General features: G+C 35.1%; 13 protein-coding genes across 15 annotated transcripts; 7 read left to right on the top strand and 6 right to left on the bottom strand.

The window, feature by feature from the left end:
• Nucleotides 1-7,988: 7,988 nt before the first annotated feature.
• Nucleotides 7,989-10,614, bottom strand: LOC108989427. Its single transcript, XM_018963025.2, has 6 exons — nucleotides 10,407-10,614; nucleotides 9,995-10,150; nucleotides 9,305-9,385; nucleotides 9,088-9,213; nucleotides 8,828-8,926; nucleotides 7,989-8,355 (listed from the first exon to the last, which is right to left on the bottom strand). Exons 1-6 carry the CDS (start codon nucleotides 10,516-10,518, stop codon nucleotides 8,279-8,281), a joined length of 651 nt encoding a protein of 216 aa, XP_018818570.2. The 5' UTR covers nucleotides 10,519-10,614; the 3' UTR covers nucleotides 7,989-8,278.
• Nucleotides 10,615-15,869: 5,255 nt separating this feature from the next.
• LOC108989429 (stearoyl-[acyl-carrier-protein] 9-desaturase, chloroplastic-like) lies at nucleotides 15,870-17,849 on the bottom strand. The gene is made up of 3 exons (XM_018963029.2): nucleotides 17,545-17,849; nucleotides 16,874-17,390; nucleotides 15,870-16,427 (listed from the first exon to the last, which is right to left on the bottom strand). The coding sequence occupies exons 1-3, from the start codon at nucleotides 17,682-17,684 to the stop codon at nucleotides 15,879-15,881; spliced, it is 1,206 nt and encodes a 401-aa protein (XP_018818574.1). The 5' UTR covers nucleotides 17,685-17,849; the 3' UTR covers nucleotides 15,870-15,878.
• A 5,668-nt stretch (nucleotides 17,850-23,517) lies between these two features.
• Nucleotides 23,518-24,045, bottom strand: LOC109020573 (40S ribosomal protein S29-like). The gene is made up of 3 exons (XM_019003062.2): nucleotides 23,984-24,045; nucleotides 23,637-23,739; nucleotides 23,518-23,541 (listed from the first exon to the last, which is right to left on the bottom strand). Exons 1-3 carry the CDS (start codon nucleotides 24,043-24,045, stop codon nucleotides 23,518-23,520), a joined length of 189 nt encoding a protein of 62 aa, XP_018858607.2.
• A 2,703-nt stretch (nucleotides 24,046-26,748) lies between these two features.
• LOC108989437 (protein IQ-DOMAIN 14) lies at nucleotides 26,749-29,474 on the top strand. 2 transcript variants are annotated; one of them, XM_018963039.2, is made up of 4 exons: nucleotides 26,749-27,560; nucleotides 27,698-27,922; nucleotides 28,240-29,012; nucleotides 29,090-29,474. In XM_018963039.2, the coding sequence occupies exons 1-3, from the start codon at nucleotides 27,120-27,122 to the stop codon at nucleotides 28,963-28,965; spliced, it is 1,392 nt and encodes a 463-aa protein (XP_018818584.1). In that variant the 5' UTR covers nucleotides 26,749-27,119; the 3' UTR covers nucleotides 28,966-29,012; nucleotides 29,090-29,474. The 2 variants fall into 2 exon arrangements, with proteins under 2 accessions (XP_018818584.1, XP_018818585.1); XM_018963040.2 differs by having other exon boundaries at nucleotides 28,240-28,914.
• Nucleotides 29,475-36,848: 7,374 nt separating this feature from the next.
• Nucleotides 36,849-40,711, top strand: LOC108989453. Its single transcript, XM_018963056.2, has 4 exons — nucleotides 36,849-37,407; nucleotides 39,167-39,208; nucleotides 39,474-39,809; nucleotides 39,976-40,711. Exons 1-4 carry the CDS (start codon nucleotides 37,306-37,308, stop codon nucleotides 40,210-40,212), a joined length of 717 nt encoding a protein of 238 aa, XP_018818601.1. The 5' UTR covers nucleotides 36,849-37,305; the 3' UTR covers nucleotides 40,213-40,711.
• Nucleotides 40,712-42,715: 2,004 nt separating this feature from the next.
• LOC108989455 lies at nucleotides 42,716-43,663 on the top strand. The gene is made up of 2 exons (XM_035692702.1): nucleotides 42,716-42,901; nucleotides 43,073-43,663. The coding sequence occupies exons 1-2, from the start codon at nucleotides 42,793-42,795 to the stop codon at nucleotides 43,543-43,545; spliced, it is 582 nt and encodes a 193-aa protein (XP_035548595.1). The 5' UTR covers nucleotides 42,716-42,792; the 3' UTR covers nucleotides 43,546-43,663.
• Nucleotides 43,664-62,535: 18,872 nt separating this feature from the next.
• LOC108989479 (sulfate transporter 3.1-like) lies at nucleotides 62,536-67,371 on the top strand. The gene is made up of 12 exons (XM_018963096.2): nucleotides 62,536-63,079; nucleotides 63,187-63,394; nucleotides 63,498-63,669; nucleotides 63,775-63,840; nucleotides 64,396-64,509; nucleotides 64,905-65,021; nucleotides 65,287-65,413; nucleotides 65,722-66,008; nucleotides 66,150-66,340; nucleotides 66,475-66,560; nucleotides 66,661-66,737; nucleotides 66,880-67,371. Exons 1-12 carry the CDS (start codon nucleotides 62,764-62,766, stop codon nucleotides 67,066-67,068), a joined length of 1,950 nt encoding a protein of 649 aa, XP_018818641.2. The 5' UTR covers nucleotides 62,536-62,763; the 3' UTR covers nucleotides 67,069-67,371.
• A 3,840-nt stretch (nucleotides 67,372-71,211) lies between these two features.
• Nucleotides 71,212-78,607, bottom strand: LOC108989480 (U-box domain-containing protein 70). Its single transcript, XM_018963097.2, has 8 exons — nucleotides 78,277-78,607; nucleotides 77,290-77,383; nucleotides 77,157-77,207; nucleotides 76,892-77,065; nucleotides 76,462-76,641; nucleotides 76,121-76,240; nucleotides 75,602-75,735; nucleotides 71,212-71,684 (listed from the first exon to the last, which is right to left on the bottom strand). The coding sequence occupies exons 1-8, from the start codon at nucleotides 78,459-78,461 to the stop codon at nucleotides 71,609-71,611; spliced, it is 1,014 nt and encodes a 337-aa protein (XP_018818642.1). The 5' UTR covers nucleotides 78,462-78,607; the 3' UTR covers nucleotides 71,212-71,608.
• Nucleotides 78,608-84,025: 5,418 nt separating this feature from the next.
• LOC108989444 (leucine-rich repeat extensin-like protein 6) lies at nucleotides 84,026-85,762 on the top strand. The gene has a single exon (XM_018963046.2). It carries the CDS (start codon nucleotides 84,030-84,032, stop codon nucleotides 85,314-85,316), a length of 1,287 nt encoding a protein of 428 aa, XP_018818591.2. The 5' UTR covers nucleotides 84,026-84,029; the 3' UTR covers nucleotides 85,317-85,762.
• An 8,355-nt stretch (nucleotides 85,763-94,117) lies between these two features.
• Nucleotides 94,118-96,931, top strand: LOC108989485 (40S ribosomal protein S3a-like). The gene is made up of 6 exons (XM_018963106.2): nucleotides 94,118-94,393; nucleotides 94,495-94,600; nucleotides 95,488-95,625; nucleotides 95,741-95,926; nucleotides 96,305-96,505; nucleotides 96,583-96,931. The coding sequence occupies exons 1-6, from the start codon at nucleotides 94,335-94,337 to the stop codon at nucleotides 96,676-96,678; spliced, it is 786 nt and encodes a 261-aa protein (XP_018818651.1). The 5' UTR covers nucleotides 94,118-94,334; the 3' UTR covers nucleotides 96,679-96,931.
• A 4,906-nt stretch (nucleotides 96,932-101,837) lies between these two features.
• LOC108989443 (uncharacterized mitochondrial protein AtMg00810-like) lies at nucleotides 101,838-102,524 on the top strand. Its single transcript, XM_018963045.2, has 3 exons — nucleotides 101,838-101,906; nucleotides 101,991-102,158; nucleotides 102,291-102,524. The coding sequence occupies exons 1-3, from the start codon at nucleotides 101,838-101,840 to the stop codon at nucleotides 102,522-102,524; spliced, it is 471 nt and encodes a 156-aa protein (XP_018818590.1).
• A 1,474-nt stretch (nucleotides 102,525-103,998) lies between these two features.
• LOC108989461 (protein NETWORKED 1A-like) lies at nucleotides 103,999-112,729 on the bottom strand. Its single transcript, XM_018963063.2, has 5 exons — nucleotides 112,570-112,729; nucleotides 111,822-111,889; nucleotides 111,408-111,685; nucleotides 106,282-110,558; nucleotides 103,999-105,459 (listed from the first exon to the last, which is right to left on the bottom strand). Exons 3-5 carry the CDS (start codon nucleotides 111,508-111,510, stop codon nucleotides 104,278-104,280), a joined length of 5,562 nt encoding a protein of 1,853 aa, XP_018818608.1. The 5' UTR covers nucleotides 111,511-111,685; nucleotides 111,822-111,889; nucleotides 112,570-112,729; the 3' UTR covers nucleotides 103,999-104,277.
• Nucleotides 112,730-122,576: 9,847 nt separating this feature from the next.
• LOC108989487 (protein tesmin/TSO1-like CXC 2) lies at nucleotides 122,577-128,240 on the bottom strand. Of its 2 annotated transcripts, none has more exons than XM_018963111.2 (10): nucleotides 127,916-128,240; nucleotides 126,805-126,965; nucleotides 125,934-126,717; nucleotides 125,077-125,552; nucleotides 124,853-124,927; nucleotides 123,828-124,008; nucleotides 123,651-123,746; nucleotides 123,505-123,571; nucleotides 123,193-123,340; nucleotides 122,577-123,023 (listed from the first exon to the last, which is right to left on the bottom strand). In XM_018963111.2, the coding sequence occupies exons 1-10, from the start codon at nucleotides 128,219-128,221 to the stop codon at nucleotides 122,765-122,767; spliced, it is 2,553 nt and encodes an 850-aa protein (XP_018818656.2). In that variant the 5' UTR covers nucleotides 128,222-128,240; the 3' UTR covers nucleotides 122,577-122,764. The 2 variants fall into 2 exon arrangements, with proteins under 2 accessions (XP_018818656.2, XP_018818657.1); XM_018963112.2 differs by having other exon boundaries at nucleotides 122,577-123,113; nucleotides 127,916-128,178.
• Between the last annotated feature and the right edge of the window lie 8,054 nt (nucleotides 128,241-136,294).

Here is a 136,294-nt window from a genome sequence, read left to right on the forward strand (position 1 = left end):
AATTGATTATTCACTGAATCGGTAATGGAAGGCCGTGTGGTTTGTGGTATCTAGAGGATTACTAGAAGGAAATCATGAGCATTCTTGGTCAGATGCAGTTCACTAGTAGACACATATATCGAGAATACAATGCGGTGGCTAATATTTTGGCAAAATCTGGAGCTAAGGGAAATAATTCTACTTATTCTTCTGCTTCGGAACTTTCTCGATTGGCTAGAGGCCTTTTAAGACTTGATAAATGTGGTTTGTCAAATTTGAGACGTAAGTAAGAGCAGGTTTTTGTAATACGGGTTTTTTTTTGTTGGTTTCTTTTAGAGTTCGTTCGGTTTGGGTATTGGGTATTGGGTTTTGGTTGTAATTTTTACGTATTTGATTGTTACCACGGTTTTCCTTCCTCATAAGTGAGGGCGTTTTAATAAAATTGAGACGGGATCACTCTTGGATATGTGATCTTCGTCTCTTAATTAAAAAAAAAAAAAATATATATATATATATATATAAAAACACACATTTTTCTTTATAAAAGATCTAATAGGAGGATTGATATAATTCTTTAATTATAAAGTCCAGGAAGAGTTTGTTCCCAAGCTATGTGAGATTTCTCAACACGCCCCCTCACATGTGGACCGGTATTTCTGGTACCATCATCGTGGGTAAGTCGTAAGAGCCCATCATCTGTCATAGGTTAACCTAGCTCTGATATCATATAAAAACATAAATTTCTCTTCATAAAAAGTTTAATAGAAGGAGTGTGGCAACTCCTTATAAAGTTTAGGATGAGTTTATTTTTAAGCCATGTGAGACTTCTCAACAATTAATCCACATGAAAATCATATACGACACATCTCTACGTAATTAATATGTGATTTGTTATTTTTTCATCTATCTTAATATGTATGTGTTTAAATAAAATGAATAAAACAATAAATTGCGCGCATATTGGTTAGGTGGATATATGTGTGTGTGTGTGTGTGTGTGTGAGATCATGTAAAACTTACTAGTACCATTTCTCATCTTGAAAAGCAAATGCGAATGAAGACCATCGATGATCCGCCACTCAAATTATCTCCATGGAAGCTAGGTTCCATTTCTTAGGTCAGCTCACAGCAAACAGGAAAGGAATCAAATAATCATATCTATTTTTAAAGTTGACAATTTTGCAAAAGTAAAAAATAAAATATGTATATATATATTGTCATCGTTTATTTTTATAAAGGGTATTAATTATCAAAAGTTTAATTAATGTATATATCACTTCAATTCGTACGTGAGTAGATCAGATAGCTGATTAATATATTTTTTGCTTTCACGTATTACCCCTAACATATATGAAGATCAACATGAGGCCTTGTATTATTATTATTTTTTTAATCTTGAGCTTGTTCTGCTAAGCATGCAGGGCTTCAACGAGGGACAGCACAGAAACTAGCTAGGTATGTTACTATGGTCAAAGATATGGGGCTATGTGGTAAGTGGGAGTACTGTTTGAATCAGTGGAGAATGTTTTGTACTTTTGTTTACAAGTGCCAACACTTTGTACCTTGTAAACAACATTTAATATACATATGCAGAGGAATTTCTGTCCCGATTCAAACAAAGTTTCATGGAGATGTGTGTAAGATATATCGTCTTGTGTATCAAGGAGCATGTGAAGCCAAGGAGCATCCATCATGATCTATATATACATTCTGATCATCTGTCACCGATTTTGTCCCATTGGCCCAAAATTTTCTGGTAAAATTATTCTTCAAAGTCAAACATTCGTCAACTTTTTTCTACGTCGCAATGATAACATTATATCTTCTTTTGAAATTTGCTTATGGCTTTAACATTAATATATATATTAATGCTTGATCAAGTGCATGCATGGTATTTTGAGAGTGGGAATTTGAATATCTTATTAAAATTAGTGACGTTCCCTGTTTTTATCTGAAAATAGAGACTAATCTCATGAATAATATATTAGCAGCATATATCTTAGATATTATTTATATAAGCAACATCTTAGATATTTAAATAGGTTAGAGATCGGAGAATATTTAAGATAAAGATTTTGCTATACATCAATCACTTTATGTTCAGTACATTCCATACCTGACATTTTTTTTTATTTTTTATTTTTTATAGGATTTGAGATGTTTTTTATAAAATATGTGGTGTGAAATATATAATAAATAGTAACTGATGAAAAAAATTATTCAAATAGCAAGAATCTTGATAGGTAGCTCAAGCATTTGCTTAGAGACTAGACTTTGGTGTACCCCTTTTAATTTATTGCAAAACCTGATTAAAAATAAGAACAAAAGAAAATGATGGTTTGGGTATAAAATTATGTAAAGGTAAATTAATATTAATCCTTCCGAAACAAATTATTAATTATACTAAATAGTTAAATGTATATAAGAGGATTGAGACAGAGACAGCGAAGGTGACAAATAAGAGATTAAAAAACGGTGGGACATGATGGGGATCTCATTTTCATCATTAAAACTCAGATACTACGTGTAGTACCACCCCCTTGAGTCTTGACAACTCTTCTCATTGGTTTAGGTAAAATCTTAGACAAATTTAATTAATATCTCACTTTTTAGTTTTTAATTAATCACTCAAAATTTGATCTTGAGATTAGTAATCTCACTTTTTATAATAATAAACTAATATTATTTTTAAATTTTTTTTTATCTACTTAATTATTTAATGCATTATTGATTTTATAAATATTTTTTCTTTTTTATTTTCCTAATTTTCAACAGTCTTTATATTAAAATTCTTTGGATAGAAGTAGATTCAAGCAAGTCAAGAAATTGATCGATATATAACTTTGGAATTGGTCGGAGAGAGAGAGAGAGAGAGAGATTTAATTAGCTAAGGGCAAAGGGAGACGATTTGTCGTTTGTATTTAAAACTCACTTCAACTCATCTCATCTTATCTCATCATTAGAACTTTTTCAAATTCCACATAAAATATAAACAACAATTTAGCTTTTTCAAATTTTAAAACAATTTTTTTAAATTTACACACAAAATATAATAAGTGATTTAACTTTTATTCTACTATTGATCATAAACTATCTCAACTCATCTCTGAATCTATCGACTTGGAGGGTTGAGATGAGGTGATATAAGAGCCACTGAACTTGCTTCAAAGAATACACGTTTAAAACAACTTTTTACGCGCGTATGGATCGATGCATCCATCACGATCGCATTCTGCCCTACTAAATTAAAATACTGAATCCAACTTCCACGCGAACCAGTAGTACTGTAGCTGCTTACATATATACCCAATATCCTCAAAATTTCAACATGGGTTTTAGGGGAATCTTTGATTACTACCACCAACATCACACAGACACGCATGCACCACCATATATCATAATCAACGACTTCCTATATATATACATGACTAAATAACCTCCACATTAATTCATCATGATGACCATGTGAGTCTAAACATGCCCTACGACATGACTAAATATATATAATTGCCACTATATATGCGATAACTAAGGGCCAACTTTCTTTCTGTCCTGCTTATTAATTTACCCTTAAAAACAGATTGTCGACTAATATTCTTGACATTTCCTTGATAGATATCATATACGTAGTCGCACTACAAGAAAAATGGGCTTTTGTAGCTATTTAATTGCGACGAAAAGGTTATTTGTGATCAAAACAGACTCATTTTGACTGTAAATAATCATTTCACTGAAATTAAATGGTCACAAATAAGCAGTTTTCTTGTAGTGTCGAACAATTTAAAAAGAAAAAAAAAATTTGTTCCCGCCAATTCATGAATTAATTTGCATCATTCCGACCTGAAAATGATCATGATCTGGGTTTGTTTCTTCTTTTGCATGTAATGCACCGGAGTTAAATAGGGATAAAGACACAGAATCGCCTTCCTCAGGTGTATGATCGATAGAGCTGGAGATTCCGCGTATAAGTTTAGTGGGAGACAGCACCGCCAACAAATAGTACCATGACTGCATGCAATTAGGATTTTTGCGTATGAATCGAAAATTTTAGTTGAGCTATTAAACCTTGACAATGATGATAACTGTAAAATAAAACCTGCCCAATTCATCAATATTGTAATCATGCATGCAGGTATCTGAAATAAATACGTACCATTGGTTTATTTTTCATCATAACTAAGAAGTGAAGTGCATGCACCGTGGGCCTCCGCCGCCTCACTCCGAACTAAGGAAGGCAACATCTTTGGATCATACTCCATCATTAGCATTAGAATTGGTCTATGCATATGCATATGCAAAATCACCGCTTTTACATATCTACTTTGTCATTCAAGTAAAATTTTCACATTGACTTATGCATATTTAAGATAAAATAATAATAAAAAATTATTATTTTATTATTATTAATCTTTTGCCTAGATACAATTTCATAGCATCCAGTACTTATATTAATACAATTTTATGCATCCAAATTTAGCAACTCCATATATAATAAAATACATCAAATTAATTCTTATAAAAAAAAAGACATCAAATTTATATACACAAAAAATGAATCCCGTATGCTCATAAACAACACATATTATCATGGAAATATAATACAAATACATTACAATACAAATACAAAACAAATTCATTACAATACAAATTTCTTCAACATCATTACAATACAGTACAAATTTCTCAATAAAGGGATGAGAGAGAAAAAATGAATAAATATATTTTGGGGAGTGAATAGTTGATTTCCAAATTTACGTCGATCATGTTCATAGCTAGTTAAATATTTAGATATGTATAAATTAATGTAGATCAATAATTTAGGTTTATATTATGTAATATGATTTTGCATATGGAGATGTGTAGACTAATGTGAATGATCTTAAGTTGACGAAAAAATTAAGAAGCTTTTGGAAGCTAGCCACCATGAAAATAAATATGAAAGTGGACAAAATAAATGGTTCAGTCTCATCGCAAGTTCCACATTAAGAATATACACATCGAGTACTTCAACTACCGTATCGTTTCAATAGTATATATAAGTAAACAAAAGTCATTTCTAATCAAAGGAACCCTAATTCAAGCTCCAAAACAGAAAAAAAAAACAAAAACAAAAACAAAAACTGGACTCCTCACGCTTGCTACTTAGGTGGAGGTTTCAAAAGTTAAAGGGCACATATATAGTGTTTCGGGGAGGTGCATCTATATTCGAGAAAGAGGGGGAAAAAGTCTTGCTATACATAAATATAGATTAATTTTATAATTTGATGTATCATGTCAAATTAAATTAATCTCTGATTTTATTTTTGTGTAATTTTTTTTTTATGGTTAGAATATTTAAAAAAAAAACATCAGAAATATTTTTGAATGGTGTGTCTATATTGGAGAGGGCTTTATCTAGGAAAAATTCTATTTGTTATTTTTTACCTCACACATTTTTTATTTTTATTCTTAAATATATATATTTAAATAGAATAATAAATCATACGTTTGATGTATGATGTAAGATGGTAAAATGATAAATAATAATTTTTTATTATATTAGGTTTTCTTAAAGCTTATTTCTCTTTGTTAAAAACGAGTAGAAACATAGATTTGTAGCTACAATTTCCAAAGGCCGTGGATCTGTGTTTCAAAATTTACTGCAACAAAAACCTTAAAGTGGCACATCACTCTGTCTACACGAGAACGAATCTCGAAAGAACAAGGATTATACGAAAATATTTTTTTATTTTAAAAAAAAGGGAAGCTAAAAAAGACAAAGGTAGAAGTAGGTGTGGAAAAGTAAAAGAGGCAGAAGACAAAGAAAGGGTAGGGTAAGTAATAAAACAATGTGGGCTCCCCTCCTATTGCATAAAGAAAGCACAGCAAGCTTATAGAGGACGCACCAGAAATGGTCCTTTGCTATAGAGACCTGAAACCAGAAAGGAAGGCTTTTTGAGGGAAACGCATTTCGAGACATTAAAACAACAGAGAGTCAAGAAAGAAAGAGGCAAAGCCCAGCAATAATTCACACACGAAGTTCAAAACAAATAATCAGAGAGAGAGAGAGAGACAGAGAGGCACTCAAAAAGCAGTTTGTTGCCAAAGAGTAGCAGTAAAGAAACGGACCATTTTACACAAGCTGGGAAGAGGGCACTGGCTGTGTGTCAGATGGTATCCATATGAATATCTATTAATCAAAGGATGAAGTGGTCTGTGTTGGCCACAAAATTATGTGAGTGATCATGGCCTTAGCCCTTAGGGCCTATAAAATGGGACGTCGCCGTCGATGTGTTGGCGCCGTACTTGGGAGCGAGGTAGGTAGGTAGGTAGGTAGGTGGGTGTGGTTGCATGAGAGTGGGAATTTGTATTTTATATCAATGAGACGGGACGGCCTTAGCTTATCAACCTTATGGAAGAGAGAGATCAGAGAGACAGACTGACTTAGGCTAAGGCACAAACTTTTACGAGGGTTTTGATGAGCGACTGATTGGTGAATTTTCGCCTGATTGATTTGACATTTCACAGAGTGCCAGTCGGAGTGTTTTTTTTTTTTTCAAAGAGTCGGAGTGTTAATTGTTCGTTTTCTTCAAAATGTATTCTATAATTTGAAAAGATATACTGTATTTAAATTTTAATGTTAAGCTATGAATTCTTTTTTTAATAAATGATTTTTCTATATTTAGTGGAAATAAAAAATATATATTATCAGGAAAATGGACAGAATAATCCAATTATCAATCCTAATCAAAGATGTCCAATTGCCGAACCAAATATTTAAGCCGTTGTTTGCACGCTGAGTTAGGTTAAATTTTTTATAAATAATAATGAGTTAAAATATTAAAATAAGTTTTATGAGACTTATTTAAGATATATTTAAATATTAAGATGAGTTTATATATATTTATAAAAAATTAAAAAAAATTATAGATCTAGCATGTAAATAGATATTGAATTGAAAAAAATTATGGATATCACGTGTAAATAAATTTTTACTTAATATGAGTTTAGTAATTTAAGAATTAAATATTTAGATGTCAGATTTAACTTAAAATTAAATTAAATTAAATTGATCTCAATTTAATTCAACTTCCAAACAAGACCTTGAACAAAATTGCCAAAACGAAACCCAATATTTATGCAACAGTCCAACGTGCCCTTACCAAGTAGTGAAAACAATTTCTTTCGTGCATGGTCAGTTCGCATTATCATTATATCTTTTTCCAAATATTCTTAGATATTTTATTTTTAAACGTTTATCAAATATAACGCTTTTCAATTATAAGTTTTTAACTTTGTTATCTAATTCTTATAACTTTTTCAAATTCTTAAACAAAAGATAGAAATTTATACTATCATTTCAATTTTCGAAATAAAAATAATATGTAAATAATTTTTTAATATTTTTATTAAACATTTTCTATCTTATTTTCTCAAACCTATCCTAAATGATTTATGTGCTTTTTTGCTTCTAGAAGGTGTGAACAAGTGCATTAATTATCATTACAATCTACATTTACGGCATCGAAAAATAATTACACCAACTCAATTTTGGGCGCCATGGAACAGCAATCCAAACATTGTTATTGGACCAGAGTGAAGCCCACTCTTCCTTGTGGGCTAAAAACTGTTGCAAGATCGGCCCAGAAACCTCGACTAGGTAACTGTAAGATAAACAGAGCCAATATAATTTGTATTGCCTGCTCGTGACTCTAATACAGCAGTACTGGGCATGGCTGAGAAGTGAGAACAGAAGAGTCCTATTGCCCAAGGGTATTTCCAGTAGTTTTATGAGCCTCCCCTCCCCCTACGTTGCTTAAAATTCAGGAAGCAAGTTTGGTTTGCTTTAGTGCTTTTGCTTTTAAATTGTCATTTCTTTTATCACATAGAGGCTATCTAAATGCCAAACCCTGAAAGAAACTCTGCTGCTGTTCTATTAAAAGCGAGTTCATATGTGGTACCAGTACTGAACCCTGAAAGCCTTTTAACGTTGCAATGAGATCGTTCAACTAATAAAATCATTAAATCATGTTCAAGAAAGCCAACAAGCATAATTCAGTAATAGCTATTCATAGTTAATGTACACAAATTATGAATAAGACCTGAATACATCCATATAAATTCCGAGTAATAGCTACTCAATAGACTCCTTCCTGAATTTACGTCATAATTTATTTATACATACATATAACAAATTATACGCTGACCAGTAAGAGCATGTGGCAGACCTCAACTGGGAAACAAAATTCATGTATGATAAGGAGATCTAAACAGAAGTGGAATGCAGGTCAGGAAACCTTGTGAATATGCTTAAAGTTATCTTATTTCCACTTAACCATAGCCACCATCATCATCAGGATCATCAGCCAAAGAGAATTTCGTTGTAGAATTGATGTGGCTGTAAAAGAGAAAACAGGCCAAACAGGGTCAAGACAAGGCAGATCAGTCTCAATAGCTCGAATAGCTCAATTGTATGAAAATTGTTAAATGGTGATGTAGTGAGAAGACATTGGTATTTATGACTAGAGAAACAGACTCCGATCAGTAAATAAGATGTTAAGGCCTTACGGGCAGGAGAAGTCCTATAGGTTAGTTACTTTTGTAGTCAATTAGTATGTTTGGGAACGCTACTATTCACAAACTATTCACTACTATTCATAAACTATTTCACTTCTATTCACAGATGATCTGAGATACTCTTAACATCCAAATGGAGCCTAATCATTACCGTTGGATGGTAAATTTCTAAGATAACAAGGGATTCAGAAGAGCTTCTTTGTCCTTTTAGCTCCAACAGAAGGAAAAGAAGAACAGCTTAAGATAAGGTACTACTATATATTACATGCAGCTTGAGTTTCAAGCCTCCTCACCTTGGCTACTGTGATCATTGTCAGCCAACGCTGAAGTGGGAGACGTAGATTTGTTTGAAGTTGAAATTCCAAGGTTTGCACAGTCCATTCCAATTGCACCTAAAATACAAACATTATAACTCAGGTCAGGAATTACCTTCTGTATACACGATCTACAAATAATGTACTAGCAATCTTAATTCGTCTCTAAACACGTAACCTATCCATTTGAGCATAATTACTTCTACTTTATATAGAAACTTATAGATCTCTGCTCTTACATTCTTCGTAACATGGGAAGGCAGTAACATTGAGGAGATTATAATAGCCCTCTGCACAATCACAACTATATGTGAAAACTGACGTCTTGTTGCAGATGCCACCTCCACAGTCGGTCCAGCGGCAGGCTATAAGTTCAAAATAACAAAATGGCTTGATTAATAATAATATAAAAATGTTGCAACAGCAACAATCAAGGTTGAAAGTATAGCGTATTACGATCAAAGATTGACTCATTAGCTTTGCTTGCTTTCTCCTGGACAGGTGGGGGGGCATTTTTGCAGGAGTAATTGAGTGTACCTAAAAACAATCCAGAAGATATCAGCACCAGCATGATTATGAATTTGTTTAACTAAGATTAAAAATTTTATTAGAAACTTCTCTTAGGGCATAGGAATACTTTCTAAAAAGAAAAGGCCTCGGGAGTTAATAAGAAATCCCGAAACCAAATCTTAAGGCCATTATCCAACTTAAATAATAAAGCATTAATCTTAGGTGAGATATGGGCATCACATTTATACAGGTTTTCGTCCTTTCCAAGTAAGTGGGACACTTCTCCGAATGACACGGGTCTCTGAGAAAAGATTATTTATGTTAAAATGTCATTCACTAAATTATTTATCATACGCAATCTTGATATCATTAGTTATGCCTTGTTTGTTATTCTTATATCTGGTCTTCTTTTGATGAACAAGCAACAAACACCGCGAGGACTACTAAGTTATCAAGCTATAGCTGCCAATTTAGTAAACACAATATCGGGCTGGGCTTTCTTCAGATTTCGATGCAAAAATAAAGCAATTCATAAACAAATTCATGGTGGGAGCAGAGCTCAAGTCATTCAAAGAAAATAGCTTCCCTTGGATTTGAGAGAGAGAGAGAGAGGGAGAGAGAGAGAGAGAGTCTTACAGTTGGGAACCACGCAAGGAAGAAACTTTAGGTGATCATCATGATCAGAAAGAGTCTGCTTCCAACCAAGGGCGCATTCACATTCGAAGGAGAAAGTACTATTAATTGACGGTTTGCAAGTTCCTTTTCCACATTCCACATCTTTGCACACAGTATCTATGGTCACCGAGAAAACCAACAAAAAAAATATATATATATCATCAGTGTGAAAAAACTCACTCCCAATCCCATCCCGTAGTCATAAAGATAGGAAAAATCAAGGAAGACCTATTAGTGGAAACAAAACGATAACCCATAACAAACAAAGGGAGCGGAGATTGTAGAAGATACGAGTTTAATCATGACCCCAGAGGCCGAAGAGAGAAATGGTAAAGCAAGTAGGAGATAAGAGAGTTCAAGATCGACAACAAACCAAAGGCAGGAGAGAGCAGAGGGGATAAGAAGTCGCTCAGAGCAATCCGAGGTTGCAAGACTAGCAGAACTGCAAGAAAGATGATGACTTTGGTGCCATTGCTGGAAGCCATCTCTCACACAGTCACGGACAAACAGAGAGGAGAGACCGCCCCGTCGGAGGTGTTTTGTGTATTTAATGTAATTGGCGTCCGAGTTTGGAAAGTGGCCAAAGGGCGGTGGATTCTTCGTATACGGTTGGGAGTGGGAAGCCACGTGGCTGAGCTATAAAGCTTATATGGGTACAGTGAGTTGTTGGCAGTGGGATCCACTCAATCAGTATATTACTCCGTATAATGTGAATAAGATAAATAATAAATAATCTTATAATATTTATTATTATTTATATAAAAATTTTCAGACAATGTTAGTTATATTAAAATTTCATTTCATGATAGTTGTAGTAATAAATAAGTGTCGTGTAATAATTTTGAAAAAAATAAATAAATATAAAATTTATATAAAAATAAATTAATTTTTTAATGGTAGAACTCACTCTTTTTCAAAGTGATTTGATGACTCTTACATATTTTACAATTGTATGTAGCATTACTCAAAGAGCTGTCTTAGTAGAAACCCAACCCAAGGGAGGTGGAGCTTCGACTCCTCCTTCCCTCCCTCCCTCCTCCTATCTCCCTTTATTTCCAATTTTTATTTTGTTTTTCTGTCTAAAGTATGGAAAAACGTCGATCTGCTATTTTCTCGAAACCCAGCGACTACCACGCGCCCCTCTGCAGGATTCCTAGACTGCCGATCCTTCGGATGGCCGAAGGTTTTCGTTGAACGGAGTGGCGTGTGAGCTACATGCGCAGGTCATAATAGCGGGTGAGATCCACGAGCCACCGCACCAGAAGCTTCAACTATCTTCAAGCGGTGTTTCTGGGACCAGGGATCTCGGTTTCTTCAGACTCAACTGGCTGCTATACTCCTAGCGTGGTGCGTGTTCCTCACGCACCACCATAGTTTCTTCGTTTCTTGTATCTTATTTTCCTTCAAGCTGAAAATTCGGATTTACAATTGTAATTCGTCATTTTCATATATATCTTTTGTTTTATTATTTCTTTTTATTTAGGTAAAAATAAAAAAGAATTAGTCTATTAGACATTTTATCCATAGATGGAAAATCCTATCTTCCTCTTAAGGGGGGTTTGAAATCTTTATTTTAGACAAAGTGTGGTCTCTCAAACGGTTGGTCTATAGAAAGTTATAAAAGTTAAGACCATATCAGTTACAAAGGAATTTGTGCACTGGTCTTCAACAGTGAATAGTTGGCTTGTAATCTGAAATTTTTCTTATATGTATCAGGTTATAACTGTAATTTTGTTTTCATGAATGAAAGAAGTCTATTTCTTATAATAATAATAAAAAAAAAATTCTATTTCATGAATTCTCAAAAATTAAAAAAAAAAAATCCTATTTCATGTGTTATTTTTTTGAAACTCTCAAATTCTAAATAGGCATTTGAGGATATTATGATCATTTCACATCTCATCAACTGACTTACCTTTTCTTTCAATAGGATATCTAATTATTCATGCTTTATTAGTTATTCATACCGGATTTATATTTCGGGTTAAAATGAAAAAGAAATAGATACTTATAAAATTAATCATGCAACATTTATGACTATACAAATGAGATCCACTTTATATAGTAGGATTTACTCTATTTATTAGTAAAAACTCTTAAATATCTTTTATGAATTCAATACAATAAATGTTTTAATGGTAATTATAAGCAAGGAACAGTAGCCAGTCAACGTGCCATAAATGACTGGATAGCAAAGCCAGAATTGAAACCAAGAAAGTCTTCCAAATTCACGCGGTTACAGATATGAGATATTTTATTAAAAATTATATAAAATATTATTTTTTAATATTATTTTTATTTTAAAATTTGAAAAGATTAAATTATTTATTATATTTTATATAAAAATTTTAAAAAATTATAATAATTATATAAAATAAGATAAAATGAGATGATATAGTTTGATTTTATGTAACCAAATTAGCCTCCAGATCACATGCAAATTGAGATGAAGTGGGAGGAAAGAGCTGTCGAAATGAAGATCTGAATACACGTTTAGAGTTGTTATTGAAGACTTTAATTCAAAGTCATCTCATCTCATCTAATCGTTTTAATTTTTTTAAATTTATATATAATATATAATAAATAATTTAATTTTTTTAATTTTAAAATCATAAAAAGATTAAAAAATATTATTAAAAAATATTTTATTAAATTTTATCTCAATTTAACAAATGTCAACTTACTATTCAAACCTAACAATGATGGGTCGAGGGTAAGGCTTCGTTTGGAAGTTGAATTCATCTCAATTCATCATTATAACTTTTTCAAATCTTAATATAAAATATAATAAATAATTTAATTTTTTTAAATTTAAAATAATAATAATAATAAATAATAATATTTTATTATCTTAATTTAATTTAACTCAACTCAACTCATTTTAACATTCAAATTTTTATCGACGTGCATTAACCATGCAAGACGCCGACGGCGAGGCCACCTATTTAGGAATGACGTGGTCCACTAGCTACGAGCCTACCAATAAGTGAGTTACGTACAGACCTCACCTTTCAATGAATGTGACAAGGATGTCTAGGACGTAATTGGATTTGATAATAATTTTGGAGAAATGCTTTTCTCAAAAATTAATTTATATATTAAATTATAAAATTATTTTAACGTGAAATAACGAATTAAATAAAAATACTTTAATAATCTTAAAAATACTGTAATTCGTAAATTTATATTTACGCAATCTCTTACTAATTAGCATGGATAGGTTTTGGTCAACAACATACACGTTCAACATGTGATTACCTTCATTTTGAGAGCGACTACAAAATTGAAGTCTTTCAGAAAATTCATGGTTCGAAACAAAGTAGATAGCTATCTACGAAACTAGGCTTTAGATCAGAGCTACATGCATCAACCTTGCTAGATCACACGAGGAAATTGATATTGGCAAGCGTATTACGTGCATCCATGAATCCAGTACTTGATAAATTGATATTATTAAATTAATTTATAATTTTGCTCATGTGTAAATAACCTTCCAATTACTTGGAAATGTTTGTATAAAATTGGTCTTGTCAAATCACATCAAGTAATATGTCATATTTTTTAAAAGTATCTTTTTATTTAAATAGTTAACATATAAAATCATTTAAACGGCACAACATCAATTTAATTAATGATGAGATCTCTTTATATATAGAGTTCTGCCAGGGCTAGTGAAAAAGTAGTCGAAACAGTTTACCGAATTGTTGATTTTAATTTTTATTTATTTTTTTAATTATCATAATTATTTTTTTAAAAAATAAAAAATTTATAATATTATTAAAAAATACTTACTTAATTACTAAATAATAAAAAAAAAACATTCGAGACACTTTTAGGTCTCAAATTTGAGACCCAAAGCATTTTTGTTATATATATATATATAGAGAGAGAGAGAGAGAGAGAGAGAGATTTGATAAATTGCAACTTTGGAAGAACTAGAAGCCGTTCTCTAAAGTTGGGTGAGCTACAAGTGATTCATTAGCCTTCCATGTTTTTTTGTTTTTTGTTTTATTGTGAGCAGCGCGTCAATGCAATTGGATCTGAAATTGGGCTTTGGCAGACAGCGAGATAGGCCATAGCCCAATCCATTAATATAGAAAAGGCTCTTTGTTTCGGTTACCTTTCCTTCGAAATATCTCAGTAAATGGTGCGAGTGTGTTGGTCTCCACCGATCTTCCAAATCTTGAATTGAAATTGAGAATTCCATATACGAAATTGATACATAAAATAAACAGAAACAGATTATATAAAAATAAATTTATAAACTGGCTTTATTTTATGAGATACGTTATATCTACGTTATAATAAAAATAATTTTACAATTTGATACATTACATCTAACTTATGTATTGGATTATTATTAGTTTCGTTTTATACCACGAGATGAAGATAGAGATAACTCAAGGAGAAAGAGGAATAAAAGTAAAATGGAGAGAGATGAGAGGAAGTGCAGAAAGGAATGGGCAAATCGAAAATGAAAATGGAGTGTTTTTCCTTTGAGGTTGGAGAGAGAGAGAGCTTGAACTATGGCGTTGGATTGTCCACCTTGATTTTCACTGTTAACTTAAATCCATTTTTTGGAGGCTACTTTAAGGATTGCTTGGAAATAATTTATATCTTATAATCTCATCTCATCTCATTTTACCTTATCTCATCACATCTCATTTCTTCCAAAACATCATTCAAACATAAATACTTTAAATCATTACAATTTTTTTAAACTTTCAAACAAAACACAACATATAATTTAACTTTTTTAAATATCAAAATAAAATTATATTAAAAAAATTATATTATAACATTATTATATCTTTATAACAAGTTGTTAAAGGCTTGAAGTAGCAATTGGACAGATGGGATAGGGTGGGCATGATCCTTAGTGACACTAAAATGAGACTATCATCTTTGTCTAATTGGAGTATATGTTTGTTAAAAGAGATGGTAATGCGTTTGCTTAGAAGAGGATGTTGCTGAACTGGTTTTTACACCAGATTGTATGCAATTTGCAATTCTTTCATGAGTTCTTAATAAAGAGCATTATTTATTTAAAAAAAAAAAACTCCCAAAATTCAATAAATACTTAACTCAAACAATTTTAATAATATTTATAAATTATTTTACTACTATTTATAAAATTTACTTCTATTTAAAAAATTCTAATCTCATAATTTCATCCAATGAATACTTAAGTTGTGTTTGGATGTTGAAGTGAGTTGAGTTGAGATGATAAAATATTGTTAGAATATTATTTTTTAATATTATTATTATTTTAAGATTTGAAAAATTTAAATTATTTATTATATTTTGTGTTGGAATTTAAAAAAATTGTAATGATGAGTCGAGATGAGTTGAGAGGAGTTCATCAACCAAACGTCTGTCACTAGAATTGCTTCTAGGAATCGGAATTGGATCACACGTTTATTTAGACTGCTTTGTATGTTTACTTTTGTCAGCTTTCTTTATTGCTAAGTTTGAAATGTTTTTAGCGTATACCATTATAATATTTTTTTTTTTATCAAAATAAAGCATATTTAAGTACGATCACGTCATTAATTCTTTTTTTTTAAAGAAAAAAACACATCGAGAATTAATACTCTTTTATTTATAGGTTTAAGGCCTAATTATTCTTATATACATATATACATAATATAGAACTGCTATTACAGACAAAACAAAATTATATAAAAATAAATCTACAAGCTAACGTATCTTTGTGAGATTCGTTAGATCTATTTTATAATAAAAGTAATTTTACAGTCTGACATATTACATCAAATCACGTCAATTTATTAATTTATTTTTATATAATTTTTTTATAATTAAAATATTTACCATATATAATAAATTACCCGCCATAAATCCAACTGATAGACATGGGGGGTGCTTTTTGAGCCTTTGCGAGAGCTCTCTCCTCTAGCCTTCTTATTCTTCGGGCTAATCCACAAACATAGTCTTGGGCCTCTCGTCCCTCCCCCGAAAGTCCAGTTAACTTCTCGACGTTCCATCTTACAACTAGATGTTCGAGTATCTCTCTGTAATCCCTGGCTGTGTACACTCCAATGCGAGAGGCAGCATTAGCGTAGTGATAGAAAAGATCATGGTCTTGTCCATCGTACATTAAGTGGGCTGGCATTAATATTTTCTTCCTCATCAAGTCGGCAAAGGCCATGACTGTTTCATTTGGATCCAGCTCGAAGAGTTTCTCTACTATATTGGTATAAGCAGCTTCGTGGCGCTTTTCATCTGAGGCAATTGTTCCACATATTTGAGCAAGCATCTTGTCCCCATGCTTCATTGCAAGCTTGGCTGTATTACCATGGGTGATAAATGTTGCTCTTTCTTGGAATGATGTGTAGATGGTAAAAAGGTAGGGGTTGCCTCCCGAGCCAATATCCTATGTTCTCAAAAGGAAAACGTTAACTGGTTTGACAGATTATGGTGATATACAAGAAGACCAATAAAAAAAAAAAGTGTAATTCATCAGCACCTGATATAGCAATCTTGTTGTATTTCAATCATTTGATATATGGATACTATATCATAAAGAGAAATATTTGGTCTAAAAAAAATTATAAAATAAAATTTACAAACTAATGTAACTTGATATCATATATTAGATTATATAATTTTTAGTATTGTAAAGTGGATATACCTATTATATTAAGTTACGTTAATTTGTAATTTTTTTTTTAGAAAATTTTTTTTGTTACTTAGACCTAGCAGCTATTCATCATCGTGAAATGATTAATAATATTTTGGATGGCAGGGCAAAGAGAGATAAAAGCGACATAGAAAACTTTCTATGTTAAAAAAATGACTTTCATATACATATAATCTTACCATTCCTGATCTGATCAGGTAATGAATTGTCTTCTCGATTTGTTTCATGTCCACTCGTCCAGAAAGGAAGAGATATTTGTTGAGAAGATCGCCATGCCTATTTTCTTCTGCACTCCATCCCTTGGCCCATATTGCCCAAGGTGTCTTGTCCACGCCTGTTTCATCATGATAAATTCCCGTGCCATTGATAGTAGCATGATACGTTGGAAGGGCTTCTTCTGTGATCATATCGCCGACCAAGACAACAAAATAGTCGTTCGGAATGTCCTTTGTTCTCTTTCTCAGTTCAGTGACTTGCTCTACAAATCCATCTGACGTAGGATCTGGCAAAAAGTCTTGTGGTTGCCAAGATTGCTCAACAGGTTTTAGGAGGGTTAAGACATTCCTTCTAGCCCAATCCTCCATGGACTTGAATATTTCTACCTTTTCTGGTGGCATGGTGCGGGCTCTGGGAGCATATATGGCTTTAGTACTACTAGGACGGCCGCCGAAAGAGATCATATTTTGCCCTCTAACACTAAATAATATAAAGAAAAAACAGTCACAAATTATGTTAGGCTAGCTAGCTCATGTTCATGATCATGAAGAAGCAAAAATAGTCAAAATAAAAACCAATTAATTAATTGTGGGATGATCATCTTGAAAATGAAAAGATCAATGGACTCACGTACCTTGAGTAATTATGGTAGAGGCCGGCCGTGGAAGTCATAGAAAACTTGGGAGATGATCTTCGAGCTCTCGCAGGTGGCTGAGTATTTTTAATTAGTGAATTCGGAAGTGATGTCTGAAAGGTACTGGAGCAGCTATTCATGAGTTTTAAAGCCTTGCGGCCTTGTTCTTTAAATTAAACTTTGATTCGATCGTCTCCAGATCAGATCGATCACTATCTAATAAAGAGCTAAATAAGAAAGATATAACTGGACGGTCACTGATTTTAAATGTAGTTAAGAAATCAAGCAAAAGTATATTTCTACAAATTCATCAAAATAAATATTTCACGATCGAGGAAATGAAATAAAATAATAATCTAAGATTAAGCGAATATCGAAAAAGGAGGAGGACTTTGAGCTCGACTTTGCTTCTTAATTAATTATATATATACTATGGTGGTTCCCCTCTCTCTCTCTCTCTCTCTCTCTCTCTCTCTCTCTCTCTCTCTCTCTCTCTCTCCACATATATACTCATGTATGGATATTAAAGAATGGATCCAGGTGCATTAGTCTCGGATTGCACCTGACATAATAATTTAAATAAAAAAAAAAAAGTCAGTAATTTATTTATGTGGTAAAAGAAAATATAAGGATAAAAAAAAATCTAAACTTCAGCAAAGTGTGAGTATTTGTCTGTATCTATATTGAATTATCTATTTACTCTATATAATAATAAAATATTATTAATTTTTTATTTAAAAAAAATTGAAAAAAAGAAAGAAAAATAAATGCACTGTCAGAACAAAAATGATATGAAAAAGAGACGTCAATTCATGTGCACTGTGGGGCTATTAAGGGTCTTTTGGTAAAACATGATCCTTCATTAAATTCTACAAGTTAGGGAGCTACACGTTAAATGTTCAAGGGTCATAAGAATTTTTTGGTAAAATAAGATCCTTCATTAAATGCGACAAGGAAGTTACACGTTAAATGATTGAAAATTTTAAAGGTCTTTTGGTAAAATAAGATTTAACGGACTTAATAGAAAAAAAGAAAAGTTAACAAAAAATAATAAAAATTATTATTTACAATTAGATAACCACTTATTACAATAGAGTAAATATATATGTTTTGCTTTGCCTTGTCTTAGCCTTGTGAATGCCCCTCTCTCTCTCTATCTCTCTCTCTCTCTCTCTCTCTCTCTCTCTCTCTCTCTCTCTATATATATATATATATATATACAAATATATATATATATATATATACAAATATATATATATACTAGCAGTGAATTCACGTGCGATGCACGTTTGCCCTGTATTAGATTATTCTAAAATATAAACATCTAGTGTAAAAGAAGAGAATTTAATGATAAGGTCTATGAAGATAATATAACTAATTGTTTAAGCAAACTATAATTGTTTAAGGTCTCTGATAATAGATTTAAACAAACTATACGTTTAAACAAGCCTGGAAAGTAAATATTACATAATTGTTTCTTTCGTTACTGAAAGTAAAGTCTGAAACGATTAAATATTACATAAGTGTTTCTTTTGTTACTGAAAGTAAAGTTTGCAGGTTATCGATTCAAAGTGGTGTGTTCTCCTTATTCACAGTATTTATGGAGAGAACATTGAAGTTTTTGTGACGTTATTTTTGGAGTTGATCTAAATCTACACCCAATTGTATGATCCATTTTTTGGTTGAACATAATTTTGCAATATTTTGGATATACGGTAAATGTTCATGTATGGTAAATAAATATAATGTAAAAGATATTTTTAATAACTTCCTATTTGAATATCTAAGATTAAATGTTTTTAAAATTCAACATATAAATAATTTTTTGTATTATTAATTGATGATATATATGTCATATAATTTGATTCATAAGATTTAAATTTTAAAAATTTATTTTTTAAATTAAATTATGTCACGTAAATAATATATAGTGTAAAGATCTTCAAATAAAATTATTCAAATTTTTTATAAAAGAAGCAAACTTATAGTTTAAAGTCAATTAAGACAGGTGGAAGTAATTGAATAAAATATTATTAGTGAATGTTTTAAACAATTTTATTTCATTAAATAAAATATAGTATTATTTTTATATGATTTATTTTAACATATGTTTGGATGTAAATATGAGATGAGATCCTTTTTTTTTTTTGGGAAGATAAATGTAATAGATTCTCTTTTATATAAAAGTTGCTACATTTGCAAAAGATTCTAGATGATCTACAGTGGAAGATTTCAGGAAAAATCTTCTTAAAACGTAGTATTATTTTTAAACTAATTCGAAATTATAATTTAAAACAGCTCAAAGTCCATGCAGAATAATTATTAAATAAATGACATTAAATAATTGACTTAAAAAATTCTAAAATCAGAGAAGTAAAATAAATTATTTCAGTTATTAATTCACAGTATGAAACTAAAAAGTTACAGGATCCATACTTTTGATACTTTTATAAGTAGCTAGTTGTTGGGATATCTTGTTTCCACTTTCAACTTCACGGAGCTCAACATATGTAAAAAATTCAACAATGTAATATTCTAGTAAGGACAAAAGTAAAGTTATAAAGAAAAAAAAAAATTTACTATTATTTAATATTTTCAGATTGAAAATTGTAGAATAATGGAACATATAAATATTTTTTAAAGCGATTTTGTAGGAAAAAATTTTTCTTCCTAAACTTTCTCTCTCTCCTAGGCGATTCGGGAGCACGGCTGGTTCTCCTCCAGCGCAGCCCGGCGCCGCCGAGCCCCGGCCATGATCACCGCCACCACCGGCGTGTTCCCCTCACGCCGACGAGCATCCCTGTCACCACCAATGTTCCCCACGCGCAGCCATGGCTCTCCTCCGTGGAAAGAGAACCGAAATGGATTTCTCCCATTTATGTAATTTTGCGCCGCCGTACGCGGCCACCGAAGGTCACAACCACCACCGAGGAGTCCCCCTCAAGGCGGCGACCATCCCACCCACCTTCGAAGTCCCCCACGCGCAACCCTCCATCTCTCCCACGGACACCGAACCGAAATGGGTTTCACCCATTTGTGTCATGTTACGCCGCCGTACGCGGCCACCGAACCTCACGACCACCACCGAGGAGTCCCCCTCAAGGCGGCGACCATTGCACCCACCTTCGAAGTCCCCCACGCGCAGCCCTCCGTCTCTCCCACGGAAACCGAACGGAAATGGGTTTCACCCATTTGTTTCACCGAATATGCGGCCGTAGGCAGCCACCCAAGCCACCACACCTCCACCAGTTGACACCGACGACAACCTCTAGGAGACCCATCCACCACGAGCTTCCGTTTGCCTCTCCGTCGCACAAGGAGAAACAGAAAAAAAAACATGCGAGAAACAGAAAAAAAAAAAAAACAAGATGCAGAAGTTAGAGGTGAAATTAGAAGAGAACTGCATACCAACGGCGAGAAGAAATCTGAAGAGCACGGGAAATTTTTTTCTTCCTCGAGTTGAGTTTGAGAATTGTTCTGTAAATCTAAATTTTGAGTGTGTAGATCAGATATTTTATCTGTTGTATGTAAAGATCAGATATTTTACATGCATCTGTTGTCTGTAAAGATTAGATATTTTAAGTGTGTAAATCATGCTAACTGAATGAAGAAGAAGAGTAAAATTGTAACTGAATTTCAGAAGGTAATGAGAAAAAGCAACGAGAAAAAAAAAAGGGTGCTGGACGGAAATACTATTCACTACTGTTGATCTTATACATGCTTTCAAGTATTAGGAAGAAATATTCTTTAGTCACATCGATAGGACATCCCAAGATAATCTTTTCGGTCCTCAATCTTATAATATATTATCATCAATAATTCTAGTTGGTGCTTTCTAACTTTAAATTAAGGATACAATTTAACCTGGCAATTTAATTATTTTGTGGGTCAAACCGCATCATAGTCGGTGTACCATCCATGTCAAGTTCACCCATTGGATTGATATTTTGTTGAATTAGTCCTCAACTATCGACTAATTGTCTGTTTGGGAAAATAATACTAATATGCATGTTAAGGAAAGGAAAATGCAAAAAATATAATTTTTTTTTTTATAAGTACTATAATATTAATCTTAGACAAGCTTAAGAGGGATCAGCTGCCTTGATTTGGAGGTTTTGATGCAATCCAACTTGTGGATTGGAATGTCATTATAAACAGAAGCTAGCTAGCCATGGTGGGTTGAGTGGAATTTGGTAACACGAAGTTGTCTTTATTTACCCATTTTACTTTCAAACTTAAATCTGTCCATGTATCTAAGTTGGATTATGATACATGATAAAGAGCTGCTTCACCTTATGAATTTCCCTACTTAAAAATATTTTCAGACCTAAAGGTAGATTAATAATGATAACGAGAAAGGCTTTCTTGCTTCTTTGCATCAATTACAACAAAGTTGCATGTCTCAGCTACAGCTTTTAGCTTCTTGGTTTTATTAAAATGGGAGATGATGCCTGATGAGGACATAAAGGTATTTGATAGGAAAAAGTTATATATGAAATGATGGGGACATAAAGGTATTTGATAGGAAAACGTTATATATGAAATGATGGGTTTGTCCCTCTAACTCCATACTGCTCTGCTAGGGACAACTGACGTGTGGAACCGAAAGATAACCGGCCGTACTTGAAACTTACATGGAATTATAAAAGAAAAAAAAAAGTAAAAAAAAAAAAGAAAGTAAAAGGCATCTCTCTCTTTATCTTCTTCGCCTCAAATCCCTCTCTTCTCTCCATTCTATTTTCACGCTGCTGCTTTGTTTCTCCCAACGCAACATGGACAATGCCATAGTTCTATACCCCTGTGCAGGCAGAAGCCACCTGACCGCAGTAGAGCTTGGCAAGCTCATACTCCTCTAGTGGTGGATTTCTTACCACCCACAAGAACCTTTGGCCACTATTTCTATTCCTACTACCATTTCTTTAAACTATTTTGCTGAAAACAATCTCATGCTTCCAAATGAAAGAAACACAACGTGAGAAACCAAAATCAAGCAACACCGTTCACACTGTGAGCCTCTCTGTTGGGAATAACTGTATATCTAAGACTAACTCGAAGTATAGTAGCGGAAATAAACGAAAGAAATTGATGACAATCACACAGAAAGAACACCAAGAATTAAGTTGTTCGACTCAAAATGAGCCTACATCCACTGGTGCGGTCGGTATCGAAGATTTCACTATCAACAAAGATGGAGTACAGATGAATACAACAAAACTTCATAAGGAAGTTATCTCTCAAACTCAATCTAGACTTCTCTCTCAAGAAAACACTAAAAACAAGAGAAAAAATGATTTCTGAAGTCTTTAAACAAAGGGGGCGCCGTTTGGTATTTATAGGAACAGTGATAATTCACTTCTGTGAACATTGGCTCGAGCGAACACTCGAGCGAGTGTCGAGCGAATGTAGGTTTTGTGCACTTCGCTCAAGCCAACAGTTGAGCGAGAGTCGAGCAAAGCTCTCTGCCTGAACTCGCTCGAGCTGGGTGTCGAGCGAGGGTCGAGAGAAGCTCTCTGACTTGGATACCGCTTGAGCTGCATGTCGAGCGAGAGTCGAGCGAAACTCTCTGCCTGAACTCGCTCGAGCTGGGTGTCAAGCGAGGGTCGAGCAAAGCTCTCTGTCTGAATTCGCTCGAGCTGAGTGTCGAGCGAATGTCGAGCGAAGCTCTCTGTTTTCATATTGCTCGAGCTGAATGTCGAGCAATGCTTGAGCGAAGCTCTCTGTCTGAATTTTGCTCGAGCTGAGTGAACCTCCACTCGAGCGAACCTACGACACATGCACTGTTCCATCTGAATTCAAGCCACTTCTTAACACTCTCCTCCATAGATGAGCAATCGACGGTAAACTGTAGAAAACCATAATGTTGTAAGACATGTTCCATCGTGTTCTCTATTTCGGGAAGTAAAAAACATAACAAATTCTCTTGGTCCTCAGCCTAGCTTCACCTCGCATAGAAACTTCTGACCACCTCGTGGGTCAGCTTCTCAATAGACCAAGGCACTGAATACTCATGAGAAAAATCTAACAGACAAGAAATCAAACAATCAGAACCCAACATTCATAGTAGGACAATAAAATCATTAGAAAAATAATACCTTAATGAAGCCAATTTCCTTGGCATTGCTGTAAAAGCATTGCCTACAACACATGAGGCCGTACTTCCATTTAGTTTGAAGAAAAGTTATCTTTCTGATCATACTAGAATACATATATATTCTGCCAGAGAAAAGAGTCATGTTTTTCAAGTGATCTTAGCGAGTTATATGATTATTTTTGCAAGTATCAGAATAACAACCAACGGCACAAAACAAAACTAAACATAAAAAAACTCTATAAATAAATTAGAAGCCTGACAAGGATCGGAACAAGATAGATTTCTTTCGATCAATGATAATTTCTTGGGGACCAAACAAGTTGGAAGAGAAGAAGCGATATTTTGTACCAGGCTCGGGAGCCAGGGCCATAGTTCTTAGGGTGAGAATTCCACACGTTGGAGTGCCCCATGATCTTGTTTTGTGTCTCAGTGACTCTGGTTTTGCAGTGGCTCACGATAGAGAGTGGGTGCTCTGTGTTTTGGTGCGGGACTATTTAGCGCCTTTTGGTAAAATATGATCCTTTATTAAATTCTATAAAGGAGCTACATGTCAAATGGTTAAGAATTTTAAGGGCCTTTTGATAAAACAAGATTTAACGGAGTTAATGGAAAAACAAGAAAAATTAATAGAAAAACAATAAAAGTTATTATTCACAGTTAGATAGCCATTTATTATAATAAAATATATATACATATATACATCTATACAGGCACATATATATACACAAAACTAAATTTACTTCCTTCCTCTTATTAATGTAAATTTTTAAAACGATTTATCAAAGAATAATATTAGCTACAATATTAGGGTGTGCAAACTACCTTATTATATTTTTAAGAATAGTAAGGTAATCATTAAAAAATATTTTTTTTTTTTATGTATATATCAAATTTATCATTAATTTTTTAAATAAATATACTAGACTTACAAATTCTAAAATTACAAACGACTGAAAATATAAAGAGCATTACAGAGTGCATGTTTTAACTTGGGAGTAATGAAGCTTGCCGCGCTAGCTAGCTAGGCAACTGCAGGTAATACGAAAAATATAGGCATTATGGAGAGAGCCTAATCCGGATCCAAGAGCATCGGTGGTACAAAGGATGGCTGTATCCTCGTTGGGAAGGCTCAAAATATTGAGGATTGTTTTCTATCAACGGCAGTGTGTTATTCTTTATACGTTCAATGAAGCAATCTTTCACATGCACGCGAATATATTTGTTAGCCGCCCATGTGAACACTTACCTTGATGTGTTACCGTAATATCAATTTAATTAGTGTTTCTTTTATGTATTACACCCCTTTTTCCCTTATATTTTCTATCAGACTCAAATCCTGCATGCAATGAATAGATTAGCTTTCTAATCTGAAAAGATTGTATTATTGCTCAATAACAGAATGTGTTTGAAGGGATATGCACTGTTCTGCACATGATTGACAATCAAATGGGGGAAAAAACATGAGTATGTGCTGTCTCCACCTAAGTGATCATCTTCTGGATCAGAAATTGAATTAATTGAAATCACATCCATTGATGCTTCAAATTAAGGTTTAATCCCCACTTTTGGTAGAATCTCCCGAGTCAGCCTTTGTGGTACTGCATTTCACTCCTCAAGGTTACTGCATACATCACACATCTATGAGAATTTGATATACACATCAAACTCTCAGAGGGAACCCAAAAGTACTTGTGGTGGTCGATATACACAGTAAACTAACAGATTGATTATAATTGATAGAAGCAAGGAGAGAGTTTAATGCCATATGCCCAGTAAGAAAGGGTGGTTAAGGATTGACCCGGAGGCCGGCTGGAGTAGAAAATGCGCAAATCTCAAAACAGTGTTTCCCAGGACCAAACACCACGTCCAAGGGGGAAGCATATAAAGTTTATATGTTTATAATATAAACATACCCATGTGACTACCAACTAATGGTTTTATTATAAGAAAATAATAGAAGAAATAACACATTCACTCATTTATATATAATCATGGGTAAGATATTGGTCCCACGTTCCAATCTTCATATATTATCCACCACAGGCGGCCACGAGGAGGATGCACTCTCTTTTAATATTACATTTGAATATAATATGCAAAACTAGTTAGTGAGCATTTTGTCTTATCTACAAGCTGTTGCGTATGTAATGCAAGAAAGAGAAAGATACACATGAGTCAACTGCAGACCCCTGGAAATAAAGGAACAAAAGTTATGACTTAATGTACTTCTCTATGTTCAGATGGAAAACAGAGTATATTATATCAATCGGCATGATCAATAATCATACCCCGACATACCGAAAACTCGTATGAATTAATCCTACACTAGACCAGAGGTTGAGCTCACCACTTGCCTATTCTGAAGTTGTGTCTCTTTTATCTCTACAACTGGAGGCCTAGTTCTATCACAGATTCAACGGTTTCAGGTAGATTTTATTGTTTTCCTATGTGTAACACTTTCTCCTTTCCTAAAATCTGCACCTGAGAATGCACCCAACTAATCAAGATATACGTGCAGTGTTGGTACTCCTCGCCAATACTGAATCATGTTAATTAACCTGTGTGCAGCAACTACTGACATTCTCTTAATCTCCTCAGCAGTGTGTATAAAATGCTTTTACAACTACACCCTGATGAAAAGGAAGGTCGAATGACTTCCTGCTTGGTCTTAGTATCGGGGCCTTGCTTGCTTGGATCATGGGAATCCAGCCTAGACACGACTCCAGGAGCCAAGGGTAGAATGAGCACGTGCAAACGCCCAGGCCCCCACCAAACATGAATCTTCTGATACACGTAGTGTGGACCCCTCAGTCCCCTTACTCAATACTTTATGGACCCCACAAACCCACAAGGTCTTCCAGTTTCTTAAATCATGACCCCGAAATGGACCCCCCAAGTGGACAGCTTCCCCCATCAAGATATAAGTATTTTACACGGATTCTACATGTTCATGAACCACTTTCACGTGCTTTCTGATCCACTCCATCCCGCATCAACCAGCATCACATAGTGACCAAAACACCCAAGCTGATTGTCTTACGTTGAGGAACAAGTTCAAGGACAAAACGGGCAGCTGCGAATGCTAAATCAAAGGTAGCGAATCTCTACCATTTAACTTCAGGAGGATGGCAAGTGAAGTGGCTCATCTCGGAGCTTCCTCTGTGTTTCTTCCCTCTCAAGCAGGCCTCACCTAATTGTAAACATGACACAAAAACCTAATAACCACTGTAAACGCTAGCTATAGCAGATAAAGAAATATTATATGCTAGCGCTAAATGAGAAAAGAGAATAATAGTACAGTAAAATTAGGCTGTCGACAGAATGGCAATCTGTTCACTTCTAAGTAGGAGGGGCTTCATACTTTATAGTGTTCAACATCACTTATCAAATATGGACAGGAAGGGATCTCACAATATCATTTCTTGCTTTCTTATACCTTTGTCGTTGCTGTAATACAATGTCAGCTTAGAAAGATTTGACAGAGATGGGGAAGACAAGCAAATGGCTTAGAAACTTCTTGACAGGGAAAAAAGACAAGGAAAAGTTGCCAAGTAATCAGAGTTCTTGCATTGCCATTGAGAACAATCCGACAACTCCAATTTCCACCCCACAGACACCGAAAGAGAAAAGGCGATGGAGTTTTAGAAGATCTTCAGCCGCAGCTGCAGCTTCCAAGGACTCAAATCCTGTGGAACCCATTGCCACAATGCCACCAGCTGTACAGACCGCTTTGGATTCTGAGAATGAGCAGAAAAAGCAAGCCATGGCAATGGCAGCAGCCACGACTGCAGCAGCAGATGCCGCCTTGGCTGCTGCACAGGCTGCAGCTGCGGTGATCCGACTCACAGCAGCTGCCAATGGCAGAACTAGTGCAGTTGAAGTGGTTGCTGCAATAAAGATTCAATCGGTTTTCCGGTCTTATTTGGTAAGAAACTCTGGGAGTCCCTATCTTTACTCCGATAGCCGAAATATCTATAAGATACAGAGGGTTCATATTGTAATAACCCAAATGTCACAAAGATGAAATGCCAATTGCGAACTGTTTCCTTGACTTTGTTACAGGCAAGGAAAGCACTGTCCGCGTTAAAAGGACTAGTGAAGTTGCAGGCATTGGTGAGAGGTCACCTGGTGAGGAAACAAGCGACGGCTACACTTCGGAGCATGCAGGCACTGGTGACAGTACAGGCTAGAGCTCTGGCACAGAGAATCCGGATGGCTGAAGAAGCGAAGCCTGTTAATCAGCACAGAAAATCGACACAAGAAAATCAGTTCAGACACTCCTATCATGTTAGTTCCATCGTTTTCTAGCTATAATTTCCTAATCGTGGTTCTTTTATTCTCTGATTTCCAGCCAAGGTTTTTTTTGAAACAGAACATTCTATTTGTTTCGCCAATTGGGAATCTCTCTTCTTTTGTTTTAGCCCTTAATTAGTTGTGCTGAACAACATTTATGGTTCAAAGTTTCCAAATTTGTTTGAAATGTCGTTTATCGAGTGATGAACTTGTAAATGAAAAATTAAAGCATTCTCCAATGTGTAAAAAAAAAAAAAAAAAAAAACCAATCTTTCAACAACGCTGATCTGCAATCTGGTTTTTGTGTCTAGGAGATGGATAGAGGCATGGAGGACGTTAAGATTGTGGAGATGGATCTTGGTGCACCAAAAGGAAGCTTAAAGAGCAGGAATAGCTACTCTAGCCAGCCGCAATACGAACGAATAGAACATAGATTCTCCACTCAATATGCACCAAATTGTGTATCCTCTAAGCAAGACAACTACCAGGCCTCACCGGCTCCATCAGCTTTGACTGACATGAGCCCAGGAGCCTGCAGTGGGCATTTCGATGACTATTCCTTCGATACAGCACAAAGCAGCCCACAATACTACTCCGCTGCGTCCAAGCCCGATCCTTCAAGGGTTCCTTTCGCTTTACCCAGGCCAAATTATGCAGACTCTGACTACCCATTATTCCCAAATTACATGGCCAACACGCAATCTTCAAGAGCCAAAGTCCGGTCACAGAGTGCACCAAAGCAAAGGCCAGACTCAATTGAGAGGCAACCAAGCCGGCGTAAGGCATCAATGGAAGGGAGGAATGTCCCCAGGGCGGTGCGGATGCAGAGGTCATCTTCACATGTGGGCTCAACTGCTCAAAACTACCAATACCCATGGCCAATCAAGTTTGATAGATCGACAGTTTCACTTAAAGACAGTGAGTGTGGATCCTCAAGTACAGTACTCACAAATACAAACTACTGCAGATCGCTTGTTGCATTTGATGTGAGTACTAAGAACCCAGAATTCGCAAAAATTGTTTATGAACCAAAATAATGAAGTACAAGGACACTAGGAGGAAGCAAACATGTAAATTCACAAAAGTAAGATCCGCATTTTGATGTTTCTTAATATTAATCAACATCTGATCAAGTTGTTTCATCTATTTCTATGACTGCAGCCTCATGGAAATAGATCTGCGGTGCATCCTTCACCCCAATTTTAACCGAAACTCGTGTATGTTGCGACCCGAAGAGACATGGGGATGCCAAGCAGGCATTGAACGTTTTAAGAGGGAATGATAAAAAATGGTGAAGCTGATCGATATAGAAGCTGCAATTGACTCCCGCGTCCCCCCCTCCCCCCCCAACCCAAAAGATTCTGAATCTCAGTGTTACTGCAGGGATGTGCCCTATTGTAGGGGATCCTTTTGAACCTTGGCTGAAAGTATCAATGAGGTGAAACTGTTAAAAACAACTCCATAAAGAGCACAACTTGATTGGACTCTTATCTGTTTATAGACATTTATGAGGTGTGATTTTCTCCGAACATGTATTGTTTTTCTATTTTTTTTTTTTTGTTCCATATATAAGATGTTCCACCAGATATAGGTTGATGAGATTTGAATGTTTGCAATTCTTGCAAATTGAATTTTATTCAAAAGATAATCAACTATACAACTCAACCACCTACATACAATGTTTCAGCCAGAGTATTTATATACAACCTATACAAGTCTATTTTAGGAAATTACAGCAAGAAAAGGTAAGAGCTACAGAAGTAAATTTTTGTGATTTGGTGATTGTTACAAGCTTGATTTCTGGCTAAATTTATGTTGCGTGCTCTTTGGCTTGATGTGTGGAGTCATCTGTTATACGCCCCCGCAAGATGGAGTTGCCATCAACAAGGCCAATCTTGTTTCGAAGTAGTTCCGTACGTTGCCTTGACAAAGATTTTGTGAGAAGATCAGCAAGTTGATCTTGAGAATTAACATGGTGAACTTGAAGTGTGCCTTTTTGAACCATATCTCGAACAAAGTGAAGATCGATTTGAATATGCTTCTTGCGAGAGTGCTGGACAGGATTTAGACTTAGTTGTGTGGCTCCCAAATTGTCACAGAGTAGCTTTGGAGAGGAGGAAATATTGAACCCGAGTTCTGTGAATAGTGCCATAAGCCAAATAGTTTTAGAAGCCGCATTAGCAAGAGCTCTATATTCGGCCTCAGTGGATGATCTCGCAATAGCCCTTTGTTTTTTTGAGCTCCAAGATATTGGATTTGGTCTAAGAAAACTAATGTATGCCGAAGTTGAAGACCGATCATCAAAATTGCCAGCCCAATCGGCATCAGTGTATGTGGTTAGTTGTGAACTTGAGCTTTTTCGAATGTGAATGCCATGAAAGATGGTATGTTTCAAGTAATGTAGAAGTCTCTTCACGGCAGTCCAGTGAGTGGCAGTGGGTTTGTGCATAAATCGGGAGAGTTTATTCATTGCAAATGATATATTGGGACGTGTAAGGGAGAGGTATTGAAGAGCACCTAGGACCCTTCTAAATTCTATGCTGTCAACTGAAGAAGTTCCATCAAGAAGCTTGAGAACAGTGGTCGTGGACAGTGGTGTAGAAACATCTTTGGCACCAAACATATTGCTCTTTGTAAGTATGTCAAGAATGTATTTATGTTGAGAAAGAAACAAGCCAGTTTGTGTGGGAATAACCTCCATGCCCAAGAAAAAATGCAACTGACCCATATCTTTTAATGAAAAACATGCTGCAAGTTTCTCAATGACTAAGCCAACAAACTGATTATCACTTCCTATTATCACCAAGTCATCCACATAAACCAACAAAAAACATGTAACAGAGTTGGATTTATAAATGAATAGGGATGAATCAGCCTTTGAGTTTTCAAACTCAATATCCATAATTGTTTGCTTAAGAGTCGAGAACCAGGCTCGTGGGGCCTGTTTAAGCCCATAAATCGCCTTCCGTAACTTGCAAATATGATTAGGCTTTGAAGAATCTTTGAACCCTGGAGGTTGAGACATGTAGACATCTTCAGTCAACTGTCCATGCAAGAATGCATTGTTGACGTCAAGCTGTCTCAAAACCCACCCCTGCATCACAACAATACTCAAGACAGTTCGTAGTGTAGCCGGTTTCACAACCGAACTAAATGTTTCTTTGTAGTCCAACCCAGGTCGTTGGTTATACCCTTTTGCAACAAGTCGTGCCTTGAAACGATCCACAGACCCATCTGCCTTTCTCTTAACTCTAAAGACCCATTTGAAACGCAAGGGTTTACAGTTGGGAGGGGGAGCGACTAAATCCCACGTACCATGTCGCATCAGAGCAGTGAGCTCTTCAGACATTGCAGTTCTCTATTTAGGATCACAGATTGCTTAACTCACACAACTTGGTTCAATGGTGGAGGGTAGAGGATATTTGGTAACCGTGTGAAGCTGTTTGGGCTTGTAGATGTTATTCATTGAACGGGTAGTCATGGAGTGGGTTCGATTTGGTTCCTGGACGAATGGATTTTGAATTGGTGCAGGGGATGATTCGGGAGAAGGATTTTGGGGCTTAGGGAGGTAAGCTAGTGTTTTCTAGTGGTGCGATTGAAGGTGCTTCAGACTGTGCAGAGGTGTGTGTGTGTGAGTTAGGGCACGAACGAAAAAAAGGATCAGGGGAGATACCTTGTGATGATGTGAAAATAGGGGCACACTCCGTCGGCACTGGAGGTGGTGGTTGCAGAGGGAGCATTGAGATGGGAGGAGCAGACGGTGAAGATGAGCGACGGGCTGGGTTAGCTTCGTTCAGGTGAAGAGGGCTTATGGTTTCATCAAAAAGGACATGCCGAGAGAGGTAAGTTTTGTTTGTGGTGAGATTAAGACATCGGTAGGCATTTTGTGTTTGAGAGTATCCCACAAATAAACACGAAAGAGCTTTGGGTTGAAGTTTATTTGTATTGTATGGCCGAGTAAGAGGAAAACAAAGACAACTGAATTTTTTTTAATTTGAGATAGTTGGGCGATTGTTGAAATAACATTTCAAATGGTGATTTGTTATTTAACAGAGGGGTAGGCTGACGATTGATTAGGTAAGCAACTGTTTGGAATGCATAGGGCCAATAGGATAGTGGTAGCGAAGCATCATGTAAGAGAGTTAGCTCCGTTTCCACTAAATGACAGTGACGCGCTTGGAGACACCATTTTGTTGAGGGGTATGAGGGGCGGTGGTGTAGTGACTAATCTCATGGATTGAAAAATATTTTTTAAGAGCCACAAATTCACCACCATTGTCGGAATAGAGACTTTTGATTTTTGTTTCAAAACGGGTTTCAACAAGATGCTTAAATTGGGGGAAAATGCTACTTACACCAGATTTGGTTGTCATGGGATAAAACCACAAGTATTTAATAAAGTGATCAACAAAAATCAACTAGTAGCGGGAACCATCGAGGCCTATTGTATGTGAGGGGCCCCAAACATCGGTGTAAATGAGATCAAGTGGTGAATGACTTTGGAGACTATTTGAACGAAATGGTTGTTGATGTGCTTTATTAATAGAACAAGAAGTACAAAGATGAGACACTTGGTCTTTTGTTATTAGAAGTGAAAAAGAATTAACAAGATATTGGACAATTTTTTGAGAGGGGTGTCCGAGCCGTTTGTGCCACCCATCAATCGATGTCCTTTCATGCACATTTGCAACCATTTGTGGAGACGAATCCGCCAGTGAATCCGGAAGTGTGTAAACACCATTTTCACATGCACCTTTGAGCAATATCGCCCCTGTGATCTGATCCTTGACAAGAAAATGAGAAAGGTGAAATTCTAGAAAAATATTGTTTTAGGTAGTGAAATGATGAACGGAAATTAAATTTTTGCGAATACTTGGAACACACAACGTATCATTTAATTTAAAGACACAGGTGGGTGTGTGAAAAACCAAGGAACCAATATGTGAGACATGCAAACCTGAACCATCACCAATTATAACTTCATTAGTGCCATCATATTCCGAATGGACGGACAAATTAGCGAGATCACCAGTAATGTTATGCGATGCGGCTGAGTCCAGTAGCCATTTTGTATCCTTGTTTTGAGAAGTGGATACACAGTTTGCCGTCGGTTCATCAAAGGACATGCGAGGGCATTGTTTTGCAATATGGCCCAGTTGATCACAAAGCTGACATTTGGGCTGGAATTAACGTTGACCCGTTGGCCTTCCGTTTGCAGTTTGTGACTTGCGATTGTCTCGGGGGCCATTATAATTGTTGTGGGCCGAAGAGCGTGAGGGGCCTTGTTGCCCCTGCTGTTTATAGAAGCCCTTGTTGTTGCCTTTGCTAGTTGAGGAAGATGAACCAGAGCGATGATGCATGTAGTTCGCACTTGCAACAAGCTGCTGTGAGGTGAGTTCCAGACGGCGCAGGTACCCCTCATGACCCACAAGAATATCGTGGAGTTCCTCAAAGGTCAATGATTTTTCGCAAGCTTGAATCGGTGCGGCAATTTCACGGTAGTCTGAACCCAGACCGTTGAGGATATAAAGTGTGAGATCATCATCAGAGATTGGATGATCAATTAGTGCAATTTCATCAACAAGACATTTGACAGTTTGCAGGTAATCTTGAATGGATTTGTCTCCTTTTTTGGTCAAAGTGATTTCTTCTTTGAGTTGCATAGCACGGGTACAGGATTTGCTGGCATACATGATATGAAGTTTTTGCCATGCATCCCGAGAGGTCTTCGCAGTGGAGATAAAAGGAGTAATGGTAGTTGCAGTTGAAGCCAAAATGACACTGAGAATAAGCTTGTCCTGTCGTATCTAGTGAATGTTTTGAGGAGTGGATATGGAAGTGCCAACAGGATTGGGACGGGGATTGTCACCAATGACATAATCTAGGAGATTATACCCAATTAGGAAGGCCTCAAATTGGGCACACCGTTGGGGAAAGGTGGAAGCGGTGAGTTTGTCGTTGATTTGAGAGGAGATATTTAGGACAATCAAAGGATTTTTAGCCAAGAATGGAGGATTGTGGGTGGGCGGTGATGAATTGGGGATCGAATTCTCGTGAGAGAGGGACTCTCCTGATACCATGATGAGATTTGAATGTTTGCAAATCTTGCAAATTGAATTTTATTCAAAAGATAATCAACTATACAACTCAACCACCTACATACAATGTTTCGGCCAGAGTATTTATATACAACCTATACAAGTCTATTTTAGGAAATTACAACAAGAAAAGGTAAGAGCTATAGAAGTAAATTTTTGTGATTTGGTGATTGTCACAAGCTTGATTTCTGGCTAAATTTCTGTTGCGTGATCTTTGATTTGATGTGTGGAGTCATCTGTTATATAGGTTTGCAACAACTACAATGTTCAAGCTTCAAAGGTCTCTCTACGAGATTCTGCTACAAGATCCTTAGTCGATCCCTTTCCTTTGTTCTATTAAGGTTATCTAGAGTGACTAATTAGAAAGTACACCTTCCAATCCTTTATATGCTCAGGCATAGCTCACGGCCATCAATGATCATATGATTAGCCATGCTCTCCAATGAATTAGCCTCATTTTACAGCATGCACCCTACTTCCTTATTGTGTCTTGCAATCTTTACAAGAAGCTCGACTCATCTTTATCTTGAATCTCTCATTTGAGATGCAACAGCTTAATTCTTGTAGGATTGGTCATCGTTTTAAGATGATTCGACCTAAACTCAATATTAAGGTGACTAATGCGGTTTCCACTCCAATTTTCAACTGGAATTGGTAGAAAACTTGGGGAGACTGATACGAAGTAAAAGAAAGCAAAGAGAGAAGTCTGAAAAATCATCCACTAATTCACCATCATCTTTTGATAATTTCATATGAGTATCCATAAGAAATGAAGCTGGTTTTGCAGCAAGTAAACCAGAATCTTAAATAAGCTCTAAAGCATACTTTCTTTGAGACAAAGAGATGCCCTTTTTTGATCTAGCTATTTCCATGCCAAGAAAGAATTTTGTTGGTCCCAAATCTTTCAATTTGAACTTAGCTCTTAGAGATTTTTTAACAATTTCAATTGCAGCTACATCACTACTAGCTAGCAGTATATCATCTACATAGAACAACAACACAACAAATGAGCTTCCTTCTTTCTTAGTAATCAAGGAATAGTCAGCCTTTGATTGTGAGAATACCATGTTAAATAGCACAGAAGTAAACTTGGAACTCTACTGTCTTGAAGCATGCTTTAAACCATATAGAGACCTTTGTAATTTACATACTCTTTTATCCCCTTGCTAAGATAGCCTGGAGGAGGCTTCATAAAAACTTCTTCATCTAATTCCCCATATAGGAATGCATTATTAACATCTAGATGAAAAATCTGCCAATTGTGTATTGCAGCAAGTGACAAAACACATCTCACAGTCACTATCTTGCAACAGGTGAGAAAGTCTCAAAAAAATCTAAGCCTTCCTTTTGAGTATACCCTTTGGCAATAAGTCTTGCCTTGTGTCTCTCTATTGAACCATCATAATTGTATTTTAGTTTATATACTCACTTACAACCTATAGGAGTTTTATTATGTGGTACTGTTGTAAGGGCCCAAGTGTTATTCATTTCTCATGCAGATAATTTTGCAGACATAGCAGCTCTCCAATGAGCATGCTGGACAGCTTGGTGATAAAATGAAGGTTCTAATTATGAAGAAATAGCAATAGAGAAGGCTTTATGTGATTCAGATAGTTTGGAGTAGGAAAGAACCTCAAATATGCTATATTTATTACCTAGATTAGTAGCATGATCCCTGGTAGATAATTGAGAAACAGAAGTAGCTAAATTGCAATGATAGTTTTGCAAGTAACCAGCCATCTTGTGCTGTCGAGTTGATTTTCTCAAGGGTGGAAATTAATTTTCATCATATAGAGGTAAACTTGTACTAGATTGAATAACTGAATCAGAAGAAGGAATTTCTAATTGTAATGGTTTAGAATGGATTAGATTTTCATTGAAATCTGGAACTAACTTTGGAAAAACTGAAATGGAATTCTTTGAAATGTTATTTGACTGAGATGTATTTTCAGTCATGGAACTTGTGTTTGAGTGAGATGAAAAGTGAAATATTGATTCATAAAATATTACAACTCTGGAAACAAAGAATATTTTATGTTCCAAATTATAAAGCTTGTAGCCCTTTTTATACCAAATGGATATCCTAAAAAAATACATTTTCTTGCTCTTGGTGAGAATTTTGATCTGTTTTTGGGTAAGGGTTGATGCATAACATAAACACCCAAAAACTTTTAAATGATGGTATGTTGGAACTAAATTGTACAAAACTTCATGTGGAGATATGTTATTCAAAATTAAGGAAGGAATTCTATTAATAAGATATGTTGCAACAAGTAAACATTCTCCACAGAGAATCAAAGGTATGTTTGATTGGAATTTTAAAGCTCTTGCAACATTTAATAAATGTTGATGTTTTCTCTTAACTATAGAGTTTTGTTGAGGTGTTTCTACACATGACATTTGACGCAAAATTCCTTTTGAATTAAAAAAATTTGTCACTTTAAACTCTAAACCATTGTCAGATCTCACACATTTTATTTTTATCTCAAACTGTGTTTCAACCAGATTATAAAAAGCAATGACGATATTTTGAACTTCAGATTTTGTTTTCATTAAGGGCAGGTTTGGGGCCACGGACGAAACCAAGAATTCTTGTCCCATTTCAAGTCAGAGACGAGATGCAATATCCAAACATAATCTTTCGTCCAAAACACAATCAAGAATTCTTGTCTCGGTTTTCTTTCACTGTTCATAGACATGACCAAACACAGAACCGGACAGTACCAGTTCTGAACACTGCATTAAAGTACTTTTCCGTTTGGCATTAATGTTTCGGCCCTCTTTCAACGACCCATTGAAGACGTTTGAATGAGAGTAACGTTTAGAAACTGCAGATGTTCAACAGTTCGTCCTTCGCTCAGGTTTCACTCCATAGACTCGATTCCAGTTCCGGCATCACCCCGAGGTGGGATTTCTCCTTCATGCCCTAAATTGCGAGAATTATCTCCACTTCCTCCGAGCTGCGGTGTCTTCGTAAGCTGTGCTCAGGTTTCAATCGGTTCCCGTCAATAAGCTGTGCTCGAACCAGCTGGAGCCTCAAATCACTCCTGCACATGAGAATCTCTGCCTGTAATCTCTGCATTAGCAGTGCAATGTGTACCCCAACCCAGCGAATCTCTGCCCCTAAACCATAGCCCCTGTTCTGCATCCTTTCCACGAAGAGAAGTGACCTCAACAGAGACCCGTGGGCAATCGCGTTGTTCGATTCTGTACGAACCCCATTCACTGTTCGCGTTCTTCGTCTGGTGCCCAGTTTCCACTCCAACCGTCTTCAACCCAATGAACCGGTGCAAGTCTCGCAACGGAAACCCCAAACGTCGCAATAGATGCCTCGCCGCTCATAAGTCCATCACCACGGGTCCCAAGACACGCTCCTACCAGGTAAATTCCCTTCGGTTTCCCAATTTGTATGATATGTATGAGCTGTGATGGGTCGGTTAGAAAATCAGAGGAGGCATCATTTCGCTTCGTTTAATGCCTCGCTAAATTGCTTCAAATGCTCGCTTAAACTCGGGATTTATTTTTTTGCCCATTAACATGGTTGCTTAACTGAAATATGATCTGCAACATATAGAGCATATGCCAAGAATCCCACTCCGAGAATATCTTTGCAAATGGCATGTATGCATTTCACACTAATGTTTTTTGAGATATGCTTTAGTGTTGAGGTATAATCTGTATGACATGCTTATTGTGTAGTTGGTTAATAGAAGATTCACGTATGATGCATTGGGATTTCAGAGAGACATGGGAACTATAGAGTCTGCAATAAGGGACTTATCTGTTCGATTTAAACATGTCAATAGAGAAATTAACTTCATACCTTATTTTCTTGATATGGGGCTAAGGTTCCTTCAACTTTCAAATCAGCTTGGACTGATAGATTTTTAACATAATAACTTGCGGTCTGATAGTATTTTAATATGAAGTTCTTAACTACTGTCATATCTACCTTGTTCCCCGAATAACAGCCAAAGGTATTTTAATGTAGTCTGAGAACCAATGGTTGGGAACATGGATGCATTTGGTAGATTGCATCCAAGTGAGTTCATTGTTCTTGTGGGCTACCTATCTATCTAGCTTTCCATCCCTCCTAATCAAGATTTCCGATCCAATTAGATAGTTGTCAGTCTTCGTATATAGGTTGTGTTTGATGGGACCAAACATAACTCATCGAAAACTACTCTTTAAAGTTTAACATGTTGAACATTATAGTGGTGCCGAGGTTTGGAAATTTAGTAATGGGAAAGTAGTTGAACGTATAGTCTGGAATTATAAGGCACAGAAGCAAACAAATTCTAGTCTGGAATTTTGAAACCATACAGCAGCAGGAAGAAAATTAAACAAAGAAATTACTATTCATGCTTGACCAACTACATCATCACAAACAACTAAAGCACTGAAAGTTATCAACATTGGGCCCTTTCTGTGACCTAGCAAGATGGGAAATTGGTTCTTTGTTTTTCCTCCCATGGCCATCTTCATTTCTTTTTTTAAACTTCTTTCTTTACCCCCTTCTTTTGTGGTCTTCATTCACTGTGTTGTGTGCTGTTTGAGGGATGGGGAGGGACGAAAGTGGGGCACCATAAGTATAAGATCCTCCACATCCTCCACCCCACCTTACTACTTCGAAAACAATATGGGAGGCCTTGCTACTTTGAAAACATGCTGCTTGTTGGTACAATTCAGCGCATCAGGCTGAATTGAGTGCCTTTCATTTCTTGTTTGGCTTTCATTTCTTGATTGCCTTTCATTTCTTGATAATTTTAAATTCCAGGAAATGTTTAATGCTACATCCGTATATTTCTAACTTGCAACAATTGCCTTTCATTTCTTGATAATTTTAAATTCCAGCAAAACTTGCAACACTTGCCTTCCATTGAGTATTTTAGTTAGGTGTACGGCTTAGTGCAGAAAATATGTTCGCATATTAGCCAGGTCATGTATACATATATTAGCAAACATTATAGAAAATATGACCGGGAATTTTAGTAATTTTCCAGTAAAATAGATGCCTTTCATTTTTTGTTTTACTACAAACATTTCTATATAATTGTTGATACATGAATTATATTACCGAAGAAGGTCTCCCGCTTTTGCCTTGAGATGGAGGTCTAACTTATACCATTTCTTGATGTAGCGTTACTATTTACGCTCAACATCCAGGTCATCCTCTCATAAGGTATGAATGTAGTCGCTTCATTCCATATTTTAGCATAATAACCAAGCGAGATTACCTTCTCCCTTCGATTGTTTTTGCCTACTTACTTCACGATAGATTTCATATTACTACAATTTCCTGTCATTATTTCCCAACTTCCTTAGTTCATAAACATGTCAATGTGCCTTTTGTTCACCATGTAATGGTGAAATGGAACAAACCCAATATGGGGTGTTTGATATCTCACTGCATGTGCAATCGGTGGGTTCATTTGTTCATATATTAGATTTATATGGAGAATGAGACAATCGATTCGACCCGGGATGCAAGTTTATGGGCAGATGGATTCGAGGTTATACTTATAGACATATTGTACGAAGATACCCTGATGGGTAGCCTGAGGGGAGGGAGGATCACGAACAGTGATCATGTAAGGCTTGCTGAAAGGTTGTCTGCAGTAGGGCCAAGAAAATTTAATTCTGATCAAGTTAAAGGCAAACTAGCTCGTCTCAAACGCAGACAACGGGAATTTACGGATCTTATGAAGCAAACTGGATTGGGGTGGGACCCAGAAAGGAAGGCACCAGTAGCTAGTGAAGAATACTGGGCGAATGCCCTTCGGGTACTACAATCTATTTAGCTCACTTTCAAATGCTTCAACTACTATATACATGAAGTCCATATATTCAATGATGTGCTTTGAAGTTATTTGTTTATTCTAACCACTTTGTTGGGCCCTTAGGCTTTGAAGTTATTTGTTTATTCTAACCACTTTGTTGGGCCCTTAGGTTAGACCATCATGGAAGAATTTCAAGACGATGGGATGCGCAAAGTATGAACAACTTTGCGCAATATTTGGCTGTTCTGTGGCTACTGGTACAATGCATAGGGCTTCGACAGATCCGGCCCCAGACAGTGACGATGAGCACTTGCTTGATGAAGAGATGGGGAATCGTGGGACACCCCTCGCAGATCCGGCCCACCCAAGACGCATCCATTCACCAGCAAATGAGCGAGACCCTTGATGCTATCAGACGCAGTTCCGAAGCTAGAGAGAAGGCAGCATTGGAATCGATCGAGTATATAAGGTTGAAGAAGCGCAGTAAAGGCGACACTAGCATGGAGTCATCTGGGGTGTTTGATCTCCAAATGCATTGTATGAAATTGCTTGAAGAAGTTGAACCTCCCCTACCGCCCGAGCAATTTAACAAGGCATTCGACCGATTGTTGAGCACAAAAGTCCAGAGATCGTTTGTGTCAATCTCTGATACTCGCAGAAGTTAGTGGGCTTGGAGTTTGAACTGATTGGTCATGGCGGATGATTAGTTTCGGTTATGAAGGCCTAACTATTGTTTTCTTTATTTTAAATTAGTTTATTTGCGGGACGTTTCTGTTTTTTCAATTGGTGAACAACGATGAGGGATTCCATATGCCTTTCTATTTGAGTACGTCTAGTTTGTTAATTAGCATTGAACTTTAAATTGTTTTTCCCTGCACTTTGTGGTATTCGTCATGAGATGATGAATTTATGTTACATGCTTATTGTGATTGTGGTGGTTATGATATCTACATACTTGAGTATGATGTATTTGAATGTGACATAATTCCAAAATGTTCCCGCCTTCATATATGTATAAGCATGAACATATATGGCTGATGTCCCAGTATATAATCTCAAACCTAAGATTAAGAACCTTCCTTTTTCCCTGGATGTATCTCAAACCTGTGGTTCAAACCTTTATTTTCTGCCCCCTTTAAATGATTTATTTAGCTACGTTACTAGGATTTTTTTTGTATGTCCTTACTGGAATTTTTCCTGGAGTTAAAAGTTTGTCATGTGTTCTGAGTTAGTGGCTGACACAAGATTTGTGCAATGGTTGAGTAGGTTGAATTATAACTGAAGATAAGAATGTAGATGTTTTGAAGTGGATTAGAAACAAATCAATTTTGCTGCAAACATATAGATATTATTTTAATGCAATATTGCAGCAAAGATATAGATATTATTTTAATGCAATATTGCAAATAAGACCTTATAAGTGACAGTGGAATATACTCTCAGCTTGTCTTGCACGTCTACCACTGAAACTAAAATTTGTGTGCACCTATCCATGCACATTGCATTTTGTTCAGAAATTTGTATGTGCCTGTTTTACTTTTGTAAGAATAAGAAGTATTTTTTACTGAGTTGAATATAGGCCTGTGTTGTCTGTTTTGCATTATTTTGATCCGTTTTGACTAGGGGTGAAAGAATAACCGACCAAACCGTACCGACCGGTTCGTTGGTTTTGGTTCCCTAGACTGAAATTTCATGAAAATTGGTTTGGTCCGGTTTTCATGTTTTGGGGACCGAATCATGAAAACGGGACCGAACCAAATTAGATATATATTTAATTGCTTTATATTATGCATATTATATACTATATATATTATGTATATTATAAATTTAATAATTATAGCATGAAATTCTAATTTTATTATTTATGCTTCCTTGATATTGGCGCACTCTTATTCATTAATATTAATATTGAGTTTTTAACATGTTATTGTTTATCCTTATATATTAGGCTACATTCTAGGTTACATAATTACGTTTTTATTAATGTTTTGATAAGTAACATATATATATATATATGAATATATGTGTATATATATATATTGTTGTGACTTTGTACAAACAGCATAATATTTATCTAACTTATCATATGTAATATATATCACATATTAGTATAATATATAACACTTATATATTAGGCTACTAATATACTGTTTTTTGTTTTTGGAATCACAAGCATTCCGTTACGCGTAATGGAAACCAATAGTAGTTCGGAAGAAGCCCAATCGATGGAGACAAACAGCGAGATGGAGGACACATGCTCAAGTACGTCTCAGAGGAGCGAGGCGGATGATGGAATCTACCCATCTCATTCGAGTGGAGATGAATCGGCAGCGCAAGAGGCGAACATCGTGTACATGATGTTCATGGCATCACAGTTGTCTGGAGGTCGAGTTCATATGCCCGAACACAATATTGGCCTACGAGGGGATCAATACATTCAAGCAGTCTTGAATGGTAAACCCAGAACTTGCAGAACAATGTTTCGAATGGAGGTGCAAGCCTTCCGTTATGTTTGTGACCTCTTACGAGACTCATTAATTATGGATCGTACGGAGAGAGTGTCTGTCGAGGAATCATTAGGAATATTTTGCCTTCTTGTTGGGCATGCACAAGGTCAACGGATCGTTGGGGACCGATTCCAACATTCAAGCGAGACAATTAACCGCCATGTGAAGACTGTGATGCGGGCACTACATCAGCTTGGGAGGACAGTGATTAGGCGCACTGAGAACGATGGGGTCCATCCTTACATTACGGAGAACCCCCACAATTATCCATGGTTTGAGGTAAGAACTTTTCTATATATGTCTTATGGTTATCATTTTATTGTGCACGTATATTTTATATGATAATTGTTATGTAGAAATGTCTTGGTGCTATGGACGGCACAATGATTAACGCCCGAGCACCATCTACGCTGAGTAATGCATATAGAAATCATCATGGTCAAATCGCCCAAAATGTACTATGCCTATGCGACTTCAATATGAAGTTCACGTATGTATATACTGGCTGGGAGGGTACAGCACATGATGCAAGAGTATTCCTGGATGCATTGAGTCGACGTCGGAATCAATTCCCATGGCCACCCGAAGGTAAACATTGTACTTTATATATTAGTTACGTAATTTTAATTATAAAATAACCTAGAACATTGTACTTTATATATTAGTTAGGTAATTTTAATTATAAAATAACGTAGAACATAATTTGAAAAAGCAGTTATTTTTTCAGGTTGTGCCTTGATTTCACTTTGACTTTTGCAGGCTATTATTACCTTGTCGATTCCGCATTTCCATGCATTGAGAAATTTATGCCTCCATATCCGCGAGAGAGGTATCATCGGTCTGATCGTTATAGCGGTCGTCAATTCCGAGGATATAAAGATTATTTCAACTTCCGACATTCCTCGCTGCGCAACATTATTGAACGTACATTTGCGTTATTGAAGAATCGATTTCAAATATTGAGTGCGATGCCTCGCTATCGCCCTACGAGGCAAGGGATGCTTGTTACCGCATGTTGTACGCTGCACAACCTTATTAGAACGGTAACGCCAAATGATGAGTTCATTCAGGCAGCATTGACGCTTCAGTTTAGTGAAGAAAATATGACCGGGAACGATGAGGCAGGCGAGCCCTCTGAAGTGGTTGACATGTCCCATGAGTCGGCCGGAGCTATGGCAGCACAGAGAGATGCGATTGCGATCCCCATGTGGGAAGATAGGTTTGGAGCATGAACGTGTACAAGTTTATTTGAAAACACTTTATGATTTGGTCATTACTTAGGTAATGACAACTGTTGGGAATGTTAATGAACACTGGGCGATTTATTTTCTATTGTTTGCAAACTTATCAATTGCGGGTGACCAAATTTGACGGCTTATAGTAAATTGTAAATAAACAATATATGAGGCTATAATATGATATATAAAAAACAATATATAATATACATATATTATGATATATGTATATTTTCATACTAATAAAATACCACCAGATATTCATATAATATATATATAATAATAATTTTGTTATTGTTTTTTTCCCAATAATTGTAATTGCCAACGTTAAGCATATTTATATATATAAAGATAATGCCATAAAAGAGCACATATGTTCAGCATGACAACAGAATAAAGGGGCGGTATCATAAGAACCGTTATTTTTACATTTGACACCATTGTGTGCAGGGAAATGTTTAAGGTAACATTAACTGACTTACATTATCATTAAGTTTATACATTTTAACATGACATAAGAAGGCAATAAATAAAACCCAAGACATGATCAACGCACAATTGTACTTCAATTTCATTGTTTGAAACTTGCTATCCTCTTTTTTTTTTGTTCAGCCGCTAATCTTTGACTTCGACGTTCTGCTAATTGCAACGTTCGCTCACAACAAATTGGTAGAGAGATTGAAGCATCAACCCATTGAAAAAATTCGCACTGGTTTTTTGCCTTATAGTATCGACAATTAAAAAAACGCCTCCCAAAACTTATGGGCTTGGCCGACGTCCGCAGTTTGCATGGCATGCCACAATAACATTGTGGTATTCGTCCCACTAGGAGCTCCTCTTGTAGCCTGATAGGATCGGTTGAATTTATGGACACACTGCTTCTGGTTGCCATAGTTCTTGAACATAAAAGTTCAAACGAGAAAGTCAACAGGTTTGGAAGAAAATGGTTTTTCACATTCCTCCCAACATATGCATTCCAGCGGGTCTGTATGTAAGCAGAATCATCAAACGAACAATTGGATGAGAATACGATTTGTCAATATATATACTAATTCTAATCGTATTGAGATGTTCTTTGAACCAGACTCGGGTACTTTTGCTGCTTGTTGGTACAGTTTTAGGGAGTATGGAGTAAGTTTCAGAGTAATTTGGTGAATGAAAGCATTCACCAAGAAGCCAAGCGCCAAACAAGCACCGAGTCAGCCCCAAGTAAAACACTGCTATATAATTAATTGCAACCTACATCTGGTTATTTTTAACCCCGTACATTGGTATATAATCCAATCTCTGAGTAGAAAACCAATACATCCCCGACGGCAGAATACCAATAGCCTTGAATGTGTTAAGGTGCAAATGCATGTATTTAATTAAAGCAAGAAAATTGGAAAATAAGCAATGAAGAAAACACTGGGAGACGTAAGGAAAACCACAGCCGAAGTACATGCAAGAGCAAGACAAAAAAGTGAAAATACAATGAATTGAGATACCTTGCAGGTTGATATGAAAGCAGTGAAGAGAATTTATCAAAACCAAAGAAGAGCAAAACTTTAATCTTTAATTTCGACAATCTAAATTTCATGACAATAGTAAAGTACCAAACATCTTGCACAGGTTCATCAAACTTTCGTAGACCAAAACAATCAACAGAGCATCATAAACCTAAAAAAACCATAACCTAAATGCCGATGTCAAGCAAACCAATTGCATCACAATTGACAGCCTAGAAAAAACATGCAACCCAAAACTGAAAAGAAATTGATGGTTTTTTAGCACAGCATGTAGTAATGGAGCCAAAGAGTATTTCGAATGCCTTAGTGCTTCAGACACTGCTTCAAGCACTAACTTGACACAGAGAAACCCATTGTTGCTAACGAGAAACATGTGGCATAGTCAGTTTTTGGTAAAGATTAGCATAATATAGTTTTCTAATTGTTTGCAGGGAAATCCCACTTGCTTAGCAGAGTTTCCCAGTGAACATACTTAACAACTTCCCTGAGAGGGTGTTTAAATAGGGCCGATATTACCGCAGATAAAATGGAAAGCAAATAAAGGATGGCACAACTCAGAAAACGCAAACTAAAAGCTCTGGAAAGTAAAAAAAAAAATGGAACAGATATGCTGGTTCAAGTCCAGGAGCAAATCCAATAAACACCGAAAATAAATAAGTTTCTAGCTGAGTTCATTGACCTGAGTCCAATGAAGTGCCAGCCGAAAAGGGATTCTTTACAATTATACTACTGACCCGTAGGATATGTGACACCTAATTTGAGAAATGGTGCACGAACACAGACCAAAGATTGCATCCACCATTACAACCGGAACCCTAACATTTCGAGTATCCAATGATGCAATTTCCAGTTGTTTAAGACGCTCAAGAAAGTATGTACAACAACAACATGTTCAAATCAGACGAGATCACACTGAGATCCCCACAAATGTTTGCATTAAATCCAATCAAATCAATGTTTCAACCGAGATTCGAATCAAATTCAGAAAACCCTAGTGGGTCGATCACAGAGATTTATAGCATTACATCTAATCAAAAATAGGGGAACTTACCTTGTTCCCAGCTGATAGTTGTGTCGGAGAATGTAGTTGAACTCGAGAGTCTGCAAACGAATCCCGTGGTTCCGTCCAAGGATTCAGCTGGGTTTGGGAGGGTCTTCAAACCCCCACAATCACCCAAAGGTTGAAACGCTGGACTCGCGGCAATATCCAAGATCGTTGCACAGACCAGGTCTCACTTGTGTTTAGTTGAACGTATTGAAAATATGGGGCGCGGAAGGATGATCTGGGACAGTGAGGGGAGACAGACGAACGGGCGAGGAAAGGCGTTTCCAGAATAGTGGGGAAAGAGATGGGCTCAGTGAGGGGAAAGGGATGAGACGGGAGATCCTCTCCCGAGGTGGGTTTGCCATTAATGCAAACACTGTGGACCCACGAAATTATGTTTTCGAGGAAGACAAAATTCTCATTTAACTTTACTTCCAAACACATCTAACTATGGGACCCATAAAAATTCTTTAACATATCAGAAAATTTTCACTCCTAACATCTTCATACTATTTACAAAAATCTCAAAATTCTCGTCTCGTCTCACTCCCCAAACCTGCCCTAAGTAGGTCCAAGTAAATCTAGTGTGATCATCCACTAAGGTAAGAAAGTATCTAGAATCATTATAAGTTGAAACAGAACAAGGACCCCATATATCAGCATGAACGAGATTGAAAGAAGAACTTGTATTATATGAATGAGTCTCAAAAGAAAGCCTTTTCTATTTGGCTAGAGGGAAAACTGTACAATGACCATCATGTTTGCCTGAAAAACTAATATCTGGTACATTCTTTGAAAGAAGAGTTAATCAAGACATAGAAGGATGTCCTAATCTACTATGCCAAATTTTGGAATTTGTAACAGAGTTCACAGTGTTTGATTTTGGTGGAAACTCAACAACATAAGCACTTGATTGTTGCAAGATGTATAGCCCAGCAGACTTTCTAGCAATCCCAATCTCCATGGGGTAAATTCCTAAATAAAACAAACATCAGGTAGGAATATAAAAGTGCATTTATGTGATGAAGTAAGTTTGCTAACCAAAAGCAAATTATATGAAAAAGATGGTACACAAAGTACATCTTTGAGAATTAAATTTTCAGACAATTTAATTGTGCCAAGATGGGTGACTGGTACAGTATTGTCATTTGGAAGCTTAACAGAAATGTTTAAAGACCTTGTTATGGAGGAAAAGATATCAATGGAATGAATAATATGGTCTGTAGCATCAGTGTCTACAATCCAATTATTCTGAGATATTGAAGAAGATGATAAACAATTTGAAGAGAAACTGGAAAGTATCATACCTTGGGTAGTTTGAAAAGGAGTGTTAGAAACTACATTGGCTGCTTGATGAGTGATGGTTTTATTAGATTGTGAGTGGATTAAAGCTAACAATTTTTTACAGTCCTTTGGAGAGAAATGCATGTTAGTACAAGACTCAAAAGGTATATCAAGAGATTGGCTCATGACTTGGTTTGCTGATGAAGACTTTCCTTTCTGTCGAGAGTTGGTAGATTTGAAGCCTGGAGCATAGCCGTGTACTTTATAACATTTATCAACCGTGTGATTAGTCATCCCACAATGAGTGCAAAATAATTTTGCTCTTCTGTGCTGCTGATTTCTAGGAACAAATCTTTGGCCTGATGAATTTGATTCTTGCATTTTACTCATAAAAGCAATAGTGTCAATTGTACTAGTTCTGTTAATTGCTCTTTGTTTCTCTTCTTGGACCATTAAAGAAAATACTTTGTTTATCTCTGGTAGAGGTTCCATCATCAGAATCTACTCTCTAACATGAGAGAAACATTCATTCAATCCCATTAAGAATTAAATGACATGTTGCCTATCTTGATATTTCAAGAATTGCCGAATGGAATCACAAGTGCAAGTTCTTAAAATGCCACAAGAACAAGTGAGAATTTGATTGTAATCAACCAATTTATCCCATAAAGACTTGAATTTCGTATAGTAATCTCTTATTGACATATTAATATCGATAAATCTTTTTGAAGTTGAAAAATTCTTGGCCCATTTCCTTGTGTGAATCTATTCTTGAGATCTTGCCACATATCCTTAGCAGTTTGCGCACAAATGATACTGACCCCAATTTCTCTTGATACAGAACTGATAATCCAAGAAGATACCATATTGTTGCATCTTTCCCATAGAACACTCGAAGCATCTGTTGAAGCTGGTTGAACAATCGATCCATTTACAAATCCAATTTTGTTTTTTGCCTTCAATGCCATTATCATAGATCTACTCCATATATGGTAATTTTCTCCAATGAGAACGTTGGACACCAAGATTGTACTTGGTGAATCACCATTCTGTAAATGGTATGGACTGCCCTCCATATTCGTAGAGTTTGAAGCAGAAACGGAATCTGAATAATGGACATGGATTCTCTTTCACTGATACCATGATACGAAGTAAAAGAAAGCAGAGAGAGAAGTCTGAAAAAGATTGAAACTGAACTTTATTCATTTTTCATATCTTTACAATCTAAATCCTCTGTTTTTATAACCAGAGAATAGAAGAGTGAAGTAAAGAAGGAAATAATAGAAATAACAGAAAGTAAACTAACTATTATATTCATCAAATAGAATTATTACATGTGTTGCAGTATATTATGTATTTATTATCTGTGATAGAGACAATGGTCATTAGGTTCTAAGATAAATGATGCATCGGGTAATTAACTTTTATCACTTAAAAGAGCCTCCCCAAGCTTGCTCAAACCCTAAGAAGTCAGCTGTCTGCCTTTCAAAGCCCATTTCAACCCCAGCCCAAGAATAACCTCGGCTTTCCATCAATGGACTTTTTGTGAGGATGGAATGGCTATAACAAAATCCGAACGCAGTACGACCATATATTTTGGTCAACAAAATGACGCTTGGGCCATGAACTGATTCTCATTATTTAATTTAGTGATGTAATATATAATTAATTCCCAATTCTCCCAACCGATCTCGTCTATTACTTTCATGAAACTTCAAATCGTGGATACCCGAAATCTTACGTAAAATAAATGATGGTAGGAATAATTAAGTAGTAGTAGTTATAATATAAATATAAGTAATTTTACTCATTATCTTAATTTTTATCATTCTCTCATCATCTTATGATGTGATATTAGATGATTAAAGATTATTTATTATATTTTATTTTTAAACTTATCATCTAATGTCACATCATGAAATGATGAGAAAATGAATGATTATTGATCTAAGGCCATATTATCACTTGATCTATAAACCTTTTAATCACAATATGCGCGCTAGCTTATAATATGCATGATTAAGTCAATGTTTTTTAGTGAGTTTGGATTCCAAATTCATCTCAATTCATCATTACAACTTTTTCAAATCTCAATACAAAATATAATAAACAATTCAATTTTTTTAAATTTTAAAATAATAATAATATTAAAAAATAATATTCTAATAATATTTTATTATCTCAACTTAACTCAATTCAACTCACTTTAACATCCAAACACTGTCATTTTCAGTTGGACATGATTCTTGTAGATACCCGCCATGACTCAAAATGTCAACCTACATCAGTGGGGGCATGCAGCTAGCTAGTGTGTGTGTGTATAACTTTAATCGGACTCATGCACCTTTTGTAATGTGTGCCCATGCCAGTAGCACTATTGCTTTACTATTTAATTTGTTTGTCCTATTTTTAATTTTAGTACTTTTGTTTGTTTGTTTGTTTTCTTATAAGCTAGGACGGATGAAATCAAAATCAATGATATTAATGTTGGATCGGATCGGATGGGGATGGCCGCCTAGTCTTCCCTTACTTTCTTTTTGTTCGATTTGAAATATAAAATCAAGGGTTCATTCGAGCGAGTACATGAAGAACATTCCTATGGTCCTTATAATAATAAGTTAATGGAAAAAAAGAAAAAAGGAAAAACAAAAGAAACAAAGTAAAGGGCCAAAGGCGCACATTCTTGATATGTGTCGATGGGGTCTGACAATGCATATATATATATATATATAGATTCCAATGATCTTCTTACAAAACATTAAAAAGAAAGAAAAGTCATGTACGTCGACTGATCTTTTTCTTCTGTGGAAGATCGACAATAATGGAAAGGAGTTGAGAATTAGGGCCCCCTACTTGAGGATATATGTAGTCACATCTCCATCAATCTCAGTAGAAAGTCCGCTACCTTGTCCTTCAATAATTATAAAAAGTCCACCATATGGGGGACCCTAGCTAGCTGCATTATATATGTTGGCAACTTTCCTTTCGCATCTCCATTTTCCTAATTCATTCATTATTGCTCTTTTTGATGATTGCTGTTCTTTTATATATATATATATATATATATAATATATATATTTATATATATATATAATATATATATATGATAACTCTGATCTTATAATATAAATTCATATGACAATGCTAATTAATGTGACTACATTATAAACATTATATAGACAATATATAAAAATCTCATATAGAAACCCTATTTTCGCTCTCTCCATTTTCTCTCTACATAGTCACCCCCTAAAAAAACTTAGACTAGAGGAGGGTTGGAGCTTTAGCTCCTCCCTTTCTTCCTCATCCCTCATCCCTATTCCTCTTGTTTTTCTTTTGTTTTTTTGGTTTTATTTGTTTTTTCATTCACAATAGGGCGAAATGTAGATATGTTGTTCTCCGGAGCTAGGTGACCACCACGCGCCCCACCGCAAGATTTCAAAGGAGCCGATCCTTCACATGGATGAAGAATCTCATCGAATGGAGCGGCGCATGAGCCACATGCTCGGCCCAAAGTGCATGCGTGACATTCACGTGCCACTGCAAGGGGAGCTCTTTCGCCTCCATGTGCGGCTTTTTTGGGATCAGAGCCATCAATTTCTTCAAACCTGACGTTCCACCTTTCTTCCAGGGTGGTGCGTGTTCCTCATGCGCCATCAGAGTCTCGGTATTTGCATTTTTTTTTATTTCTTCTAAGGTTGAAAATACGGATCTACAGCTTTCCAAGCTGTATTTTCTCCTATATCTTTTACGTTTTATTTTTTATTTTTTATTTATTTCCTTTGTTTTAGGTTTAAAGAAAAGAGTTGTGCTACACAGAAACCCTACACCTCTACACACCACTTAAAAATATGTGATTTTACTTTTTTATCCTTATATTTCATATTTCAATTTAATATGAAATATGAGGGTAAAAAAGTAAAATCATATATTTTTAAGTGGTTTGTAGGGTGTGAGGCTTATGTCTAGAATTTTTCTAAAGAAAAATATAGTCTCTTGAATTTTTGTTCATAGAGTGTGTCACCTACTCCCCCTTAAACGGAGTATGAGGTTATTTAATTCTGTCTTAGGACAGAATGTGAAATTTGTTAAATCTTTCTTAGGACAGAATGTGGGGTTTGCTAAATCTGTCTTAAGATAGAGTACTGTCCCTCAGACAGTTTATCTATAGAGAGTTATAACAATAAATTAGACCATGTTAATTACAAAAAAATTTGTGTATTAGGAAGAAAAGTTGCATGGCCTGGCTGCTTAATTGACTGGGGCTTGTAATAAACAAAGAAATTAGCCTTGCAGGCCGGGCTTAATTGTCAGCCCTCCTTCCATGCTAGTTATCTGGTCCACGAATTAATTCTGAGCATTTCACACAGGGATATTATAATCGAAGGTCTCTTTGTGCATAGTGAATTGGACCCCATCTGGCTGTGGAGTCATGACTATAATTGAAATAGCTCTCTTCGGTGTGTTTGGTTAAAATTAACTCAATCCATCCGAAATCAATTATCATTAATAAGACTTATTATTTTTTTAACTTTTTATAAAAAAAAATTAAATCTATTTCAACCTACTTCATACGATTAAACACATCAATAATACCTACAAAATATTACCATTTATAGATAATTCAGATACCTACAAAATATTACCATTTACAGATAATTCAGATAAACTGACATAACTCAGTATCCACTTAATTTGTGACAAATGCTGCACATGATATGGTCGCGGGTTAGGATACCTCTAAACCACATGAATTTAGAAAGTGCAGTACCTTTTCGAGATCACTTGCAGCAATGGTAATGGATTTGGTTCAAGGGAATCTTATGCATGATGACATGAGAGCTAGGGCCGACTTGCGAAAGCAACTATTGGTGAGCAATATATACGTAGAGGAAGACTACAAGAGATTAGGCAAGCGAAGAGTTTGAGTGGATGGCCGGCAGTTGACAGTGATATTGAGAGAGAGAGAGAGATCAGAGAGAGAGAGAGAGAGAGATTGCAGCAGCATGCGAACTTGGCCTAGCTAGCCCTTATTGGTGTGCGTGCTTGATGATCGATCACTTTCTTTTGTCTTCCCTTTAGCATGTGGTAGCTTTTTATCAGACTTTATTCCTCTATATGCATGCATACCTTTTGGAACATTATAGAATAAAAAAAGGGTGATTAATTCCCTTAATTAGCTCGTTTCGCCGAATTGTACATCTAATATTATAATGCGCGCGCGGTATGTTGCCATTGGTGATCAGTAATCATAGGAATGCGACAAAGAAAATGTGGGAATACAAAACAGTTGCCAAAAAAATATACTCATGCAACCCCATGAGGGTAGTACTGATGAATGCAAGAATTTGCTCTTGACCACATGAAAATTCAAGTTTATAATAATTAAGACAACAGCTGATCATCAAGATCATGTGGATTGAGGCTTAACTATTAATTCTGTCAAACTTACGAACTACTCTGTTGTTTTCACTTGACACTGATGATCACTAGGTTGACTACTGCATTCTGCTACGTACTCTTATTGAAACATTAACCATTAATGCTGAATTTTTTTTGTCACAATTCTTGATAAACGATAAAGAAACCATTCCCTTCCCAATTCCACATAGGCCTATATATATATATATATATATATATATATATTTCTCATTGAAAGCTGATGCATTTTTTTTTCCGGTCTTAGTATTAAATTAAATTAGGAATAGGAATCAGAGATCATGAGTGGAGTAATTTATTTACATTATCCAAGCAGTAATTGGATTAGGATCAGTACTACTAAGAAAAACAAGCAATTTGGTAATATTAATTCCTTGTTCATCAAGGGAATATATATTAATTTGGAATCTATAAATTAATAAGATTGCTTCTAAAAGATATGGTGGCTTTCGTACAAGCCTCAAGTGTGACTTTAGCCCAAGATGGTCGTCTCTTGTGAACAAAGAAAAGAGAAACGTCTTTGGAGACTAGTAATTAAGAGTTTGCTTGCATTGCCGACCGACTGTCAGAAGAAAAGCTTGAGCACCACAAATTAATGTCTTCCGGTCCATGGTATGCTACAATATTTCTGAAGCATATATTATATATAGCAAAACTCCTTTCGATCCCCTTATCAATACGTGAGGCTTATATATAGATATTGAAGAATATATATATATTCTTCAATATCTTAGATTTTATAATCTCCAATTTCATTCTATTTACTAATTTATAAATGTGTCACTTTAAAATTAATTATGATATATGAACAGATATAAAGGATAAAATTTAAAATAAAAAATAGCATTAATTGTTCTTGAAAGACATAATTTAGACGTTATTGCTTTAGCTACCACCTCATGAATTATTCTCATGGCTCTCTTTCATTCAGGGTTCCACATCATGATCATGAGTAAATATCAAGTATCAATATAATATATATATATATATATATAAGAATTCGTACTTAATTATGAAGATCCCCCAAAAACTAAATTTCAAAGCTTCATAATTTCATATATAGGGCCCTTAATTGGTTATCAATCGATTGGTGGTGTTCTTAACGTACAGTGCTTCCCACAAATTTAATGGGATTTTCTTCCACATGGGCTGTCAACTTTTAACTTATGGCCTATATATATATATAGTTGAATATCACAATTATTGGTCTCACTCAAACTGTATGTATAGCTAATAATATTACATGAATCATCGATCGATCTCGGTGGATTCCTCCAAACCCTTACAAATTAATGCCAATATTAATAATGCTGATGAGGATCGGAATTAACCAGATGCATGTCCAGTGTCTAACCGCACGTACAACTTGTTATCTTGTAAAAAGGAATAATAACATTAATTTTAGGTGGCTCAGCTTCAATTTGGAGAGCCTAGCTACCATCTCTAGCTCGTTAATTCCACATTATCGATTAATGTCAACTGTGCATTATTCTGCGTTGCATGCATGGTGGTGTACTTAATTTATATATAGCTAGTCGATCCAGTTAACCAACTGCAATGGTCAAAAGGAATATCTTATTCTCGGATATTAGTGATCTCATAGAGTTTTTGTTTTTGTTTTGTTTCGTTTTTTTACCGAAATTGAATACCTAGAGTGGGAGAAATTTAATACATACATATAAGATTTATTGAATATTTAATACTATCTGAGAAATTTATTCAGAAAGTGGTAAACAGTATGAGATCTAATTCATGTGTTTATCTGTCTTCCAGTACTTTAATTAGACCCTAAAATTTGGTAAAAAATTCTAGGAGATCCAATTAAATACCTTATTCTACTGATCTAAACCTACCCAACTTCAAATATTTCTCAGACCCCACATACAGTGCCATGCATGTCCAGAATGCGCATGCAGTACTGTAACTAGATCAATATAGTGCAGGCCGAATATTTTGTTCTTCTCTTTAAGATCGATATATCTTGTAATTATAGTACTTGACTGCATGCTGGAACGTTGCAATGAGCTTCCTCTTCAGCATTCATCATGGATTCATCCATGATGCATGAGTCACATGACCAAATACGTACGTTAACTAAACTTTAATTAATTAGATTTCCTTCAACGACTAGAAAATCACAGGTAAACCTTTACCTAGATGCATGCTTCAAAATGGTTACTCATGAAAAGATCACTCACCTCTCTCTCTCTCTCTCTCTCTCTCTCTCTCTCTCAATAAACTCCACTAAATTAAAAAAGAGTCATTACAAACCAATTAGAGTTAATGTATGGAGATCTATACAAAGCATTGCATTAATAATAAAGGGTCAGGTTTGGGGCAGTACACTCGATCAGCTAGCTAGCTAGAAGATGACATGAGGCAGGTTATATAACTGCAGCACTTTATAAATTAATTAACATGCACGTTGGAACTGCCAATTATAAGTCAGCTTGTGCATGTCATGTATATATGTACACGTACATACGATGATAAGAATACTTCATCAACAATAACCCCTATATTATATACATATATTATATGTTTGATCCTCCGATCGATCATGATTCATGACCTCTTTGGTGACCGTATGCACGTGTGATCTGGCATATCAAGCTAGCAGGGAATTATTCTGTTCAAATACGACATTCTGATCTATACCTAAAACTCGATGTTGCTTCTTTGAAGAGATTGTCAATCCTTGAAAGATCAGTGCAATAAGCTTAAGGTAATGGGTCAGTGGGAATATATACTATCAGGGGGAGGTTATATTGGGGGAGGTTCATGTTCACTAATTAATGGAGATAGGAATATTGTTAGGAGCTGATCAGGATCACATTAGTTGTTAATTTGTAATTATTACCTTCGTCATTATTAACACACACATCATGATGTACAAAATCTTCAACCGTGCTTCAAAAAGAGAATCAAGAAAGCTGCTCCAAATTGTCCTTTTCCACTCTAGCTAGTAGACTTTGGAACATATGTTCAATCATGTGATCATGAGCATCTCTTCAATAATGTTGCCATTCACTTTCGATCGATCTTCTTTATTTAAACTTACTGCAACTCTGTGGATTAGCAAAAACAAATTATGATATTCATGAATCATGACATCGGCTCCAGCTAATTAGCTTCTGTCATCCATATGTCTGCATTATCTTAATTAGAAAACTAAACTCTAATTAGGGAATTAAATTCTGTCATCCATATACTAATTAATATTTTCTTGGTACGAATTTAATAATTTGCGGGTAGTTTTCAGTTGGATGCACGAGGCCAGATAGTACCATTAATATAATGTAAAGATCAATTATTTTGTGGTTTCATTCTCAATGAAATAGATCAGGATTTAATATATGGGTACATTAAGGATAGGATATATCCATCCTATCCGATATATACTCGATCATCATCATCATCATCATTATCAATATTATTCGTATTGTTATTAATTAATGTTGCCGCTGTTGCATGTTAATGTTACCATTAATTAAGATTTATTATTATTTTTTATAGACCGAATCAATTAGGTCGTGACCATTATAAGTATGATTAGATCATCTGTTCCTTAATACAGTTAATAAAAATAACACTGATTTAAGCTGATATACTATTTTGTTCGATCCCTAGTACGTACTAGTTCCCTCATGAATATATAGCTTCGATCTTCATGATCTCCTAATCTCAAAAATCTTATTCATGTTCATAAAATATATTGGGTATGCACATACAAATATGTAAGTTTCATGATTAAATTTATATTATTAATTTTTCTGAGTGTTAATAATTTGTGAAAGTGGAGGGGTCGTGTGGATTATTCTAGATATATAGATACTACATGATTCATATATATATATATATATATATATATATATTTCTTACTGTTGTGATCTCGCTATATATATGTATTGATCATGTAGCATTATCCATGGATTAGTCCTCATGATTTTCTTCGTAAAAGATCAACTAAGAGCTAATTCATGAAGGAATAGAAGTTAGACAATGTAGAATTCCTTTACTCCATATATATATATATATATATATATATATATATATATATAAACACATCATGCATGACGATTCTTAATGGCCTGGAGTCAAGTTCATTGTTAAGATGCATTATGATAACTAAATTAAGAGTTTAATAATATTGTATCGTTAGACATTGTGTGGACCATATCATCTCAAAAATCTATATATTTATTTTAATTATTTTCTTGAAGGAAAAAATAATTATTTAAAATTGTGCCATCTCTAGATCATCAGCAAATTGATCAATCCACTTACTTATTAAATATGAAAAGCATATATTAATTCGTTCGTGTAACCAATGAGATTTTCAATCAGATAGCAAAAGTGAGCAGAGGGAGTAAATTAAATGGTTATTAGCACTAATATCACCCTTTCTCGCTATGATTATAGAGGGGGAAATGCAATGAAAGAAGGAGATTCCCACCTTCCGCCTATGAAATCAAAGGGATATATATATATATATATAGTGTAATGCTAGATATAACTAGTTTTATTAGAATGTGTAAATCTAGCGCACTGTTCTTGAAAAAATTTACGTGAGATATATTATTAAAAAACCACATCTCAAATTTACCTATTTTTTTTAAATGAAGTATTGCGCAGAACTTGCATATCCTAAAACTGTATGTATATATATATATATGTATATAATATATACACTTTTTTTGCCATCATCATGCATTCATCAGTAACGTCCACATATGTCGTGAAACACATGACAAAGCCACAATTTGACCAAATTCCATGGAACATGAGTACTACAACTGCCTGATGGAAGCTTCATATTTAAATTAACTAATAGCAATTTTCAACATAAACGTGTACAATGTGTACATGGGCGTTTTCTCTGTATTGCGTACACTTTTTGATTTCAATGGACAATGAGCAGTCATGACTCATGATGTGGGGGCTTGGTTTGAATCCAGTACTACTCTTGGAGCTGTGAGTACTTTAGCTTAAAGCCGGCCCGCTTATATAATATATATATATATATATATATATATATATATATATATTCCAATCTATAACCCGAAATATATACGTGCAGTAAAAATAATAATTAAAAAAACATATTTTAAGCCTTTTCAGTGTCCAAAATTGCAGTTAATTGACACGAGACAAGTTTGATATATAAATCTGTACATAAATGATTGGCCTCATAAAAGTTGAAAATAACTCTTACATAAACTAAGAAATTAAATAGTGGGTATACATAAATGCATGAATTTTCAAATTTTATTTGCTTTAATTTGATTCGTTTGAAGATATATGCAGTCATTTAAAATATATTATTCGTGCCGATCATTCACGTAGTTTTGATAAAAGCAATGAAGGCAGTACTGACAGTTTATAAGGAGATCGAGATCAAATATAGCAGCCTAGCTAATTATAAGCAAATTAAAACAAACAGATTATACCGATGGAAGTTGGTAGCTAGGCTATTAACTTCGTCATTGCAGTCGTCCTCATTAAAGATTGAGAGGAAATCACACCAACCTTGTTTCTTTTTTAAGAAAGTTTCAGCTAATATATATATATATATATATATATATATATATATATATATATATGTATGTATGTATGAGTAATGTTATATACCATACTTTCATCCTATTTTAATTATATTAAATAGTATGTGGTATATTTATCACATTTAGATCATAATAAAGAAACATTCAATAAATGATTATTTAATGGTGATAAATGTGTCACATCATACTTAGTGGAATGGAAGTCTGATAGTAGTATGGTGTATAGAATTTTCCTATATATATATATATAAGATATATCCCTGCTAATAGACTGTACAAATTAAGTAACTATATATATATTTCTAAGCAAGTTCGATATATTATAATTAAGAGATACATAAATACATGAGTAGGGGCCGGGGTAGGGGAATCCCGACAAATACCCTTTCTTAAGAGCATTCTCATTGGTTTGGTCAAATGTATTTTTAAAATTTAGTCAATATCACACTTTTTTACATTTGCCTATTCCATGTAAATTCAATCCCCACATTGAATTAGTCATTCACTTTCTATATAATAATAAAATATTATTATTTTAATAATTAATTAATTCATTTATTTTTATCACATTTTATAGTTCTACCAATTAAATGTTAATAATAATTATATTCTAGTTAAATTAATATTAAAAAAAGTATTATTAAATGTTAATAATAATTATATTCTAATTAAATTACTATTAAAAAAAGTTTTATTAAATGTTAATAATAATTATATTCTAAATGTTAAATGTTAATTATATTCTAATTAATTTAATTTGTTTGCTTGGAGTGAGAAACTAATATTTTAATGTTTGATGAAGCAATTGTAGTTAGCTATATTTGAAGAATCACTGTAGCAGAAGTCTAAAATTTTACAAAGATGCTCAATCCAATGTGGTGGTTTTTTGGCATATATTGGCTAAAGTTTAGCTATCATTGTACTTTGGCCAAGCCAATGAGAATGTTCTAACTAGTGCAACACTATATAGAAAGAAAAAAAAGGCACCGTAAATAAATAAATAGTTCCTACCATTTTCTAATAAGAGGGAGCCATACAAAGTGACGATTTTTATACAATCCAAGAGTGGGATTATAGTTCCATGACCGTAGGCTATGGTGATTGTAGTAGCTACATTTGGTCTTGAAGTGGCTATTGGGGAAGTCCATTGCCTCATTTTCACGATCATGTGATCAAATATGATAACTCTTATAATAAAAATTCAAATAAAAAAATTTAAACTTTGTCACGTTATATGTTGTTGCAAGACTCTACACTCTCCCAAAGGAATACAAGTTATTCTCATGCCAAGAGCAAAAGTGAAAAAAGTGGAGCTCATGAGTTGTGGTAGAGATAGACTAGTAATGGCCTAAAGAGGAGGTGGTGATCGTAGGGCACCAACAGTTCGAATATTTTACTAAACTCTTTAGATATATATATATATATATTTATATAAATAAGAATATCCTAACAAAATTTGGTAAAAGTAATAAGGAAATCAGGAAGATAGAGGAGAAAATGGACGGATTACAATTTGGACTAACTTCGGTAGACTTTGACAGCATGTGGGACCCACGCACCTGTCTCCTTGCAGCCACAACAGTCAGATTTGAAGGATCTAATGGTGGAAAATCCGTTTGTCTGGTGCGTGCAGTGAGAAAAGCTTCCGGAAGGGGTGGCGTGTGAGGTCCACACGCAGCGATTCTCACGAAATCGCCACTTCTCTCTGAACGATTGGCAACCTAGGAGCCTTCTCATGCCACATGGTGCACATGTATGTCAGATGTTGCTGGAAAACTACAAATTTATCTTTTTCAATCTTGGAGGAAACAAAATAATTAAGAAAGTGAAATTAATTTTATAGACAAAATAAGTAGATGGAGAAAGAGGAGAATAAAAAGGAGGGGAAGCAGTCCTCTCTTCAGCAAATTAAAAAATTAGATCTAGGCTTTTTGAAGACTTTCTAAGAGAAAGCTTCTAGATTAGTTAGGAACGCTTATATATCTATTACTATATATAAAAGTGGAGTCATATAATTTCGACGTATCATTCTACCTATAAAAATATGCATTTTACCCATTAAATTTGAAGTGTTATATTTGTGAAACGGTAAACCTTTTAAAAATAATGTTTCATTATAAACCATTGTAACTTTTAAGTTTCATTTAATTTCTTACATATAAATATATAAACTGATTTAAAACTCTATCTAAAAGCATTAATTCAACATTTATATTATTTTGTATTTTAAGCGGAATCATATGACTCCGATGTGACATTCTACTTATAAAAGCAGACATTCTACCCATTAAACTTAAAGTGTTATATTTATGGAGCGATAATCCTTTTAAAAGTAATGTTTCATTATGAAGCGGTAATCATTTTAAAAATATTATTTCATTATAAACTGTTTTAAGTTTTAAGTTTCATTTCATTTCTTATATATAAAGATATAAACCGATTCAACTCTCCATCTAAAAGTACTATTTTAATATTTATATTATTTTTTCAAATAAATTATTCTATAAACCGTTTCGAATTTTTTTACTATTAATTCGCTCTTTCTAAATCTCTCTTTCTCATGCACAATAATCTACCCGTTATGCGAGATATAGTTTCGTATTTATAAGGGACGAACGTCCCAATAATAACCGTTCAAATTTTAACTTTGTTGTTTGAATGATTTTTGTATTGTTGCGCTTTTTTAAGACGAAATATGAGTTTCATTTCTAAAATTGACTTTTTGAGACAGAATTAAATTCATCCCAATAAAAATTCCGTTTCATAGGCTCTTTATATATATAGAAAGATATATGGTATAAAGTAAATAATTTTACGTGCAGTTATAAAATATATAAATATTATTTAATTTTTTTTAAAAAATAAAATTTATTATTAAAAAATTAATTTTTTAATATAAATTTTATATTTATTTATTTATTTTAAAATAATTATACAATATTTATACACTCACAATTATAAATATTATTTCTTTATATACTTTTCATTAGAAGGCTTAGCCTGACACGTTCTGATTTACCATATATATTACATACAATCTACATTTATTTAAATTAAATAGCATCAGCTGCATGGAATCAGAAACAAAAACAAAAAACAAAAACAAATGGATCGAGATCTGACACCCACAATTAATATTATATATATATATATATTGACCAATTGAGCTTAATTAAACGATCATATTATTGCATGTAAACTAATTAACTCCTAATTTCCCGGCCATTAATTTGCTACGGATTATAAATATCTCAAATTAATTAACTTGTTTTTCTTAATCATGTGAAGAATCTTGCAGAGGATTAATGAGGCATTTCTAGTACTGTCTTAACTATTTATAATATATATATATATATACGAGTATGTTTCCAAGAAATATCCACATCGGCAGGTGTTTATTGGTACAAATTAATTACCTTTGCATAATTATTATTTTTTTATACAAGAGCGTTGGAGTTTCGAATTCAGATTCTTTATTTAAAGAATCAGATCATATTGCCAACTTATGAAGAATTGCCTTTGCTTTGCATAATTGAAGACGAAGAAGAATAAAAAGACATATATGGATCGGCAAACAATTATTATATAGTTCCCATTAGCTACATACAAATGACAATTTGGCATATGACGACTTAAGTTAAAAATATCACTAAAAAAGATGACAGGAAAAGTGCTGATTAATTAACAAGTAGTGGTAGGATGAGTACGATTAATACCAATATGTGGGGATCAAATCTTCCCCAAATCCCTTCCCAACTTCATTGGTCCACGGGGGGCGAAATCCGTCGCCAGCTAGCATGACATGTGGTGCGCAATCCCTCCATCCAATAGGAATGCGCCGCGTTTACTACTACATTAAGTGATCATGGAGGTAGTGAGACGCGCCATTATCATCACTGGCCTGTTAAAGAGGTCATATATATTATTATGATCAGGGCCGGGGAAGCTGCATACAAGCTGGTGCGTAGTCGGCTATAAGTCGCGTAGCAAAACAGTGCAGTTCTAACTTCTATCTGAGGTCAAAGGGTTGGCAATTTGCCACGTGTTAAATAATAGCAGTGGGTCCCTTAGAGCACTTGAAGATCCACTCCTCCCTCACCACTTTAAATACACGTACGCCCTTCTTACCATTGTGTCATCCCACAGCTAGCTCTTGCCTCTAACGTCCCATATTTATCAAATTCTCTCTCTCTCTCTCTCTGGAATATATACATACCGTTGTTCACTACAATTAAGGCTACTCTCGTTGCATCAGCTATATATATATATATACACACATATATCACGAGAATTATATATAAAGGCCGCCGGCCAACTCAAACATATATCTTTGCTAGCTTGCAGCAGTGTCTCAAAAATCTGACATAGGCTTCCAATGGGTAACGCAGACTATGAATGCCCACACCCTGTTGCAATTCCTCCATCCAAAACTCTATTCAAGTCCTTAGAATCGTCTCTCAAAGAGACTTTCTTTCCTGATGACCCCTTCCGGCCTTTCAAGAACCAGCCTCTTTCTAAGAAGGTTGTCCTTGGCCTTCAATACTTTGTACCAATCCTGGAATGGGCTCCTCGCTACACTTTTGAGTTCTTCAAATCCGATCTTATTGCTGGAATCACTATTGCCAGTTTAGCAGTCCCTCAAGGGATAAGCTATGCAAGTTTGGCTAACTTACCACCAATTCTCGGATTATGTAAGTACTGTCTCAGATTTTGGTATCAAAACTTTTACATATACTTGTTATGAATCTATTTCGGTAGAAATTAACGAGAAAACTAATTGTGCTGATAATTAATGCAGATTCCAGCTTTGTCCCACCATTGGTGTATGCCATGTTGGGGAGCTCTAGAGATCTGGCGGTGGGCACTGTGGCTGTGGCATCCCTTCTCATATCTTCTTTGCTGGGGAAGGAAGTTAACCCTAATGAGAACCCAAAACTTTATCTTCAACTGGCTTTCACGGCTACGTTCTTTGCTGGACTCTTTCAAGCTTCTCTGGGCTTCTTAAGGTCTGCTTCTCTGATGATCTCTAGGGCTTTATATATGCATGATGCGGACAAAGACTTAAGTACTATAATCTTTTTGAAATGACTTGAATGAATTAAATTGCAGACTTGGTTTTATCGTGGACTTTCTGTCTCATGCGACGATAGTGGGGTTCATGGGTGGAGCAGCCACGGTTGTCTGTCTTCAGCAACTTAAAGGGCTACTCGGGCTGGTTAATTTCACTCATCAGACTGATATTTCCTCAGTCATGCGCTCTGTATTTTCCCAAACACACCAGGTACGTAATTATATTAATTAAATTTCTAATTTTAAAATGCTTAATATTTTTTTATTTTTTCATACCTTTTTTACTTTTTAATTTGTTGGTGGTTGGTTTTTGCAGTGGAGATGGGAAAGTGGTGTTTTGGGGTGCTGTTTCCTCTTCTTCCTCCTCCTCACAAAATACTTTGTAAGTAGTACATGATCTGGCCTAGTCGCATTTATATTAATTCTTTTCTAAGTTTCTAGTACTACTATGATTTAAAAAGGCTCTAAGTTTGTAAAATAATTAACCATATTACTAAGCAAACTTGCATGTTGTTTACCCATGACCTAGCTGTTGCTGTCAATATAATTATATATATAGCTATATCATCCATAACACCACCATAAACAATAATTACTTAACTTATGAAAAGGGTTTTTCTTTAAGAGAAAGTCTACCACCATATATTTATGAGCCTACCTAAAAAGATAAACTTTAATTATTTTTTTGTTTTCATTTTTAATGAAATTAAATTAAATATTGTTAAAAGAAAATTACGAGAAAATGATGTTTAATAGTTAGAGAGAAAATATGAAAAATAAATAAACTATTCATGTATACCTTTTTGTGTGTGTGTGTGTGTGTGTACTATTACTAATTCGATCATGTATACTCTTTTTGGAAACTAAATTATTCAATATATTAAATAGATCGATAAACTAACTTATTTATTTATTTGATGCTATTGATGGGTACTAGAGCAAGAAAAGGGCGGCCTTCTTTTGGATAAATGCGATGGCACCTCTGACGTCTGTTATCTTGGGAAGCCTCCTCGTTTATCTGACCCACGCTGAAAAACACGGTGTTGAAGTGGTAACCTCTCTCTCTCTCTCTCTCTCTCTCTCTCTCTCTCTCTCTCTCCTATACTTGCTACAGCTGCTATATATCCCCAGGTACCCCCAGTTCTGGTAAATGAATGTATCAATTACCTTCACCATAAGTATATATTATAAGACCGAGTACAATCCATGGAGTCCCGATGTCTGTTACAATGAAATATTCCCAATCAACATTTAATCTTCTAATTATCACATGACAGATTCTTGGATCACAAACACGTACATGCAAATTATCAAATTAATAACGTACGCTACTTGTACGCGCGTACGTACATATAATTTAAAAAAGTAGATTAATTTATACATGGATATTATTAACTGCATGCATGGGGTGTAACCATTACTTTCTTTCTTTGTTCTTCCTCCCAGATTGGGCACCTGAAGAAAGGCTTAAATCCACCTTCGGTATCTGATTTGGCTTTTGGGTCTCCATATCTGATGACAGCCATCAAAACTGGAATCATCACTGGCGTCATAGGCCTTGCAGTAAGTCACGAACGTTAGCTTGTTATGGTGCTTAAAATTTAAATTGCTATTTATAATATTATTAAAAAATGAATCGGCTGTCCTAAAAATCTAAGTTTAACGGAATTAGTATCGTAGAACAAGGACCTTTTTTTCATATTACTATAAATTAGCAACTAATATATACCAAATAACAAGTAGTTATTTAGTGTATAGAATTCCAAGTAATTTATCAACAGCTCCCCTATGCCCGAATTAAGAACGCTAACTGGTGGCTGTGAAACAGGAAGGAGTAGCAGTGGGGAGAAGCTTTGCCATATTCAAGAACTACCACATCGACGGGAACAAAGAGATGATCGCTTTTGGGATGATGAATATTGCTGGCTCTTGCACTTCATGCTACTTGACCGCAGGTACCTGCATACATCTAGATCTTTTCCGAGCTCTAAACTATTAGGGTTGAAACTGGGTCAGGTCAAAGCCCCCCCACCCAATCCAACCAAAACCCAAATCCAAATCTATGCCTGGGTTGGGACTCCTTTGGGCCGATTGGTCAACCCACTAGCTCAATTGAGCACTTCCCCAACACGATATTACTTCAAAAGAAATGCTCTGCCTTTCAAGAACTGAGCAAGAAACACTACCACATCACTAACAACATTATCTTCCTCAACTGCTAATTATTAACCAGACATATATATGTCCGATATTGTGATTGCAGGACCATTTTCTCGAAGTGCGGTGAATTTCAATGCAGGATGTAAGACGGCAGTGTCGAACATAGTCATGGCAACAGCCGTGATGATCACGTTGTTATTCCTAACACCTTTTTTCTTCTATACACCCCTTGTGGTGCTCTCTTCCATAATCATGGCAGCCATGCTTGGCCTTATTGACTATGAAGCTGCCATCCATCTCTGGAAGATCGACAAATTCGATTTCCTGGTGTGCATGGGTGCTTATCTTGGTGTGGTCTTTGGCAGTGTTGAGATTGGCTTAGTCATCGCGGTAAGTAGTACTACTGCGTTAATGATCACGAAGTACCACATGATCATCATCGTTATCCTAAGTAAACACGAAGACTTTTTGTTTCTGTTTACTAAATTAGTTGTTGATATATATAAGGTTTTGTATGTGCAATATTTGCAGGTTACGCTATCTTTGTTAAGGGTTTTACTATTTGTAGCAAGGCCACGGACTTTTATCTTGGGCAATATTCCCAACTCCAATGTGTTCAGAAGCGTTGATCAATACCCAACTGCCAACAATGTTCCCGGAGTTCTCATTCTCCAAATTGATGCACCCATTTACTTTGCCAATGCAAACTACTTGAGAGAAAGGTACATGTATTATTATAAACAAGCATGCAATTTTGTGTATGTATGTGAACACGCGTGTTAATATATAAGTGAGCATGAAAATAATCTGATCTATATTTACTGATCTGGTTGGAAAATTTCAAATTTGTTCTCAGGATTTCAAGGTGGATCTACGAGGAGGAAGAAAAATTAAAAGCTTCGGGAGAAACCAGCTTGCAGTATATTATATTAGACATCAGTAGTAAGTTGTCAAATCACAAACAGTTTGTTTTAAAGCTCATGACAACGTTAATATATAAATATTCTCAGTGCTAAAGTAAGATGCGTTCATATGATTACAGCTGTGGGCAGTATTGATACGAGTGGGATTAGCATGCTTGAAGAGGTTAAGAAGAATGCCGATAGAAAGGGTCTCAAGGTAAGAAACTTTATTTTTGTCGTTTCTCGTCTCAGATTTCATATATAATCAGTATCAAACTGTTATTATATTCCAAAAAATCGCCTTTATTTGAATCATGATTAGTTTATATATTATGTTAATTTGTTTGTTTTGAATTTAGCTCGTGCTAGCCAACCCAAGAAGCGAGGTGATCAAGAAGCTAGACAAGTCCAAATTCATCGAAAACATCGGCCAAGAATGGATTTATCTAACAGTAGGAGAGGCCGTGGCAGCTTGCAACTTCATGTTACACTCGTGCAAGCCAAACCCGGCCGCCGCCGAATTAAATGCGCCAGAAAACAATGTCTGATAATTTAGCCGGCCATGATCGACTTAATTAGTGTGATAATCCAAATGTTGATACGTAAGTAGTGGATGCAGCCGTAACCAGAGGCCAAAGCTGTCCGCTAATGAGGAAGAATGCATGCATATTACCTAAGTAATTGGCAGAGAGTTATTAAGTTTTGGGGTGCTTCTGAATTCTTGTGTACTGTAAATGAAAGTGAAATGTGAACGTAATCATGAATAGATCAATTCCCGAGCCAAGTGGTTTGATATAATGGGTGTCTTCGTGATCATGTATTAATCTCTCCAAATTATATATATATAAATAATCGACTTTTCAATTTTTGGCCACACCGTTGGGGTGATCATCACGTGCATGCTGATGCGTCGCTCAACAGTGATCGATATTTTAGATTCTGCTTAATTTCAATAGAAACCAGCACTACATGATGAACATGATCATGATCATCATGGCGCGCGCATTAATTACAGTACTGGGTGGGTGTTGCAAGGTTGCAGAAACTAAGGAAAATTGTACAAGGTACAGTGAGCATGATGCATGGAAGAAGAGAAAAAATGTATATTCCACTGGAATTGAATGACTAAGGTCCCGTTTGGTTGTTACACTTATCTGTCAACCCACTATTATTTATAAAAAATCTCAATTCAGTTCAATTTAACTAAGAAGATACGGGAGAAGGCCTCATATACACTCTGCCACCCTAACAATTAACTAACAGAATTCCTATATATACTAAAATAGCATCCAGCTAATCAACAGAATATTTACCAAGAATAATAATTAAATTGAAAAATACAAGTAAATTAGACAAAATAGAGAGAATCATCATTTTCCACATATAAGCTTTGCATGTGGAGCCTCTACTAAACGACTTATAGCTGCTGTACGTAAAAGACAGACGCGCGACCTGCAGCTTGAGCTTTGGCTTCATTTTGATTGTGTAATAGGGTGCTCTTTTGAAAGTTTGAAAATGATGTTTCCTTGGAATTGACCTGCTAACAGTAATTATAATATTGACAAAACTAATTTAGAAGCAGTTTGTATGAAAATAAGGCTTAAAGCTTAAGCGAGCCAGCAGCTAGCCATATGCATGCATGATGCAATATTATTATATATAATTAGTAAGAAACAAGAGTAGACAAACATACTGATCAATATAAAAAGGATGTGAGTATACATACGTAGGACCATTGACAGGACTGACCAACAATTCGGGAGCTTGACTTTGAACCAAACTAGCGCGCTAATTAATTGATGCAGAGATCAACAGGATGATCTGGAAGATGAAGAAGAAGAAGAAGAGGATGATCATTACTTTTCATTAATTAGATTTTATGGTAATTAATATCGTAAATGGAGTAAAGTGATGTAACGTCCATGTGATCAATTTAAGATTATTTAAAGGTATTTCATCTTTTGGGCAGTTTAGGATTTGTAAATAGAATTAATATATAGCAGGTCTTTTGATAAAGCATCCACGAAGAGGTACTATATACTTTGTTTCCTTCTAGCTAGGGTTTTTTTTACATAAAAAAACCCAATTAAAATGTGATTAGTTTTGAACATGAGTTTTAATGTCTTATGGGATGGCTTTGCTATGTGTTCAACCGAAAATGAGACATTTTTAACGTCGACGTAATGAACTTGTAGAAAATACCGCAATGAAATCAGTATGAGCTTCAATAACAATGACCAAGTCATACATGAGTACCAAAACGATCTTAGTTAGAATGAGGTCAAGTCCGCTGGTAAGTATTACGGAAAAATAAATGTTTTAATCACAAAAAGATCTTATAAAAATAAATTTATAAGTTGACGTGACTTGATCATGTGATACGTTACATTGTAAAACTATTTTTATTATAAAGTAAATCTAATATATCATATAAAAACAATATGTTAGTTTGTAAGTTTATTTTTCTGTGATTTTTTTGTGGCTATAACAGAAACTATCGAAATCAAATCTATAATCACTATCATTTTTGACAATCAACCCCCCCCCCCCCCCCCAAAAAAAAAAACACTATCAAAATATTTCAATTTACCCCCATTTCCCCTTGAAAAGACAATATTCTCCCTAAAACTCTAAAATAAAAAAATCCCCTTAATTTCTTAAAGAAAAAGCAGTTATAAAATAAAAATAAATAAACAAAAGAACTTTTATAAAGAGAATAATTAAGGGCTAGTTGGGGTAGTAGAGTATTATCAGAATATTTCACAGTTATTTATTATTTTATTATTATTTTTTATCTACTTTTTATTACTATTCACTGTTATTCAATATCTATCATTACTTTTTCATTATTATTCACAAAATATCTGAGATCACCTCATTATCCAAACGCAACCTGAAGAGTATAATATGGAATAATTGCAAATTAGGTGGTAGTTTGAGGGGATTTATGTAAATTTCCCTAAAAAAGTATTATTGTGCAATTGAAACTTTGATATTCAACAGACGACTTTGAATAATATTGACAGGAACCAACAGTGAACAGAGGAGCTCCAAAGCAAATTCAGTGTCAAAATAACTCATCAATTACTACGTACACGGCATTGGATTTGGTCAAATAAATTATAATCCATATACAATAATACACTGATACAGTAAAGACTTTTGACTCAAAACAGAACAAGATGAAGGATCTCTCAGATTAATCCCCGCCAGTTGCCCGGCCATGCGCGCAGTTGATGACAAAGAAAATGAAGATATTCTCTCTACTGATCCGAGTGCTTTTCGTAGTCATTCTCGTCTCCAATAACTCTTGGCAGGTACGTATTACAGAGATCATTGATTTTATTATTTATTTTTTTTATGGAATAATACATACAGGTCCATACTAACGTGAATCTACAAAACTATCAAAACCTTGCAGTGCTTACAGGTTTAGTAGGTTGGAAAGGGATACAGATCAGCTAAAGGTAAATGGGAAAGAAAATGACATACCAAGGCCATCGCCACCATCACCCACCGGAGTGGATCCACAAGAGATAAGCACTCCATAAAGTGCAAGAAACAACCTTACATGTACTCATGATGGGTTGCTTTCGTTTCGGGTTTTTCTTTCAAGCATTGATATTTGTCCTTGTATTTGTCTGTTTGTATCAGTTCCTTGTATGATGCTTTGCGGAAAGAATATCACAACTGATGTACTCTTGAGCATGCGTATCTCAACAAAATATTTAAACAATTTTCTAACAGATCACCTTCCCAACAAGATTTTTGACAAATGGAACTCAATCCAAGAAAACGTTGAATTCCAACAGCACATCTAATAACTTCCACCAGCCGAAGGATGTTCACAGAAAGAGAAAAAAAACATACCCCTTGGTTAATCGTTAAGAACGGCATTCTTTGTTTTTGTTTTTAACATTAAAAAAAATCGTTAAAAACAGCAGTCTTTATCAAGTGCAGCGCATAAAATCCTCATATATATTGTTTGAGTTGGCTACATGATGACCATCTCATTACCATTTCACACCATTAATTTGGAGCTTCATTTACCTGGAACTCGTAGCTAGGCTATGTCCTCTTGTACAATCTCAAAAGCTATCATTTTAGGTAGGCATTCCCTCAGGCTTTTTTTATAAAATCAAGTCGCTCACGGCAACTAGCTTAGTGCATCGTGTTTAAAACATTATTTCTCAGTGAATGAACAATGAGTTCAAGTCCTCTGTTTCAAACTCAAGTTAACTAGTAAAGCTCAAACAGACTTGGATTTGGTTCATAAAGGAATCAGGACCGAGCTTGCAAGCACTGTTAACCCCCATTTATTTTCCTTTTAATCGTCCATCCCTCTGACATTAACCCCCAACCAAAAAAAAACAATGAAAAATAAACACCTTTTTTTCTCCTTTTCCTGTGAAGGTCTCCAATTAGAACAATGATGCAAGACATACAAGCATGAAAATGAAAGAGGCGGGCCCCTAACTTCATCTATTCTTTTGAGCAGAAATACAGAGGGAAAAAAAAAATAGTGTTGCAGAAGTTATCTGACAGTCAGAATAACAATATCAGGGGCCAATAAACTAACAAAAATAGAGAACTGGCTCGCAAAGAATTATATAAATGGAGGCCTAGAATACCTGTCTTAGCACCATTTATATGATAACATTTTCAACAGTTTTTTGCCAAATGCATCCAAGAGTTCAAGAAATTAGTGTTATTAATATGGAATCAGCATCCTAAGTGACCCACTATCAAGAACCAAACCCATCCTTATAATTTGGCCATCTTTATAACCAGAGTACAGGAGGAAAACCAATCGTATAACAAAAATCTCGGTAAATTGAAGCCACACATAAAAGCCTTCAGAATTTTCAGAAAGAGTTTTTAAACTGTATACACACATGGTACGACAAAGGAAAGCACCTTCTCAGAAGCAATTGCCATGTCAAAGCAGAGCAGGAGCTTCCATCCAAATGAAGGGAAAAAGGGTAGGAGGCATGCACCATTGTGTCTTTCTTTCAAACACAAAGCCCTCCCACTTTAGCAGACCTCCCAAATTTCTATTAATGGAACCCGGGTCAAGATTAGAAAGACTCAAGCATTGAGCAGCTTTTCCTTGAATAGGCGTGGAAGCACTTCATGGGCACTGATGTCAAGAACCTCTGGCTCCCTGAAAAAGGCCCTGAACGTTTAGGTTCCATTTGTTTCAACAAGAATAAAAGTCCAGAAGGGAGTGAATCAATAATATTTAATTAGGCATTGATTTTTTATATATATAAGTTCAGGCAATGATAGGTTTGGCAGCAAAGTTCTAAATGACGGATGATTATGATAATAAAAGATCAGGACAAGGACAGTGCCCTGTTTCCAGCAGCTGACATCCTGAAACTGAGAAAGAAGCCAACCCCCGAGACTATGAAAAATCTTTGAACTTGAAATAAAAATGAAATTAAAAAAAAAAAAAAAAAGAGAAAAAGATAAAAGTATCAATCTTCTAGGAGGGCAAACAACATAAAAAAAATTTCAAAAAAATTGTTCACTTCTTAAACTGCTAATAAACCAATTTTAGCCATTGAAATAAGTTGGCATTCAGCTTCAACCTACATTCAATATCAACTACACTTTTTTTTTTTTTTTTTTATAAGTAATAAAATCTTATTCATCGAATGCAATAGGCGAAGCCCATGTACACAGAAAGTATATAAAAGATACACCTAATTACATTCTAAGATTAGGAAATGAAAACAAAAACTCATGAACAGTCCCTCCATTAAGTAAAATAGCTGAAACCCAATGAAGAAAGGTAAACATAAAAAATTTCCAGATTTCCTCTGCGGTACGCTCCCTGTTGTTAAAACACTGCTCATTCATTTCCATCCAAATACACCACATAATGCACAAAGGAATCATCTTCCACACAGCTGCCACTTGAGAACAACTATGAAGCCTATTCCAACACGCAAGTAGATCCACCACTGTTTTAGGCATTACCCAAACCAAACCTGCTCTATTGAACACACCATCCCATAACTAGGGGTGTTCATCCGGGTTCCGACCTAGGAATCCGGGTATACCCGGACCGGAACCCGGATTTCAAATTTGGGCCGAAACCCGTACCGGGTTATTCCGGATCAGATCCGGTCCGAAACCCGGATGGACCCGGATTTTTAAAACCCAGAAATCAGGGTTCCGGGTTGTACCCGGGATTTATTTTTTTTTTTTTATTTTATTTTATTTTTTTTCCCCTAGTTATTTGGGCATTTTTCCTTCAACTTTCCCGACAACCAAACAGAAAATTTGGGCATTTTTCCTTCAACTTTCCCGACAACCAATCAGACTCATTAAAATTGAGAATCAATGAATCCATAAACAGTCAATAAAAAAAAATAAGTTTCCAAACATTCTCAACAGCAAACAGATGCGGCGAGAGACTAGAGATAGATGAGAGAGCGAGAGAGAGAAGTGAGTCGAAGTAGTCGCAAGGGAGGGGGTTTACCAGAATAACGAACTAGAGCAAAGGTCGCCGGCGACGGCAAAGGAGATGCAGCGACGCGATGGCGTCGGCTAGGGTTTCTGCATCTACCGCAGCGCAACGAGAGACTAGAGAGAGAGAGAGAAGCGAGTCGAAGTAGTCGCAGGGGGGGGGTTTACCAGAATAACGACCTAGAGCAAAGGTCGATGGCAACAGCGAAGGAGATGCAGCGACGCAATGGCGGCAGCTAGGGTTTCTGCATCTACCGAGTGAGAGAGAGAGAGAGAGAGAGAGAGAGAGAGAGAGAAGTGGGTCGAAGAGTCGAAGTAGACGGGGGGGAGGCTTATTGATATGGGATTTTTCTTTTAAATGACCCGGGTACAGGGTTTAAACCTAGTACCCGGGTACCTAACCCGTACCCGAACCATGTTGGTCATGGTTTTATAATGCAGATTTCGGATCCGTTTTTATCCGGGCCGGAACCCGGAACCAGAATTTGGTTTTCCGGGTTCCGGACCGGGCCGGGAAAAAACCCAGTCCGGATGAACAGTGCTACCCATAACACCTTAGCCACCTCACAATGTAAGAGTAAATGGTCCATCGATTCTCTATATTTCTTTCCATGAAGCACCACTCCATAACAATATTGCCACACTTTCTCAAATTATCAATTATCTGAAGCTTCCCAAGAGATGCTGTCCAAATAAAAAATGCTACATTTGATGGCACATGAGCCCTCCAAACACTCTTCCATGGAAAAGAGAAATGATGCTGAACAGTCAACAGCTTATAGTATGATCTAACAGAACTTTTTACACACTATAAGCTTCCATGACATTTGATCCCTCTCATTTCCTCCAATATCCAGAGAATACAAGCAGCTAAAAAAATCTGCAACCTCTTAAATCATTTCCTCCAATATCCAGAGAATACAACAAGCTAAAAAAATCTGCAACCTCTTAAAGTTCCCAATCCTGGACAGCTCTAATAAAACTAACATCCCAATGCACAACTCCATTAGACCGGATCAACAAATCTGAAACGGAAGCCTGCTGATTAACAGCCACTCTAAAAACTGCCGGAAAACTCTAAAAAGAGCACGCTCACCACACCAATCATTGAACCAAAAACGAATTCTTGAACTATCTCCAACCTTGAACTTAACTTGTTTCGCAAAATTACCCCATCCCTTTCTAATAAGTTTCCAAAGACTCATGCCATAAGTCCCCCTACTCTCCTTAGAACACTAGCCCCCCCCACCCCCCCAAAAAAAAAACTCTCACTCCCATGCTTCCGATCAATAACCTCCCTCCACATCGATTCCTCTTCCCTTTGATACCTCCACAATCACTTTCCCAACAACGCCTTATTAAAAGTACTCAAATTACGAACCCACAAACCTCCATTAACAATTGGACAGCAGACTCTATTCCAACTCACTAGATGAAACTTATTTTCCTCTCCCATACCAACCCCACAAAAATGCTCTAAATAACTTCTCAATATGATTTGCCACACCTACCGGTAATGGGAATAATTGAAGAAAGTAAGTAGAAAGATTGGAAATTGTACTTTTGATAAGGGTAATTCTAGCCCCTTTTGATAAGTATAGCCGCTTCCAACCCGTCAATTTTTTTCTCAATCTTCTCTACCACCCCATCCCAAATATTCTTAGCCTTGAACAACACCTCCAACAGGAGACCTAGATATTTCATAGGAAGAGAAGCAACTCTACACCCCAAAAGTTCCACCAAGCTATTAATATTATGCACATCCCCCACTGGAACCATCTCCGACTTACCCAAATTCACCTTAAGACCCGAGACAGCTTCAAGACATAACAATACAACCCTCAAAACTTGAATCTGATCATCATTAGCATCACAAAAGATAAGAGTATCATCAGCAAAGACTAAATGGAAATTGAAATAAAACCATTATTCGCATTTTCCACTGAAAAACCAGAAAGAAAACCCCCTCTCCTACCGCAACTTCCACCATACGACTCAAAGCCTCCATAACGATAATAAATAAAAAAGGAGATAACAGATGCCCCTGTCTCAAGCCTCTTGAACTCTGAAAGAAACCACAAGACTACACATTAACTAACACCGAAAACCAGGCAGTCGAAATGCTGTGTCTAATCCAAGCACGCCACCTATCCCCAAAACCACATCTTCTAAGCATGTATAAAAGAAAATTCCAACCACACATTTTCCATGTCTAGCTTGCAAAGAACTCCTGGAACACCTTCCCGCATCCGACTGTCTAACATTGAGTCAAGGATTTGGCAACCCCGAACAAAAACATTTTGGGGCTTAGAAATAAACCCACTTAGAAATTATCTAAGACCTTAGAAATTATCTAACACCTTACTCATTCAATTAGCTAACACCTTAAAAATTATCTTATAAACCCACTTACCAAACTGATGGGACGGGAATCCTTCAATTCAGAAGCACTGGCTATCTTAGGTATGAGGGCAATAAAAGTGGCATTCACTTCTCAAACTTTTGAAAAGCATAAAATTCTTGAAAAACTCACATCAACTACACTTTTCGTGCATATCATTGCACACATGAGAGAGAGAGAGAGAGAGAGAGAGAGAGAGAGACCTGCACAATATTTGTCCCATTTCATTAGAGCTAGGAATAAACCATAGCCTTCTCAGGGAAGGTGACTCAAATTGAACAAAGAAACCATCATGCTGCCCATATTTCCACTTTCTCGATCCTTGACCTCTCCAGACCTGTAAAAAATAGTTCTCAGTTTCAGATAAGGCTAACAAAGATAGAGCTAGCTCACAGCTACAACTTTATAGTTCACGTGGACACTGTGTCAACTCCAATGGGTTCACAAGTGCTTGCCTGATCTTTCAATAGTCATTTTACTTGGAGCTGCTGGCCAACTTCTATAAAATTGTAAACTGCTAAGAAATAGATAGATAGATAGATAGATAGAGATGGGGAGAGAGAGAGAGATTGTAAACTGCATCATAAAATCCTATTTGGTTTTTCCCCATCAGGCAATTACAAGAAATTAAATGCATTCGGAGCACAAGGTAGGATTCAGCTTGTCACATGATGAACATCCCTGTCCTCTCAAAAATTCATGTCCTGATGTTAAAAAATCACCTGTGGGTAAGATATGATACTTTTGGGAGTCACCAAGCAGGCGGCTCTAGAGAAAGAATCCTCTGCATACTGCCTAAGAAATGAAAAACAACTGCTGTGCGTCTCAGGTGATTCAAAGGCCTGGCAAATAGACAAGATAAAAGCAACGGATGAAAATAGGTAAGAGGCAAGAGCTGGATGGTTAAATTTACACATACAATCTGCAAATGATGGACCAAATTAAAATGCAGTAAGAGCTAAATATTCAATGAAGTTGAGTCTACACATTAAAACATTTAAGAACATCAGGAAATTTACCGCTCAATAAGAGCAAAACAAGCATTGATATAAGGGTTTAATACCTTATCTATATTCACATTTGGAGCATATTTATCAGTCTGGGTCTTTTCCCTATCAAGAAGGAAGTAGACTCTTGGATCCACTTTAGAACTTTCATGCCACGATTTCACAGCTGTCTCAATTGTCTCAACAAGGAAAGAAAAAACTTCTTTCCAGCATTCCTCAGATCCATACTGTGCAGACTGCAAAGAGAAAGACCAATTTAATCCTCCTTATTTGGGAATATTGAAAACAAATCCTAACCCAGAGGGTCCTCTGGCTGTCTCCACAGAAGTTGCTGTGGAGTTAATAAAACTGCATTGCACGGTTTAGAAAATTAATAAAACTGCGATACAAGAGAGAAGGTGGGAAAAAGTTTAAAAAAAAAAAAAGGAAACAAAGATCAAATAAAACAGAAAAACTCAGAGTATATCACCAACAAAATACACTCACCATTTCAGATTTCAACGTGTCCAAGTGCTTTGCCATATCAATATTCAATCTCTTCTTCTCCACTTCTTGAGCTCTCTTTTTGTCTTTCATCAGCTGGGAAATCCTCTTAATCTTCCTTGATACTTCAGAACTTTGTGGATTGTATTGCAAAGCTGTTTGGAAGGCAGCTGAGGCCTACAATGAACATTTGCAATGGAATAGTATAATCGCATGCTCTTGTCCAGAAGGTTCGTTATCATAAAGAAAAAGAAACTTTAGGACGTACATCGTCATATTGCTCCATGGCTTCTAGTATGCATCCTTTCCTGAAATATCCCTGAAGGTGCATCAAAACAGTTCTATTTAACACATAGATTAAGACATCAAGAACAATTAAAATTGATATACATTATATTTACCTTTTCCCACTGGGGATTCAGTGCAATTGTTGTTTCAGCATCAGCAAGAGCCTTGTTAAGCTTGACCAATTGCAGAAATGCAGCAGCACGGTTGCTGGCCAAGAATCAATCATGGAAAATTCTAAATAAAAATATTTCTGACCAATATATACAGATTCTTGTCGAGCAGACAGGAACAAATGTTCTAAGTGAAACTCGCACTAAAGCAATATTAGCTCAAAACACATAATTATCGATGAACTTCACAAACAAATTCATATGGAACATTTGATCGCCAATTCCTTCAACACAATGAAAGTTAGGGGCTGTGTTCATTCTCCCATGCCACGTGTCATCGACAACCTGCCATCTCGACAGTGGCATGCTGAAGCATATTTCTGTCTCATATTTAAGTAGACCGTCATGAATACCCCTCTAGACTCTAATCTTAGCTACCATTCGCTTCCTCCTACAACTTTTACAATGGGTGCTCCATTAAACGCATAAATGACACCAAGGAAAACTCACTATTTCAAACGGGAATGAAAGGGTGCTCACGCTCGAAAAACATGGAACCACAATCAACTAATTCCCACTTATTCAAAAATACTTGCGTCCCAGCTCCCGTGTAACTACCAAGTCTACAGGCATCACATAATGGAAGACTTTGAAAATTCATCAACAGCTAAAAAAGATCCACCAGAATGTTATACCACGTCACAACCAATGACAAACATCGCGCAAACTCAAAATCCGCAATGTCTCCTTATAGAGTTCAAACGCGCAGATACATGAGAAACACAAACAAAACTTCATTTAAAATAAATTGTGAGCATACCTAAAGCACCTAATATCAAAGTTATCAAACTTAAAGCAGCAAGTACACGTCCGAGTCGATCAAATTTAGTGTGCAACTGACAAATTAAAATCACATTTTGAAGAAGTAAATGATCTTCAATACCTAATGCTAATTTTCTTTTAAAAAAAAAAGGCTATTTTTTTGGTTACCTGTAAAGAGTGGGGTTAGAGGGGTCAAGCTTGATGGCTTGGGTGTAGAGAGCAGCAGCTTTGAGGTAATTCCCTGCTTTGAAAAATTCGTTTCCTTTATCTTTCAGAGAGATGTTCACCCCAGTCCCACCACCACCTTCCGATGGGGACGCCGCACCTGATTTTGCCTCCGCTGCTTCCGTCATTGTTGCTATTCTAATTTAACTTCGAAGGAGAAGATTATGCTGGCAAGCAATCGCTTTGGCTCTTTTCTGGTTAGGGGGTTGTATTACTAGGGTTTATGGCTATGTGCCAAAAATGCAAGCCTTTCACTGAACTAATATTAATAAGCAGCTCACCCATTTGATTCGGGGCCTCGATGTTGAAGGAACCAAGGGGACTGATACGATGCGTTTTGGTGAAAAGTAAGGCCTCGTTTAGATAGGGATATAAGATTAGATGAGATGATCTGTAAATAATAATAAAATAATTTATAAAGAAAAATCTTATTACAAGTAAGTTCGTGCACCAAATCGCGTACCGATACTAAATGTAAGGTATCTGTTTAATGAAATGGTACGAATTAAAAATGAAAATTATTTTCGTAAGACAGAGGATCTCCTTCTTCTTTCAAAATTTTTTTCTTTTATTTTTCTTTTCAATAAAAAAAATTATGTGAATGTCAGTTCGTGATTTGGTGTGTCAAACTGCTTAAATCTAGCAATACTCAATTTGTAAATAGTAATGAAATGATTTGAATTAATATATCTTATGAGATTTTGGAAAATGAAGAAAAACAATTGTTATAATATTATTTTTTTTTAGATTTGAAAATATTAAATTTTGTTGTGTTTTGTTTGAAAGTTTAGAAAAATTATCATAATAAAATAATGATTAGATGAAAAATTTAAAAATTAAAAATTAAAAAAAGTTTTTGTTTATGATGTTTGGATATTTATATAAGATTAGTGGACTTTTTCTATTCAAACGAGGTCTAAGGGTAGGTTTGGGGGGTGAGATGAGAATTTTGTGTTTTGTTTTGAAGTTTAAAATATTAAATTTTAATATTATTATTGTTTTGGGATTTGAAAAATGTGTATTGGGATTTGAAAAAATTGAATTGTTTATTATATTTTGTATGGGAATTTGAAAAATGTGTAATGATGAGATGAGATGAGATGAGAATTTTGTATTTTGTTTTAACCTCCAAACCTGCCCTAAGAGTCTGTCGTATTAATTTAAAGTTACTTTGATTTTTTTAGAATGAATGCTTCTAAGTCGTATATATTGCTAATATGGTATAATTTGATTTGCAATAAATTTGATTTTCAAACTTCTCTTATGAATCAGAATCCACCTGTTAATGGCATAAAATATATAGGGTGATGCTACAGCCCCCGCTGGGGGCTGTAGATTATTTTATATATTTTTTATTTAAATAATTTTTTATATAGATTTTTTAATATTTTTTAATATTTTAAAAAAATAATAAATTTAAAATATTATTAAGAAAATAGTTTTTTAATCAGAAAGTAAAAAAATATATATTTTCTTAATTACGAAGTAAAATAAAAAATATTTTTTTATAATTTTTTATTTTACTTCATGATTAAGAAAGTATTTTTAATAATATTATGATTTTTTTAAATATTTAAAATGGACATGCTACAGCTTCGTTGGGGTTCCTGTTGGGCTTAATATGTACTCTTTTATGTGTATTTTTTTAATTTATTTTTTATATAAATTTTTTTTACACTTTTAAAAAATAAAATAAATTTAAAATATCATTAAAAAACATTTTCTTAATTAGAAAGTAAAAAAAAATTATTAAAAAATACTTCCTTAATCACGAAGTAAAATAAATATTATTTTTTATTCTATTTCTTGATTAAAATATTTTTTAATAATATTATAATTTTTATTTTATTTTTTAAAATATTTAAAATTATTAATAATATTTATATTAAATAAAATAAAATAAATGTTACATGCCCAGCGGGAGCCTCCAGCGGGGCATGTAGCATTTTCCAAATATATATTCTCCACCTTGACTTACAATAATAAATTATGCCTTACACATTAAGGTAGCTTGTAAATACTAACTCCCAAAGGAATATATGGGCTCGTTTGTTTACTTAGAATATCTCAGTATATTTATAAATAATAATAAAGTAGTTTGAGTTAAAATATTTTATAGTGTTTTGAAAAATAAGAGAGAGAAAATTACATAAAAATATTGTAAAGTTAAAACATTACTTGAATATAATTTGTTAATATTATTTTTATTTTAAAATTTGAAAAATTATTATTATTTTTTATGTTTTGTTTAAGAGATTGGGAAAGTTATAATAATAAGTAGGTAATAATTATATAAAAAAATTAAAGATTTAAAATTAAACAATGTTCTGTATTTAAATAGTGTTTGAAAATAAACAACTTAAAAATACTTGAAAACAATTATTTTACCCAACGACCTAAGGTGGCATTTGGATAGTAAATTGAGATGACATTAATTGAAAAAAAAATTAAAAGTTAAATAAAATTTTATTACAATATTATCTTTTAATATTTTTATTGTTTTGAGATATAAAAAAAGTTGAATTATTTATTATATTTTATATAAAAATTTAAAAAAATATATAATGATGAGATAAAATAAAATAAAATATTTTTTTTAATCGAAACAGGTCTTAAATCTTGACCACGGTAGCGGTCAGAAAGAGATATTACATCTATGTAATAATAAGGATGGTATAACAATTTAGGATAGAGTACTTTTTGTAACACCAACCTTTTTCCATTACAGTCTATTTAAGCTTACAAGAGAAACACTTTTGGTTGGACACAATAAAGATTCTTTCTAATTATTTAATTGAATTTGATGGTTTGATTATGAAAATAGATAAATATACTGTTACAACATTTTATATTGTTTCTATAGAATTTTGGACAATAGAAATTATACACGAATATTTAAAATGATGTCTATCTCTAATTATATTAAACTAATCAATTCCATCAAGTGACAATGATTAATTAAGAGATTCTTAGCTTTTCAACTTTGCTCCATTTTTTTGTTCTTTTTTTTTTCCCCTTTTTTTTCCTTGTGTTGATGAACGAATCAATCAACAGATTCAACACCCAAAAAAAAAAGAAGAAGAAAAGGTGTGGAGAAGGACAACCTACACTAAAGTACCCTATGCGTTTAGCTCCCTAATCTCCCATATGCGACAATCATATATAGACATTGTCAAGTTCACTAGTGCCATTGAGTTTCCATATCTCATTACCCATTTTTCTAAAAGTTCATTCAATTTCATTATTTTTAGCCCGACGTTTTCCAACTTTAATTATGATGGCTTAACACTATCTTATTAGCAGTGATTTGGTCTAAAGGGGTTCGGTACTATTGACTTTAGGGAGATGACATTCTAGAACTTATACATCTTGTCTTGGGTACGTATATGTTATATATGTTTCTACGAACTCTAGGCTCGTCTGCGTAAAGCTTCATATTTTTCCTGCATCTATATATATATATATAATTTAAATTAATTGATTTTTCACTCGCAATTGGAATTAAATTAATTGAATTTCACATCACAAGAAAAGATTAACGGGAATTATTAATTAATTTGAAGTTGCATGCTGCTATATTAATCCTTGTGGTCATGCTCTGATACTAGACTTTTTAGTCCGTAATCTTGAGAAATCAAAACATTAATTAAGATGGATCGGAGGATCATATTCAACAAGTGAAGTTACTTGAAAAACAAATGGTTGGCAAGAATTATAAGGTGGGAGATTAATTAACTTGTTGAATATATATGATCATCATCTGCTACTATGTATGCTTCCACACGTTCGATCAAATGCGTTGAAAAATGGTATATATTCCTTAATTAATTTAATCATACTGTACGTGGAGGCTCTATTTGGAAACAAATCGATCGTGAGATGATCCTAACCGCCTAACCCCCGAAATAAAACGTCGGAGGTTCCTCAGATATGCATGCAGGCCGCCGCTATCTACATGGCGACGAAGCCATTAATGGCCGTACGTACGTAGTACCTTCCATTCGCTGTTGATCAGTTTGAATGAACGGTGGTTTTGGGTCTAAAAGAAGCAAAAACACTTGTGGCTAGCTGCACGAATCAGTCATGAGTTAACGAAGCTGGTGACCTGCTCCTTAAAGTCAATGATGGTGGGTTTTTCATGAGATTCAAAACACTTCTCTCTCTCTCTCTCTCTCTCTCTCTCTCTGTGTGGCCTTTTCTTGCATGGATCTTAATCGAATACGTTATTGAATAAACAACTCCAAGTTGCACTATAAAATGCTCTTCTGAATTCTTCAGAATCATTTAACTTTGTCAATGTGTAACATATAACATGACATCAAAAATGTATTAATTGGGCATATAAAATATAATAAACTAACTCAACTCGTTTGTTTTCATAAACATGATTCTCAATCAATTTAATTATTATATTTTTTTAAAATTTAAAATAAAAATAATATTAAAAATATATTTTTTATTTAATTTTAAACTTTTATTTTAATCCATGTTATAATCTGAAAACAAGCGACGCTAAAAGCTCGTTTCAGTTGCAGGATCATAATCTCATCGATTTTCGAAGTTCCAACCACCAATAATATGCATGAAATAATTCTTTGATGATATATATGCACAAACATATATATGATGGTAAACTAACACCTAGTGGATAACCATCCCATGACCCTTTGACAGATTCCCTAGCTAGACCTATGGTAGCAGGGGGGTCCCATGCATTGGTTTTGCAAAATACGTTGAATTATATGTATAGACATTTCGATTAATGCGTACTGAAAAATCAACCTAAAATCCATTGATTTCTCGTCAATTCATCGTTGAAAGTTAGCACCAGTATTTGAAAAAGAAATTATGTTTGCATTTATGAAGTTCATAAATATTGTATAATTTAAAAAATAATAATAAATATGATATTTATATAAAAATAATTATATAGTATTTATGTATTTTTTAATTATATATAATATTACTCTCATTTAAATGATGATCATGACTGGTCAAAATTTATTTATGATACCTGCCTGTGCCCAGTCTTCAAGACTTTGGTCCCGTGGAAACTATTTAATGTAGTACTTCTAATACGCTAGCTAACTTTGCCAGCCAATTTCTCTGTTTAATAATCCCACTAGGAAAATTACAATTTAGAACCGTAAAAATATGTCATTATTTGTTAAGCCATCGCTAGCTGCATGCCATGAACCTATATACATATATATATATATATATATATTAATTATAATAAACAGAATAAGGGGGAAATAACCGTGTTTTTGGTAAGATCAGCTACCAAATTCCATTCCAAACCTTCCACAAGAAACGTCAATGGTACCGTCTTTACTATGCCGGTGGGTTTGCCATGAACTACAACCTCTAAAATGTGCAAAAGGAAAATGAGAACATTCCTCTCACCATCTTAATCAACAAAGTCAAGTTCAAATATAAAACAGTGCTACGTCTACGTCTCATGTACTACTCAATTAATCACATTTCCACTCTTTACCTCTAAAATAATGTTTTTTTTTTTTTGTTAGAAGAAATTAGACCTTTAGATATAGTCAAGGTTTGATTAATTGTTTTTTAACTCACACATTATCTTATCATGCGGCCATGAACGTACCCCACTAGTTTCACCACCCACCTCCTTTAATTACCCTTATATAATTCTGAGTCCCCCCAGCACAAACACCAACCCGGCCAGAATGAAAACTTTGATACCTTTTGATGGGATGTTCTTCAAGATGAAGAACGTCCCACATCTAACACTAGCTCTCTGGGCTATCCTCTCTATCCTGCTCTTCTCCAGGCCCTTTCAGGTAGCTTCTCAATCTCCTCCAGTGCCCCTCTCAAACCCTAGACTCCAAAAGGCTTATACTGCTCTCCAGGCATGGAAACACCTTATCACTTCTGATCCCAAGAACTTTACCTCAGACTGGTGTGGCCCAAACGTCTGCAACTACACTGGCGTCTACTGTGCACCAGCCCCCGACGACCCTCACACCATAACGGTGGCTGGAATAGACCTAAACCACGCCGATATTGCCGGTTCACTGCCTGAAGAGCTTGGCCTCTTGGCCGACCTTGCCCTCTTTCATATTAACTCCAATCGCTTCTGTGGAACTATCCCTAACAGCTTTAGCAGCCTTCGTCTTCTCCATGAACTTGATATCAGTAATAACCAATTTTCTGGGTCATTCCCTTCGGTTCTTCTTTGCTTGCCTTCCCTCAAATACCTTGATATCCGATTCAATCAATACCACGGCGACATTCCCGCCCGTCTTTTCGACTTGAAACTCGACGCTTTGTTCATTAACAACAACAAGTTTCAATCATCATTACCAAAAAACATTGGTAACTCCACGGTTTCGGTACTTGTTTTGGCGAATAACGATCTTAAAGGCTGTCTGCCTTCGAGTTTCTTGAACCTGAAGGATACCTTGAATGAGATTATCCTAATGAATAGTGGATTGACTGGGTGTCTACCCTCAGAAATAGGAATTTTAAACAGGGTGACAGTGTTTGATGTGAGCTTCAACAGGTTGGTTGGTCCTTTGCCGGAATCAATGGGGAAGATGAAGAGCTTGGAGCAGTTGAATGTGGCGCACAACAAATTGTCCGGTGAGATTCCCGCGAGTATATGCTCCTTGCCTAAACTGGAGAACTTCACGTATTCATATAACTATTTCTGTGGTGAACCTCCGGTGTGCCTGAAGCTGCCGGAGATGAATGACAAGAGGAATTGCATTCCAGATAGGCCGTTGCAGAGGCCACATGAGGAATGTGCCTCTTTCTATGCGCATCCAGTTGATTGTGGTGCCTTTGGCTGCTTGGCAAGAAGTCCGCCGCCGCCTCCTCCACCTCCACCTCCACCTCCACCTCCACCCCCACCTCCACCTCCACCTCCACCTCCACCACCACCACCACCACCACCTCCACCCCCACCACCAAAATCTCCGCCGCCTCCACCACCAAAACAGTGGCACTACTAGCCCATACCGCCGTCTGTGCCGCATCATAATTAATCGTCCTCGACCAGCATTGACATATATAATCGTCCATAGATATAAGTTTCATTTTCATACATATATGTTTCCTGATCAACAAGAATTCTCGTTTTCTTCTTTTCATTTTCATTTTGATCTCTTCTTCCTGCATGATCATTAATATATGTTCGAGTTACACAGTAGTATATGCAACGGCCCGCCGGCGCCTTAATTTAGTACCAATTCATATCAATATGATTTATTACCAACTTAATTGGACTGTCATGATCATTTTCTTTTGAAATTTAAGACAACAAATTAGGGAAGCCACGTATCAATTAATAACACTACTGGGGAAAGTGGTGCGTCGATCGTGCTGACACTGTACTCGTCCATCGTGATTGAATTTGTACATGATGTTTTGCCAAGATATTAAATGGTGAATTCCAACTTGCAACATGATTCATTGATTCTGTTCACTATATATTTGCACCTTTTTTTTTTACTATTTTGTGTATACAAATGTTGATACTCGCATCACTAGTTATTAATATTGGGATGATTATCATCTTTCCTTAGACTTGAGGAGTTAAGGGCGACATTGGTGTTTCAAAAGATCAAGCAAACATGAGTTCAAACTTCTGGATTGTATATCAGTAATCTAGGGAGAGCTAGCAAAGACTGCGCCAAGCTTGAAAAATGCAACATAACGCAATTTAGTTCTCTTCCAAAAACATAAATATCTGTGATATTCGCGAAGAATTTTTCTCTTGCCCTTTATTGGGTTTGGTCCCCTCAGGAAGGTCTAAAAAGTCCCGGCAAAACAAGAGTTCATCACATTCTCCCCATGAAATTGGTTAATTTGTCGTTTGTTAGGCTGTATTTAAATATTGAGTTGAGTTAAATTTTTTTTATGAATAGTAGTGAGTTGAGATGGTAGAGTGAATTCTATATAATTTATATAAGATAAATTTAGGTGTGTTTTGATGTTAAAATAGATTTAGATGCATTTATGAAAAGTTAAAAAAGATTGTAAATCTCACGTGTAAAGAGGTGTTAAGTTAAAAATTATTGTGGGTCTCTCGTATGAAGAAATTTTGAATTGAGATGAATTTAATAATTTAAAAATTGAATATTTAGATATTAGAAAACGTCTAAATCTTTTAAGTTCGGTCAAGAAATCAAAAACAGTCTTAATGTTATTATTCCTTGCAAATATAAACTAGTCAATCATGGAGGAGAGATAATTTCATAATTTCTTTTATTCACATACAGTTCATAGGAGGAGCAATGCATATGTATATGTAAACAATTAAGCAAACTGTTGTTTAATTCTCTGCTAATTGTTGACATGACTTGGAATCCCATAAAGTCACGTGTGAAAGCCCATCTTTTCTTTCCAAATAGGCGCTGGAGTCTATCCATTGCAGCCAACTCTTTTGCTTCTTCGCTATTTTCTTCTTTTTTTAAAGAAAAAAAGAACCCAACCACAACAACTCTTAGTACCTTGACCAACTTTTTTGGTAGCCCTTCATAGGTTGTTCTAACATCAAATCGTAGCTATATATCTTTGAACTTACTGAACCGACATTCTACGGTAGTAATATGGCTGATCATCCGTCGATTTCACGATTTCATATGCTAATAGCAAAAGCCGCCGCACAAGGAATAATTAGAACGAGGGTTGGGAGAGGGCGTGCCACAGCAACTGGAATGCGCCGCACAACAATGAAAATGGAGACGCTTTTTATTGCGAAATAAGATGATATAGTTTTACATAAATTAAATAAAATATTATTTTTTTATATTATTATTATTTTAAAATTTTAAAAAATTAAATTTTTTATTATATTTTATATAAAAATTTAAAAAAATTATAATGAAAAAAAGATAAATTAAGAGTCTTTTATATACAAAACGGAACCTAAAGCCACACACTAAAAACAAGAAAGAGAGAAGAGTACGATCGAGGAGCATATTTCCTAGGATAATTCTATTAAAAGACGCTGAATATGTTTGTAGCACTAGTAAATTAAGTACATAAATGCTAGATTTAAAAAAAAAAAGAGTTTACGAATCGATCGTGGGTTAGTGTAATGGTAGAAGATCTTAATATCTTTAATATTATTATTGATGTAAAAATAGTCAAATCAATTATTATTTTTTAACAGGCATATCAATGTCTACTTAGATCCTGTTTAGATTTAGAAAGTATTTCATCTCATCTCATTTTATCATTATAATTTTTCTAAATTTTTACATAAAATATAATAAATAATTCAACTTTTTAAATTACAATTCAACTTTTTCAAATTTCAAAATAATAATAATATTAAAAAATAATATTTTAACTATATTTTTTTTAATTTTCATCTTTCATATAAAATTATCCTATATTATCTCTAAATCTAAACCAACCTTTAATAAAACGAGAAGTGGTCTCGTAGAAGAAAATATTTTTTACTCCCATCTAGCTAGGGAACGAGAAAAACTCTACTCCCATCCCATCTAGGAAAGTCATCGACCTTTTTTATTAATTAGCTTTTTATTTAATAATTAAAAAAATGTTTTTTAATAAATATGTAATTATTATTTTTTAAATATTTAAGAGATTTAAAAAAATATTTTAAAAAAAATCACACATTCGGCGAGGGATCTCGGTGGGTGTAGCATCACCCAAATATAAAAAATTCTAGGGACAATCGCCCCTACATCCCCGTTGAAGAACCAGCTGACGTGGCAGGCTGCCACGTCAATAGTTAATATTTAAAAAAAAAAAAGAGAAGAAAAATGAAACATCTTATATACGGAAAGGAGGAAATCAAAATATAAACACAAATTGCTTGAGGAAGCTTGCAAGAGAGCGCGAAACCAGATAGGGAGACCTCATCGCCGTCATGCGTCTAAAAGAATCTAGTAGTTCAGTCCGTGTATGGTCGCCGTCCCGTTGTTGCAGTCGTCGTCGTCATAGCTTACAGACATGGAGATCTCTTTGGACTCTAATCTCTTTATTCCTACTTATTATTATTTGGTTCTCAAATCACTAAATAATATAAACGTACCCTCTATAACATTCCATATATGTACGCTTCCCGTATTGAGAAGAGTTTTGGAGAAAGAGATTGAGAGGAAGAAAGAGATACACAATGGCCAGTGCTGATCTAGAGAGAGGAGGAGCAAAGGCCAGGAGGGCAACGACAATTTCTATGTTGATAACTCGGATCACGAATGAACTTCTTGGTTGATACCAATCTTTGTGGTGGCCAATGTTGTTGTCTTCGTTGTGGCCATGTACGTCAACAACTATCCAAAGAACAATATAGGTTTTAAGGGGGTTGCTTGCCAAGTTTCTTGGCCGGCTCTCATTCCAGCCTCTCAAGGAGAACCCTTTCTTTGGACCTTCTTCTTCTACATGAGTTTTCTGGCGTATCAATTTTTCGTGTTTTACCCATTTGTTATGAAGTGGGTTGGATTTAATTTGTAGGTTTGCTGCGTCTTTTATGTGTTTGTAAATGAAATTTTGTGTTTTGTTTCTTTGATTAGGATGTTGGGTTTGTTTGGGATGTTGAGTTTTGTCTACAATTAATGAACGCTTTGGGAGTTTATGAAGTCTTTTTCTTTTTATGTGTGTCAGTATTTGTTCTTAAGGTAATTTCTTGTTCTATGTCAGCCTGTGTTTTAATTCTTTGGTTGGAGATCTTCTTCTCGAGTCTAGGCTTCCTGAACTATAAGATTATATGGTTTGCCTATTATTCAACTATACGATGTTTGTGTGGATTGGAATTTTGAACTCATTTTATGGATCACCGATTCACCATCTATCCTAATGAGGAGTTGAAATAGATACATGTAAATGATCCTTGTTTGCCATACTTCCATCATAGCTTGCGAGTCAACGCTATTACTTTATCATAAGCAAGTTTGAGATGGTCTATGGACGTGATATTTTGTCTTGAAGTTCAAATATTGTAGTCAATCTCATGAGTCGTTAGCTGGACTCTGAAGAGATCTCCCTCTCTGTAGGTTGTGACGACGGCGATCATAACAACGAGACGGCAACCATACGCGGACTGAACCACCAGATTTTTTCAGACGCACGATGGCGATGAAATCTCCCTCTCTGGTTTCGAGCTCTCTTATAAGCTTCTTCAAGCAAATTGTATTTTTGTTTTGGTTTCCCTTCTTTCCACATATAGAATGTTTCGATTTTTTTTTTTTTAAATATTAGCTGCTGCACATCAGCCAGTTCCGCGGCGGGTACGCAGGGGCGGTTGTCCCTAGAAATCCTCCCCAAATATTAATGGGTTGGAACTGGTACTACAACTACTCATATATCAATGTGTTGAATATTATATTATATATTAATAATTTAAATTCACAAATCGTAGAAGCACAGCTTCAACACTTAGAGCATTGGTAGTGGTTTATGTATCTTCATATGTAAAATCATATCTTTTGAAGATTGATTTTGTATATGAAGAACTTGTCCCACATTGGATTATGCATCTTGGAATCAAATAATAATAAAATATTCATTATTTTATAAATCATTTTTTTCCTATAAATCTGGATGGTCTATTTTATGCATCTAGATAGTCTATTGTTAATCTAGATGGTCCAATAAATTCAAGTCAAATTCCACTACCCGAATTCAAAAAAATTCAATAGACCATCCAACTCAAATAAATTCAACTCCAAGTCCAATAAATTTCATACAAATTCATAACTTAATATAATGTGATTCCATACAAATTCAACTGTCCAAATAAATTCCATACAAATTCAACTGTCCCAAAATAAATTCCATACACATTCAACTTCCAACCAAAAGAAATTCCATTCAAATTTAAATAAATCTCATGTATCAAAATCAACTTAATAGAAAATCCACAAAGTTGATTTTAATACAACTTGAGCTACATAAAGTTGGGCTTAGCAGCAACCACCAGCTCCACAGCAGCCCAACTCCACAGCAGCTCCACAACAGCCCAGTTCCACAGCAGCTCCACAAAAAAATGATGGAATTTGGTGCAACCAGCAGTATAAAAATTACCCAAAATATGTCACCACAGTTAAAACAATTACAAAATCACCATCATACAAACATACAACTATGTACGAGATATGACCTTATTCCTTTGTTCCTTAATGATCTCCATTTGAAGATTATGGAAATATTTTTGCTGCAAACCATTCATGTAATCAATATCTACGTTCATAATTTCCATATCAGTTTTTCTTTTTTTAAGAGCTACCAAGTCAAATATCTCTCTTTCAGTCTTAATTTTCAACTCAAGGTTTCTCTTCTTAAGAAGTAGTAACTCAGATCTTTCATTCTCATATTTCAATTGTAATTCTCTTCTCTACATCATACAAGTTCTTCTATCATCTTTCATTTGGTTTAAGGTCTCATTAATTACTAGATTTTGTCTTTCATTACATTTTCTTCTTTCTCTCTTACTTTTTTAACCTTCTTGCCCGAAGGTCTCTCACAATCGACGGACACATTTTCCATGTCTTCCCCTAAAGGTATTGAGTTTGGAGTAATACCTGAACTTGTCCCATTTTTTTTTTCTTTTTATGAGGTCCATGTGTGTTTTCCATTTCGGTTGGTGCCTCAGTAGATTCCAACAATGATCCATGTTAAAGTTATGTTTTTGATTCTCTTGGTACAAGATTTTTGCCTTATCAACTACAAAATAGTGGAACAAGATACAACTAATGTCATTGCAAATACGTAATAATTAGAACCACAAAACATAGAAAAAAGTATTATACCTTGTCTTGCTTGGTCACACCGTTTGGATGCATTCCTTCAACTTGGGCTAAGCTACCACATAATTTATTGACGCATTTTTGAATGACTGACCACCGATTGGTCAAAGAGGGTATAGACCGTTCTTGACAATTAGGTCTTTCAAATGTGGAGTAGTAGTCATAAATTCTACTCCACATTTGTGTAGATGATTGGTCAGTCTCCCATATGGAGTTCATACTAATATTAAGCCAAGATGAAACGAGGAGAATATCTTCCTTTACAATAAATGACACATCCCGCTGGGATTTTTGTTTCTTTTTTTCCCGTTGGGGTTGTGTCGCTTGAACATCAACACTTGCACTGCCCATAGGGGATTGTTAATATCACTTTCACCACTTTCCAACGGTGTGGTAAAGAAGGGATCCTCATCAATTAAACAGTTCATCATTCAACAAAATATTGAAGGATAAAATATTACTAAAATTGTCTCAATAGAAAAAGTATGTATGCAACATGGAAAAAATAAAATACATAGAAAAAACAGAGTATGTATTCAGTGCACATGGGAAAAACATAAATATACCTTCGTTTTGTTTGTGTGAATCTATCTAAAGGCATATATAAACATGTTGTGCATCTAGTCTAAATGCATACAAAAACATGGTTGCATACGTGCTGACTTAAGGGTAACACTGGAGTAACAACCAGCAAAAATTAAAGGGCATAGAACATAAACAAATCATACCAATTAATGTAGGTAATTAGTATATATTCTCATTTGCAAATCATGAGAAGCAAATCCCAAATTTTTAGAGACAACATATACAACTCATGAGTTTTTTTCACAAGAAATAAGATTATTACAAAGGTCGTTGAAGATCAAAATTGAGGAAAAAAAAAACAAAATAAAATTACAGAGGCATCTACAGAGGTTGTTTATGTGTATCCTATCTTTTTTTAAAGTCTTTTGTCCTTATCTTTTACTTTCCAAGATGGATAAGTAAAGAGGCATGTACAACATCGAGAAGAAAATTAACAATCTAAAAAACCTAAGAATGAAACTCCACTGCTCTATGTATCCCTATTCTCGGTTCAATATCATAGAAAATCACACAAAAAATCTTAAAAAAACTCTAATAAGGGGAAATCACACATTCCATATGAGGGGAAATCACACAAAACAATTTGTGAAATCAAAATAAGTAGTTTGCACAAAATCACAATCTCTAGGGTTTCCAAACAGCTGCACGAAATCGAATAGCGGGTGAGAGAAGAGGTCGTCGTTGATGAAGGAACAGACTCGTGGTGCAGTTGAGCTTTACTTTGGGCAATGGTGTAGCAGAGCAGAGAGAAGGTTGAAATATTGTCGAGGGAAATGTGTGTCGAAGATAAGAGAGCAGAGAGAGCAAGAGAGAGGGAGGAGGAAAACTTTAGAGGAAATACGCGCGAGAGAGAGGAGTTGTTCTGATAGAGAGAAAAAAATATTAAAAATAATGTTTGAAGAGTAAATAGTCACTCGGTATAGCTATGGATAAAAATGAAGATATATAAATCAATGTGGATGATTTTAAAGACATATTCTTCAAATTTAAAGATTGAAAATGGAGAAGCCACTACTAGTGCTCTAAGATTTTATTTTCAACCTGATCTCCTTGGCTCATAGACATCTAGCTAGCTAGGGAAAGTGGAAACTATGGAATATAGCAAGGACTGCAGGAGCGTCGTCGCATGATTTAATTTGTATCCTTCATCAGCTAAGCTTAATGTGAAGAAATTATATATTGTTTCTCTCTATCACAACAAAAATGATGAGTGCACCCTCTGATTATTATTGCATTGAAGACGGACAAATTAAAGCAGATGAGTTATGTTTAATTTATACGTCTTACAAAATACAAATTTCTTACCTCAACACAACTTTTATCCAATACATCTATCTATAACTGTTATAACATAAAAAGTTTTCAAAAGTTATATCCCTGGTTGCAAAATCCGCATACACCCGATACGGATACCGGATTTTAAATCTAGAACCCGAACTTACAACTCCAAACTTTTTTTTTTTTATAAGTTTGAATATTTTGATATTTGAATACTTTTTTATTTAAAATGCCGTCTTTTTTTTTTTTTTTTGAATTAGAAACTAAGGTGGTGTTAATGAAAAGGCACTTGAGTTGACTCTATTAATGGATGATTGCACTGGTGATCACTATTAATTGCAAGTTCTATAGTCAAAGCAAAATACTTAAAATACCGAATAATGTATACTAAATGGATATTGTCAATTTTATAAAAAAATAAATAATTACTTTTAAGAGTAGGTTTAGAGTACAAGATAAAATATAAAATTCTTATCTCATCTCATCTTATCATTACACTTTTTTTAAATCTCTATATAAAATATAATAAACAATTCAACTTTTTCAAATCTTAATACACATTTTTCAAATTTTAAAATAATAATAATATTAAAATATAATATTTTAAACTTTAAAACAAAATATAAAATTTTCATCTCACATTCCAAATTTGCCCTAATTAATCATGTCATCATGGTACATACTGTCTATTCGTCTTGACTAGCATCAAACATGATGATTTTGACCATGTTTTAAAAATTTATACGGATGAAATCGTGACAAATAAGATTCTACAAATATAAATCCAGCAAAAGGATTCTACAAATATTGTCACTAAGTATATGCCTTTTCATTAATGAAAATATTTTAGTCATAAAGAGATTATATAAAAATAAATTTATAAATTGACCTGATTTGATATAATACGTTAGATTGTAAAGTTATTTTTATTATAAAATAAATTTAACGGATCATGTAAAGTTATATTAATTTGTGAGTTTATTTTTATATAATCTTTGTAACAGTTTTCTTTTATTAAAACACTCAAATTGAATGGAAAAAAAAAAAAGGGTTATGACCCGATTTGAATTTTGGCCTGAATTTGAAACCCGAATTTTCGGACCGGACGAACGATCCTAATAAAGTGCAAGTGCAAGTTCAAGCTCGATTTGTTTTCAAATAACTTGACTACCCAGTGCTCGTTAATTCGTTTCGTTTACCCCTCTTATGTCCCGAAGGGTAAAATGGTCCCTACGTTAAATCAAAATAAAATTACTGTTATGGGCAGATAGTCTTTTTATAAGGGTATTACCGAATTAGGGTTTAGTGGTTTCTCTATTCTAAAGCATCGTCGCCGGCTCTCACTCACTTTACTCTCCCCCTAAATTCCTTCCACCTCCTCCTAACATGGCCGTGGGAAAGAACAAGAGGATTTCCAAGGGAAAGAAGGGAGGCAAGAAGAAGGCGTGAGTATTATCTTCCTGATTGATTTTCATTCATTTTTTGTTCCCTCGCTTTTAATTTCTTTTCTAGTATTTGTTTGATCTATAGATGTATATATTTGTAGGGCTGATCCTTTTGCGAAGAAGGACTGGTACGATATCAAGGCACCTTCAGTGTTCGCTGTCAAAAACGTGGGCAAAACCCTCGTTACTCGCACTCAGGGTACCAAGGTATTTTTTCAGTCATTTATTTAATTTTATATTCTTTATTCATTTGTCCTGTTTGGCTTCCGAGAAAATGTCGAGTAAGGAATAAGTTCAAATTTGGATCTGGGTTATCTCTATTTTATCTTTAGACCTATCTGTGCTAAAGATACATTTTTTGGATTAATTTATATGCTTAACTGGTTAGCGTATTGGGTTATATTTTGATCGTTAATGAGCTGATTTATTGACAGCTGAGGGCATTCGTGTTTATTTCAAGGGGGAAAAACTAGTTTTGGGACGTGCATTTCACCTGCGAGTCCTTGTACCGACTAATGTTGGGATAGATTGCAATATATATATATATATATATATATTTATCTGTTCCAGAACTATTCAAATCTGCGACAAGGTTTCAATTTTGCAACACCATTTCTCCTTCTTTGAGAAATTCTGATGTTTTTTATACTCGCCAATTTGCCATGGAAATCTTTGAATATGGACTACCTTTTAGTTAAGGTACCATCTTGTTGCTGCAAACCTACGTATTATTTTATTTCAAAGAATCTCACCCCTCACCACCCCCCCCCCCCCCCCCCCCCCCCCCCCCCCCCCCCCCCCCCCCCCCCCCCCCCCCCCCCCGGCGCCCGGGGGTTTCTTCTGTTTTCCTTCTTTCCTTGTTTAACTTTACTCCAAAATTGTGCTATCTCTGGCTTTGATTCTGAATGGCATCCTTGACTGTAATTGCTTCTGCTTCATAATGTGATTTTGCCATTTATTATTTTGTCGCCTTCACTATGCCTGTTGATGATAAGCATGTTTTTTTATCTTCCACAACTACGAGGTTCTATTGCGCTTAATAAATTCGTTTATCTTTGTGCGCAAGCATATGAGCTCTGTTATTTCTTTTCCAGATTGCTTCTGAAGGGCTCAAACATAGAGTCTTTGAGGTATCAATGGCTGACCTTCAGGATGATGAGGATCATGCTTACAGAAAGATCAGATTGAGAGCTGAGGATGTCCAGGGGAGGAATGTGCTTACAAACTTCTGGGTATGATTGAATTATATGGTTTCATTTGGATCCAACATTGTTTGTGCCATATTTCTAATGTAGAATTAACGCTACCTGGGTTTTATTTTTTAATTTTTTTGTTCAATCATTTCAGGGAATGGATTTTACCACAGACAAGTTGAGGTCTTTGGTAAGGAAATGGCAAACGATGATTGAAGCTCACGTTGATGTGAAGACAACTGATAGTTACAGTTTGAGGATGTTCTGCATTGGGTTTACTAAGAGACGTCAAAACCAGGTCAAGAGGACCTGTTATGCCCAGTCCAGCCAAATTAGACAGGTGCTGTGCTGCTGATTATAGTTTCATCTTGGTTTGCTGAATAGTTATAGAGCCATTTATCAGCCACTAGAGCAAATGTGGTATCTTGTGTGACTTCTACTCTTTGCTATATATTTATTTGTGAGGTTGTTTGTCGTAATTTTCCAGTAAAATGTTCTCTTACACTAGTGGCTTGAGTGGTGTGATTTGTTGTTAAAGTGCTTGATTAAGGGGATAACAGAGATAACAGAGAATATAGGTGTTGAAGTAAATTGAGCCAAATGATGGTTTATCCTTGCCTGACATCCTATGTAATCTGTTTTCCTTAGATTGTTTTCTATTCATTTTTAAAATTGATTTTTCTGCATAAAACAAGTCATGTTTCTTTGTTTTTGTTAGATCCGTCGCAAGATGAGGGAGATAATGATAAATCAGGCATCATCTTGTGATTTGAAGGAGTTGGTTCGTAAGTTCATTCCCGAGTCAATTGGAAAAGAGATTGAGAAGGCAACATCAGGCATCTATCCTTTACAGAATGTGTTTATTCGGAAAGTTAAGATCTTGAAAGCTCCAAAATTTGATCTCGGAAAGCTGATGGAGGTAACTCTCTCTCTCATACATCTTTTTTGACCTATGGAAGTTAGCATATTAATTTGTCTGTTATGATGTGTATGTAGGTTCATGGTGACTATTCAGATGATGTTGGTGTCAAGGTGGAGAGGCCTGCTGACGAGACGATGGCAGAGGTGCCTGCTGAACCAGTTGGAGCCTAAATAAAGGATTATGAAGTTGCGTTTTGGTAGCCTTTTTTTTTATATGGAATGAGAATTGTGTTACTCCATTTTTGTTAAATTAAGAAGTTGGTTCTGCCTTTTTTTTTTTCTTGCTGTGATAATTAAAGTAGTTTCGACGATGGGAAAATTTATTTGGTCTTTCTAATTATGCAGACATTCTGTTAATTTCCCTTCCCAAACCATCCGAACGCACATGAAATGCTTTTTGTTATGAAGTAATGTTCATTTAGGGTGAAATTCGTTTTACATGGACACAAGTATTTGCTTTGATTGCAAATATGGAGTGGTGCTTGGTTCTCAATTCATACGAAAATGAACACGAATGAAATGCCAAACGATCGTGACCAAGAAGTGGGCAAAGCATATACTCGATTACAGAAATTTCTACTCTGTTTGAGGTTTGGGTTGCCCCCGCCTATGATGGCTTCTAGATCTCGGCTGGCTGTGGTGGCTTGGTTGTGTCGTGACTTTCTTAAATTTTTTTCTAAAATTCTTATTTTTGCGATACATATTTAAGATTCAAAAATTTCTTCTAAATTTAGGAGAGTTCGCTGTCGCCAAACATTGCCTGATGGAGTATGGAACAGTGTAGGGTTGCTTTTGGAGGGTAGAGACTCTGGGCAGTTGGGTTGGATGTCCTCGTCAAGTTTGTCTCTGCTTTGTTCATGCCATATTTTATTTTTATGGAAATAGATTCATTTCATTAATGAACCGAAATTATAACTGTGACTTATCAATACATAAAAAATTCAATACATGAAAAATCCAGACTATAAGCTAAACTACGCATCAGCTCCGGAGCTTCTCCACACACAAATTCTTTTGTGACAGACATTGTCTTAACTTCTAAACAAGCTCTCTTATAACAGAGAAAGTGCTCTGTAAAACAAAACTTAAAGGCTTCCTCTATCTTCCTAGAGAGGAAGAGTACAGAATACTGCTATGGATACCAAATCTAATAGCCTATTTCTATTTTATTAATAACTAAACTAACAAAAAATTATAAATAAACACATTAACAACTACATGACCACAAGCATTGGTGAGACCTCGGACTTCACGCCCACCACAAGCATCGGCATCTCGAGTCCTGACGGAACGAGCACCCAACTCACACACAGACCACAACATCCCGGCCGTACGACCACCGGTCATAGCATCGCCCACCACTCTCGAACGACTCTTGCCCTGGATTACGTCCGATCCAAAGACCCAACACCTCACTCGGGTCAACAAAAAACAACAACAAAAACTGAAAAACTAAACAACTACAAAACACTGAAACGGAAACAAGAAAGAAATAGAAAAAACAAAAACGAATTAACAGTGCACAATGGGTCGGCAGTGGCTCCTGTAGAACACTGTTCACACTAGGAGGAAAGCCGACGGTCAGACTTGGAAGTCCTAGAGTCAGAGGTTCCACAGAAACTGAGCGTGGTGTCGGCAGAAGGCTCCTCGATGGCACGTAATTGCCATGCGCCAACGATATCCGGAACTTCAGTTCCGCGCGTGCGGGCTATGCTCCACTCCGATGGACACCGGATTTGGTGGTCTTGAAGATCAGTGGCTGGGTGTCATGCCGATGGGGCGCGTGTAGAAGTGCAACGACTGGAAAGACTCGAACAGCGATCTTCCCTTATTTGGCCAAAAAAATACAAAACAAAATAAAAAAACACTACATGGAAATAAAATGGACAGAGGAGATAGATTGTACAATTAACATAATATTTGATAGATTGTATAGGGATACAATTAGCATATACTTATTTCTTTCTATGTATAAAACTCTTGTACAGTTTATATAATAAATCGAGATCACAAGGCCAATTGATTCGGTCATTCAAATAGAATTCTGACTTATTTTAACATGGTATCAAGAGCCGCTTGAATTTTTTTTTTCTCTTGGTTTGGCTGTCGCCCCCGTGAATTTTTTTTTCTCTTCTCGGTTTCGTGTGTCGACGTCTTCTGGATTATTCTCAGTGACCCAACGTGATCTACTTGTTGTTTTGTGTGAAAGTTCTCTTATTTTTCGGTCTATATTTTCTAGGTTGGTGTTATCAGCGCCGTATGTTCTAGGTTTAAGTTTTTCGACAGTCTCTGTTTAGGTCTTGGCAGCAGTACTCTTCTGGTGGGTCCCTCGACACGTATGTCCCTGGTTTGCATAGTTTTTTGGTAGCTTTTGTTTCCATCTCGACAGCTGCATCCTTTTGGTGGGCATCTCGACACTCTGTGCCTTCGTTTTTTTGCAGACGCAATTTGTCCTTTTTGATCATTTTTCTTTCTCTTGGTAATTTCAGCATTTTTTTTGTCTGTGGTAATTTTTTTTTGGCCATTTTATTTGTGGTAATTTCGGGACTTCTCTGTGGGTATCTCTCGATTTATCCTTGATTTGCTTTGTGTCAAAATTTATTTCTTTGCGATGGACTCAGCACCTGTGTGTGTCAAGTTTATGGGCACAAACTATTCTACTTGGGCATTTCAGTTTGAACGTTTCCTCAACGGAAAAGATCTTTGGGGCATATTGATGGCACGAATGTCGCCCAAACATCCACTACTGACAAATCCAAGGATTTCGGGGCTTCTCCTTCATGGGCTGTACTTGATGCCCGGATTATGTCTTGGCTTCTTGGGTCGATGGAGCCACATATTGTTACCAACTTGCGGGCTCATCGTTCTGCTCAATCCATGTGGAATTACTTGAAAAAGGTTTATCATCAAACTAATGATACTCGTTGCTTTCAGTTAGAACATGTGATTGCCATGTTTCAACATGGTAGCCTTTCCATCCAAGACTACTACTCGACATTTCTGACTCTTTGGCATGAATATACTGATTTGGTTACAATGGATGTTCCTGTTGCTGCTCTTTCAACTATTCAGACTCTTCACGAGACTAGCCGGCGTGATCAGTTTCTTATGAAACTACACCCAGAATATGAATATGTTCGCTTCTCTCTACTGAACAGATCTCCTGTTCATTCTCTTGATATTTGTTTTGGTGAGTTATTTCACGAAGAACAATGTCTTCGTACTCAAGCTATTCTGGAGCAATCTCATGGCAGTTCCGGGACGGCCACTGTGGCTTATGCTGCCCAAGGACGAGGATCACCTATGAATTCTAAAAATTTGCAATGTTTCTGCTGCAAGGAATATGAGCATATTGTTGCCAATTGTCCTAAAAAATATTGCTCTTATTGCAAGAAAAAGGATCACATTATCAAAGAATGTCGTATCCATACCCAGAATCATCAGACCCAAGCATTTTAGACTTCTGTTATTGTCCCTCTCGCAACAACTTCTGTAGCACATGGCTCTTTCTCAGGTGCTTTCTCTGATCTTGCACCTCATATAGCAAATTACAGCACACTAGAAATGGTGTAATAGATGCTAATTTCGGCATTATCTGCAATGGGGTTCCAAGGTAACAGTTCTACTACACTCTAGTACATAAACTCGGGTGCCTCTAATCACATGACGAATACTCCCACCACAATGTGTCATGTTCGGCCCTATGCTAGTAAATATGCCATTCAAACTGCCAATGGAAGTTCTCTACCAATAGCTGCTATCAGAGATGCATCTTCTAAATTTACTGATGTGTTTCTTACTCCTCAACTTTCCACAAATCTTATTTTTGTAGGTCAATTAGTTGATAACAATTGTGCTGTTAATTTTTCTAGTGATGGTTGTGTTGTGCAGGACCAGGTAACAGGGGAGCCGATCAGGAAGAGACCTAAAGTGGGGCGCTTGTTTCCACTATTTTTACTTGTTCCAGCACCTTCTTCAGTTTCTTCTATTAAGTCTTTTGCTTATAATAATGTTTCCGATTTGAGTATGGTGTGGCATCGTCGTTTAGGTCATCCCAATACTCAGATATTATCTCATGTATTGCACTCTGATTTTCTTGGTAATAAAGAACATTCTTCTTTATTTCTTGAGTGTGATTTTTGCGAACTTGGTAAAAGCAAAACTCTTCCATTTCCTTTGCATGCTAGTATAGCTTTTCACTGCTTTGATCTTATCCATGGTGATGTTTGGGGACCTTCCCCAATTAGTTCACATGAAAAATTTAAATACTATGTGACTTTCATTGATGATCATAGCAAATTCACTTGGGTTTATTTTCTTCACTCTAAATCTGAGATTTTTCGTACTTTCACTGAGTTTTTAGCATATGTTGACAATCAATTTTCTGTGACTATTAAGACATTACGCACAGATTCTGATGGGGAATATTTGTCTACTGAGTTTTAAGCATTCTTGGCTTCTAAATGTATTATTCATCAGTGTTCATGTCCCACTACTCCCCAACATAATGGAGTAGCCAAACACAAAAATTGTCATCTTCTTGATGTGGTACGTACTCTCTTGTTAGAATCATCTATTCCATCCATGTTCTAAGTCGAGGCTCTGAAAACTGCTCTTCTTCTACTGTGGTCCTCCCCTTCTTTGAGCAGCAGTTCTCAAATCCTCATCAAGTTAGCTCTCACTTTAAATCAGGTCTTGTGTATACGAGACACTCTTGCCCACAGTCTCTTTCGATGGCTCACTCGATATATGATCCTACCATGCTCCAAACCCAGTCAATTGCAGCACCTCCAGAGCTTTTGGTACGTCGCTCTCCTCAAGTGTCTGTACCTCCAGATAGGTATGGGTTTTCTTCTGGCCCTTCTATTTCAGCTCTTACTGCTGCATTGCCTAATTTCAATATTCTCACATGCTACTCACATGTTGTCAAGCATGATTGTTGGCGACAAGTTATGCTGGAAAAAACTGCCGCTCTAGAGGCCAATCACACATGGGACTTTGTGCCTGTCAATTATGAAGAGATATTTGCTCCTGTGGCTAAGATGACCAATGCTCGTACGATTCTAGCTCTTGCTGCTTTCAATAATTGGCCACTATATCAGATGGATGTCAAGAATGCTTTTCTTCACGGAGATCTTAAAATGTATTTATATAAAGCCACCCCCGGGATTGTTTCCCTCTCTGACCTTACATGTGTGTAAACTTCTCGCTCTCTTTATGGTCTCAAACAAGCTCCGAGGGTCTGATTTGATAAATTTTGCACCACTTTACTGCAATTTTCATTCAAGCAGAGCAAGTACGACACTTCATTGTTTTTTCGAAAATCAAACATGGGTATTGTTGGTCTTTTGATTTATTTTGATGATATTGTGATCACTGGTTTCGATTCTGCTTTACTTGTCCAGCTCAAGACTCATCTCTCAGAATATTTTCATACGAAAGATTTTGGATCTCTCACATATTTTCTTGGTCTTGAGGTGTAGCGTAGTCCTTCTGGTATTTCACTCAATCAACATAAGTATGCTAGTGACTTGGTGGCTACCACTGGACTACAAGAGGCTACTTCTATTGATACTCCCATGGAATTAAACATCAAGCTTCGCAAAGAGGAGGGTGACCTACTTGATGATCCAAGTTTATACCGAAAGTTGGTAGGTAGTCTTGTCTATCTCACCATTACTAGACCGGGCATTTCTTTTTTTGTACAGCAAGTCAACTAGTTTCTTCAGACCCATCGTCATCTTCATTTGGTTGTTGTCCGCAAAATCATCTGCAATGTTCAGGGCATTTCTCCCCGTGGCTTATTCTTTCCTACAAGCAATTCTCCTCGTCTTGCTGCTTATAGCGATGTTGATTGGGTTGGTTATGCTGATACACATCGCTCCATCACTGGTTGGTGCGTGTTCTTAGGTGGTGCATTGATCTCCTGGAAGAATACGAAGCAAGATAAAGTTTTTAAGTCATCTACAGAATCTGAGTACCGGGCAAAGTCTCTTGCTTGTTTTGAAATTATTTGACTTCGAGGTTTGTTTGCTGAGTTAGACTTTTCTGAGACCGATCCTACACCTTTACACACCGATAATACAAAGTGCTATTCAAATGACGGCCAATCCTATCTATCATGAGTGCACAAAGCATATTGAAGTTGATTGTCACTCTATTCATGAAGCCTTTGAAGCTTGTGTTATCACTCTTTCTCCATATTTCCAATAAACTATAAATTGCTGATATCTTCACCAAGGCTCTCACTCGTCATTAACATTGCTTCCTAAGTAGCAAATTGATATTTGTTGATCAACCTGCATCAATTTGACGGGGGCTATCAATGGACAGGTTTGCTGTCCATATTTGTTTCCTTATTTATTTTCTTAATTTACTATTATGTACAATTAGCATAATATTTGACAGATTGTATAGGGATAGAATTATCATATACTTATTTCTTTTCATGTATAGAACTCTTGTACAGTTTATATAATAAACCGAGATCACAAGGCCAATTGATTCGGCCATTCAAACAGAATTCTGACTTATTTTAACATGAGATTTGAAAAAATTGAATTAGTTATTTTATTTTGTGTGAGAATTTAGAAAAAGTTGTAATGATTAGATGTGATGAAATGAATTGAGTTGAAAAATTTTATGAAAACAAACGAGACATGAGTATATGTCTGAAGTCTTTTAGAGCCTCTTCAAACCTTCAAGATCTCGTCAACCCCATATATAGGCAATAAGTCTGCAGCTTTATTAATCTGCCTGAAAATGTGATGTACTGAAATGACCAAAGTGCTTCTTCCCCAATCTTCTTTTATTGCCCAATGGACCTCACCCGCTCCATTCCACCAGTTTGCAAGATTTTTTGAATCAGTTAACTTCAACTCTCTGTTGCTGTAGAAGTTGAGACTATTCAAAAATTCTTTTAGGATGAGACTGAGGGAATCCCATCTCTCTCTCTCACCCCATAAGTAGAGATGAGATCAATTTCAATCCCCTTCTTATACAACCTCATCCTGAGCACGGGGGCAATAGTTTTTTCTTGAAAAAATATTCGCATCATCCCGAAGCCGCCGCACACTCAATGCATTGAGTGAATAAAATATATATATAATATATATATATACATGTGAGATGTGCTGCGGTTTCCAGCTGATGCATAGCACAGCTCTTTTTTCTTTTTTTCAGATTCCTGTCTATCAGGGTTTAACTTGGGCAAGGTAGAGGGTAGATTGGGTTGTCTCCTACCATGAAGACGAGGAGGCAGTGGAGGAAAATTAGAGAGCCAGGTGGTTGTGGAAGAGAACGTACTACTACTCACCAGCCAATCTCACACTATTTTCAGTTTCGTGAGATATGAAAAGCTAGTGTTGCTTTCCAAATTTCCAACAGCAAAGTTAAACAAGATGGGCAGAAAGTTTCAGAGGATAAACATTGATGCAATTAAAAAGAGTAGAGTAGGATTCTGTAGGAACGAAGAAGAAATAAATGCCAGACTTGGGGAATGTAAAGATGTAATTCAGCCATCGCATCACAATTCAATTCATGTTCACTAGGTATAAATAATTATCATTGATAGTCTTACGAAAGCAAAAGACGAAATTGCTGGAAGCAGCAGCTTATTATAATTAGATCAGTCCTAAATTTCTACAGTTCCGGTAAGCTAAAAAGGCAAGATTTTCCCTGACTAATTAAAGAAATGACCCTCTAAACATAATATTAGGGACATATCTCCAGGAGTGGAGCCAACGAGAAATTGCTTTCGTCTCCATGACTTCAGTCTCCATTAGTTGAAGTTCTTGTACAGCCACAAAAACAAGCCTTCTTTCGTCTTGCACTACTCGTCCCACTGCTGTGAATAAAGTCTCTCAAGAGAATGCCTGTTCTACTTTTGGAAAATCTGTACTTTGCTTTGCTTCTCTTTTCATCCTCCAATTTCAGCATTACATACTCGATGTTCTGTAACTCAATTTGCAATCGTCCAATCTTTTCGGCCGCATTTCGTGCCTGTTCTATTACTCTTTTTCTGGAGACATTTCCAGCATCCTCCAACTCTTCTGAAGGTTTCCCATTCAAAGATTGGGGGCTATGATCAACCTCCTTCGTCAATTTATCATTGATATCCACTAGCTGCGAAACAGCCTCCTCAACTTCTTGTAACCTTCTTTTCACTGTTTCATATTCGATCCCATTGGCCTTCTTGCTTCTCTGGTTCATTTCCATTTTCTTTTTCAGATTTTGCAAAGTTGTCTGAACACTCGTCAATTTCTGAGCATCTGAAGCAAGTCTCTCCAGGAACTTTCCCTTAGAGGCATCTTGATTTGGCTGTCTAACAGTAGTAGATACCTCTAGCTTGTCAATGCCCAACTCCTTCTCGATCTGTAATTCTGAAGAGATATACAGACCCTTCTCCTCGTCCTCAAAATTGTGGCATCCAATAATATCTTCCATTGGTGCAGAAGCCTGCTTTTGTGTCTCAATGATCATTGGATCTTGGCTGCAATCCCGCTCTGCAGTTTCCCATAACTCAAGCATCTGATCATCAACTCCACCCTTATCTCTCCTGCTTCTCGCATAGAATGAACTATCCGAGACTTGATCAAGTGGAATATCTTTCATCAAAGTTCCATTTTCTGGTTTAGTCTTCTGTAACTCCAGGTCATTGGCGAGATCATTCCCCAGTTTCATCTCTTCCTTTCTCATGTCTTTAACTTGATGTAATGTGCCTTCCAATCCCAACTCTTCAGTCTCTTTCAGTACACGTTCGACTTTGATGTTAGTGTTTATGCTTTCTTGAGTTGCACGCCTTTCCATTTCTCCCACCACTGCCTTTTGCACTGCTTTAATCCTTGTCTGCAATTTCAGCAAATCTGCAATTCCATCCTGCATCACAGTACTTTGATCTTCTATAAGCACTTGACGGCTCTCTTCATGAAGATGAATTGCCATCTCCTCATCCTAAAGATATGCATGTCAAATAACCATGAGATTCAGCAAGAGACCATTTATACACGTGATATCTAAATAGCAATGTTAGATTGGTTTCACACATACCCTTTATTAAAAAAATTGTATATAGAAAAACATAACACATAAATCAATAAGATTTCAATATTCGTACAGCATATCGGGTAGGTGAAACTACAAGTTTATGGCAAGAAACAATTCTGTCTATTATAAGATTAAGCTGACTAACTGTATCTCATCTATTCAACTTACTGCATAGAATTTGATTTTCAAATCAGTTTGAAAATATCATAAAGATGTACTCTGCAAATATCAACACGACAAACTTAAGGATATTGGGATTCTGCAACGCCTTAATACTGTCACTCCAGAGCCACCAACATTACAAATTTATTCTAATCTTCTCATGTATAAGACAGAGAATAAATGCTCGTACAAAATGTAAAACCAGCATTTATTAAAAGCATATAAATTCCTGTACAAAATGTAAACAGGTCGGTTCCATCACCCACATGTAGTAGAATTCAGATTGAAAATCATGATCATGTGCACAAGTTTTGAATATCACGCCAATTAAAATTCAGCATAGTCTAAAAAGTAACTAATGGTTTGCTATGACCAATACACAAGTGCAGAAAATAATTGTTGGCAACTTTGCCAAAAAAATTAGGAATTTAAGCCATAAATATTGCACACTTTTTCTTTAAGGAGAGAATGCCAAAAACTAATATTTTTATGCACAGCAACCATATAGCTTTAACTAGGACAGTATGTGGTTGACACTAGATGCTTTCTAAAAGAGGAAAGAGGTACCTTTTCTTCTCGATTTCCTGCCATGGAAGGCTTTGTATGAAGAGGGGAATTATGCTCAAGAGAGGCTATATCATCTCTCAGTGAAGCTATGACAGGAACATAAGCAGACAACTGGGCCTTCACTCCCCCAATTTCACTTTCTAAGAAGCTAACTCTTTCCTTCATCTGTTTAATCTCCTTACTTTTTGCAGCAGTTTCATCTTCAAGAATCTCACAAACTCCAGTAAGTTCTTGAACCTTATTTTCAAGTAGAACTTCACGAATGGCAGAAATATGGAGATCAAAATAAAATGTAGCAGCCTCAGCCTCCCAGAGTTCAAATTTATCTCTCTTCTCTTGCAGCTCTGAACTCAAATTCTCTTCTCTAATCCTGTGTTCTTCAATTTCTGTATGTAGTATTTCTACTTCAGACTCCATATTTGCATTCACTTCACGAAGGCATTCAATTTCCTTTTTCTGAATTGTGCTATCTTCCAGCACTACAAGAATCTGTTTCTCTAGATTTTCTTTAATTTGTTTTGATTCTTTACATTCCATCTTCAGTTCCTTAACAGTCTTGCACAATTCAACATTTACATCCTCAGTAGCTTTAAGTATCTGTTCTGCTTCTGAAAGTTCTGTTGCCTTCTGTCTCAGAAAATCATCTCCAATAGAAATTTGATTGCACAATTGGTCATTTAAGTCCTTGGCCTCATTCAGCTCCCTCCCCAACTTCTCTACTGACTCATTCAGGTGTTGACTTTCTGATTCTTTCATTTCCATCTTCTTCCCCAACATTCCAACCTCCTCCTTCAGATCACCATTGACCAAAAGGAGACTGCTGATATTGTCAGCAAGTTCTTCTATTTCCATAGACTTCTCACTTGCTAAGCTCTCAAAAACAATAGATAGGTTGCTGAGAGCTAGCGTTTCATGGAGAATAACACTGTTTTCTTCTTCAAGGATACACTTTTCCTCATTCAGGTCTGAAAATTTCCTGAGCAAAGATTTCTTCTCTTCAAGCAACAGGGAATTCTCTTTCTGCAATGCAAGGTAAGCACCCTCCAAATTTATCAGCTTCACATGTAGGGTTTCCAATTCAACCTTTAAAGCATCCTCCAATTGGTCGCTCTCCTCCATTTCCAACCGCAAATTCCTGTTCATCTCTTGAAGCTCCTGCTTGTTCTTTTGCAGCATAGCACATTGCTCTGTCATGAACTCAAAATTGTGCGCAATGATCTTTTTCTCTGACTCGAGCTCAGCACCCTCTAATCTCAGTTGCCCAAGTAAAGTTAAGAGCACTGAGTTCTCAACCAGCAGCTGCTGCTTCTCATCCCAGATTTTCAACAGAGAACTTTTTAAATCCTCAATACCATCAAAAATATCCAATACAGGTATATGCTCCTGCACGATCTTATCTACATGCCCACAATGTGGATCAATTTGAATAGCCCTGAACACCTTATGAATTACCATCCTCAGCTTTTGGATTTCATCTAATAAGAATTCTGCTTCTACCTGCTGCTCTAGATTCTCACACTCCAACTCTGTAATCAGTTTATCTGAAAACTTGGATGTTTCAACCTGTTTTTGACATTCAAATGCTAGAGACAGATTCTTTTCTTCCAGATCTTCTATAAACTTCTGCAGGATGAAAATCTCGACCTGAGCAACAACTGCTCTGTCTAGCTCTTCTTCAAAGCCCTTCTTCCCCAACCTACTTTCTTGTTGCATGATATGGATTTGATTTTCCAAACCTGCCAGTCGAGCCTGACTTGACTGCACAAAACTTGTGCGCTCTTGTTTTTCTATAAAGAGGGAACCCTGCAGTTCTACTACTTGACAAAGTGTGCATTCTTTCTCTTTCTCCAGATCTGAATATTTTTCTTCCAGTTTCGTAAACCTCTTTTCCAGGTTTCCGAGTCTCTGTTCAACATTTTCCAACTGAGATACCAGGCTGCGTCTCTCACTCAGAAGATTGGACTTCTCATTACTGAGCAACTGGCATAGTTCTTCTAAGCTTTTAGACTTGGCCCTCAAACCTTCAAGCTCGAGATTAGCACAAGAGAGTGAATTCTCCAGTAAGGTGTTTTTATCCATGAGCTTCTGCATGTTCTCGGTGATAATTTGCAACTGTGAAAGCAGAGCAGCTTTTTCTGCAACAAGCGTGGATTTGTCTTCATGGAGAAACTGACAGGACTGCTGCAAGTTCTTAGCATTCTCTCTCATTCCCTCCAACTCACCATTCAATCCCGAGAGGGAATTCTCGAGAGCAACATTCTCTTTTGAAAGATCATCCATATGCTTCAACTTCTCATTAATAGCTTCTCTCTCGTCTCTTTCCTTTTTGCAGACCTCTTTCAAGTTTGAGTTCTCAACTCGCAAGTCCTTCACATATGACTCAACGCATTCAGGACTCAAACCTACTGACTCCACTTGCTCCATAATGGCCTGGTATCTTCCATTCAAGCCCTTGATTTCCTTCTGCAAATGGTAAATCTGCTGCTGGAGGGTATCGCTTTGGTCTGTTTTTAGTGCAACCTCCTCTTCAAGTTTCTCTTTCATTGCCTTCAAGTTAGAGACTTCATTTTGCAGATTGTTTATGGAAATAGCAGAAGACAACTTCACTTCATTCAGGCTCCTGTTTTCTTCCTCAACCCTTTGAAGTTGTTCTTCCATACCATGTTTGCAGATCCCCAAGTCTTTCAACATCTGAAGCCCATTTTTTAGCTCCAATGTCAGACCTCTCTGCTCCTCTTGAGATTGGTAGTGTAATTTCTGTAAAGCTTGGAGACTGGATTCAATTTGCTCAAACCTTGAGCGCTCCTCTTGCATTAGAGTTTGTAATTTTTCCAACTCATAATGCTTTTCTGAAAGTTCATGATCCTTCACTGCAATCTTCTGCACCAGATTGTTCGCTTCTAATTTCAAAGATTGATTTGAACTTTCCAACACAAGACATTGTTCTTCTGCACTCTTCAATTTTGCAGCTCCCCGAAGAATTTCGCTGTACAGTCGTTTGGTATCTTCTTGTGCTTGAAAAAGTTCACTTTCCATCTTAGCTAGTTTCTCTAAGCACTGCTTATACTGAAGTGCTGCAGCTTCTTTCTCTTCATTTAATTCCGTGAAAGCTTTCTTCAGTGCTTTAACTTCAGTTTCTGCTCTTTCAATTTGCTCATTTAAAAATCGAGCATTTACCTCAGCAAGTGAGATTTTAGTCTCCAGCACAGATATCTTCTCAAGACATTGTCTGTTCTGGAGAAGAGCTGACTTCTTTTCATCCTCTAATCTAGAAAGTTCACTCTTGAGATGTTGGTGCCCATTTTCTGCATTAATAGCTTTCTCGTTTAGCCCTTTTGCTTCCTCATGGGCAACAGATAACAAATTCTCCAGACTAGATATCCTCTCTAAACACTGATTGAATTGAAGAAGACCAGCATCCCTCTCAGCTTCTAACTCGGTGAGGACTTCCTTCAGTATTTTAATTTCAGTTTCAGCTTTTCTCGCTTGCTCATCAAGTCCAGCAGCATCCTTTTGTGAATGATCAAGTTCTCTCTCCAAATGTGATAACTTTTCCAAACTCTGCTTGTATCGAAGAAGGACAGCTTCCTTTTCACATTGAATCTCTGCTAGGGCTTTCTTTAATTCCTGAACATCATTTTCAGCTTTCCCTGCACGCTGAGACTCGGAAAGGACCTGGCTCTTGAGTTTCTGGTTCTCACGTGACATCTGAGAGAACCCATCTTGCAAATATTGTTCATTCTCTTTGGCATCATAAACATTCATGCCTTTCTTCATCTTTCCTTCAGCAACATCTGAATTTTGCGGCACTGCTTCTCTTGACACAAACAGCTCAGTGAACTGTTTAAGACCCCTTTTGTTTATTGCAGATGCACATTCTGAACTCCCTCCACCCCTCTTCGTAGTATGTAAGCTGGTTGAAGATACCCCTAGTGCATCCTTATGCAAGTCATCCGGGTCTATCAATGCACGAATTGGATGCTGCATTTCTGGTGTATGAGGTTCAGCCCCAGGGCCTGAAGAACCTGAGGGTGAATCATCAGCCAGCTCATAAGGCACTTGACTGGGGAATGCCTCTGCCATGGTTCGATGGGCCTGGCGAAGCTCCACTGTTGCATGATCGTACCTCTCAGCTAATGCACGGTAAGCTCGGTAGAACTCCTCTACAAGTTTCATAAGCTCTGGGCGTTTCTTGTAGTACATTTCTGCCCTCCTTGCAAAAGAATCTGCATCTTCTTCAATGAGCTTGATCATCGCTTTGACTTTGGCATCCATGTCTATAGCAACAGATTCAGGATCAGTTGAGAATGTTGTCTAAAATATCATGGAGATGTCACATGTGCATTACAAACATGCACACAAAAATGTGCACAAACAGGCACAGCAGCACATCCACTTATTCAGCAACATTAAATTTTACTTATGGTCAACAATGAGATCCATCCTTCCTAGATTATGGTTCTTGGAGAACCACCATTACTACTATGTCTTAAAAATTATAAAATTTAACTGTCTATAATTTCAATCATTCACAACTTGAGGGTGATTATTCATTGGGTTATTCAGATATATTTTGTGTATAGGTGCAGTGTATGACAGACATGATGATATGGCAACATCCAGTTTATTACAAAGTTTCAAATATACCAATACTAGACCAATCACATAACTATGCAAGAGGTGAAGTAAATCACTTTAGTTCCAGGAAAAAAGAAGGCCATTCAAGTCGGCTTCAACTAGTGCCAGCATTATCTTTAAAAAAAAGTAGCACCGGTTTATGAGTAAAGTACAAAAATGAAAGGACAATATAGAAGAACGTCAACGTACCAACAGAAATCAACAATCTATTCAAAATTGCAACAAAATTCAAGGCAGTGTATTCTCATAAAGCACTGTTCAACCAGTGTTCCCCATCACATGGTTAAGTTCAGGGGGCACGCTATTTTGGAAGATCCATGCCTCCCTCATATTTGCTAAGTTGATTTCAGGCCCCAGAGCAGTAATCAGTTGTAGTAATTAGAAAACAACCTCTATCAACGATAAATGTTAAAAAACATATCCAAGCAAGAAACAAAATTTTGGGAGCATAGCAGTTGGAGATTAAGTCATAAGGAGAAAATCATCACCTGTAAGATTTTCCTGAAGCCATTTTGAATTCTTTGGGCTAATGTGGCTGTCCCACCACCAAGAGTATAAGCGTCTGGATTCGGAATGTGATAAAGTTGCCATGACTCCAGCAAGGAACAATAGCGCAACTGGTATTGACTTGGCAAAAGGCTGGTCCTTGTCCCAGTAGTGAAAACCCAGGTAATGTATCTAGGCCAGAATATCGATATAATATAACGCACATCCAAGTTACATTCTAGATGGCAGTTTACATCTCTATATTTCTCACTCCTCGCACCTAGACACGAATATCAACAAAGGAAAATATGACTGTAAGAAAATTTTGGAGTTTGATCTTCAAAATTTCTTAAAGTTCATATAAGCATATTCACAATAAAGGATCAGGATGAATAACAGGAAACTCGTTAGAATACCTGCTCAATTCTACATAAGTCCAATATTTGAGAAAGTACTGCTACTCCTTGCTTCAATAGCCTTCAAACTACGAAATCAACCGATCCACAGGACAAGGAAAAAAGACAATATAAACATTAGAACATCATCAAGTAACAAGTAAATTCCAGAAAGTAGGAACCAAAAAAGGGAAACCATGAATGCATAGCAGTCCCCCCTCAACCCACTAAAAAGAACCCCCAAAACCAACAGGTACCCCATAAAGACGTTTGTATACAGAGACACACAAACACACGTATAATTTAACAGTAAGGGACCCCAAATTAACAGCAAAAAGTTTGGTCATTGATTAATGCGATAGCGAAAAGGAACACGCACACGCATATTTTTTTTTACAAGTGCGCACGCATATTTTTTTTTTACAAGTGCTGAAAGGAGCACATATATGCAGACGGATCTCGATGAAAATGTAAAATATGCATTCCACTGATCGTTTATGGCTGCAAGCGAAACTAGAATTCAAAATGACAGAAATTATTCTGAACGGATGGTTCTGACAGAAACTGCAAAAAAAAAAAAACTGAACCTTTATGGACCATGAAATCAACAACTTACGAAACGCATGAAATCTAGTGCTGGGTTCGGAAGCAGCAAGCAAAACTACTATCCAACGGAACAGAAAATCACAAACTTAAAAAAAAAAAAAATGAAATCCAACCAACACTGGGAAAATGATCATTTAGAAACCCATTTGGATCAAGTACACACCAGAAGAATTAAAATTGGTGATGGGATTTTGGCCAGCAGCTGTGATGCCAAAACTCCAGCTGCCTATCACTCTTCTCACCCCATTTACTGTCTCTAAGCTCACAGCCTCTCTCCCTCTCTCTCTTCAATGGGTCCTTTGCATTATATTCTAAGGTTTGGCACTATCACTATTTGACGACACAGCAACTGTAAAGTAGGACGAAGACCGTAAAAAAGTACTGAGAAATATTGAAATCCTTTGTTTTTGAATAATTACAGGAGAGGATTCTATTATTCGTATTTGGCTGGCTTATGTGCATCCAAGTCAAATGAATGGGCCAGAATTTTGAAACGGTTTTATCTTATTATTGCAATTTTAAATTTAATAAATAATTTAATTTTTTTAATTTAAAAATAATAATAATATTAAAAAATAATATTTTATTTAATTTTTAACTTTTATACCGCCTCATCTGTTGAAATGCTCTGATATCGTAGTTAAGTTTTATCTATTGGGATAGTAAACCGTCATTTTCTTTAGGTTCTAGCTGTCGTTTGTCGTTGCTTCCAAGTGTAGATTTTGGTGGGTGGAACGTTGTCATGGGAAGTCAAATGACCAGAGCACCCTCAATTAGGATCTCTTTCCCTTAAATAATTAAAAGGCGTTTTTAATGGGATTTCAAATCACCAGTGCCCCTTAAGTATGAGGAAAATTCTGTATAAATTTTTTTAAAAAAAATATTACACAACATCTCTGACTTTCACACGCATTATATTTTTTAAAAAATTTATTATTTTTTTAAATTTATTATTTTTGAACTAATTCAATTCTTCTATTCATTATTTATATATTAAATATTTGATAAAAAAAAGTTATATAGTGCACAAGTTCTACCCAACTTTTTTTAAAAAAATAAAATACAGGACTCACATAAAAAAATTAATTTTTTAATAATAAACTTCATCTTTTTCAAAACGATTATACAACGTTTATACATTTCACGACTGTATGTAATATTACTTTTAAAAAAATAAATGTTATCGATAATTATAGGGTGTGTAAGTCTTGTATACTCTCTTTAAAAAAATAATAAATTTGAGACTTACAGAAAAAATAATAATAATAATAATAATTTTAAACTTTTTTTTTTAAAATAAGTATGCGAGACTTGCATATCCTAAAACTGTATATGCATTACTCGACTTGCTTACCCTATCTAGCATTTTTTCTAATTAGTATATTAAGAAAATGCAATGAAACAATTAAATTATTTTCTTGTGATTTTATAAATTCAATTGGGGAGATCTTCCATAAACACAAACCATTTCCCTTCTCGGCTTCACCTTTTACTTTTCCTCTATTTACCTTTCCATGATTTAAATGATGTAGGTGGCCACAACATCATCCTACCCTCGATAATGTCATTGATAATGTCATGAGTAAATTACTGTGTAGTTTTGTAATAAAAAAATATTTACCAGTCAATTGTATGATGCAGACGTCAATTGTTTGACAAAAAAAGGAATTAGTCATGTAGTAATAAGACAAGTTGATGACTATTGCATTTGTTTCCAAGCCACAATATATGGCAATTCAACAAATTAATGCTTACAACTTTAAAGTATCTGATTGATTCCAATTTGTTCATATCTTCCAATTAGCTTGTGGTTAGAGGCATTAACTCAAAATCAACGATTGCCGGTGTACCTTCTTCATCCACCTTATTCTTTTAAGAAAAAATCTACACAATCTCTTATTATTCACATAACTTTCACACATCACATTTTTTTAATTTTTTTTTCTTTTATCAAAAATTTAATATATGAATAATAAATAAGAGAATTAAATCAGTTTAAAAAGAATAAACTCAAAAAAAAATTTAAAAAATTTTCAAATTTTAAAAAATTGTTGTGTGTAGAAGTTGAGGAGGTTGTATAACATTGCTTAATTGCATTTGTGAAACTTTAGACATAATTGAGATTTTTTTTTCCTAATTACATGGTAGAAATTAATACACAATCAAACGGGATCTTTTAAAATAGAGTGATCATAAATACAAATCTTAAATAGACAAATTATGCACTGGCTTTTTATAAAAAAATGAGTACTAATAAAAAAATGTTTTTTTATACATTTTCTATGATAAGATCTACTATCAAAAAACTATCCCAAACTTATATATCTACGTGACACTAGTACAAATCTTTTTTCTTAGAGCATTCTTAATGGATTCTTTATAATATATATTTTTTTTTAAATATAAAAAAATGCTCTCAAAAGTGTCATTCATTAGATCTTCTATTTTAAAGATATTTTTACATTCTGCTATAGTGAATCTCTAGATGTAGAGAATACTATTCATTATTGTAAACATTTTTAATTAATTTCTCTTCCCTCCTCTTGCTAAGTTTCTTATTTCTTCAACTCTCTTTATTCATATTATAAGATCATTGAAAATGAATATTCTAGTAATATATTTTGAGAATATTTTCATTATATAATTTTTTATTTTTATTTTTTGAATTAATTTATATTTTAATTTAACTTATAAATTTAGATTAATTTAAAATAAGACATAATTATATGACATTGTATACGAGGAGATATTATAAATATCAAAATTTATGAAGATATCATTAATAGTCAAAGAAAATATTTAAAATAAATAAAAAATTAAAAAATATAATATTTAAATTATACGAATAAAAAATAAATAAGTTAAATTATGATATATTGTAAAATAAAAATAAAAATAAAAATAAATATATTTTAAAGAATATGATGAAGCATTTATTAGGGATTCTCTTATAGATTGCAATAACACTAGGCAGTGGTACCCTTTTAGAGTGGGTGAAGACCTTTTTAATAGTCTGCCCTTAGGACGGTGGAGCCTGCATGCATCCTGCATGACATAATGTCACTTCATCATGAATAATAGAATTCTGGCCTCAAAAACTCTCTTTCTTTCTTTCTTTCTTTCAAGTTATTACCACAACTTGATGATACTTTTATAATTAGGACCTGTTTGGAGATCAAGTGGCATAGATGAGTCCACGTTTTTGTCAACTACGTACTTGCCTTAAACAGAGGGTAAAACGACAGCATTTGATAAGTATAAATCAAGAAATTAAACCTTCTTGTCTGATTGGCTTGATGTCTTATATATGAGGAGGTGTGGGACAGAATCCTCACCAACCGGGAAAAGGGTATCATGATTGCAGGCGAGAAAGTTAAGAGATTTGCAAAAATAATAACTGTACTTTCTTTTTTTTAGGTTAAATAATTAAAGGATTAATGGACCAATGAGATCCATACATTTTTTTTAATTCCCACCATTACTATATATAAAGTTATAACCATGATCACCATCTAATTATTTTCCTAATTATATGGAAAAATGCTTACGGGATCCCAAAGTTTATTCTCTTTCATGATGGTTATGATAATTATTAGATACTTAATTAACATGATAATAATGAAAAATCAAAATCATTGTTGTGAGAAACGAACAAAGAGCATTCCTTAGTTTAAGGCAGCTGAGGATGTCTATGATTCCGTCTCTTATTATTGTCGAGTACTTGTATTTTTTTTTTTAAATCTTTTAATAAAAAAATAATATTTACCTAACTTTTATGTACTCTCCTAACAAAAAAATTGATAAATATAGAATCACATACATGAAAAAATTCTTTTTTAATAATAAATTCTTTTTAAAAAAAAAAAACCGAGCCTATTGATATATGATGATAATTGAACGATTTTTGTTCTAAGTACACTTTGGATGAGTGTGCGATAAATGAGGCTATCTAATTTGCACTCGGTGAAAATACTAGTTTGTTAATTGGCAGCTTAATTAGGCCGGCATATGGATAGCCGAGATAAATTTTATTTTAATTTTATTTTGCTTATTTTTTGAGTGGTCACGATATTGATATAGATCGTAGCTACATCAGCAAAAGGTCGATTTAAATGATTAGCATATGCAACGCAGTACATGTTTGAAAAATGAGGGTCCCCTATCCACGTGGGTGAATGTTGGACAAGTCAATATGAATGCAAGCTGTCGGCATAAACAGTCGATCCCTCTGCAGGAACTGTCGTTTCGATGAATCCGTGGGGGGGGTGGGGGCATTCACTTTGACTTGGGAGTATTTCATATTATACATACATATTTCACTTTACATTAGGGTCTTAGTTCATGTATTGGGAGTATCATGTGACATTAATAGAGTGCTAAGCTGTGACGAAAAATATCATTAATATTAGTTTAAAATACCATTAAATGATTAAATTCATGGTAGGAGAAACTTACGTGCATACATGGTGCATGCATGATGGTGGAAGTGAGAAGGAAATCTAGCAATGATACCTTTTTTTTTTCATCCGAATAAAGGCATATCCGGCAATTAGTTTTGTGGATACTTTTTTTGTTTTTTTGGTTGTTAAAAGCCAGATTTTGTGGGTACCTCACCTCGCTAGTTACATAAAGCAGGCCTTTTTCTCTTATTGTTAAGTATGAAAAAAAGCATGTCATATGCTTTTATGGTCCAGGGAACACGACAGAACTAGATTAGCACAAGTGGATATCGTATATGGGTATGTTAAAGAGGAATCATGTACATTGTACATACCGAGAAATATAGTTATTGATGTCATGTTTCGCAGCCTGCAATTCCACGATGTTGGACTCGGACCTGATTACTGCTGAGATGATGAATAGGGGGCTCGGGAGTCGTGGTACCTCCGATGCTTAAGTTAGTTTCAGTATAGGAGAGACAGAGAGAAAAAATCGATCAAGTAAGATGATAAATAGAAGTATTCAAGAGTGTGAGTAACCCCCTTCTCAGTTGAGGGATGAAGTATTTATACCTAGCTGGGGTGAACCCCGAGGTGGAGGTAGCTAGTGTGCGGTTTCGTACTGGGATCAGGTGTCCCTGCCAGGCCTGATCACGGTTGTTGCTGACACCCAGGGGCATGCTGTAGCGTGCCAACCCCTAAGACGCATTGAATGCAGCGTGACTCCTATCATAGCGTGCCTGTTCCCGTTTCATTAAATGTGGCGTGATCCTGATCAGGCATGTTTGTCCTCATGCGCCTTCCGGACAACATGGTCAGGGACAGAGGATGTCCCTAACTATCGGCCAGTTATGGTGTCAGGCTGTCTTGCCTTACCTCCCGTCCTTTTGTCAGTGAACCATGTCCAGTGCTTCTCATTTTGGGCCTTCCAGAGTAACCCAACTCAGGCCTTCTCTCGGGCCTGGTCTTGAAGATTACTCCCCTCAAAATATCATTAATAGATGTGTGTGTATATATATATACATAATGTCATTTTGGGGAGATATAAAATGAGAGAATTACCGTTTTTTTTGTTCTGAACAATGGGATGAGAAGCCTGACCTATAACATCGTTTCGTGGGTTTGGTTGTTTTAACAAAGATTGGAAGTGACAGAGGACGTTACTCAATTAATACTAAGAAAGTGTATATGCAAAGAACGTGTATTTCATTGTTTTTGCTTAGATGATCATGAATGTTTTAAATACATGGTAGTAAACCTAAATTTAAACCCAAAAACTCACATATTGTAGAGAATAATGTTATTCTAAGACATTTACACTATAGTACACTATCTAGTATCTATATCACTTAAATAATAAGATTTTATTTGTAAGATTTAAATTTTATAATTTATCTTTTAAATTAAATTATATTACGTAAATAGTGTGTGATGTAGAGACCTTAAAATAATATTATTCGTTTGTAGAACTTATCCCATGAAAGGCAACCTGGGTATCCTCCTATGATTAGGTTTTGCATACGGAGTGATTATAGACTTACAACTTATTTATAATTTATAAACAACTTTAAATATAATAATATTTTTTATTAAATTTAGATTGATAAGAGCAAAAATAAAAGTCAAAATAATATTTAAAATAATATTATTTTATTACATAATTATAAACAAATTGTTATACAACGGTAAGTCTGGCATTTCTCTTTGCATGCTCTACCAAGACTGCAATGTTAGGCTGTGTTTGGGAGCTTAAACCTTTCATTTCTTTACCATTATTCACAATAGTTTATTACTATTTACAAACAATTAACTACTATTCACAAAGTATTGAATCTCTCCAATTGTACATCTACGAACAATACACAAACTGTTGTATACATGCAATACCTTTAAAAGCTTTTTATTGTTTAGATATTGTTCTGATTTTTCAGTATGGGTGTCAATATGTGACACGACTTGTGAATTTAACATGAACATGATGTAAAATTAGCGAGTTTGAGATTTATATTAACAAGTTCGGATCAAAATAGGTTGACTCGTTAAGACACGATTTATAAACAGATCAGTAACATGTTAACCTGCTTAATACGAAATCAACCCGTTTTGACTCATTTATAATTTATTTCAAAATTAAAATTTTATTTTTGTTAAGTTATAATATTAGTACTTTTCATTATAATTATATTTTTGTTATTTTTATTGTTGTAATTGTAATTTTAGATATATGCTCATATTTGTTATTGTATAATTTGTAATATTATTTTTATTATATGTTAAAATTTGAGAAATATTAATATATATTTTTGAAGATATTATGGTTATTAATAAATATAGATTTTAACTTTATGTAAAATTATGTTAATCAGGTCAAATAAATTATGCGTTTTATTTCAATCTATTTACATAAAAAAAATATATTTAAATAAATTATGTTGTGTTAATATATTTTTAATTAATTATTATACGAATCAAAACAAATGACACGATATAATCTATTATTTAAAAAGGTTGAATTAAGGTTTCAAAGCTTAACAAATTGGATTCAATATATAGAATATTCATGACTTATATAACATGACACGAATCGTTTCGTCGGTAGCATCGTAAGCTGCAGGCTATATATCTACCAATGTACGACAGTAGTGTCGAATGTTGCGAAGGGACGGAGAACCTAACATCATCAAGCCGCAACCTCAACGAGCTTAATTAATTCAGCAAGACCAAGGCAAAAGCCAGCCTTTGTGGTCAAGTGTAACCGTCATGATCCTGTCACTTAGCAAGAACTCTGTATATGGGGGGGGATGTGATGTATGTTATATTACCTACCAAGCCCTAAATGCTTTGAAGACACTAATATAGCTAGCTGTACCTCACCGACCCATATGATGTGAATGTGATCTCTGTATCCCTCACCTCACTATTTTACATCTCTGCCCCTCTGTCTGTCTTCATAAAAGCAAAGCCAAACGTGAGTTGATGCATGCTGTGGAACACCTTAGCAGCTAGCTAACCCCATATCTACCAGCTCCCTTAACTCACACTTCGGAAACTTAGCTAATCTCTCTTGATATATATGATAGATTATATCTACCTCCCAACAACCTCATCAATTACACTTTGTCTTCAAAGTCCAAAAAGTAATGTAGAGAGAGAGAGAGACACGAGTAGATCCAAAGGAGTATGGACCCAACCGAAAGATAGAATTCAGATTGTGTTTTCGTTTTTTAGTGTCCTATCCAGCTATGCCTCCACCACCTTCCTGAAAAGCTGAATCACATGGCTACCATGCATAGATTTTACTAGAAAGGTGAAAAAATGAAGAATCAAAATGGTAAATATGTTTTGCCCCCCCACGCATGCATGCATAAACAGCCAAAGCTGAAAAAGGGAAAGACATGGCTCTCCATATCTCACCCATGTGGACGTTATTTATTTACTTTATTTCACAGCAAGACCAAGGCAAAAGCCAGCCAATCAATATTTCATTTGTAGTTACAAGCTCCATTTTTAACCACTTTTTTGTATTTTTTTTTTTTAGGAGTTAAGAAAACTGGGTTTCCAGGATTTTCTTTCAGCAAAAATGGGTAATTTCCCTCTCTTTTATTTATTTTTTTATTTTTTTAATTTCAATGAAAATGAGGTCAAAAATACCTATTTAATAAGAAGACGTACGCAACGATGGAAATGTCATTAGGATCAGTTATTACTTATTGACTTCAAAAGCCTGCCTTTACCGAAGAACGTACCGGCATCTATTACAATCGAATAAGAGAAAATATACTTACAACCGTGAATTGCGTAACCGCTGCGTAATCGTTTTAAAAAAAATGAATAAAATATAAGACCCACATAAAAAAAATTAATTTTTTAATAGTAGACTCCACTTTTTTTCAAAACGATTACGCGGCAATTACGCACTTCACGATTGTATGTAGAATTACTCATCAAATAAAGAGCGTTCACATTACGCTGAACTACTCTTGTGTTGAATTTTACTCAAAAATAATCTTATCTCTCTTTTAACAACTCAAAATCTCATACGTCTCACTTCTTATCTCTTTCTCATATTATATTAAAATAATATTTTACTATTCTTTTTTTCTTTTATTTTTTCTACTCAATACTCTGTACATCCTCAACTACTCAGTTTTTTTATCTTTCGGAGAAAGGGCAGAAGAAAAACTTATGTATACATTTTCGTAATTATTTAATTATTTATTGTGCCAGTATTTTCGACTTTTCATCTGTAACGAATTCTTCTTAACTATCTATCTCTCTAAACTTTAATGTTTTCAAAATCAGTACTTTTGTAACAATATTATTCTTTTAAAAAAATATATTTTCCCAAATGATCAATTTAAAAAAAAAATAGATTATCTCAATGGTTACATTTTTGTTAAAATTCAAATGATTGGAAGAAGAGTTTGTTTTGCTGATTAAATAAAATATTTATAAAAAAAAATGATTTAAGGATGAACAGAAGCTTCCATATTTAGAAATCCACTGTTTAAAATTGAAATACCAAAAGTTTTCTAAAAAATAGTCAGCCTGATGGGACTGATGCAGCTCATTGGCATATATATAGGTATCATTAATGTTTTGATTTTGAATTCTGCAGCCTATGCCTTTGGGTCTTATTTCCTCACTTGGTCTCGTTTTGTTTTGGGCCATAGCTTAGTTGGTTTTGCTTTCCAGTAATTACCAGACTCGAGAAAAAGAAGCCTTGCTAACAATTCTAGCCCGCTACGTTGACATTGTAAACTCTTAGTAAACATAATGTTAATTAAAAAATTCAACTCATAGGAAGATTGATCAACATATAAAATTACTTTTCTGACACTCCTACAGTAATTCTCTTTTAATTGAAATATACTTATGATACGTTATATTTATTTTGTAATAAAAATAATTTTATAATTTAACATAACATATCAAATCACGTCAATTTGTAAGTTTATTTTTGTAAAATCTTTTTGTGTCCAAAGCATTTCTCATTCTCTTTTAACATTTACATACGCCAAAAATTCTATTCATCATCCACACATCACATATAGTTCTTTTATCTTTTTATTTTTCTCTTAACAAATATGTGGTATAAGGATGATGAGTAGAAAAACTTAATTAATTTAGTACAAATAAAATAAAAAATAAATAAGTGTAATGTGTGAGATGTTAAGTAGCAAATTTCAAATGCAAAATTGTGGTCATATATCCCTGGAATTTATTAGAATTACCATTTTACTTGACTATTTAAAACGCACGAGAGTCGCCCTTCACTTGGCTGATGGGTTATGACTCGGACTCCCATCATCTTTTAATTTGTAAAATCACCGACCCTGTGCTATCCTCTGCTTTACATGTTCAAAAGAACTCTCGCCATTCTTTGTAATAAACACATCTTACCCTGTGCCATTCATCCTCCTGGTTTCACTTGTTCCTACAAAACCCATGAACTCAAGGTGCCCTCCAACACGATCCATTACCATACCAAGTCATCTCTCTGAAAGACTCTTTAAGGCAAATTCCTACTAAGCTACTGGGAAACTTTTCACTAAAGCGAGGATAGTTCAGGACCTGGATGATATACTTTCCAATACTTACAATTTTTGAAAGTTGGCATGCATCAACTGCAGGCTATTCTAATTAACGGATTTACGCGAAGAAACATTTGAGCAAGATCCAATAAAGATGGTGAGAGCTTTGACAGAATCCAGAATCTATCAGGTTACGATTGGAAAAACTAAAGCACTGAACTACGATAACATATTATACAAGAGAAGTATACATTATGGGGAAAAGATAACCATATTATTACACAGGTGCTCAAGGCAAGCTAAGATGACAAGAACTAAACAAGATATTTTTCGACATAATGATGATTCGGAAAAAAAAAATTGATTTTATAGTAAAATAATCATTTCAATGCTTGGGAGTGAGAGAAGGAAACGAAGGAATAGATTGTAATATCAGCTTCCGGCCACTCCGGCGACTAGGAGATGACCCAAAATCACCATGAGGAGGAGAGACCCTCTTACTGTTTGGAGAAGCAGATTTGATGCCAGTACTAGGAGAGCTGTCGCCACAGAGAATCTCAGGCATTTCATCTTCTGGAACTGTTTGGAAACGCCTTCCTAACTTGGGTAGGGATCGGAGAATATTTGGCTTTCCAAGTTTTTGGCTGGTATATAATCCAGAAGAGGACCCCACAGTAAGAAAAGAAGATCTTGACAGTTTGCCATTTGATGAAAATGGCAGCGGAACCAACGGTCTGACACATAAATTTATTACTTTAAAGCTAATAAATTGAATATGAATTTTTTAGCCAACAAAAAGTATGAAAAATGAACCTGCTTAGCCTTAGTGGAGTTGTAGGAAGAGTGGTAGCTGGATTTTGCTCTTCATTGTTCTGAATGTCGGATTTCTGTATAGCCTTTTCCATTTCACATGCATCTGTTTCTTCTTCTATATCAGCTTCTGTACCTATTGGAGCACATCCTGTATTTAAAAAAACAAAAACTAATGACTGGAACATACAATATTCAAACAGCAGCAGTATGCATAACTTTGATAGAAATACTAATAGGAAAGATAACCATTAAGGAGGAAAAAAGATAATTTGATGGTTGCAAGCAGCAATATGCACCAGGGTTCGGACTCACCATCCTTTCTACCAAATGCATTCTTACATCCTTCACATCTGCAGCTAATAGAGCATCCGACTCCACCCTTCAAAGAAAACAACAACCATTTCTCAAATTAGATTATATAGGAAATCAAAAGCACACAACTCTGCCGAAGGGAAAACCTGATAGCATTCACAGTATTTCTTAAGGCAATTTGATTTCTTGCAGTTGCATCCCCTTTTATGCCGAGCTGAAGCAGGGGTTTTGCTGGATTCATCCTGCAAGAGGAAATTTTGCAGGTTAAATTGCAGTCCAACTTTCATATTGAGTAAAGAGTAAGGCCAGTCTTATTATCTAACCCCAATTTCAGTTACAGATTCAGAGCTCCTAATCACTTTTGGAGCAAATGCAAGAGGGTTGCGGGACTCAATCTGTTTGCGAGTTGCAAGAACAGTATCTTCATGAATAGGCTTGTTGAAGCACTCTTGACATGAACATGGCTCTATGCAGTATACACCAGCGGCAAAACATTCACAATAACTGGATGGAAAAAGTATGAGGAGCAGGAGCAAAATAATAAGCTACGTACAAAAAACTAAGAAACCATTTAATTTGCAACCAAAACCTTTATGACACATCCACTACCACTAATGCAAGATCTAAGCAACATAACTAGAAATAGAAGATAAAGGTAGAAGGAAATGGCTACAGGGACTTGAGAGAGTTGGATAGCAGGACCGAATATTATCCAATATAACGGTATCATAAAATATGGAGGTGAAAAAAAAATGCACAAACTATAACAAGCTCGAGCTTTTGGAAGGCTTGCTCAGGCATGCAATCTCCTGCAAACTTTTTTGTGGGGGGGGGAGGGGTGGGGACAAGTGAGTAGGCCATCGGTTTCCCAAACTCCCAGGACATGTTGGTCAGCCGGGCACATGGGAAATGCTCACACTAGTGGAAGAGAAGCATTGAAAACAAAGGTACTCATCAAGTTACTTTATCAAGTAAGAAAAAATCTTTAATTCTGTTTTTATCACATTATTGTTAAAAAGGAACCCTTTGCCTCCATCACTTTGTCTCATTAGTCAACTCCTTCATTTTCTTTCATTTTCTTCCCACTCAACCCTCTTTTCCAAAAGTAAACAACTTCTTCCAAGAATATTAAACCATCACTATGCCCTTCTGGGGAATGCCTGTGGACTTTGTAGCCCGATTAAACCATCACAGGAAGCAATAGCCTTGACATCTCTCACCTTGAGACTCAACAAAGAAATAAGATTCAGTCAATCCGAGACACTTGGTTTTAAAAAGTTAAGACCAATCAGCAAGCATGGTAACTTCTACATTCCAGTTGACTTAAGAGAGAACTGTTAAAACTTACAGTTTCAAACACTTTGATTTCTTACAGTTGCAACGCTTGCAGGACTCACTTTCTCCAGCATGTTCCAACCTGCGCCTGAAAATCCAATTCAAACTATCAAATGACAAAGGAAGAAGCCAGGAAAAGTAGAAAAAAAAAATATTTTGATAGGTAGGAAAAGTAGAAAACATCTACTAAACAAAATACAAAATGAGAATAATTACTATATACATAGGTGCACATGCCTCTTCTTTTTGGGGCTATTCTGATTGAGCTCTTCACTAACTAAATATGCCGATGCCTGAGATGCATCTTCCACATGAGAAACCCCATTTTCAGCAAGATCCGTGTCTCTCTCAGCAGAGACTGAGGTCAAGGATTTATGAAGTGGTTCTTGACTGTTTGTAGGGGAGTGCAATGAAGCAGTGGAGCTCGGTAAATATAATTGTATTCCAGAGGATAAACTTTCATGCTTTACATTTTTTTGATCCTTTGAAGTTGTTGCAAGAGCATTTAAGTGCAAACCAATTCCAGGTAGAATGCACCGAGAGGAATCTCCACTAGGTTTAATTGCAACCAGCTGCTTATCATAACAGTTAATCTTCTCATATAGCATTGAAGAACTAAAATTTGAAGCATCACCTAAGGCCTTCCTACGAGCTCCTGCCATCTCAAAATCTAGGCAGCGCCTTCGCATACCACGGTGCAAATTAGAGACGGCCTATACAAAGACAACACAAATATGTGTTATGAAATATGAATGTCTAGACTTAGAAAAACAATCTATCAGTAAATAAACCTAGTGTACATTAGTGTAAATAGGTTACCTTAAGTTAGTATGACGTTTAATAATTACATATGCAACAAAAACTGAAGATGTGATACATGGAAATTATCACATTTACAATTTTGTAGCATATGATTATTTTTTGTAAACTGCGTATGATATATATCACTTCGAAATCTGCTGATTTTCAAATCGGAAGGTAAAGTTGAGGGAAACTCGTACAAAAAATATATCCAAAGTGTGGATACTAAATACATTCTGCAGCTACAACCAATGCTGCAGAAGTTTGCAATAGACCCTAGTTGTGCCATTTACCTTAGACGCATATGGAATGCATTCTGCCACCTCACTCTCCACTTGCTCCCTCATATGGCTAGACATACCCTTACTCAGATTACTCTCAGCAGCATTGTCCTGTGTCTGCTCTATTTCCTGAAGCTCATTGCCTTCTCCAGTTTCAGCAGAAGGATTATCTGTTTCATACTGCTCACCAGAACCAATTGGATCAACAATTTGCATTGTTTGCAAGTTTTTAATGTCATTTTGATGGAGTTCTGACATAAGAGAAGTAGAAAATCTTATTCGGGGGTCCGTTGACTTCTGAATTGACCCTTTAAAAGCTTCTGAGTTATTGGGAGAATTAAAGATTAATAGATCAGTTGCATCAGAAATTAAACTCTCCCAATCACATTCCATCCCTTCTTTCTTTTGGCCAATTCGGCACATCTCAGATAGATGCACTTCACCTTCAGATGAACCATTTCCGGAGGCCTCTTGGCCATATTGAATAAGTGATGCTGACTTGCTCACCAATTCCGACATACAACCAATCTCGAAATCACAACTAAGTGTTACGCCACATTCAGGACTACCACAATCATATTTCAAGGTACATGGAAGCTCAATCACAAACTTTGAATGTTCACTTGACGGCTGAGCAGAAGCTACTTTAAGTGAAACCTCTGAATCAAAGTTTTCTTGTAGCTCAGCCGAGTTATCGTGCAACTGAGCCGCATCCACACCAGTTCCTTCATTTGTGCCAATTTTATTTCCATTTCCAGATGAAGACTCAGGTTTTGACGGATCTAGACAGTTATGTCTGAAAATAAGAATTTTGAAAATCAAGAAATCAGTGAATATTGTAACTTTAGGCCAAATATAAACGACAAAAGAAAAAATCCCTTACCTTTTCAGGAACCTAGATTCCTTGTGAGAATTGACATGGGGTGAAGTGAAAACAGAAGGAAGAGATGCGAAATTAAGCGGGTTGAACGTCTGAGTAATATGTATGGACTTAACTGGCTTGATAGGAGAAAGACTGTTGATATAGTTGAAGACAGGTGAATCCTGCTTGCAGTGGTAAACAACATTTCTAAGAGCATGATACGAAGTAAACATAAAAAGGGAATCACAAACATTTTGAAAAATGGACATTCAACCATTCTCAAGCATCAACTGTTGTAACCTACAAAACATCTTTTGATCTAAATCAAACCTCGCATAAACATCAGAACTTTCCATGAATACTGCAAGATACACATGAACAAAATTTGTCCAAAACTGCAATGCCACCAAATATTTCCCTCATATAAACCTAAATCCTTCTGGAGAATAATATTTTTATTTTGAAAAGAGAGAATTAACCTAAATACACAAGATAAACAAGTAAACTCGTGATAAATAAATAGCGTAAACTAAAATTGCAAAAATTAAAACAGTTTTACAAGTAAATTATCTTTCAAAACACTTGCAGAATCCAACCAGAGCCTAGTACTGTTCCTCACAATAATATATATAAAACTTCTTTTTTCGGTTAGCAAGTAAAGTAACCCGGATGAAACCCAGAAACCAGAAGCAGGCAAATAACCATCAGAATAGCAAAAATTTAACTGAACTTGGAGATCTAATCCAGTTGAAAATAAATACAAAACAAGCATTTCCGAAAACCATAATTAAAAGAAAAAAGTAAAGAATTAATTTTTATTTTTATTTTTTATATATAGGTAAAAGTAAAGAATTAACTTAAGAAACAAAAGTATCAAATTCGTCACTTCAAGGTAAAAGAATAACACCCCATTCGACAACATAATTCCTAGTCCCACTGAAGATCAAATATTAACAATAACCCCACTCCCCCACTCAGAAACCAAATCAAGCTCATGCACATAGAGAAACCAAGTCAACCTCCTAAAACATGGACAAGCTTGTTATCACCAAGAAACCCACAAAACAAAACCCAACACAATAAACCACTAGAAGTACCAGAAACAAAAACCAAATGGGTCACTGCATCTCACCTCGAATTTAGAGATGGGTGTCCCGATCTGGTTCCTCTCTGGAGTGTCCATGTCCAGAGAAGAAGCTCCTCCACATACCTCTCCTTCTCTTTCTCTCTCTCTGTGTCCCGGTCTCTCTATACTCTCTGTCACTTTTCTTCTCCCACAGTGACTTTCTAGCAGATGAGATTCAAGAAGAAGCGGGAACGCGGGAGTGGGAGTAGATTTTCTCGTGGGGATAACCCGGACCCTACCACCACCAAATACCCAGCCCCACACCCCAACACACAGCTCCCACAGCTCTTCTATTATATTATTTATAGGCATGTGTATGTCTTTTTGTGTAGTAAATAGTTCGTATAGTTTTAATTGCTGTAAAAACCAAAGTCGAGACTCGAAATGCTGACTCCTCTCCTCTTTCCTGAAACTTTCCTTTCCTCTTTTCCTTTTCCCAATCAATGCCGGTGTACTCCTCAAACTTACATCTGATTATTTTAATTATTTTATTTAATAATTAAGAAATGAAGTTGTATATTTTTTTTTAATGATTAAAGATGTTAAAAATATTTAAAAAAATTAAATAAACTATCGGTCACTTTAACCGTAACGCTAGCAGTACTTTTTACACAAATCTCAAATAGACAAATCTTATATAAATTCTTGTAAAAAAATACTACAGTTTAACTGTGTATAATAATCAACTAGTGTCGACATAATTAACCAATAAAATAAAAAATGATTACCCCGCATAAAAAGTTGATATCTTAGAGCTTTGATGGGTTAAATATTCCAGTACCCTTTGGTGCCGCTACGCTACTCTTGGGACCAGTAGTACTGCATTGAACCTCGATTTATTTTTCTCCGATTTCGTCTCAAGACGTACAGCTGCTGCTAATATTGCAAATTATTTAGCCTTCATTGCTGGATGATAACTTCAAATTAATGTAATATATATATATATATACAATATAGTAATAATGTGCAATTTTCTAATAATGTAATTATATATATATATATATATATGATCGATGCTCAAGCGGCTGCAATTAACTTCCAAAAATGACAAATATCTAGTACCATTCTAGCCCCCCAAAAAAAAATTGAATGGAAAATATTGGAAACAACAATTAAAGATGATTAGATTGCAAATTGCTGAGCTTTTATTATCCATATATAACTGATATCGCAAAATTTGCTAAAACCGTAAAGCAATTAGGTGTTAATGATCAATATATCCTAGATTTTCACATTGATGATGATATATATGATCGATGGAAATTAAGTAAGACTCACATAACGTCTCTAAATTAACATGATCAATTGGCATTAATCGCCTAAAAGTGATCGATCAGTTCCCAAACAAATTCAATATTGCATGATTATTAATATTAAGAGGACATTATTATATATTCATTTGGTGTAAACCGTGATTAGTTTTCTTCTGACAAATTCTTTCCTTTTTTATGTTCTTGAAAACACCATATATCACATAAAAAAAAATTTATATTTATTAGAGAATAGAGAATATTGATTGATCATCGTGTGTGTATATATATATATATACAAGTAATGATACGTATAGTCGTGAAATGCGCAAGCATCGTACAATCGCTTTAAAAAAAAGTTGGGTCCATTATTAAAAAATTAATTTCCTTTCATGTATATCTCATATTTATTCATTTTTTTAAAAACGACTGCACGACACTTACACATTCACAACTGTAATTATTATTTTTCTATATATATATATATATATATGGAATCCACTCGATCTCGGCCTCTATGTCAAAAGCAATATAACATGTACATTTAAACGTGAAATTAATAAATTTTCTATTATATTAATCTAGATTAAATTGTCAACGTGTATCCTTAGAACATGCGAATCATAATTAAATTAGTTTGGAGGAATTTCTTCAAACTCTTTTTTTTTTAGGGTTTGAAGTAGGGGTGATAAACGGTCCGGTCGGACCGGACCGGTCTAAGATTATATTAATCTAGATTAAATTGTCAACGTGTATCCTTAGAACATGCGAATCATAATTAAATTAGTTTGGAGGAATTTCTTCAAACTCTTTTTTTTTAGGGTTTGAAGTAGGGGTGATAAACGGTCCGGTCGGACCGGACCGAGACTTAGACCGGTCCGGTCCGGTCCATATTTTAGAGGACCGAAAACATTTGTTCCGGTCCACAGTCTACGGTTTTTTCGGACCGGACCGGACCGAATGAAAAATTAAAAAAAATATTTTTTATATATATTTTATATATAATAATTGTACAATTAATAATATAAATTTTTAAATATATTATTAATACTTGTTAATATTCTATAAATTAACAATATTTTATATATATCTTCATCTAACCTATTACTATTAACAATATAAAATTTTAAATATGCTATTAATACTTGTTAATATTCTATGAATTAATAAATATATAATATCAATTAATTAATTATATAGTAATTATATAAATTAATTATATAATTTTCATATAATTTATTATCATTGACCATATAAAATATTTTTTTATGGAATTTATTACATAATCCACATTAATAAGTCACTTAATTTAATTTAGTATTTTAAATAAATTTTTTTTATTAATTATTTAAAAAATTAAAACAAAAAAAAAAGGCCGGACCGACTAGACCGGACCACCTATCGGTCCGATCTGTCCCTTTGGGTGTTCGGTCTGGTCCGATCTGGAAAAATGATGAATCGAAAATTTTCGATCCATCGCTGGATCGGACCGGATCGGACCGGACCGTTTGCAGCCCTAATTTGAAGAAACAAGGAAGTCTCTGTCGATGAAATATATATATATATATTTATATATATATATATAATGATTGATATTTTCATGATATGACATACTCACCGACAATAATACTAAAAAAATGGAGAAATATATATATATATATATATATATATATATATATGAGGTTGAGAATTATAAAACCCTTACTTACACAGTTACACTGATGATCTTTACGTACCAATGGCAATAATGGCGTCAATTTGGATAAAACATTATATATGCATAAATAGTAGCGTGAAAATAGTTACTATATCTTGCCAAAAAACAAGGAGAACGTGAGCAAGAAATTAAACTGATCTTGCATGCATGCGGTCGTTTGCTTTTTTAACCTAATTAATAACATAAACATATTATATATTTTTTTAAAATATATATAATTAAATTACAAGGGCAAATTAGAGAATCATGTCTCGTGCAGTAGTACTTTTTCTTTTTCTCTCTAGATTTTTCTTTTTTCGGCTTTGCTGAGTTTATTCCTGTGTATACTATATATATATATATTATAAGCACTTTTCATGTGATGTGAGCAACATAATGACAAAGGAGCTCTGTAGTTTTGGCGCGCTGGGTTGTTTCGAAAAGAAAATTCTAAGCTAGCTAGGTTTTGAGGTCCAGCAATGGCAATAAGTATTTAATTAATTTTTACATGGCCGGTTTGCAATTGGCCTTAACTTCACATCAAAGATGTTTCTTTTTCCTTCTCATCTCAGTACGTAATTAATATCGATCCTTCACATCAAAGTTATAAATCCTCTTAGCGGCCTGAACCCACCTATCATGTATTGATATCCATTGATTAGTCATGATCAGTACGATATGTGTAGAGTAGTTTTTAGATTTAATATATGTATAAGAAAAATGAACATTTGTAACGTATTATTTATAATAATAATATATTTATTTTAACAAAAAATAATAATTTTTATAGAAAATAATTAATCACAAATATGTATTTTTTTTGTAAAGATATATCACAGTCTAAGATCAATTTCGTTCAAATTAATTTTAAGTTAAGTCTAACATTTAAACACTCAATTTTCAAATCAGTAAATTCATCTCGACTCAAAACTTCTTTATACATAAGATCCATAATTTTTTTTAATTCAACATATTTTTACTCGTGAGATCCACAACTTTTTCAACTTTCCATAAATATATCTAAAATTCATTTTAATATTTAAATACATCTAAACTTATTTTAAATAAATTTTACAAAACTCATTCTATCACTTCAACTCATTACTCATTAGTATTTATAAAACTTAACATAGCTCAACTCGCTTCTCTAACAGTACTAATGCTCAGGTCGTAAGTTACTTGAGGAAAATTAGGATGGTGGTGGCCTCCTATTTTTAACCTCTGAACTTGTTCACTTTTCCAAAGTTTGAAGGCTGCAGTAGTACTATCGTGTCCTTTTACTGGGGCCAATTCAATTGGGTTGTGTGGTCCCTTGCGCATAAAGGCAAATGTCATGTGACTCACCCACCCAGTTATAAATAAAAAACCCTGCAAGCAAGCTAGCTGCCAAGCAGCATGCACCTTCACAAAATAATGACTCGTTTTTGTTGATCTTTCCCAACTCCTTACATTATCATGGCCAGGAGAGGAAAGTTCATGCTTAATCATATTGTCTACTACATGCGTACTTTACCACGTGCCACATGACAGTTTTACCTTTCTGCAATAAAGAATAGTTTCTCTGTTTTAGCATAATTATCTTTCAAATTACAAAGTTAACCGAAACATACGGTGTCATGAGAGTTAAAATATGGTTGTTTTAATACCAACGGAGCTTGATGTTTATATATAATTATCGTATGTCAGTATGTGGGGTTTAGAAAAGAGCCAAAGTCTTCGAGACCTTTTGTGCATGTCAGATTACAGATGAATAGAATAAAACTTGCAGTTGACAAACTGGTTGGGAATTTAATACTCAGTTCAGTTCATGAGGATGCTCTTGCAACTTGGAAGTGATCAAAACATGAAAGGCCGGACTTAAATCAATCACGAAAGTATATAGAGCGGTGCAGATTACACGTGTCTATATATATATATATATGGCCAATCTTCTTGTAGTTATATGATCTGCAGTAGTGCTGGGTCAGAGTTATTATGTTTCTTCCGGAGTTTTTTTGTGTCTTGGTAATGTTCTAGCTCCTGGGATTTGCCAAGGTTCTTGTTTTACTGTGTTTAGTTTCTCAATGGATCTTTCTTGAGATCAGTTACAAACAATGTAAGGCCATCCATTTCCCTTCTTCTTCTTTTTTTCTTTTTTTTTTTTATAATCACATAGAGCCAAGTTCTCGAGTATTAAAATATGGATGAATTGGGAGCCTTGGCGGTCAAAGACAAGGGAAGGATGCCATTTTCGAGCCCCTTTTTTGTTTGTTAGTTTGACTCAAATTGCAGAGAGAATCGGCCCATATGAAAGGACAGGTAATATCCTAGAAACATGATTCCAAACCAACTTCAGCAAAAAGCTGAAAGAAACCCATTTTTTCCCATATAAATGATCTGAGGATTAATTTTGATTTATTTGTGGCTGTGCTGTATCGTGCTCAAGTCATGTTTTTTTGGGTGGGGAAGGGAAGGGAAGGGAAGGGGGTGGTTAAACTTTTTGAGTAAATTATATTAAGTAGGATGCAAAAGAAGGAGACAGGGTATCCTAGAAACACTCCAAGCCAACCATTACAATGCGAGAAAAGGAAGAAAAAACAAACATGAAAGGGAATGAAAGAAGTTGGTGTAAAACTTAGGATGCAAATGTTTGGTGAGTGAAAACGTCACTCCATCCAAATGTTTGGTAAACAAGCCATTCCTAAGTAAACATTGGATCCAAAGGTCATGTTTGGTTACCAAAAACCTTGGAAATGTTTTACCAAACATGGCCTAAGTGGAGGTTTAATAACTAATCAATCCTTATCCGAAAGTCTACCCGAGAATGTAGTGGCAACCGTAGCAGTTCACTCTCGAGTCTCATTAGTCAAGATGTATTTTAAATTAAGACCTCTGATCAAATATCATATTAAATCACTAATATCTGTTTCAAAAGCTTAAATCGATTATAAAAATAGATAAGTTCAATGGTTTTCTAAAAAACAGAGCACATGCACATTAAAACTAGTTGATAATCCAAAAGTCGCCGCGTCATTTAAATTGGATTAAACAACTCGTAGTAGGATACATACATACATACATATATATATATATATATATATATTCATACTCGGGTCGAATCGACGTACGCTATGTTATTGGATCGTACGATATTGGATGATCATGAAACTCAAACTCACATGCATGCATGGCTAATAAAGTGTTTAAATTTTGCTCAAGAGCTGGACTACTCTGTCTCACTTGCAATATTGCCTGTGTTCGAATTTTGAGTTGTTAAAATTTTAATTAAATCATCCAGCCGTTCCACTTGTTTATCTTAATTTTTTTGTGAGAGTTTCGGTGGATTTTTTTTTTTAAACTTTATGTGCAATCAGTTTTGCATATTCATTGTGTACTCTACTAATATAATTGATTGCATCACTTTTTTTAATATAAAATAATTGATTTGACCAATCACATCAATAGAATACGTAAGTGATTGTATATAACATAACTCATAATTTTTTTATATATATTACGGGAGTTAAGCCCTCCATCGTTGGCAAGTGATCTTACGAATGAGTCTGCATTGTGTTTAGGCTCGTACATTTGTTTGAATTGTTCTTTTTTTTTTTTAGAACAATGCTAGTTATATGTAAGTCGGTGTGAAAAATGTACTCTCCACATTGTTAAAATGTTATAGTTTGATTTGTCAAAAAGTTTAAACAAATCAAATTATGACATGTCAACAGTGTAGAGGGTGTGGAGAGAATATTCTAACCGGTTAATCCCACATGGGCCTGGGCCGTCATTCAAGCTCGTAGCCTACCTCACTACCTAAAGCCCAGCTCGGTATTAAGAGGATCTAGTCCATCACCAATATCGACTGGATAACTATCTGACGGTGGCATGAGATCAAAACAGTTATTATTCAAATTTACTATTAGATGAACTCCTCATCTCCAAGTTTGAATTTAAAATAATATATGTGTCTGTTATCACTTAATAACAGATGTGTTTGTTGTCATTTAATAACATATGTGTCTGTTGTCACTTAATAACATATGTATCTGTTGTCACTTAATAATAGAACAGTTCAAAAACTCTATATAAGGGAAGAATCCAGGTATGTAAAAGACATCTGATTCATTAATATTAAAAAGTTTATTCGATCACTGACTTAGGCATCGGAGGCAATATCTCGAACCCCCTAAGCCGTCTTACTCTATAGTTGCAAGTGATCGTGAGGCGGTGACGATAGAACACGTCCATAACAGAGTGTGTCCTCATATATACTAACATGTTAATATAATTATCTATTTTTATATAAACAAGTTTTTTTTTTTTTTTTTGAGTTAGTTTTAAGTTATTGTGACCAATTCATAAAAAGTTACAAGTATCTTATCATTTAGTTTTAATAAGGCTTCGTTTGGTTATCAAACATCTCTCGACTCATCTCAACTTATCATTATAATTTTTTCAAATTCTAACACAAAATATAATAAACAATTCAACTTTTTTAAATTATAAAATAATAATAATATTAAAAAATAATATTCTAACAATATTTTATCATCTCAACTCAACTCAACTCAACTCAATTCAACATCCAAACACAACCTAAGTATAGATAGGTGAAGTAAACATTCTCAGCTGTTCCACGAAAACTTTGAGGGCTGCTATGAAGTTTGTACCTGCTTAACAATGCTATGCCAACCGTTACATGAATTTATGTATTCACACCCTAAATTCGCAAAATTATTAGAGTATGTTTGGACAGAGAAACGATTTCATTTCATCTTATCATTATAATTTTTTTAAATTTTTACACAAAATATAATAAAACAATTCAATTTTTTTAAATCTAAAAATAATAATAATAATATTAAAAAATAATATTATAATAATATTTTATTCAACTCATCTAAAATCATCTCATCTCACTATTCAAATGAGTAATTATACCCTTTATCAAACTTAGGATCCTTGCACTAATGTCGGGACTTTATCGCCTTAACATATGAGAAATATAGATAAATACATAAGTTGGTTTTACAGTATTTATTATTATTTGTATGTTTTTATTATACATCATTAAAAGTTTAATAAATACTTACAGATAAATTTCATGTCTCACTCATCAAATTGTAGAGTTTGATCCTAAACTCTAAGAGAAACTTAATGATCCCCTCTGTTAAAATATAATCCATAGGATTTTACCATCTTATTTTTTTCATCTCAATAGTCATAATGATTATGTGGACATTGTGGAGACATTATTTTATCAGCTTTTGGTAATTGAAGGATATAATACATTAGTTTTTATCATTTATAATTTTAGGTTAAAATGCAAAATCGCTTGATAACTTTGGAAAAAAAAATGTACTTTCCTGCTGCAGTGAAATTGGACATTGACTCAATGGCAGTTCAAATATCTGGTCTCAGCTTCATTGCAAGCAATTGCAAGGCTGCAAATTAGCC

Source organism: Juglans regia, chromosome 7, assembly GCF_001411555.2.
Source record: "Juglans regia cultivar Chandler chromosome 7, Walnut 2.0, whole genome shotgun sequence".
In the NCBI taxonomy this organism is placed as follows: Eukaryota; Viridiplantae; Streptophyta; class Magnoliopsida; order Fagales; family Juglandaceae; genus Juglans; species Juglans regia.

What these genes read in the sequence shown, in the direction of transcription:
- LOC108989427 (XM_018963025.2), bottom strand. Translation starts at nt 10,518, where the DNA reads ATGGCTTCCAGCAATGGCACCAAAGTCATCATCTTTCTTGCAGTTCTG. An exon ending in TCTGCTCTCTCCTGCCTTTG is followed by an intron (nt 10,151 to 10,406) that starts GTTTGTTGTCGA and finishes CGGTGACCATAG; the next exon opens with ATACTGTGTGCAAAGATGTG. An exon ending in CTTCCCATGTTACGAAGAAT is followed by an intron (nt 8,927 to 9,087) that starts GTAAGAGCAGAG and finishes TTTGTATTTTAG; the next exon opens with GTGCAATTGGAATGGACTGT.
- LOC108989429 (XM_018963029.2), bottom strand. Translation starts at nt 17,684, where the DNA reads ATGAATAGCTGCTCCAGTACCTTTCAGACATCACTTCCGAATTCACTA. An exon ending in CTCTACCATAATTACTCAAG is followed by an intron (nt 17,391 to 17,544) that starts GTACGTGAGTCC and finishes TATATTATTTAG; the next exon opens with TGTTAGAGGGCAAAATATGA. An exon ending in ACCTGATCAGATCAGGAATG is followed by an intron (nt 16,428 to 16,873) that starts GTAAGATTATAT and finishes TTGAGAACATAG; the next exon opens with GATATTGGCTCGGGAGGCAA.
- LOC109020573 (XM_019003062.2), bottom strand. Translation starts at nt 24,045, where the DNA reads ATGGGGCACTCCAACGTGTGGAATTCTCACCCTAAGAACTATGGCCCT. An exon ending in GGCCCTGGCTCCCGAGCCTG is followed by an intron (nt 23,740 to 23,983) that starts GTACAAAATATC and finishes TATGTATTCTAG; the next exon opens with TATGATCAGAAAGATAACTT. An exon ending in AGGAAATTGGCTTCATTAAG is followed by an intron (nt 23,542 to 23,636) that starts GTATTATTTTTC and finishes ATGAGTATTCAG; the next exon opens with TGCCTTGGTCTATTGAGAAG.
- LOC108989437 (XM_018963039.2), top strand. Translation starts at nt 27,120, where the DNA reads ATGGGGAAGACAAGCAAATGGCTTAGAAACTTCTTGACAGGGAAAAAA. An exon ending in CGGTTTTCCGGTCTTATTTG is followed by an intron (nt 27,561 to 27,697) that starts GTAAGAAACTCT and finishes ACTTTGTTACAG; the next exon opens with GCAAGGAAAGCACTGTCCGC. An exon ending in AGTTCAGACACTCCTATCAT is followed by an intron (nt 27,923 to 28,239) that starts GTTAGTTCCATC and finishes TTTTGTGTCTAG; the next exon opens with GAGATGGATAGAGGCATGGA.
- LOC108989453 (XM_018963056.2), top strand. Translation starts at nt 37,306, where the DNA reads ATGAACCGGTGCAAGTCTCGCAACGGAAACCCCAAACGTCGCAATAGA. An exon ending in CCAAGACACGCTCCTACCAG is followed by an intron (nt 37,408 to 39,166) that starts GTAAATTCCCTT and finishes TTCTTGATGTAG; the next exon opens with CGTTACTATTTACGCTCAAC. An exon ending in ACTGGGCGAATGCCCTTCGG is followed by an intron (nt 39,810 to 39,975) that starts GTACTACAATCT and finishes TTGGGCCCTTAG; the next exon opens with GTTAGACCATCATGGAAGAA.
- LOC108989455 (XM_035692702.1), top strand. Translation starts at nt 42,793, where the DNA reads ATGAAGTTCACGTATGTATATACTGGCTGGGAGGGTACAGCACATGAT. An exon ending in ATTCCCATGGCCACCCGAAG is followed by an intron (nt 42,902 to 43,072) that starts GTAAACATTGTA and finishes TGACTTTTGCAG; the next exon opens with GCTATTATTACCTTGTCGAT.
- LOC108989479 (XM_018963096.2), top strand. Translation starts at nt 62,764, where the DNA reads ATGGGTAACGCAGACTATGAATGCCCACACCCTGTTGCAATTCCTCCA. An exon ending in ACCACCAATTCTCGGATTAT is followed by an intron (nt 63,080 to 63,186) that starts GTAAGTACTGTC and finishes TAATTAATGCAG; the next exon opens with ATTCCAGCTTTGTCCCACCA. An exon ending in TCCTCCTCACAAAATACTTT is followed by an intron (nt 63,841 to 64,395) that starts GTAAGTAGTACA and finishes GATGGGTACTAG; the next exon opens with AGCAAGAAAAGGGCGGCCTT.
- LOC108989480 (XM_018963097.2), bottom strand. Translation starts at nt 78,461, where the DNA reads ATGACGGAAGCAGCGGAGGCAAAATCAGGTGCGGCGTCCCCATCGGAA. An exon ending in TCTAACCCCACTCTTTACAG is followed by an intron (nt 77,384 to 78,276) that starts GTAACCAAAAAA and finishes ATTCTTGGCCAG; the next exon opens with CAACCGTGCTGCTGCATTTC. An exon ending in ACACGTTGAAATCTGAAATG is followed by an intron (nt 76,642 to 76,891) that starts GTGAGTGTATTT and finishes TTCTCTTTGCAG; the next exon opens with TCTGCACAGTATGGATCTGA.
- LOC108989444 (XM_018963046.2), top strand. Translation starts at nt 84,030, where the DNA reads ATGAAAACTTTGATACCTTTTGATGGGATGTTCTTCAAGATGAAGAAC.
- LOC108989485 (XM_018963106.2), top strand. Translation starts at nt 94,335, where the DNA reads ATGGCCGTGGGAAAGAACAAGAGGATTTCCAAGGGAAAGAAGGGAGGC. An exon ending in CTCGCACTCAGGGTACCAAG is followed by an intron (nt 94,601 to 95,487) that starts GTATTTTTTCAG and finishes TTTCTTTTCCAG; the next exon opens with ATTGCTTCTGAAGGGCTCAA. An exon ending in ATGTGCTTACAAACTTCTGG is followed by an intron (nt 95,626 to 95,740) that starts GTATGATTGAAT and finishes CAATCATTTCAG; the next exon opens with GGAATGGATTTTACCACAGA.
- LOC108989443 (XM_018963045.2), top strand. Translation starts at nt 101,838, where the DNA reads ATGGGTATTGTTGGTCTTTTGATTTATTTTGATGATATTGTGATCACT. An exon ending in GTTTCGATTCTGCTTTACTT is followed by an intron (nt 101,907 to 101,990) that starts GTCCAGCTCAAG and finishes CTTGAGGTGTAG; the next exon opens with CGTAGTCCTTCTGGTATTTC. An exon ending in CAAGTTTATACCGAAAGTTG is followed by an intron (nt 102,159 to 102,290) that starts GTAGGTAGTCTT and finishes TGCAATGTTCAG; the next exon opens with GGCATTTCTCCCCGTGGCTT.
- LOC108989461 (XM_018963063.2), bottom strand. Translation starts at nt 111,510, where the DNA reads ATGGCAACTTTATCACATTCCGAATCCAGACGCTTATACTCTTGGTGG. An exon ending in GCTTCAGGAAAATCTTACAG is followed by an intron (nt 110,559 to 111,407) that starts GTGATGATTTTC and finishes CTGTTGCTATAG; the next exon opens with ACATGGATGCCAAAGTCAAA. An exon ending in CAGGAAATCGAGAAGAAAAG is followed by an intron (nt 105,460 to 106,281) that starts GTACCTCTTTCC and finishes GCATATCTTTAG; the next exon opens with GATGAGGAGATGGCAATTCA.
- LOC108989487 (XM_018963111.2), bottom strand. Translation starts at nt 128,221, where the DNA reads ATGCCTATAAATAATATAATAGAAGAGCTGTGGGAGCTGTGTGTTGGG. An exon ending in GAATCTAGGTTCCTGAAAAG is followed by an intron (nt 126,718 to 126,804) that starts GTAAGGGATTTT and finishes TCTTATTTTCAG; the next exon opens with ACATAACTGTCTAGATCCGT. An exon ending in ACTCCACTAAGGCTAAGCAG is followed by an intron (nt 123,024 to 123,192) that starts GTTCATTTTTCA and finishes ATTATATACCAG; the next exon opens with CCAAAAACTTGGAAAGCCAA.